This window comes from Sarcophilus harrisii, chromosome 3 (genome assembly GCF_902635505.1).
Source record: "Sarcophilus harrisii chromosome 3, mSarHar1.11, whole genome shotgun sequence".
In the NCBI taxonomy this organism is placed as follows: domain Eukaryota; kingdom Metazoa; phylum Chordata; class Mammalia; order Dasyuromorphia; family Dasyuridae; genus Sarcophilus; species Sarcophilus harrisii.
Window position 1 is genome coordinate 330,285,326 of NC_045428.1, and position 144,179 is coordinate 330,429,504.

The window sequence follows — 144,179 nt, forward strand, 5'->3', positions numbered from 1 at the left end:
TTAAGAGCTAGGATTGATTTAATGCTTTGAGATTTGCAAAATACTTTACAAACATAATGAAATGTTTATAAGTATTTTGCAAGGAATAACTCAAGTAAAAACTCTGTAAACCAGGTTCAAGAAAATATACCAGTAGAAGCTTGATTGAGTTTGGGACTATGCACCCTGAGCAAATGCTGTGGTTCTAAGGTTATAAATTGCATGGGAAGTATCAATCTGGACTGGTAGGAGTATCTTCAATAGGAGTCCAGTACTAGTGGAATCAGGTCTAGTGAAAAACAAAACAAGACTATGATTTGTTTAAGATGGAAGAAGCTGGATAGCTATCTTTTTTTAATATGTTCAGGTCATAATTATGTGACTCTTTAAAGTGGTAACTTGACTGTCTCATCTTCTTGCACAAAGAGGAGATGCTGAGGGAGGGATCTCCTTTTCCTTCACGGGGAAGGTTAGCAACTGGGTTTGAAACATTTTGTGACTTAGAAAGGAAGAAAAAATTCAGAAAAGGGAGTCTTCAGCTTAATTAGTATGGGGAAAGATGGGAAGCTGTCATAGATTTAGAGCCATAAGGGACCATAGGGGCTATTTAATCCCATAATCTCATTTTATAGGTGGAAAAAAATGAGGTTTGGGGAGCTTAAAATGATTTGCCCAAGAAATAATCATGAGGTGGAATTTGAAACCAAATCCTCAGATTCCAGAGGCAAAGCTTTTCCCCACTTTATCACATAGTCTCCCTGAAGGCATTCATAATTTTGCTTTTGCCAAGGTCCAGACCTGAATATCTGTCAAGATAGCAACTGACAATCAAACTAATGATCAAAAAAAAACTAACTTAACTAACTTAACTTAACTAAGGTTAAAAAAAAAAAATTTTTCTCTTGTTCATTTGCCTGGCATTCAGACTGAAGTCCCACTTGATGCTAATGTAATACTAGACTTTAGAGATCCCTCTAGTGGACCAAGTGAGGAATTATATCCAGACTTTGTGAGACCAGCTCCGAAAGTGCTTTTCCCTCTCCTAATGAACACCGCTTTAGGTAACTAACTATACACATTATCTTCATTATATCATTGGTGTTTGTTGAGAATGAAGGACGAATAATAACAATATAGGATTTGTGAACTTGTTATAATTACTAACTCATCCAAGATTATTAGCAGGATACTTTCGGTAGCCAATTATACAATAGTATTGCAGATGATTACCCTGTACTGCTCTATTAATTCATATATGGTAGCTAATTAGGAAAAGAAAATTTTTTTCTCCTAAAATTATGAAGTCCATAATATTTGGGGTTAGATGGGCACATTTGGCCTTTGGGCCCCATGTTGGACACTTATTTTAGGATTCTTATACCAGTGTTCATCAGCTTTTATTAATTTATTCTAAATAATTTGTATGACTCTGAATATTCTTTTTCTCTCTCTCCTATCTTTCCCCATCTTCTTTCTAGGCTGTAATTCTAATTATCCCAGTCTCTTTCATTCTCAATCTGCTCCTCTTATGGTGCTTCTATTACCTGAAACCTGCCTTAATGCAAGAGGACATTTCATCCCACACAGAAGAAATGTATGACCCAATACCCTTCGGGAGATTATGGTTTATTTACAGAGATTAGATGTCAACATAAAAGATACAAGATAATACTTTAAGGATCTGGCCATTTCCGCTGTGGGTAACACCTCCAAAATCATAGATTTCTTCTATCTTGGTAGGTAGTTTAATGAGTTCCTGTGGCCCCAGAATATCTAATGTCTGCCCTCTGGGGAGCCTCTGAACTTTGCTGAGATGGTCATGCTATAACTAACTATATCTGACCCAAACTTGAAGTTTTTCTTTGTTTTTTTAAATTCAAATTTATTTTATTTTCAGTGATGAATTTCCTTCCTTCCACCTCTTCCTCTCTCACCCATAAGAAGACAGGTAAGAAAAACAAAACCTCTAATAGTCAAGCCAAACAAGGGGAAAATAAAAGAGATATGCTAAATGTGTACTTTGACTCCATCTGGAGTTCTATCTGGAGTTTGATAGAATGTTGTATCACGAGTCCTTTGGAGTTGTGGTTGGTCATTGTATTGATCAGTTCTTATCTTTCAAAGTTCTTATCTTTCAAAATTCTAATCCTGAAGCCTTTCTAGTTAGGTAGAGCTTTTGATAAACAGGAATATACTTTAAAATCATAATGTAGCAGAAGAGAAGACTGGTAAATGTTAAGGGGCAACTGGCTGAAATGACTGTAATGGGGTTGTGAATATAGACCCGTCTGGCTAGAACAATGATTACACAGAGAAGCAGTGGCAGATAATATTGGATAGGCATTGGAATAGATAGATTTTCCCCACATCCTATTTAACAAGCAGGGCTTACATATTATATATTAACAAAAAGGGGAGAAAATAGGATAGCCCTCTCAGAAAGACAAAAGAATGGAGTACTAAGTTTTGAGTGGTTTTATAGTGATCATACATGGCATTTGCATTGAGAGAGTAATCTACCACTGACATTTAACCCTCAAATTTCCCTAGTTTTATCTTCCTTCTCTTCTGCTTTTCAGGACAGTGTCACTTCTTTTTTTTCCTAAGACTTAACTTCTCTACAGTGCCTGAAGTCAGATAAGGGGCCAAACCTATTGGTTTTTATATCTGTACCCTATAATTACCTATTGAGAATCTGTTTTTTTTTTTTTTTAACCTTTCCTGTTAGCTCCTTCCACTTCTCTAATGTGAATTTCCCTTCTCTACCACAGATAGCCAGTACCCTCATGATGGCCTCTACCTATACCTACTCAGGATCTACCTCTCTCCCACTTCCAGACAAATTTATATTCTCTTTAGAAATCTTCCTGGATAATTAATAAATTACTCATGCTGAGGGGTTAATGACTAATAGCTGAATACATTTTGGAAGATTTACCTGGCACTCATACAGTGGAGATACCCATTTTATTCATTTATATATAAAATTCTAGTCTTTTAGTGCAGATGACTGCACACACAAAAACTTTCACGATTTAGAAATGCAGGTTATTGGTAAGCACCAATATATACAATTCAAGAATCAAACTAATATTTGTTAGTCATCCATGTTCAGAGCACTGTGCTAGGAGAATATATAAAATTTGGATAAGATATGATCCCAACTCAGATGAAATTTATGGTTTGGTCTACTTGGGGATTGAAGAATATGTATATTGTGCTGGCCTTGGAATGAGGATAATGAGTTCTAATGCTGCCTGTTTCTTACATTTACTAACTGTGTGATCATGGGCAGATTACTTAAACACTGAGTATGTTTCCTGATGCTTTACATTGGAATGATAATAGTTACAGATAATGTATTATAGGTTTATTGTGAAGGTCAAATGGGATGTGCATAAAGCACTTTGAAAACTTTAAAGCACTGTATCAATGGAAGTTATCATCATCACAAATAACTTAAATTCAGAATAGTATATGAAGCCGCTTTTCCTGATTAGCCATTTCCTCTCTGAACAACCCAGGCCAGACATATTCACTCTTTCTTTTTTCTTGCTGAGGCAATTGGGATTAAGTGATTTGCCCAGGAAGTGTTAAGTGTCTGAGGCCAAATTTTAACTCAGGTCCTTCTGACTCCAGGGCTGGTGCTAGATCCACTGTCCATTGTACCACCTAGCTGCCCCCATAGTCACTCTTTCCTCTCTGACCCTCTTTCTGACTCTTCTTAGTTCTTTCTCTATAATGCCCCTGCATTAGTGTCTTATTTCCAACCTTGATGCACCCCTTTCAACTCTTTTATGTACCTTCTCCACTATTTTACTTTAAGTCCCTCAAGGACAGCTGTCTTATTTTTTGCTTTGAGTTGTATCTATTCTGGGAACATAGTAAGCCTTTAATAAATGCCTGTTGACTTGAATAGATGACATGATAAATGCACAAAAGTAAAGAAATGGATAGCATTGAGGGATGGAGTGACTTTGTGAGGTAAGAAGAAGATGGCAAGTGCACTGGACTTTAAAGAGTTTCTATTGAAATCCTGTCCTAGGAGGGCAATGGAAAAACATTTTAGTGTGTGGATTCATTGGGACAATTGCTTATTAGCATCTCACAAAATTTCTTCATGTGCAAATTCAGGCCTCAGGGAACTGAACTTTAAGTCAGAAGGTAAAGTATAGTGATCCTGAGATTGTCTATGATGGTTAACTTTAAGGCATTTCCTTATAACTTCCTTCTAAGGCTTCTAGAGGCTCTCCATCACCTTTTATTGAGCAATACTAATTTTACTGAGGGGGTAGCTAGGTGGCTTAGTGTATTGAGGATGACTTCTTAAACTTTTTCCTCTTGTGACTTCATTTTTTTGCCTGAAGAATTTTTATGTGACCCTGGGAATACAGATACATGTAAAATAGGTATACAAATCAAACGTTTGTTAATAACAAATCATAACGTTACGACCTCCACATTCAGTTGCACAATTCCTCATGCTTTAATATAGAGCACTGGGCCTGCAGTCAGAAAGACCTGAATTCAAATATGACCTCAGGCCCTTTTTAGCTGTGTGATTCTGGCCCAGTCATTTAACTCTGTTTATCTTAAGTTTCCTCATCTGTAAAATAAGTTGAAGAAAGAAATGGCAAACCAAGTAGCTTTGCCAAGAAATTCCCAAATGGGGCCACAGAAAGTCGGATACAACTGAAGAATATCAACAATTTTATCATGTCAAGGCTATATGATATTAGGAAGAACTGGTATTCCAATCCTTCTCTTCATTCCATTTATTGATCGATCATTCTTCTCCCTTAATCATTTTCTAGGCTGGAGTTCTGATTGTTCAAGCCTCCTTCATACTCATTGCTTTTACACTCTTTATCCAAATCTCCTCTTTTACCCCCATACACAAAAATCCAACCCTTTTCATTGTTGGCTGTTTCTTCTTTGATAACATCAAATCACAGAATCTTTTGACCTTGAACAAATCACTGATTTAGGGGGCCCCTGAGGTCTTTCCTGTCATAATCTTCCAGGTTACTTTAGCACCTGATTTATAGACTAATTCAAATTTTGCCATCACATCTTTGCGTTTTCTTATAATCTTTTTAATACCGTGGCTAAAACAAATCTTAACTGATCAGTTCCCATAATCTTCACAAACCTCTCCTGGGCCTCTTTCCACCTCCAATCATCTTTATGACTCCTTCTCATATTCTTCCTCTCATACCTGTTAGTCTCATCTTTATCTCTTTTTACCCTCCTCCCTTTTCCTTTCCTCCTTTTCTTAGAGGGTCTTGCTTAAGGTCATGGTGAATAGAGATAGAAGGATACAGAAAGGAGAGCAATATTCTTAAAAATATAGCTAAAGAAATTGTTCAAGAGATTTGGGTTGGATCTTGTAATTAAAGGAAAAACTTCATCAGAGAAGATAATTTTTTCTTTATCTGGACTATGAAAGGGGTAGATTTGAACTTGAAGATCCCTTCCAAATTTGGTTTATAATCTTATGATCTTGAAATCTATGACTTTTTTAAAAAGTGACTTGTTCAATGTTATACATCTAGCACAGCCTGGACTTCTAGTTTTTCAATTAAAAAGGCATTTTCCACTCTTTTCAAGGATTTGATCATCTTATACTTAAGGCCTTTCCTGATGTTCTATTGAAGTCTTGAATTTCTCAATTCAAGACTTCAATAGCCCTGCTATGGCCTCATGTTATGGGAAAAAAAATTTAATTCATTTAAGAATTCCCTCTTCTCTCCACCAGGAATCTTTTCTTTCTGACCTCAATCTTTTTACTAAGTAATCCCACACTTATATACTTTTCTGATGAAAAGGGGGAATCCTGCTCAACAAGGTTCTTTTATTCCTCTTATCTAGTCCAACAGACTCCCTTCTCCAGTCATCTCCCCTTTCCATAAACTTTGATAACTCCCTACTGCATACAAATACCAACTCTCTCCTATCCTTAAAATAACATTTCCTAGATCCCACCACCTGAATTAGTTTCATATTCCTCCCTTTCTCAAAATCCTTAAAAAGTCAATTCAAATATTTTCACTTTTTTAAACTTTCCAAAATCTGGAAAACAAAAATCTAATGGCTTCCCCGCTTCTCAAGTTACTTGCTCCATTCCCTTCCTTTTGTGCAATTGCTCCTTAGTTTCCTTTGATTACTATCTGTCCCTCTCAGGGGGTGTATTGCAAGCTTCCTAGGGGTCTCTTTTTACACTCACTTGGATAACCTCATCAGCTCTAAGAGGATCAAATTGCCAGTTATATATGACTTCTGGGTCACATTTCTCCCAGGTTCTAGTACATTACAAATTGCTTACTGCATATATCCATCCGGACAGTTTAGAAGGACATTTTTCTATCATTGCTTAAAGAACCTTGTAATTCAATCTTACAGCCTTATCTTCATTTTTTCTCCACATGTGCAATCACCTAACAAACCTGCCCTCCTCCCATAATAACCACCTATTTTGTTTTGCAACAGCATCTCAAGCTTCTTCCACCTTTTGACTTTTTCTAAAGCACAGATTGTCATCCTTTTGCTCAACTCCAGTGGTTCTTATGGTCTTTCAGACCACACACAAACTTCTCCATTTGGCATTCCTTCCTTTAGTTTTACATTCCCTTTCCATTTTACCAGTTTTCTCACAAATAATTCTTCCTGGAGTATTCTTAGATAAACCTAAACTGGCTTCACCCAGAACATTTTATTCCAAGCCTTTGCATTAGCAAGCCTGGAATGTACTCTCACCTCAACATTTTTAAAAATCTGGCTTTTTAAAAGAGTTGCTCAGATGCCAATTTCTGCATGTATCAATGATTCCGTGTTGCCACTAGTGTTACTATTTCCCTCAAGTACCTTGTATTCAACCTAGTTTGATATTAAGATATTTCACATGAGCTTTTAATTCATACTAAATAGTAATAAAACTTTAAAGGCAGACACTGTCAAAGACTCTGGCATGTATTAAGTGCTCAAATGTTTGCTGAACAAAAGAGCTTGATCTTAGTTCCTAATAAAGGCATAAATTAAAGCATGTAGGATATAGTGAAATTTTCTTAATTTATGAGCGACTCACAGGGCTTAAAGTAACAAATGCACTTTATTGATTTACCAGTTAAAGCTACTGAGCCAAGATTAGTAACCGTTTCACTTTTCAATTCAACAGCTAGGCAGCTGTTTAACCTGATGGACCTAGAATAGCCATGCCAACCGTCATTGCTGCACATTATTTACATTGGTTTGATTTTGACCACAGAATTAGGAAGTCAAAGCATTATTTTAATTTAACTTCCAAGTGCATGGCTGATTGTTTGAATCCAGTTTCTTTTATATTCCGTATTTCTTTTTCAGTTCTTCCACTTTTGCAATGTAAGCTTTCATGGCTTCTTCTTTGGATTTTCCTGCAAATTACCAACAGAATTTGTCAGATATTGAAAAAAGAAAAACAAACTGATTAAGCATGTCTTCCAAATAGCTGGAAGATAAAAGCAGCTTCACTCGGTTAATAAAATTCAAAAGTGACTAACTCCCAAACCCCACCCCCAAAGTTCCCACAGCTTAGTCTAGTGAGCTGAGCTCCTTTCAGTACCAGTTTGGGAGTAGACAGTGAAAGCTAATGGTTTACTCCTCCAAGGAAGCTGGCTCTAGTCCAACCTCTCAGGCAAAAGCAACCAGTTCTTAGATCCAGATTGGGCAGATCTTTTATATTTCTGCTCCAGCAGTTAAGAAAACTATGTGGTCAAGGATTATACTTGTAAATGGAAGATGCTTTCTTCAAAAAGTTTGGGTGGGGTAGCTGAGCCCACTGGTAGTGGAAGAGAAGCAGGACAATAATGGAGAAGGCCATTATTTATTTTTCACTTTCTTGAAAATTCTAGGGATTTGTTACAGTTCTTGAGCTCAAGGGCTTCTTTCTCAATTGTATGAAGATAGAGACAACATTCTGGAAGGAGCCAACAGGAACATAAAGCCTAACCAGGCTCGTCAGTGCCAAATTAGCACTCTGCCAGCTTTCTAGTTGTCATATAATTAAGCAGAAGTCAGAACACTTCCTTGTCTGTGCTGTTATGCAAGTCTTGTCACTGATAGTGACAGTAGTGGTGGTGGGGTGGTTCTAAGAGAATAATGAGTGTATCCACATTGGATCCAATTGGAAGCTCACCTTATTTTGAATGCTACTTCCTGAGAAAGAAATATGGAAAGCACCAGCTCTGCTATTATCAACATTCCAGTGTCTCGGCTACCTTCCCCTTTTATCACACCAGGGAAGTTAGTGACTGATTATTATTTGAACAGCTATGGATCAAGTCATATCTTAAGTGTTGATCTATCTTGCCTAATGAAATTTTCCTTTTAATACTGAATTAAGCAAGATTTAAAGAATATAAATGATTACCTTTCAAAGAGTTCCAGGAATCCCACTTAGCTTTGCCTCTGAAGTCCATCATACCTGGGCGCTCTTTTAAACAAAAGGGGAAAATCAAGTTAAATACCTGAAGGATTATGATCCAAAAGGTGCACAACATAATAAGTGCTTACTGAATTGAACTAAATCAGCAACTTTTCTTGATAAATAGTAAACTCATACTTTGAGTCTATGCCAATCTTTAAGACTCTTAAGTGTCTTAAAGACTCTTAAGAGTCTTTAAGACTCTTAAGTGAATTTCAACCACTCCTTTATAAATCAGAGAAAATAGGGGAAACTGTTTCCAAATGTCAATTCCAAGCTTTCTTTGAAGTGAATCCAAACTTTATGCTAATAGACCGTTTGTAGTGGGCTGAAACTCTGGAAACAAGGATACTTACAATAGGGTATTTACAAAAGGAAACAGACTTGTGCAGAGATTAGTATCCAATCCATACTAGGGCTTCTAGAATATCCAGTGTGTGGAAACTGGATGGATGCCCATCAGTTGAAGGATGGTTGAATAAGTTATGGTATATGAATGTTACAGAATGTTATGAATGTTACAGAATGTTATTGTACTATAAGAAACAATCAGCAAGATTTGGCAACTAAGGAAGTTTTAATCTCCCTCACCCAGGGCTACAAAGTTTGTTTTTACTATACAGTCGGGCCCTCCAACAGTCTGAGGGACAGTGAACTGGCCCCCTATTTAAAGTTTGAGGATACATGGCTCTGGAGACTTGCAGCAACCAGTGGTAAGTAAAGCAAGTATAAGAGAATACTGTACATAGCAACAAGAATAATCAATTCTGATGGATGCATCATCTGATGACAAAGTTTTGCAATGGGGAAGGTTTGCATACATTTTGAAAATAAAAAGCTATTATTAAAAAAAATCCAATGATTTCTATTTTACCATGCTATTTAAGGTTAGGAGGGACCTTTACATTATCTTACATTACATTTTAAAGAATTAAGAAACTGAGACAAGAAAAATTGATTGAGGTTACAATTAGGAAGCAGCTGTGCAGAATATGAATCCAGGTTTTCTATTCTTATTTTTTGTCTATGTCTCCAACTGAGTTGTAAGGTTTTTTTTAAAAGTAATGACTACACTTTCTCCTTGTATTTTCTCCCTTGTACCTTAAATATAATAGATATCCGAATAAGATCTACTAGATGTAGTTTCTCTAATAAGAGGAAATTACCCAGACTCAAGTGCTACTGTTCTAGAAAAGTCCTCTCCTAAATTGTCTTGACTGCCAGAAGTGTATTACTAAACAGCACTCACTAATCAAGGGCGGGCTCAGAAGGATTTAGGAGTAAATCAAGATTGCTCAAGGCAAAGGTCTTATAAAATAAAAACAAACTTGGCTAGTCCATGCTGTAAAGTAATTCCAAGACTTTACCAGCCAAAATATAACAGTTTAAAGACCATTCTGATATTTTGCAAACATTCCCAGGAATAGGATTTTTAATGCCTAGTTCTTGCTTATAATCTTGTCACACATCTGCTAAAAAACATGAAGGGACAAGTCAGGGCATTGCTGGAGGTTAAGGGAAGACGATAATCAAAATAGTGAGATGTATCAGAAATAGTTGTTCTGTAGCACTTCCTTTTCTTTTCTACTTTGGGAATTTTAAATCATTAAACTGAGAAATCAAACCAAGTACATAATTTGGCCTGTTTCTCTTGCTCCAGCTTAACTCTCAGGGGGCAGTAATGTAGAAAATATTGGATTGAGTCAAATGTGGGTCCAAATCCTGCTTCTATTGTTTGCTCAGTTTTCTCATAACCTTCCAAATGTAAATCTCTAATTATATCTCCAAGATAAAAAACAGAAGACCTCTTGTTGGTTCTCTTATTGAATGGGATTGATTGGATGAAGTGAAGGTCATTTACTCTCTGGAGGGATGAGATATAGGAAGTTGTAGGAAGTGACCATGACCTGTGGGAGGCAGCCAGCATTAGTGATCATTGGTCAAGGATGGTCAAGTCCTTTTTAGTCTAACCAATGAGAAGGTTCAAGTCCTTTGCCTTAGACAAGTCGGAAGGTCAGGTTCCAGGACCACCCCCGGGGCACAGGATGGCTCCCAGGTTATGTCTGGGTATCTCCCTGCAGTGATTAAATGTTTTCTCTTTAGTCTCCAATTAATTGGATTGAGATGAGGGTCTTGTACCCAGACCAGTCCCACACACAAGAGTAGATTTTCTTATCAATGGTCAAAAGCTCCACTAGTGATCTCACTTGCTTTGCATCTAAAAGCCTTGACCAGTTCCCTTAATTCTAATCTTTCTTTTCAATCCTCAATTATTTTCTATTTGTTGTATATAGCCTGTTTTGTATACATTTATTTACATATTATATCCTGTTAGACTAAGCCCTTGAAGTCAAGGACCACCTTTTGCCCTTTATTTCTTATCAGCTTAGCACAGTGCCCCACATACTGGTTTTTAATAAATGTTTCCTGTTTGATTGTTCCAATTGGGATCATGTTCAATTCTGGAATTAGGGCTAGTCAGTTTGGCTGCATTCCTTCAGTAACTAGTTGTGTGATCTTGGGCCAAGGTAGTTTACTTTCCTGGAACCTCTGCTTTCTTAGGAATTGAGGTATGAGATGTACAGATGAGGTTAATGACAAATAAGGCTGGATCCAAGTTTTTTTCTACCTCTCATTTTTATACTACTTTTGCCATGGAGGCACTGATTTAGCTTTTGAGAATAGCATAGTCTAAGTATAAGTGGCATGGAAATGTGATCATTATTTCAATCCACAATGAGTTCTTAATGTACTATATTGGATAAAAGGGCTAGCAATTCCTTTGAAAGGAACAAGATCTGGACAGTTTTAAGTTTTCCCATTTTTCATTCAAAAATTATCACATTTGTTAATAACCAATTTTCCTTAATGCAAAAGTGCCAATTATGTTCACAATACCTGTGTTTATATCTCCCACTGTGGCTTGTTTGTAGTGACTGTAGATGAACAACATCTCCTCATCATTTGGTTTGGCCTTCAAGTTTTTGACTTCTTCTGCAGCTCGTTCAAATTCAGCCTAATTGGCAGAAAGAAATAATGGAGAGAATCAATTCTCTGAAAAGGTTCGAGGCGAATGCCCCAAGCACTAGGTGAATTTAGAACCCAGAAAAAGCTAGAGTTCAAATACAAAGTGAAAATAATAGCCTTTACTTACCAGAAGTCATTTGTAAAATGTTTCCAAAAAACCATACATTATATAAAAACTATATATGAATCTAGCTCTAAAACACCTTAGAGAGGGAGAGTGCGTAGTAGAAAGAGTGCTGGATTCCAAGTAAGAGAACCTGAATTTTGACCTTAAGTTTTGCTGACGATCTTGGCTAAATTCTTTAGACAAAATTAAAGAGAGCTGTTATAAGGCGATTTTTTAAAAGAACCTGAATTTTGACCTTAGTTTTGCTGGCGATCTTGGATAAATTCTTTGGACAAAATTGCCCAATCTGTAAAAGAGCTGTTACAAGGCGATTTTTTAAAAGAACCTGAATTTTGACCTTAGTTTTGCTGGCGATCTTGGATAAATTCTTTGGACAAAATTGCCCAATCTGTAAAAGAGCTGTTACAAGGCGATTTTTTAAAAGAACCTGAATTTTGACCTTAGTTTTGCTGGCGATCTTGGATAAATTCTTTGGACAAAATTGCCCAATCTGTAAAAGAGCTGTTACAAGGCGATTTTAAAAAATCCTTTCTACCTCTTGAGCCTGAACTAGGGAACACTGCACATTTCAATACACTAGTGAACGAGCATTTACGGGAGGAGCCCCTGAAATTTCGGCTTAAAGAGCCGAGGACCCGGGGTGTCCGGGGAAGACACACATGACCACCCACCCTCCCTCTGGCGCAGAGGCCAGATCGGGCAAAGCATAGACAAACTTTGTCCTACTGCCCCAGAGGGCCCGCCAGGGGAAAGGAGGAGTCTGAAATCTAAGTGGTTCTCCGCCTCCCAGTGCGTCCCCTCTTCCAGGACCGCTGCCTGCCACGGCTCTTCCTCATCCCTGGGCTCCAAAAGCAGCACGGCTCCCTTTCCCTTAGCAAAAGCAAACCAGCACAAGCAGCCCCTTGAGTCACTGCCCAGAATTTCTGGGACACTTAATTTTCCTCCGAATCCTCGTCTTCCACCTCAGCAGCCCTTCCAGTTCCCAGCTCTCCTCTCCAAAGCTCTCAAGGGTCCTCGGGGCGATGGAGGAAGCATGAGCCCCTAGTTCTGACACTTGCTGCGTGACTGCGCACGGATTGCCCTTCCCCGGTTCTCGGGACCCACGAGAGTAAAATCTGAGAGCTGGATCTCTGCCAGCTTTTAAAGCTCCATGCTTTTCTCCCCCCTCTCCCCCCAGAACTTTCACTGCCCAGAGGGAATAAAACTTGGGCTCAAGAGCCGACAAGCGGTGGACATAACTAAGCCAGGAAGAGAAGAGGAGGATGCCTAGGGAAGGGGAGAGAGGCGGCGGGGGGTGGGGAGTGGACAGCCAGCACTGCATCCATTTGCATTCAGCCCTTCTACCCCGTCCCTCCTTCCCTCCCACAACTCCCCCTCGCGGATCCCCGGCTCTCCAGCCTCCTGGCTGGATGCCTATTACCTGAGACATGCTGCCGGATTAGCGGGCGGGGGAGATTAAGTGGGAGCTAGCTGCTACCGAAGGCGGCAGTCAGGATCAGAGCAGGCAGGGCTTAGCCAGCTCCCCGCCTCCGGCTCTACTATAACCTTGGCTTTGCTCAGGTGACTTCCTGACAGCCAATCAGAGGCAGGCCCGCCTTTCCATGGAGGGGCGGGGTCTAGCTGGCTCCAGGACGGATACTCCTCCCCCTTCCCTCGGCGCCCCTCCCTTCTCCGGCCTCGCCAGCTCCGGCGCTTTGGGCTGGCTTGGGGAAGCCGGAGCGTGCCTGCGGTTAGAGGCGGGGAGGGGAGGAGGGAGAGGGCGGAGCCCGGGAACCGAACTGGACGCTGGGAGGTAGTGGCGGAAGTGGAAGTGGCGCGCGCTCCTCACAGTAAGGAAAAGGAGTGGAGGAGGGGTGTCCAATATAGAGCCGTTGGCAGAGCCGCGTGCGGTCACTGAACTTAGGGAATAGGAGAGTTTAGTTTTTGGCTTCCTCCCTTGCTCTTCCCTCTGAGCGGTGGGATGGCAGAAAGGAGCCGGAAGCTCATTTTTGTCGTCTGCTCGTCCGCACATGGTCCGTGGGCGGGAGTTAGTTGGAGGCTTGGGCTACTTCCTGGGGCTCGAGAGAGGCCCGGGCCCACCCCAGACAAGACATACTTGAATGAGGTCCCTCTTAGTGTAATGCCGGAGAAACTGAGGCTGGATAGAGATTAGAGAGTATTTTATAATTTATTTAAAGGGAAAGATTTACTGGGACCAAATGGATCCATGATTTGGTTCCGGGTCTGAATGAGATTATCCTTTCCGAGAATCCCGCAGTGAGAGCTCTCAATGACCTCTATACACGTGGCTCGGATACAGGGGGTAAAGTGATGCGGGGGCGGAGTCAGGGGGCGGGACTCTGACCAGCCGGTTCTGACAGGGTGGGGGGAGGAACCCCGGAGATGGCATCCTGATAAGGCGGGATCTGATATTCCGATAGCTTGGGGTGGGGGGAGGCGTTCTGATGCTCTAAAACATAACGCCTTTTATCCTTATCAGGTATGCTGATAAAGAGGGAGAGGAGGTTTTGCGGGACTGAGCTTTGAGATGCAGAGAAACTGAGTCAGGGGACCACAAAAGAACGTGGCATAACCTTCCCATGCTCCAGGGCTAGAAAATAGTGTGACAGAGATAATCTGAAATTACACTTCCTAGTAAAAATCATTTTCTTTGCTCTCTGAGGACTAGAAAAAGTCTGGGCGGGTGGTCTGGGCTAGAGGGAGGCTTTATTTGATTTCCTAAGTTTGTTTGCTTTTCTTGCGGGCACACCTGTGTCAGTAAATGATCTCTTCAACTTCTTGGAGTAGATGTTGGTTTACCTTGGCACCTCCCGTCATCTGTTTCTTTTCTTTAATTTGATTCGTAACCTTAGCAAAATTTTAAATACATGAAGAGTATTGAGCACTCTTCCAACTCGCTTGCTGTATCTCTGTTCTTGGTAAATTTTTCTTGGACTCCATTGTCTTAATGCATCTAAATGTCTCCAGAGGAGCTATGATGAATCACTGTGTACCTTGAGGAATTCAAAGTGCAAGTGGAGCTTTTTGGATATGGCTTTGTGAATATTTTTTTTTCATTCTTTTTAGTTGAGAGAGGGGTGTTTTGGAAAATAGTTTGGTTTGTTATAGTGACACCAAAGAAAAGGAAGAAAATTTTTAGAAGAGCCATTTAGACATCTTTTTAAAGTTTAGGGAAAAGGAAGTGTGGAATAAATATGATAATTTTGAAAGTATTGTTATACTTTCAAATATACAATATTTAATATATAAAATATATAAAAATATATTACAGGCTTTAAAGAATATACATTGTATATCAAATATACAATATTTAATATATACAATATATAAAATATATTACAGGCTTTAAAGAATATACATTGTATATCCAATATATAATATTTAATATATACAATATATATAAATATGTTTCAGGGTTTAAGGAATATACATTGTATATCAAATATACAATATTTAATATATACAATCTATATAAATATATTAAAGGCTTTAAAGAAAGTGGGATGGAGTAAAAATTCATGGTTTTTGAAAATCTCCTTCATGTTCTTTGTATATATACAAATTTTTAAGGTTCAGAATTGAAAAACTTTATATTGGTTGTAAAGTACAATACCTTAAAATAATTGTAGTTAGAAAATGATCCAGGATATCTAAAAAACGGCTCGAATCAGCATATGTATATGAAATGGTTGATCTGGAAACAGTTGAATGTAAATTTTTTCTTTTGTACCAGCTAAACTATTGATTAGGCATACAATTCAAGAATTTTACATCAGAAAGATGTAAAGTAAAGGCTTTTAAGGAAAATTGGATTTTAGAGTTACTGTTTAGCTCTGGTATTTTAATCAGAATGCTTAAAGTCTTTGCATTGAAAGTACCATATTATTCCATTGAATTTTTAAATAAATGCACATTAACATTTGTAATTTTAAAAAGTGCAGTTTGGCTAATTATAATAGATTATATAGATTATAGCAGTGATATGGATTGAGATTAAACTCCCCTCCCCCCATCAGAATAGAGAATAGTTTGGATTCCTTGCAGAAAATTGCCATGCTCCATTAATGACCCCAGATTTAACACAGAAATAAAAAGTTCATCTTTTTAACACCAGTATTTTATTACTATTACTTAGGGGACAAGGAATACAATAGCCTCTTGAGGAATTTGTGAAGTATTCTCTATCTCTGTCTCTCTTTTAGCCCTTGTGAGTTGTACAGTCCCTCACTAATATATAGTCAAAACAATTTTCCCCATTGGTTAGGTAAAAAAAAAAATTGTCATATTCTTTATTTTGAGCCCACTTGTTTTATCATTAATCCACTAGAATTTTGGCTCATTCTGCTAAGAGTCAGGCACAGAAAAATTCCATTATATTTACATGCCACCACTTGTTCATCCATTTCAGAATTTGAGTATCCCCTCAGACTTCCATCCTTTGTCAATTCAAAAAAAGTTGTAAATATTTTTATATATTCTTTGTTTTGCTTAGAACTCATCCCTCCTTTAATCTCTTCTTCCTGTAATTTTGCCTCCTCTCTTCCCAACCCTGTTCAAATGAGAATGATGTTCAAATACTAGCTATTCATAGACTCATCCCTTGCTCTTTATTTATAGAGATATCTAATTATGTACCCTATTTAACTAAAATTTCCCTTTTTCCTTCCTTCCCCTCTCCTCTCCAGTGTATTCTCCTTGCCCTCTCTATTCTTTTGATTGAGACGTAACATAATTTTTCCCAGGCCTGGTTTAATTGGATTTCTTCTTTGAAACCTGGTGATAGGATTGAGAGGAAACATATGTATCATTTCCCTGTATTTCATTGTAAGAAGTTTTTCTTTTGTGTAGTTCTTTATTCAGTTCAATAAAGTGCCTTCTATGTGCCAGACATCGTGCCAAGTATTTAGGAAACAAATAAGAAAAAGAAAAATAGTCGCTTCCCTTAAGAAGTTTACAATCTAATGGGGGAAATAATACATAAAAGAAAGTTAGAAAGTGGAAAAGGGGAAACTCATGCTGGGGTATTTTATTCCATGAAATTGAGTCCAAATGGAGCTGTAGATGGACATTGAAGTGAATTAGAAAGTCCAAATGCTACCCTCTATAAAGGAAGGCTTTAAGAGCAGTTGAGTGCTTCAAAGAGGAGAAAAGGCCAGGGGAGGTGGAAAGGTTTGGTATCTTGTTTATGTTACTTTTTTATACATCTTTTCTGTGCTCAAGCTTCAGGTTTCTCCAAGCTCTGGTCTTTTCCTCAAGAATGCTTATAATTCCTCCATTAAGGATTTTTTTTTTTTCCACTGTGGTAGTATACTGAGTTTTTTCTTGGTTGGTTCTTGGTTTTAAATTCATATTCTTTGTTTTCTGGAATATAATATTCCAAACTTTTTGCTCTTTGAGAGTGTGGCTGCTAAATTGTGTGTGATTTTGACTATTACCTGAATTCTTTATTTTGGCTACTTAAAATAAAGCATGTATTTTTGTTTTGATCTGGAAACTAGATTTTGGCTATGATATTCTTGGGAATTTTAATTTTGGTGTTTCTTTTAGGTTTTTAGTGGATTCTTCCTTAATTCCACTTTGCTCTCTGGATGTAAGATATCTGGGCAGTTTTGTTTTTTAAATTTTTTGAAATATGTCTAGGCTTTTTTTAAAGTCATGGCATTCATGTAGTTCAATAATTTTTTTTTCTTTTTACTTTTTTTATTTGGTTTTATCATATTTTGATGTCTCATAGAATGCTTAGGTTTCCACTAATTTCAATTTTTTAAGAATTTTTCTCTTCAATGAGCTTTTGTATTTGTTTGTCCATTTGTTCAATTTTATTTTTTTATGAGATAACATATACTGTATTCAGTATTATATATGTGAATAATATTATTTGTAGATTTAATTTTTTTCACTTTTTTTTTTTAATAGCCTTTTATTTACAGGTTATATGCATGGGTAACTTTACAGCATTAACAATTGCCAAACCTCTTGTTCCAATTTTTCACCTCTTACCTCCTCCCCACCCCCTCCCCTAGATGGCAGGATGACCAGTAGATGTTAAATACAAGTTCAATAATTCTTTAAAAATTTTTAAAATAGTTTTTTATTTTCAAAATACATATAAAGACAATTTTCAACATTCATCCTTGCAAAACCTTGTGTTCCAAGTTTTTCTCCCTCTCTTCCCCCTACCCCTCTTTCCTAGACACAGCAAGTAATCCAATATATGTTTAAAAATATGTAATTTTGTACATATTTCTACATTTATCATGCTGCTTAAGAAAAATTAGATCAAAAATGAAAAAAAAAAAAAAAGCAAACAAACAAGAACAAAAGTTGAAAATACTATATTGTGATTCACATTCTGTCCTCACTGGGGACTTGGATGCAAATGGCTCTTTCCATCACAAGTCTATTGGAACTGGCCTAACTCACCTCATTGTTGAAAACAGCGAAGTCCATCGTGGTTGATCATCATATAATCTTGTTGCTGTGTACTGTGTTCTCTTGGTTCTACTCCATTTAGCATCAGTTTATGTAAGTCTCTCCAGGCCTTTCTGAAATCATCTTGTTGATAGCTTCTTATAGAACAATAATATTCCATTATATTCATATACCATAACTCATTCAGCCATTCTCCAACTGATGAGCATCTGCTCAGTTTCCAGTTCCTTGTTCCTACAAAAAAGGGCTGCTATAAACATTTTTTGCACATGTGGGTCCTTTTCTCTTTTTTAAAATCTCTTTGGGATACAGATCCAATAGAGACACTACTGCACTAAAGGGTATGCACAGTTTGATAGCACTTTGGGCATAGTTCCAAATTGCTCTCCAGAATGGTTGGATCAGTTCACAACTCTACTAACAATGTATTAGCGTCTCAGTTTTCCCACATCCCCATCAACATTTATCATTATCTTTTCCTGTCATCTTAGCCGATCTGAGAGGTATGTAGTAATCTGATTCTTCATTTTTTTCCCTTCTGATCTATTTTTAAGAGCAGTTGTTTTTGCTATGAGATAGCCAGCATTTTCTTGAAATTTTTCATCTTTTTATTTATTTTTGCCTCATGAAATCATTAGTTTCTATGTGGTCCTTTCTAATTTGGAGGGAATTTATTGCTTAGACAAACTTTTCCTGTGCCAAGCTAATTCCTTTCTGTTTCTGGTATTCTTATTCTACTTAGAGTGAAACTCACAACCAAACAAACCCCTTTTGACTCATCTTTTCCAAGTACACTAGTTGCATTTGAGCCCAAGCCATGTTTTCCTCTGAGGTACTGGTTTAGCTGTTTTAGTCATTCTCTTCAGTCTAAAGCATTTCTGCCCCTATAATAATTCATTATGATGTAGTTCCCTTTTTGTTTGCCCTTCCAGCCTACTTTCTGATTTTTTTGTTTTGACTTTTTTTTTGTTTGGGTTGGTCCTGCTTTCTTTTGGTATTGAATGTTGTTATTTTGAGAACTCAAAAACAGGCTAGAGACATGCAAACTTTCAATGTTAATAAAATTGTTTGATCCTAGTAGACAAAGTCTGATTGACGTCTCCATGGGCTGAGCTCTGTAATTTCCTGACCTGGATTTGGGTCTGTTCAAAAATATACCACTGAACTCGGCATGGATCAGCCATCTAGAGAATATTTTGGACTCAGAGTAATAGAACTGTAGGTCTAGGATTCCTATTTTGGTTATTCCTCTACATGCTGGGCTAAATGTTCTAAGTGAAAGCCTTCTCTGTACCTGGGATCTGAGCCATACCACTGCTACTTCCATACTTGGACTGCCACTCTAGCCTGGATCTTTGACCAGGAACTAAGTTTTGGGTGACAGAGCTGCAAGTGACACCTGGCCCCAGTGCAGTGACTAGGAATGAGTCTGTGAATGCCCCAATTTTGCACAGTCCTTGGTATGCTCTTGGCCCTATTCTAAGTTCATTCCCAGTTGTCTGCAAGACCTCCATAACTCTGTGTGCTAACTGGACTGGACAGATGACTCACTGTGATTTTTTTTTTTTGGATTTTCTCACCAAGTTTTGATTTGGTATATCTATTTGGAGAAGTTTGTGGAGCAGAACTTACTCTGTTCATCATTCAAGTAAAACTTCTTCCTCCAAAGTTACAATACTTTAACTGTCAAATCAATTGTTTCTCTGAGCACTGCTCATTCTTCTACTTGTTGATACTTAATTGTCAAATGTTTTATCATTCATGCTGTGTCTAAAAGCTTTCTGGCCTTCTCTTTTCTTTTTACATTCACTTATTTAGTGACCTCATTACCCCTAAAGACTTAATTATGTTTTCTGTGCAGATGATGTCAAAATCTATGTATCTAGCTATAGTTTTCTGAGCTTCTGCCTTATCTTACACATTTCCTACTATGTTCCCTAGGCATCTCAAATTCAAAATCAGAAATCATCTCAATAACCAAAATATACTGCTCATCTACACTTCTCTATTTCTTTTTAGAACATCACCATCATTTTGTTCATATAAATTCATAAGCTTGATGATATTCTTGACTCCTCATTCATTCATATATTTAATCAGTTGTCAAATCTTTTTTCTACCTTTTCAACATTTAACTGCATATCTCCTCACATATCTATAATCCTGGTTCAATCTGTTACCCTGTTGTCTATAACCTAATTGATCTCCCTATATTATTCTCTTCCCATTCCAATCTATAACCTACACAGCTGCTAAAGTGATTTTTTGAAGGGCAGATCTGACTTCATTCCCCTATTTAATAAACTTCAATGACTCCCTCAGCATTTTCATTGTATTTTTTTTTTTTTTTTGCAAATACTTAACATCAGCACCTCCTAGCTCAGTTATGCTGCTAAATGTTTGCAAAAACACTTCTATGAAAATATTTATAGCTCTTGCACCAATTTCAAAGGAATTCTATGAAGGAGTCCATAAACTTTTGTTTTAAATCAACATACACTTTGATACTTAGTGACTCAGTGTAAAGGTGGGATAAGAATAAGAAATGAAAGAATCAAAGATTCAGAACCTTCATGTATCTAATAATTCCTATTTTCTTTAAGAAAAGAATAGAGAAGTTTTAGACATGTTTATTACTGAATAACATCACAAAAATTCAATTTGTTATATTTGGCAAAGATTTTCATAGATGTGGAATTCACCCGAGTCATCTATGTCCAGTGAGACCTCTTAATGCTGAAATTATCAGTCTAAAGCTAGAAGAATACATCTGACATGCAATTGAAATAATTCAAGCAATCTTGACCTAAAATTATTGATCCTAAAAATGGGTAATGGATGTTAAATAGCAACATTGATTATAATGATTTCATACAAAAGTTTACCGGTTTCTAACAATAAGACTAAAATGTGCCTTATTTATCAAACATTTTCAGAGGCCCTTTACATAACTTCAGGATGACCCAATACAATCAATTTAAACTTATAGAGAATGTCCAAATACCACATAAGAGAATCTGAAAGATTCTTTAAAGTAGCAGTTAAATTTTTAGGAATAATCAGACCAAAGAATGGATCACATTTATGACCATATTCCTCAAACAAGAAAACCATCATGTATCAAGAAAGAAATAGTCAATTAATCTAAAAGTAAGCCTGTCCTAAAATTCAGTTTTCTGCCCTGGCAGTAATTAGATAAGAAAAAAAATGGCAGGAACACACTGGGGGAGGAAGGGTTTGAGGGGAGGGAAGGGGAGGGAAGGGGAGGATTCCACGTGGCCACCCTTCCTCCACTCCTGCACTCCTGGGCAAAAGATTCCCTCAGGCTCCCCACTCGTTTCCCTACATGGGGATCCTTCTCAAGATTTAGCCCATCAGTTTATTTACTTTCTCCCAATATCAAATTTCTTCCCAAATCCACCAGTTTCCCAACTTTTTCCTTCTCTCTTGCTATATACAATCTCCAACTTTCCTATAGCAGAAAGCAGTGGAGGGTGGGTGAGTTGAATCTTTACCTTGGAAGACAAAGAATCCACTTCCCGTTTCCTTCTCCCCCAACTCTTCTTTCTGCTGCCAAAAAACCTTTCTCTTCCTAAAACCATGCTAACTTTTAATTGCTCCTACAAGTCAATCCTTCCTAAGTCACCTGTATTCCTCTTTCCTTTTTCCTTCAAGACTTGTAAGATAGAGCCAAGTTGTAACAACACCCACTAGCCCCCTTCAGTTTGTGGCCAAAGTTTCTATTATAAAAGAGCCACTTTAAAATTATCTCTTTGCAGAGGTTCTAAACATGCAAGGATATGCCAAGGAAGCCTCTTCCCACTGGAATAATATTCTTTTCCAATGCTACTCTCTCTTTATCCTCACCTATTTCCCTAATGAGACTTTATGCCTCTCTTGTCAGGATTTCTAACCTTACTTACCAATCCCTATAATAAACCTCTTTTATCAATCTAGGTTTTCAGTTTTGTAAATTCCTTTACAGAGAATCTACGCCACCAGAAGAGGGTTCTCCAAAACTCCCTACCCTTGTGCCGAATCCCAAGGGAGTGCAGGGGAGCCAAACCTCTCCATTGGTTTCCTGAACCCTGAACCTGCCACTGTTGTGCCACAGTTCCCTTTTGATGTCCTGACCTAGTTTCCCTAATTTTCCTAAGTAGTTATTCTGCATCAGGTTATAACCTTTCCCTCTTAATGTTTGATGAGATAAAGGTCTACCTCAGTTGCTCTGCCCCCAAACCCCAGGCTATAATCATTCCCTCTTAAATGGTTGATGAGATAAAGATTTTATATCTTTACATTATAGACTTAACTTCTTAATGTTTGACAGGATAAAGGTTTATCTATTTTAGATGTCATTAGAATATCAGTAACCTCTCCAGTACCTCCCTCCATTGTGTCATCCCAGGTACCTTCCCCATTATGTCATTGTTCTTGTTATCCTATAAAAAGAGCTTGCTCTCTGATACTTGATGCTGGACTCTTTTTTTTTTTTTTTTTTAAATTTAATAGCTTTTTATTTACAGGTTATATGTATGGGTAACTTTACAGCATTAACAATTGACAAACCTCTTGTTCCAATTTTTCACCTCTTATCCCCTACTCCCTCCCCCAGATGGCAGGATGACCAGTAGATGTTAAATATATTAAAATATAAATTAGATACACAATAAGTATACATGACCAAACTGTTATTTTGCTGTACAAAAAGAATCAGACTGAAATATTGTACAATTAGCTTGTGAAGGAAATCAAAAATGCAGGTGGGCATGAATATAGGAATTGGGAATTCAATGTAATGGTTTTTAGTCATCTCCCAGAGTTTTTTCTTTGGGCGTAGTTGGTTCAGTTCATTACTGCTCCATTGGAAATGATTTGGTTGATCTTGTTGCTGAGGATGGCCAGGTCCATCAGAACTGGTCATCATATAGTATTGTTGTTGAAGTATATAATGATCTCCTGGTCCTGCTCTTTTCACTCGGCATCAGTTTGTGTAAGTCTCTCCAGGCCTTTCTGAAATCATCCTGTTGGTCATTTTTTATAGAACAATAATATTCCATAATATTCATATACCACAATTTATTCAAGTCATTCTCCAACTGATGGGTATCCACTCAGTTTCCAGTTTCTAGCCACTACAAAGAGGCCTGCCACAAACATTCATGCATATACAGGTCCCTTTCCCTTCTTTATGATCTCTTTGGGATATAAGCCCAGTAGTAACAGTGCTGGATCAAAGGGTATGCACAGTTTGATAACTTTTTGAGCATAGTTCCAAACTACTCTCCAGAATGGTTGGATTCGTTCACAACTCTGATGCTGGACTCTTTGAGATGGTAGTCTTGTCTAGCTCTGGTATGAAACATGGATCCATTGGTCCCAGTATATCTCTCCATTTAATAAACTATTGAATTGGTCTCTAATCTCTGTCTTGCTCAATTTCTCCAGCATTACACCATTAGACTTTATCATTTAACTCCCTGACCACCAGAAACCCTAATCTCATTTTGGTTCCCTAAATCTAGACCTCATCATTTGGTTCTCTATGAAAGGGAACCCCAAAACCTAAACCTTGTCATAGTTTTTGTTCCCTGACCAGGAACCCCAAAAACTAGACTCCATCTCATTAGTAGGTAGATATTGTGACCTTCTGAAGGCTGTACTGGTAAATGGTAGAGTTGGGATTCAAAACCCAGCCCTTCTATTCCCAAGTCCAGTTTTCTTTCCCAGACACAGAAATTTTCTATTTCTTAAAAAACAATAATTTGTTGTATGTTTTTTTTTTTTTTTTTTTTTTAATACTTTAAGCAGATTCTGGCAATTATAGAAATGCTTCTATTGCTATGGGTACATGAGAATTAGTATCTGGGAGGTATAAGGTTTGAGAAAATAGTAAAGATGGATATGAGGCTAGGTTATGAAAGATTTTGAAAGCCTAAGAAAAAATTACATATTTTTTCCTAGAGGTAAATGGAAAACCACTCTTTATCTTGATTCTTATTCTCTCCATTTTATAGTCATGCAAAAGTACTAGCTAATGGATTATCAATAGAGTATCAAATAGAACTCAACTGGCCCACATAATCAAGAATTTGTTTTCCTTTTACAGATTTTCCTCCTATTCAGTATTGTATTTAATAGGATAAGTCAGAATTTTTGTTCTCTTCATTTAGTAATCCGCATTGAATAGTTTTCAAAATGAAACAATTTAGGTTTTAAAATAAATCAGATCAGCACACATTGTTTAATTCTGCAATCCTATATCTGCATTACTAACTTTCCTAATCTTTTCTTTTTATTACTCCAAGCACAGCTTGTTTACATACCCTCCCTAAGGCATGATAGATCTTATTTTATAACCAACTGTTATTATGAAATGTGTTTTTTTTTTTTTTTTTCCTTTTGTAAAAATGTTTTGGTTCAGGGAAGTGTAAGTGCTTGTTTTGATCAAGATTAGGCAGACATTAAAATATATGTAGATTTTCAAATTGAAAATGAAATAATTATAAATAGAAATTTTGGAGTACTTGCAGAAGGTGAAAACAGTTTTAAATAGCTTCAGATATCTTTAAGTTTAAAATTAGAGTCATTTATCAAAAGGCATTTTTTACAACATATTATGCTATACTTTAAGGATTTTAAGACCAAAAAGAAAAATGCTTGCATAGCCCCAGCCCTCAGGATGCGTGTAATTCTGCTGAAGAAATATAGCATAAGGGGTAGAATATACAAATAAATAGAAGTATGAGAGAACACTAAGTTGCAATAGGATGGGAGTAAGATCAGAAAAGACTACATATACTTATTGTGTATCTAATTTATATTTTAATATATTTAACATCTACTAGTCATCCTGCCATCTGGGGGAGGGGGGGGGGTAAGAGGTGAAAAATTGGAACAAGATGTTTGGCAATTGTTAATGCTGTAAAGTTACCCATACATATAACCTGTAAATAAAAGGCTATTAAATAAAAAGAAAAGAAAAGAAAAGACTACATAAGGGATGGAGATTTGATGAAGTACGGTTGTAAAAGCAGTACTGTGAGGCTAATTTTTTTCCAGAAGTTTTGTAGTGAAAAGGAATCTAGAGAAAAGCTAAAATTTTGATTGGTTTAGTAGGATCAAGTGAAAGATTTTTTTAGGAATGAAGGAGACTTGACTACAAGGGTAGCTCTAAAGAGCTAATGGATAGGGAAATATTGACGATAAGAGAATAATCCATAGCACTATATCCTGGAGGAAGAGGGGGACAGGTTTTGAACCAAGAAACATAGGTAGTCGAATCAGTTGAGGTCATAGCAGGTCATAAATGAACAAAACTGAGATTTCAATCCAGGTTCTCTTACTCCAAAGCTAATACTTTTTGTGTTGTATTATATTGTTTCATCGTCCTTCTTAAAAAGAGTATATCATACAAATTGTATTTTGAGATACTGGTAATAAATGGATTCATTTGCTTTATTTAATTTTATTTATTTATTTTGCTGAGGCAATTGGGGTAAATGACTTGCCCAGAGTCACATAGCTAGGAAGTATTAAGTGTCTGAGGCTGAATTTGAACTCAGGTCCTCCTGACTTCAGGGCTGGTACTCTATCCACTTCACTGCCTCACTGCCTTTTGTTTGTTTTATTTTAAAATATTTATCTCTATATCAATATTTTTGAAGAAAAATAGTTATGCATTTGTCCCCTGTGAGTAGTTATGAAGGGAAAGAGGTTTTGCATATAGTACTATTTAAAATTTATTAGTATTTTTTGTAAATATTAAGTCACTTTAATGAAATAACTTAGTGTATGAAAATTGAATTTGTAGTTAACTTTTTGGCATTGGAAGGAAACATTAGCATAAATAATTTAAAATAAATAAATTGAAAATTTATATCCATGGGTTACATGTCACTCACTCTTGGTTCTCATTTTCCTTTTCACTTGCATTTCTTATTTGCACTTAGATTGTTTCTGCTAGAATTTTCTGAGGTAGCAGAACCAGGAGCATCCTGAAATTGAGTCAGAGAGCCTTTGACATTATTGGAAAGATTGGGAATTTGGCCCTGGTTTCATACCCCAGAGAAGATGGCCTTGAAACTCAATGAGATAATTGGCAAGATGTAGCTAATTTTGTCTGAAGTAATCATGATTTATTTTTAAGTATGTTTTTTCTACATTTAGCTGGCCCTGGAAATTTTCTCACATGTCTTCTGAGAAAGCAACGATTACAGTTCGTCTCATTCGTTCCTTTGAGCATCGCAATTTCAAGCCTCTTGTTTACCATGAAGTTAATTTGGACCAGACTGTAAAAGAATTTATTGTGTTCCTAAAAAAAGGTATGATTTTTAAAGTCTTTTTATTGGCACTTTAACAATTAGCTCAATTATTGTTTTACTAAAACAGTTATTACTAATAATCATGTTTCTTAATATGGATCTTAATATAGATTCCTATCTAAGCTAGTTTGTGTTATTGGTTTGTTCACAGAAGGTTCATGTTCTTTAGATTCTCTTTGTGGCAAAGGTATAGCATGTATAAAAAGCATTCTAGTCACTGGCATTAATAGATGCTATGTACCAAGGGATAGTTGCATTTTTATAACATGATGACATTCTGTGTAGTTTCTGACTCTTCCCCCACCCCCACCCCCAAGTTGGTGATTTATATGCATTATCATTTAGAGAGCCCAAATAATCCTTTGTTTTCTTCATCCTCAACTTCCTGTCTCAATACTGTTCCCTCAGTTTGTCACTTTTGAGTTAAATATAGTTAAGAGAAGAAGATGATGAGGTCCTGGATCACTGGGTAGGCTTGGCAGAGGCAGCCTGAAGTACTGATAAGATTATCCCCTGGGGCAGGCACAGGAGAGCCCTGAGGTGATCACTCAGCTTTACAGGGTCATCCCATGTGGGGAGGAGCGTGATTTTGGACAGCTTGGCCTTGCTGTGTCCAGTCAGAAATCCAAGGCATTTGAAATCCCCGAGGACATAAATCTGTCCGTGGCCCAGGCCATCTTTGCTGATGGGTTAAGCCAATTGTGGAGTTCTGCCTCCTGGTCTCTTTCTCTTCAACACTTCCCTGTGAATTGTGTTGTCTTCTCATCCCCTCCACCAAGCTTCAAGATATCTGTTTACCCCATCCCCTCTCCATGCCTCTAACTATATGTTTTCCCAACTCTATTTCATATTTACCTCTCCTGTGTCTATTATACCCCCTTCATTTTGTTGGTAATTTTTCTCCTAAATAAAGCTACATTTTGTCAAAAAGAATGACATGACACTCTTCTTGACGTGACATGGAATTTTTTCCCATGATAGAACTCAACATTTTGGTGTAAAAAGAATGCTTTGTTGTGATTAGGACTTAGAAGGGCAGGAATTTTTAATATATGTGATTGATATAAATTCAGTCTTTTAAAATTTTTTAGGGAACAGATTTTGTTCATCAAGACATGCCTTTCATCTCTAGTTTTATGTTCAGTTCCCTCATCTATACATTTAGATGGATGATCTCAGAGCCCTTCTAGTTTTAATTTCTGACTCTTTGGGGAATAGAATGGTTTTGACAAAAAAACTAAAAGTTGGCCACTTATCATCAAACCTTTTAATAAAATTGCTACAGGGGTACAGTTGTCTTGTTCAACTAAATTTTAATATTTTGTGGATTTAAATTTATCTTTCTGAAAATGTTCCTTTTTACCTTGGCTACTTGAGGATTAGTGGTGATAGACTGTAGTGTCTATTAGAAAGAGAACTGTTTTTTAAGTTGTCAAATGTCAGAGGTTCAGAATGAAAGATTCCTGAACCATCTTGTTCTCTCCTCTATGTATGTCAGATCCCCATTGGCCATTAACTTTGGAGTTGGGAAAAGTGTGTTGGAGGTATTGTTACGCTCCCTTCTTGCCCTGTACTGTAGAATGGGCCTTCTTAAACTATTTCCATTTGTGAACTTTTTCACTTGAGAAATTTTCATATGACCCTGTCTCATGCATGAGCTGAGATGTTTCTAGCTACGTCCATGCATGTGCAGTGCAAAGTGTACATGTGTATTCAGAACCAAGACCGCAGTGAAGTCGCACAATACAACATGTGCTAACACTTCCAGAAACACCTTGGATTCACTACATGCTTGATTTTGAATTAATTTTTGGTCATTGTATTCAGAAATCTTTTAGTGTTACCAATTAGTTTGCCATCCCCACATTCACTTATGTATCCTCACATGGGGTTGTGACCACAGTTTTAAGTTTTGCTGTAGAACATATTTCACTTTAGAAAATTTTACCAATGATGTTCTCTGGCCAGCCTGAAAAGGAATATTTAACTCATGATGTAGCCTAGTTCTAATATTCCAAATGCTATTCATAATAGCTGAAGTTCCAAATAATTTCCATATAATGAGCTTTTGGAATACTACCTTTTGGTAAGTTGGGAACTATCAAAAAATTTAGAATTTAGGGATTTAGGTACTATCACTTTGAGTCATCCTCCACTTCTAATTTTTCTTGATAAATTCTTGAAGTATAGCTTAGACCTTATCATAGTTCAAGAAGTTTCAGTGACTCCTCACCTCTTTAAATCACCACCCTCTATTCCTCTGTCTTATATTTGAGTCTTTTGCAGTCCACCACCAAACTTAAAACTTCTCTGAACTTCCCTGATGTTGTCCAGAGCACCATCATCTTCTGGTGATTCAGTGAAATCATCACTGATTTCTTCCTCTCATTCCACATGTAGTCAGTCATTCAGCATTCCACGTCCTGTGGTTTTGTCTCCACATGTTCCCATTTATCACCTTTTCACTCATGCAGTCACTCCCCAAGTTCAGGCCCCCTCATAACTAAGTGACTGTGTTGTTATAGCCTTTTGACTCACATCTCCACTTCCATCTCTCTTCCATGTAGCTTTTGAAGTAATTTTTTTAAAGCACAAAATACTTTGTATTTAATTTGTATATCTCATATATATGTACTTGAAATTTATAACACAAACACATACAAATAAATACACATGTGACTTCTTTTTTTAGAATGTAAGCTTCTTTAAGATAGGAACTGTTTTATTTTTTGTGTTTTTCTCTCTAGCACACAGCATAGTGCCTGGCACTTAGTAGGCACATTAATAGTGTGGAAATATGAGAATAGTATCATAATTTTATATAATCTGGTTTGCATTCAGAAAGAAAATTAGTTGCATTGTGAAGGAAAATAGGAGGGATAGTATCCTTTTTTGAAAACTGTTATCTTTGAACGTATTTGTTAATATTTTCATTTTAAAAAAAAGCTTCATCCTGCTTTTTATTCTAACTTTTATATTCATTTTGATAGTTCTCTTATCCTAATTACTAACCCAATCCTCACTTTATATTTCTCTGAGGTTTTAAACTAGAGTATGTGAAATTAATACCTGAAATGGGATGGAAAGCTTTTATGTTCTGCTTTGAAAGAAGAGAGCAACTCTTATTTGAAAGCAGTGGAGGTAGTAATGGCAAGAGAAACAGGAAGGCCAATACTTTAGGCCAAAGTAAGAAATGAAGAACAGTACCTAGGGAGCCAGAACTGGGAGAAATATCTTCAGTTCTTATTCGTATATCATCTTGCACCATTAAGTTCCTATCTCCCTCTTAATTGTTTCCTCTCCTTACTTACTTCTCTTTTCCTTCCTGCTTTTTAATGAGTCTCTATTTTTGAAATGATTGCTTGAACTTCATGTTTTCCTATACAGCTTCCATGGGTCATCTGTCCAATGGCATGCTGGGCCTTCTTCTGGATTTCATGGTATTGGTTGGAACATAGAAACAATATTCATCACCAGTCATAGATTTCTTTGAGAGTATTTTTATGTTTTCCACTGAAATTCCCTGTTTTTAATATCCTGCAGCCTACTCCTGCTTATCATAGGGGTTTTTATTGTCAATTGAGTGATTTGAAACTTTTTCTCCAAACTGGTATTCCATGTATCAAGATTATAAAGCATCTCTGGAAGAATGTTGATATTTAAAAATGGGGTTTTATTTCTAGAAGAAGCTTGGAGGCATTGAAAATATTGCAGAATTTCAATTACATGGTTCTTAGACTGTCTATAAATTTTAAGCTAACTCTTGGTATTCTAAGTGTGAATCCTTATTAGTGATCAATGAGTGCATGTACCATAAGAAGTACTAGGGTTATGAAGAGAAACGTGAAAGAGTGTCTACCGTCAAGTGATTTATATTATACTTGGGAAAACTCAGGAGGGGATTGCTAGGCATAACTGAAAATATATTTTAACTTTCATAATGTAAAAAATAAAGAACAATAATATCCATAGTGAAATTATAATAAAGATAGATACTTGATTCTCCTCTTCTCCTCCCTACTTCCCCCCCCCAAAAAAAAATTAGATAGCACTTCCTTTCTTCTTTTCTGATGGGTAGTGAACCACTATATGTGGTATGGATGTAATGTCAGATTTCATATGTGTTGGTTTAATGTGCTGAACTGTTTTTTTTCTCTCCTTTTTCTTTGACATAAAGGATGCTTCTTCGGGAGGAGGAAAGGAACATATATCTATATGTTGAGAAACAGAATTGATATTTAAAAAGATATCAATAACAATTTGTTTTTCAAAGGAGGTTATCTTAGATGTTAAGAAGGTAGGCTTGAAAAAGAATAGAAGAAATTAGTTCTAATACAGCTAATAGATTCCCAAAAATGAAATTAGAATAACTTCATAAATGATTATTATGAGAAAGGAAAGGCATATAAAGAGACCTATGTGCTTTCGCTAAACATACTTTGTTGGTTGGATTTTTTCCCTATATCTTTTAAAAATTATTTTTTATTTTGAACTTTAAATATCTCCAAAATGCACATTTTCATATGGAGTGGAACACGAAAAGAGGATTTCTATATGAAATTCTTAATTTCTATTTCATACTGCTGGATTTTTTTTTTTAAAGTAGTATAATTCTAAAAACAAAAACAATTTTTCTGTTTGTTTTCTTCTAAATTTCCTTCACAGCAGAGAATTACTGTGCATTTGAAAAAAATGTTACAATGATCCTTTTTTTCTTTTTTTTCTGCATTTTTGTTGTTTTCCCCATTTAAAAACTAAGAGAGAGAAGAAGAAGATAAGAAAAAAGAAAAAGCTGAAGTTAGATTTTTCAGAGACATGTATTAAAAATGGAAGCATATAACTTAAGAATATGAGAATAATATTTAGAAAGCTAAAGGAAAAATTGAGGCCTCAGGACATAATTTTTTGAACTATATTTGATAGGACAATCTCAAAATAGAAAGGATATTATTGCACCATGAACACTGGAAAATTTATAGATATCCTATAATAGCTCCTGGTAAAGAGAAGTCTCGTTAATTGTCTTCATAACTGGAATTGGGAGCATTAGGTTGATCAGAACTTTGTTCTCTGTTGTTTGTCTTTTTTGCTCCCTGATGGGATTCATGTAAAGAAGAGACACAGTGTTATAGAAGGGAGACCTCATGTCCTTCCTATCAGAGGCCAACATGTAGCCCAGGTATGTAGGCCTCTGCTCTTTGCCTCTTTGCGTTTCTTTTTCCCATTTCTGAATGAAGGGTTTGGAGTTTACAACTTTGTCAGTTTCAAAAGAACAGGAGAGTGAGCCTCCAGCAAGTCTGGGAGTAGAGTTTGTGCTGAAATGTGTAGCTAGACTTTCCTGCATTGATGTGCCTCTGAGGAGGGATGAATGATCCTTGGGACTTAACCCATCAATAGGGGAGATGGAGACTCATCCAGCAGTAATGCTCATGTTTGGACATGAACTTAGTGTGATCAGTGCTATGTCCAAATGCTTTAAATATGAGCCTATTATTTATAGGTACCAAAGTGTTTCAGGGGGAGTGCCCCCAAATTGTGTATGTGGAAAAGTCTGTACTTGTGATGTTATTGTATTTTTGAAATAGAAATCCGTTTGTAAAAATGAATTATTGTTAATTGTTCTGATGAAATCAGATACTAGTCCTTGGTTGCTAACCATATGGGTGGGTGGACTACACCTGGAATGGAAGCTAGAACTGATGACATCTCATCAGTTCTAGAGAAGAAGACATCTCATCCTCTTGGGGATACCTGTAGTTCTTTAAGGGAGATGTAACTTGTCTTGATCTGAGAGAGTGAAGCCATAGAGCATGCTCACTACACTTGTTTTGTTTTCTACAAAAGGGGAATTAACTTCTGACCGACTAGAAGGGTTCAATACACATTAAATGGAAATTAAAGCCCAAGGATTATTCTAAATGAGTTGAAGTCTCTTGGTCTAGATAATGTCTCAGAATTTAGAAATATTTTACAAATATGTATGAAAAAGAGAGATGTTGAAAGACAAGATGTTGGCTCTTTTGTCCCATTTTTTTCAGAAGAAAAAAAAGTAAGGCAAAGTAGTCGATTCCACAAGCTTATAGGGTAATGGGCTTTTATGCTGTTCACAAGCAAAAATTTAAAATTAATCATGATATGAGAAGTATACTCGGTATGGATTCAAGTATGGATTCACTCAGCATGTCGTGCCCAAGTAACTTCATTCCCCTCTTCCCACTTTTTGACAGGTTGAACAAGGGGATTGTTGTAGCTCTGATATATTTTGACTTCAGCAAAGCATTTTATAGTTTTTTGTGCTAATCTCAAAAAGATGCAAATAATGATATGAAAAGTATTAAAGTTTGATCAATTCATAATTGGCTGAATGACTATTCTTAGAGGGTTGATGGCAATTTGGAGGAACGTCTTTTAAATGGAATATGGGATGATTATTGCCCAAGTTATGTTCTGTTAAACTTTTTTTTTGTAATGAAGTTAATACATATGCAAAGGGAAAATGCATCAGATTTTCAAATGATGGAAAGCTGGGGGGCACACCTAGTTCATCAGGTGGCAAAATTAGAACTCAGATACATCTTGGCAAGCAGAAGTAATGGGTCAGAGACAACAAATTAACCTACCAAATAGATTATTTAATTTGTTTAACAGATATAAATATAAGTACTTTAGTTTAAAAAATCAACACTGCAAATTACAGGATATAGAAAAATGTGGCTAGAAAGAAATTTCTTTTATTATAAATTAAATTTTTTTTTGTTTAGATTTTAAGTTTTGAACTGTCTTCCTGTTTCCCTCCCTACCTGTACTAGAAGCCACCATTTGACACAGATATATACATATACACACGCACATACACACATGGAAAACCATACTATGTATACTTCTTTTGATTAGTTTTCTAGAGGTGGATAGTATCTTCACAGGTCCTTTATAGTTGATTTGAATATTTATAATACTCAGAATAACTTAGTTGTTCACAATTATTCTTCAAATAGTATTGTGTTACTGTATACAACAGTATCTTGGTTCTGCTCATTTCACTTTAAATTATTTCATGGAAACATTTCTGTGTTTTTCTAAAATCATCCAGCTAATCATTCTTACAGCATAGAACTAGTACTCCATCGTAATCATATGCCCTAAGTAGTTTAGCCATTCCTTATTTAATGAGCATCTCCTCAGTTTCCAGATTTTTGCCATCTACCACGAAGAGAAGCTGCTATAAATATTTTAGATCTAGATTCTTTTTCTTTTTTTCCTCATCACTTTGAGAAAGAGACTGATAGTAGCAGTGCTGGGTCAGTTGGTATATACAATTTTATAATGTTGGGCATAATTCCAGATTACTCTCCAAAATGGTTGGATCAGTTCACAATTTCACCAGTACTGATTAATATCACAATTTTCCCACATCCCCTCCAATATATGCCATCTTTTCCTTCTATCATTTTAGCCAATCTTATAGATATGAGATATCTCAAAGTTGTTTTAATGTTCATTTTTCTAATCACTAATAATGATTTAGAGCATTTTTTCATGTGACTACATATGTAGCTTTGATTTTTTTTTTTTAATCAAAAAGCTAGTTTTTGATATCCTTTGACCATTTATCAGATGGAGAATGACTCATGTTCTTAGGAATTTGACAAGATTTTCTAAATATTTGAGAATGAAGTTTTTATTTCAGAAATTATAAAATTTCCTTTCATTTTCTGTTTTCCTTTTACTTGGCTACATTAGTTTTATTGCTATTAAACATAAGTTTAAATTTAACATAATCAAAATTATCAATTTTGTATCCCACAAGTCTATCTTTTTGTTTATTCATAAATTCTTCTCCTTTCCATAAATCTGATAGGTAATGTTCTATGTTCTTCTAATTTACTTATAATTTTCCCCTTTATATCTAGATCATATGTTCATATTGACATTTTTTTGGTAAATGGTGTAAGCTATTAACTTTTACCCAATTTCTGCCAGACTGCTTTCTTGTTTTTGCAATAATTTTTGCCAAATAGTTAATTCTTATCTCAAAAGCTTAAATATTTCATTAAACAGGTTACTATAATCATTACAGTAGTAAATATTGCATATTATATGTCTGCTCTCTTTTACTAAATATCTTTCAATTTCTTAACTACTACCAGATGGTTTTGATAATTAGTCTTATAATCTAGTTCAAGATTTGGCACTGCTAAAGTGCTTTCTTTTTTTTTTTTTTTTTTTAATTCTTTTGATAGTTTAAACTTCCTGTTTTTTCATATAAATTTTGCTATTAATTTTTTTATTTTGGTAAGAATAGCTTTTTAATTTTTAAATACATGCAGAATAGTTTTCAATATTCGCCCTTGCAAAACCTTTTCTTCCTCCCTTCCCTAAAACAGCAAGTAATTCAACATAGGTTAAACAGGTGCAATTCTTCTAAACATATTTCCACATTTATCATGCTGCATTAAAAAAAAAATCAGTTCAAAAGGGAAAAAAAATAAGAAAAAAAAACAAGCAAGCAAACAACAACAAAAAAGGTGAAAATACTATTTTGTGATTTACATTGTTCTCTCTTTGGATGCAGATGGCTCTCTGAGTCCAGAGTCTGACTCTGGGAAGACTGGGGCATCCTCAGTTGATTAGGAACTAACTCATGCCCAATTGTGCTGTAGAGACATGGCGCTGGGCAAGAACAAGCCAGCATACCCCAGTGAGTGCAGAGACAGTGAAGCAGGGATGCTGCTGGCTTTGGGCACTTGCAGGAGGAGGGAGTTTTTGCTTTGAGGATTCAGGTCAGAGAAGAGAGCTGAAGTGAAGCTAGAGGCACCATCCCCCTGCCCTATGATTGAATGATGAACAGTATGATTTTTAAAAGGTCTGAAAAAATTTCCATGAACTAAAACTGAGCAGGCTATGATTACATTCTGTGCTAAGACATAATTTTATACAAAAAAGAGCAAAAAGATTATTGATATAAGTTGTTGCCCCCCCCTTTTTTTACTTAAAAGTATTTTATTTTTCCAACTACATTTGAAAATAGTTTCCAGCATTCATTTTAGTAAGATTTTGAGTTCTAAATTTTTTTCCTTCCTCTGTTATCTCCCCTCTCCCCAAAACAACAAGCAATCTTATATAAGTATACATGTACAATCATTTAAAACATATTTCCATATTAGCCATGTTGTAAAATAGAACAAAACAGGAAAACCATGAGAACAAACAAACAAACAAAAAAGATGAAAAATATGATTTGGTTTAATCTCCATAGTTCTCTCTCTGGATGCCGGTGGCATTTTCTTAATTGGAATTGTCTTGGATCACTGAATTGCTGAAAAGACCTAACATCATCATAGTTGATCATCACATAGTCTCAGTGTTGCTATTTACAATGTTATCCTGGTTCTGCTCACTTCACTTAGCATCCATTCATTTGAGTCTTCTTAGGCTTTTCTGAAATCACTCTGCTCATCATTTCTTATAGAACAGTAATATCCCATTACATTCATATACCATAACTTATTCAGCCATTCCCCAATTGATGGCATCTACTCAGTTTCCATTTCCCTGCTATCACAGAAAGGGCTGCTACAACCATTTTTGTATATTAATTATTTTCTCTTATTTATGGTCTCTTTGGGACCAGTAGAGACACTGTTGGATCAAGGGCATGCAGAGTTTTATAGCCCTTTGGGCTTAGGAACTGTTGTTTTTCATAAGTTTTATGTATGTAATATACACATATATGTATATATACATACATACATAATATACACATATATTTTAAAACTACTTACTTTTAAAAGCAAGTTAGGATGTAGTGAAAGGATTAAAAAGAAAGAATATACCTATTATGAATTCCATAATTTTTTTTATTTTTTATAACATATTCCTTTTCAGATATGTGCCTATTGCAAGTCTATCCTTTATAACAAAGAACAGAAAAAAAGTTATTAAAACTATGCAAACTATCAGGCAGCTAGGTAGCATGATAGAGAGCACTGGGTCTGAAGTCAAGATATTCCCAAGTTCAAATTTCACCTCAGATTCTTATGTGTTATGTGACCTTGGGCAAGTCATTTAACTTGGTTTGCTTCAGTTTCCTCATCTGTAAAATGAGCTGGAAAAATTTTAATTCCTTTGTGTTTTGGCCTAACTATGATCATTTTGTTTAGACAGTGTTCAATTTAGTTTTATATTTTTTCCATTTATATTACCTATACTACATTGTTATGCTTTGAGTTATTTCATTCTGCATCTGTATAGTGAGTTGTCACAGGTTTCTCCGAATTCTTCATATTTTTTCATTGTTTACTGGCATAATAATATTCTATTATCTTCATATACCATAATTACTTTATTTTCCAAAAGATGGGTACTTATTGTGTTTCCATAACCCCTTCACCCACAGTGGCTGCTTTAAATATTTTGGTATATATAGGATTTTTCTGATTTTGATTTCCTTGTGGGATACGTGTGTAGCAACGGGAGCCCTAAATCCAAGGTAAGGGGCATTTTAGCAATTTTGTTGGCATAATTCCAAATAGTTTTCCAGAATAGTTGATGTTTTGGACTGGCTACCTAACTGATCAGCCCCCTGATAGGTTATATTTGATATGTAAATGAAATGCAATGTTCGTGAGTCCATTTGGCAATTAATAAAAGAGATTTTAGCCATAGCAGAAGGATAAATGATGAGAATATGCATTGAGAACATCCCATGTTGATTCAGTTGACTGACCCTTCCTTGCTTCTGAATAGCCCATTATGGTCCATCTGCCAAGTATTAGAGAGCCCCCAGAGTTCCTATGGCTATTTTGTTACCAGTGAATGATGTCAGTGGCCTGACTTTCAGGCCCCTAGACTGGTTAGATATTGAGGATGATTTTGTTGCCTTTTAAGGAAAAACAAGCCTATTCTGCATGGGGTTTGGGGGGTGGGAGGTGGGATAGGAAGTTGCTTCCACTACAATTGAACTCTACTAAATATTTTTTAATAACTCCTCTAATACTGACAATTTCTGTCTTCTGTCACGTTTGCCAGATTGCTAGATGTGAGGTGAAACTTAAGAGTTAGTTTTGACTTGTATTTTTCTTACTATTAGTGATTTGGAACAGTTTTTAATGTAATTCTTAATATTTTGCAGTTCTTTGAAAATGATTTATTTATAAATTTAGCCATTCATTCATTAAGAAATAGATTTTACTCTTAATACATTTGTATTAATTACGTATCTCTCTATATGTATTTCTTAGATATCAGAACCTCATTAGAGATATTTAATGCAAAAATGTTTTCCTCATTGTTTGCCTTTTTTATTTTAGCTGTATTGATTTTGCTTGTTTAAAAGTTTTTCAATCACTGATAATGGATTTGTAAAATAAATTTTTCCTTTAACCTTTTTCTTTTGTAGATGTTCCTTTAAGGACAGGCCTCCCACCCCCATTCAAGCATTATAAATATGGTATGTAAATTTTCTTAATTCTTAAAAATGCAAATTAAAATCAATAAAATAATAAAATAAAAATGTCAAATTGTATTTTAAGTTAAATTGAATTCAGGTGTATAGTGTACAGATATCAAGTTAATATTTATAAAACAGAACCATATCTATATATCTGTATATATCTATACTTCTTATATCAGCATATGTATATCTTAGTTGAAATGTTAAAAGATTATAATTTAGAGTACTAAATTTTCAGGTATTTCTGAATAGAATTCTTTAAAAATATTACTTCTGAGGGAAAGCTTCTTTATAAAGTTATTAGAAAAGGAAAATGTTTAAGAAGAATTTTGAAATTTTTAATAAAATTGAAGATATTTATCTGTTGGTCTCGATATAATAAATTGATGATTAAAAGTAGGGAAAGGAATTAGATTTCAGCTCCAGGTGTAAACTAATATCAATAGGAAAGATTTATCAAGTTATGGAGTGCTACAGTTCATAAAATGTGAGTATTCACTTCAAGGTTATGATGCATATAACAAATATTTCTCTTATTTGGTTGAGCCATTTGAGAATATTAATTTTTTATTACTTTAAATCATTTTTGAGTGGCTTTTAACTTTGTTCCCGTTTAGTGTAGAGCAACTTATGACCCCAAATACTTTGAAATCACAGTTCTCTCTGTGCTTATGCATTTTAATATCTAGAGACTAATTGTGAGGTCACAAGGGGTAGTCAAGCAAGAGGTGAAGGCAGTGAGTGGAAAATCCTTAGATTTGTGTTCTTAAAGAATTTACATAATAAATATTAAATCAGAGAATAAAGTGAAAAGCATGGTTAAGGTAAATATGAGATTTCTTAAATGTGGCTTTCAAAATAAAATAGTCTGAGATACAATATTAAACCTGAATCAATTGGAAAGACATTTTTCAAATTATTATTGTCACATACAGATTCCCTTTCTTATATTTTTTAAAGTTCAGAAATATCATATACATAATTTTGATAAATTTTGGATAAAGAGATGCATTGAAATGGCCATTGTGCTAAATATCACCGTGGGAGCTAATATATACTTACTATTATTTTACTTTACTCACATTCTTTTCTCCATTGTTTTACACTTTAAAAAAATTTGGCAGATTGGCACCTCTATACTTACTTGCTGGTGATGAATTGTAGCATTGTTATAGAATGTTGAAAAGGCTATTAAATAAAAAAAAAAAAAAAAAAAAAAAAAAGAATGTTGAAAACACTCAAACCAGATGAATAAAATCTGTTGGGGATTTCTTCCTGAGCAAAAAGCAACTCTCAACTTTCTGATATATTATCATCAAATCTGTTGTGAAGAAGAGTATTATATTAGACAGCAAGATATTTAATAAATTTAGGTTTTTGCTAAGAAGTTAGCTTTCCAAGGAAGCAAAAACACACATAAAGACTGTATTTTGTTATTCATCATAAAAATGCCCTTAAAAGTAATAACAAGAGAAGAGAAGGAAAAACAAATTATGTTGCAATGACCTGGGAACAGTGTTGCAATGATCTTTTAGTTATTTTTTTTTTTTTATAATTAACTATTTCTTCTTACTCCCTTTCTCTTCTCATACAAGATTCTATTGGTTAAAAATATCTGGTGAGTTTTTGTGATCAGAGGTTTTTAATGTAGGTACAAAATATACTAGGGCATGCCAAAAAAAATTATTACTGCTATTTAAAGAAACACTAGCAAAATCTGGAGAACATATAGGTGTTTTCAAGTCAAAAATTTGAGATTAATAAATTGAGGGGATTACATTCCAAACATCTTTTGAATTCCCCTTATTAGAGAATCATTACCAGTTTCTCTAAAATATCACAAATTGGGGAAACAATAAACTCATTAGTTTTTAATCTGTTCTCTTGAAGCAGAATGGATAATTAAAAGTAGCAAATGATCATAAATATTTACCCCTTTTTTGACAAACTGACATTTCATTTTATATTTCAGTGCTCCAGGCACCTTCACAATTATAAGTCATAAAAGAGTTGCTGATCTCCATTGATTGGGGTAGTTTCCTATACTGAGAAAGAAAGTTGTAGGCAAAAACAAGCCCCAGTTATTTACTTTAAATTTCATTTTATCATGGTTTTCATGAACAACTCTTTCCAAGGTCACTAGTGACCATTCTGTTGATAAATTCAGTGGCTTTCCCTTCATCTTTATCCTTTGTGACATCTTGGTGGTATTGGGTACTGTTGACTCCCCTCCTTCCTTCTTGATATCTTCTCTTGCAATTGTTACATTGTGCTTTCTGGTTTTCTTTTTGCCTCTTTATTTCTGGTTCTGGTTTTACATCTTTTATTTTAAAATTTTCTTTTTCTTTTCTTTCTTTTTCTTTTTCTTTTTTTTTTACTATTGAATTAATCATTAGTAAGCAAGCATTTCAGTATTTTAAAAAAGAAAAAGAGACTTGTATAAAAAAATTGAATTGCCATTCTGTAACTTGTAGAAATACATATATTAAATTTAATTATTTAATAAGAGAGTAATAAAACTGCCTTATTTGTTTGTGTCTACCCCCTTTTGCATTTTTTTTCTTGTTTTCTGTGTATTGAAATATATGTTATTGAGGATCCTTTTTTGTGTGTGTTTATCTGTCACTACTTACTAATATGCTATCTCAACCTTTTTCCCTGAATAGAGAAACTTTCTCATAACAAACATATATGGTTCAGAAAAATAAAAAATGTATAGTGGTCATTTCTAAGAAGTCTGTTTATACACATACATGTATATGTAAATATACATATGTAACAAATGTACATACATACAATCCTTTTTACTGCATTATTGTCCTTCACATATATATTGCCCCTAGAGATATTCTTCTTTCATTTTTAAACTTTATCTGCAGTTCCTTCTCTACTGTAACAGATATGCTCAGGTTTCCCTCATTCTTAAAACCTTCACTTGACCTACAATCACTACACACTATCATTTTATGTTTTCTGCTCTTCACAGTCAAACTTCTAGGAAAAACTATTAACATTTAAGGTCATAGGGCTATAGATGTAGAACTAGAAGGGACATCAGTGGTCATTTAGTTTAGTCTCCTTACAGATGAGGAAATAGCTGTCCAGGGAGCTTTAATAACTTGTTGCCCTCATTTCTTCTCTCATTCACTTTTCAACTAGCAGCTTACAATCTGACTCCAAGCTTCTTCACTTAAGAGAGCAAAAACTTCTTTCACAAGGCACCAATAATTTATTAATTACTAAAATAATTAGCACTATTTCCATTTACATTCTTCTCAATTTATCTGAAGCATTGGAGGTCAGGGGAAGGGAATAAGTATAAGGCCTATTCTATGCTGGCATTGTGGGAAGTGCTTTACAAATATTATCGACTTGGATCCTCCCAACAATCATTTGAGTTAGGTGCTGTTATAATTCCCATTTTACAGTTGAAGAAACTGAGGCAGAGAGAGGTTAAGTAACCTGACTAAGGGTATATGGGTAATTAGTGTCTGAGGCTGGATTTGAACATGTATTTGTGACTTCAGGCTCAGAGATGCCTGTACAATTCTTTCTGCCTCTCCAGCTCTGCTGATTATCCTGTCTTCTTGTATATTCTAGCTCTCTGGATTTAACTTCTCTCACTGCATATATTCATTCAATTGACAATCTTCTTGGTCCTGCTTTTACGAAAAAACTTTTCTCTTATTCCACTCACATGACTAGTCCATTTGTTTAGGCCTTCATCACCTCTCATCAGGACTATAACGATGGCTTTCTATTTGGCTTCACTATATCCAATCTCTGTCTTCTCCAGTTCATTCTCCAACAGTTTGTGCAGTGATTTTCTTGTTCTTTTTTTAAATATAAGTTTTTTATTTTCAAAACATATGCAGGGATGTTTTTCAACATTGACCCTTGAAAAACCTTGTGTTCCAATTTTTCCTCTCCTCTCCAGCCCTTCTAGATGGCAAGTAAACCAATATATGTTAAACATGGTAAAAATACATATTAACTCCAATATTTATACAATTATCTTGCTGCACAAGAAAAATCAGATTAAAAAGGAAAAAAAAGTGATTTTACAATCTTTACTATTTCATCTTTTCTGTAGTATACTATATATCAATCAATTGTTTATCTTTCATTCTCAAAGAAGACCATGACATCATCATTTATCAAGTACTTATCATGTACTGGGCACTGTGTGAAGTGCTGGAAATACAAAAAAAGGCAAAAGACAGTCCTTCCCTTTAAGGAGTTCACAGTCTAATGGAGGCGACAGCATGCAAACAAATAAGCAGTGGACTCAAGAGGGTTTAGGAAAGACTTCCTTTGGAAGATGGGATTTTAGATTAAAGGAAGCCAGGAGGCAGAGCTAAGGGAGATCATTATAGGCATGGGAAAGAGTTAGAGAAAATGTCTGCAACCAAAAGCTGGTGGCTGATGTCACTACACTGAAGAGGATATGGCAGAGGGTAAACATATAAGAAGACTGGAAACATGGGTAGAGTAGGTAGGTTATGAAGGACTTTGAATGCCAAGCAAGAATTTTGTCTTTAATTCCAGAGGTAATTGGGAACAACTAGTCTATTGAGTAGGGGCTGACATAGTTGTACTTGTGCTTTAGGAAAATCACTTTGGTGGCTAAATGAGGCTGAATGAAGGATGGATTGGAACAGAGAAAGGTTTGAGGCAGGCAGACCCACCAATACACTATGGCAGTAGTCCAGGTGTGAGGTGATGAGGGTCTGCATTAGAGTGGGAGCAGCATCAGAGGGAAGAAGGAAGTATATTCAAGAAATGTTGCAAACAGACCTTGGCAATAGATTGAATTTGGGGTGTGAGAAATAGTAAGAAATCAAGAATAGCACCTGGGTTGTGAGGCCAAGTATTGGGAGGATGGTTTTGCAAACCATCCTTTTGCAAAAGGAACAAAGGAAAATAATGTTTTGTTTTAGAAATAATTCAAGATATCTGAGAGTCAAATGGAGATGCAAGATTGGAGGTCAGCAGAGAGGATAGGGTTAAATAGGCAGATTTGAGAATCACCTAGTGATAGTAACTAAATCCCTGGGAGATAATGAGATCACCAAGTGAAATGGGACACCAATGGTTAGAAGTTATATCTGGATAAGAAAAGGAACAACCAGATAGGTAGCGGGAAAAACAAGAGAGAGTGGTATCCTGAAAACCTAGAGAGGAGAGTACCAAGGAAGAGAAAGTGGTCAGTGTTAAAAGCTGTGGAAGCATTGAGAACAATGAAGATTAAGAAAAGGGCATTGAATTTTGAATTTAAGAAACCACTGGTAACTTTGGAGAGAGCAATTTTAGTGGAATTCTGAGGTCAGAAACTAAATTGTAAGAGGTTAAAAAGAGAGGGAGAGGAGAGAAAGTGAAAGTATCTATTATATGTGGTCTTTTTAAGAGTTTAGCCAGAAAAGGCAGAGATAAAGGAAGATAATTAGCTGGGATGGAAAGGTCAAGTGAAGGCTTTTTGAAATTGAGGAGACAGAAAATGAGCAAATAGATAAGAAGACATTGAAAATAGTGATAAGGTGGCAAGCAGCAATCTTTTGGAAGAGATGGGATAGAATGAGATCACTTGAGCAGATAAAGGAGTTAGCTTGAGTTAGGACACTTATGTGAAACGGGTGGAGGAGGAGATAGTGGCAAAGAGCATATATAGGATATATATATATATAATAAAAGGAAACTTAGAATGGCTTCAATTTTTTCTCTGAAAAATGTGAGGTAAAGTTGGCAGCTGAAAGAGTGAAGGGAGAGGGACTCATAGGAGGTTTGAGGAAGAATATAAAAGTTTGGAAGAGTTGCCATGGAGGATACAATAGTAGTTGATGGGGAAGGTATGGTAGAATTGCTTAGCATCAGTAAGGTTCTAGAACATAAATTTGTTGTTGGTCTAGTCAGATTGCATGATTGTTTTTCATTGTCGTTCCGTAGCATGTATTTTTCCTTCATTTTTCTTTTCATCCCCTAGCACTATGTGTCATATATTTGGTTCTTCAGCAATATTGAATTGAAATTAATGTCTATTGGATATGGAGCCAAGATTATGGAGTATCAGGAACCAGTAACAGTGAGCAAACAACCCTCCCTCTCCTCAGAACCCCTCAACTATAGAAAACATGCCAGCCTGAATCATAATGTGGAAATCCAAAAAAAAAAAAAAAAAAAAAAAAAAGTCACAGTGAATAATTTTTCTATTCTAGGTTTATATAGGGAGACAGACTGAGATGTCTGTGAGTATTAGAAATAGTATTAATACCTTGGATAAACTCTTTAGCAAAGGTGCCACACGGAAGCTGTGGTATACACTTCCCAGTTCCTACTCAAAGATTCAGGGTAGACTGAGGAGTGTATCCTGTGCACTGAATTTATATTCTCTGATAAGGAACACTAGGTTTAAAGTCCTAACCTGGGTACTAAGAGAGGAGCAAGCAAATTCAGAAGCAAGCAGCAGCCAGGTGGCTCAGGTGGGATTCCTGGAACCAAGTAAGGTCTCAGGTTCAGATTCCATTATAGAGCCTAACCAAGGCAAGAATTACAGATCAAAGAGGAGATTATAGTTCTGTCTTTCTCAGTACGGCTTCCTGACTGACTAAAGGGATTGTATCCAACTGCAATATGCTACTTGCTCAAATCCAAAACCAAGTCAGGAATTTGTAGAGCTCAGACCAGGGGAGCAGTGATCAGACTTTGCTCTGAATTAGATCACTTTGGAATATTAAAAGCTTCTAGCCTGATCTCTGAGTATTTGGAATAACAGCACTCAGTATCTCAAGAAAGCAGCAACAGGACCAATCTAAACCTTCCCTCCAGAATTGTGCAGATCTGTTAAGATTCAGAATTTAACAAACCTGAAGTCAGAAAGTAAGGAAGTAGAAAGAATAAGCAAATAATAACAAAATTCATGATATGTATACTTATTGTGTATCTAAGTTATATTTTAATATATTTAACATCTACTGGTCATCCTGCCATCTAGGGGAGGGGGTGGGGGGGGGTAAGAGGTGAAAAATTGGAACAAGAGGTTTGGCAATTGTTAATCCTGTAAAGTTACCCATGTATATATCCTGTAAATAAAAGGCTATTAAAAAAAATTCATGATAAAGAGATATATCATTACAAAGATGCTCAAGATAAACCCCCAAAAAGAGAAAGATGGCAGAGTAGGTCAGAAAATTCCAAATTCTCCACAAGCAAGACAAAATTGCACCTCAGGACAAACGTAGAGCAATAAAAACAAATAAGAGTTGGGGCAGAACAGTACTCCAGATACCAGAGTGGAGGTTTGGCCCACATGAAGTATATTTGTTCCTTTTCTAGCATTTTTAGTTGCAAGCCCAATTCGTTGAACTTCTCTTTCTCTATTTTATGCAAGTAGGCCTCTAGAGATATGAAATTTCCCCTTATTACCGCTTTGGCTGCATCCCACACATTTTGGTATGATGTCTCATTATTGTCGTTTTCTTGGGTGAAGTTATTAATTATGTCAGCCCATATGAAGTATAAACACTTCTAGGCTAGCTTTGCTAAAACAGTAAACAGTGAGCCTTGGGGCAAGCTAGGTTTAGAAGTAGCCTCAGCCACAGTCACAAGAATTTTTACTCCTGGGATCATGTGGAGAGTTGTGTGTCTGAGTTGGGAAAAGATTGAGGAAACTGCTGATAATGAATACCAAGCCCAGTTGTGCTACTGAGATGCAGCCCTGAGTGAGAAAGAGCCAGCATACACTTAGGGCAGAGGCAGTGGGGCAGGGACATGGGTGGCTTTGGATACTTACAGGATGGCAGAGTTCAATTTCAGGTCTCTAGGTCAGAAGGGAGAACTGAAAAAGGGTCTAAGGCTAGAGGTACCATACCACAGGAGTAGAGGTGATTACATCAACAGTTTACTACAGGGGGGAAAAAAGCCTCTCCTACTCCAAGGAGTAATGTCAAAATGATTTCCTGTCTTAAAAGAATTCATAGGAGCAGCTAGGTGGTCCAGTGGATAGAGCACTAGTTCTGAAGTCACGAGGACCCGTGTTCAAAATCTGGTCTCAGATACTTAATACTGCCTAGCTCTGTAACCCTGGGCAAGTCATTTAACTCCAATTGCCTCAGCCAAAAAAAAAAAAAAGAAGAAAAAGAAGAAGAAGAAGAAGAATTCATAGAAGAATGAACACTTTGAAAATGTTCAAATTTTTATTAAATTAAAATTAAACAAAAATGTTTAAAAAGTTTCAAAAAACTTTAAAAATCAAATGAGAATGATTGAGGAAACAGTTTATATGTGTATGTGTATGTGTGTGTGTGTGTGAGTGAGTGTGTAAAGAACAAACCAAGAAAAACAAGTAGAAAAGAAAATTCAGAATCTTAAGGAAGAAAATGACTCCTTGAAAACTAGAATTGGGAAAGTGGAATTTCCAAAAGTTATGAGACCAAGAAATGATAATATACATATAAAGAATGAAAAAAGAAGAGAATATGAGTCAATTATAAGAAAAACAACTGATCTGGTGAACAAATCAAAAAGAGAAAACATAAGAATAATTGAACTGCCAGAAAAACTACAGTAAAAAAAAAAATCTTGTTGCAATAATACAAGAAAATGATAAAGAAATTGTTGGGGTGGCTAGATGGCACAATGCTATCAATAAAGCACCAGCCCTAACCAAATCATTTCTAATGGAGCAGTAATGAACTGAACTAGCTATACCCAGAAAAAGAACTCTGGGAGATGACTAAAAACCATTACATTGAATTCCCAGTCCCTATATTTATGCACACCTGCATCTTTGATTTCCTTCACAAGCTAATTGTACAATAATTCAGAGTCTGATTCTTTTTGTACAGCAAAATAATGTTTTGGTCATGTATACTTATTGTGTATCTAAGTTATATTTTAATATATTTAACATCTACTGGTCATCCTGCCATTTAGGGGAGGGGGGGGGGTAAGAGGTGAAAAATTGGAACAAGAGGTTTGGCAGTTGTTAATGCTGTAAAGTTACCCATGTATATATCCTGTAAATTAAAGGCTATTAAATAAAAAAAATAAAAAATAAAAAAAAAAAATAAAGCACCAGCCCTGAAGTCAAAGCCAATTTTCTTTTTTAGAGAGCTGTTTTCTTTTTCCAATTCACTAATTCTGTTTTTCAGGGAGTTGATTTCTTTATCCACTCTATCTTTTAATTTCAGATCTGATCTCAGACACTTCATACTTCCTAGCTATATGACCCTGGGCAAGTCACTTAACCCCAATTGCCTCAGCAAATAAATAAATAAATAAATAAAAAGAAAGTTGTCCTGAAGTGTTAGAACAAGAAAGGAAAGTAGAAATTAAAAAAAAAAAAAAACAACAAAAAACAAACAACACTCTGATCACCACCTGAAAGAGATCCTATGAGGAAAACCTATAGGAACATCATAACTAAATTCCAAAATCCCCAAATAAAGGAGAAAATAAAGATCAGCTAGGAAAAACAATTCAAGTATAGTGGAGTTGCAATTAAAGTCATATAAGTATGCTTAGTAGCAACTGCATTAAAATACCACAAGTCTTGGAACACTATCAAAGAGTAAAAGAACTAGCAAAGTTAAGCATAGTCTTGAATGGGAGAAAAAAAAAAAAAAGGATATTCCATGAATTGCCAGACTTTCAGAATTTTGTTGCAAAAAGACCTGAACTTAATAGAAAATTTGATATAAAAGACCCAAAAGAAATAAAAGATAAACATCAAAGATTAATTTCAAAGGACTCAAAAAGGACAATGTGTTTTATATGTGGAAATTTAAACATTATGTATCTTTGTACATATGTCTACTTTTTTGATAGATTTTTAGTAATAATTGGTTAGGTCTAAGGAAAGATTGAGGTAGAACCGAGAATGATATGATTCTAAAAAGCAAAAACATAGGGAAAGGTAAAAACACTACTTATGTTATATTAATGAAGTTATGAGAGGAAGAACTGACATGGGGGGGAAGGAAGTCTGGAAGTTCTAGAATACTTACTCACAATTAGGAATGGGTTAAAGAGGGAACAGTACGTATGTATGTGTGTGCATATAAAAGTCTAGATTTTATAAAGAAATAAGGGGAGGGAATAGTGTAAGGGGGATATAGAAAGATGTGTAAATTAGTGGGAATAGGATAAGGTGTATAGATTAATAAAGATGGAGGGGTAAAATGGGGTGGAGGATAAAGGAGGGATCCTTTAGGGGGATCCTTTAGGATAGGTTAAATAATAAGGCAAGTAGTGGGTAGAAGTAAAGCAGAGGAGTCAGCAGGATTAGGAAAAAAACATAATAATCAGAAGTAGAATTTATTAGGGAAAAAAAGGTAGTAATTGTTGATCTCAGACAAAATTAAAGCTAAAATGGATTTAGTCAAAAGGGAAAAATAGGGAAACTATATGTCAGCCATATTAATATTATTTTAGAGCACTTAAATTAATTAGATAGTATAATGTATTAGGTTGGAATATTACTAATGTTATAGGAGATGATTAGTTGGTAGATTTAGAAAAATGTGGAAAAATTTGGACTTATGAAGGATGATGTTCTTGATGTTCTCTACCTTCAGAGAGACAGAGGACAAACAAGTGAAGTACGGCCTTATGTAAATATTTTTGAATATGTGTGTGTATGATCACAGATATCTACATATATGTATGTAGACATATATACATATCTATGTATGTATACATCCATGCTTAATTGTAGCCTTGGGTAAAGTAAGGGAAGAAAGGGGAGAAAAAGAATAGGGTAAAAAATGCACAGCAGAGAATAACAGAAAACCTACAAGGAAGCAAAGAAAAGATGGATAGTTCTGAACTCAATGTGTAGTATTTCTTATATAGGTTTTCTTGAAATGGAAATTTATTGTTAAATATTTTGAATCCTCTCATGTTCTGCTATGCATATGTCAATGGTTATTTTCCTGTTCTTTAAAAAAAATTTTTTTTTTCTATTCAAGTTTTAAATTATGAGAGAAAGAAAGAAAGGGAGGGAGGGAGAGAGAAAGAGATAAGGAGACAGAGAGAGAAAGAAAGGAGGGGGAAGATACGGGAGGAGAAGAGAGAGAGATTCTACTTGTGAGTACCACTTGCCTCAAGCAGCCCTCCCTCTTTAGGATCCCTCTTCCCCCTTAGATTCCCTTCCGTTTTCTTAAACTTTTCCCTATAATTTCTGTATTTCCTTCTATTTAGCTTACTCCTTTCCTTTTTACTTTTCCCCTCCTACTTTTCAATGAGGTGGGAGAAGTTTTTCTGTAAATTGAATATGTCTTATATTTTTCTCTTTGAGTCAATTCTGATGAGAGTAAGATTCACATATGTTCATCCCCCTCCTTTCTTTCCTTCAGATATAATAGGTTTCCTTTGCCTCTTTATGAGATGTAGTACCTCCACTTTTCTCTTTTTCTGGTACAATTTCCTTTCCACCTCTAGTTTCTTTTTTATATTATAACAGTAAGACCAAATTATACATGTATTCTTTATGTATATTCATAACAAAAATATTGTTCCCAAGATTTCTTTTTACCTTATGCTTCTCTTGAGTTCTATATTTGGAGGTCAAACTTTTTGTTTACTTCCGGTTTTTTCATCAGAAATAGATGGGATTCACCTATTTCACTGAATCTTCTTCCCTGGAAAAAAATGCTAATTTTGGCTGGGTAAGTTATTCTTGGTTGCATACCAAGTTCCTTAGTCTTTCAGAATATCAAATTCCAGGCCCTTTGATCTTTTAATGTGGACACTACTAGATGCTGAGTAATCCTTATTGTGGCTCCTTTGTATTTGAATTGTTTTTTTCTAACTGCTTGTAATATTTTTTCTTTGGTCTGGTAGTTTTGGAATTTAGCCAAATATTTCTTGGAGTTTTGATTTTGGGATCTTTTTCAGTAAGTGATTGATGAATTCTTTCAGTGTCTATTTTATCTTTTGTTTCTATAACATCTGGGCAGTTCTCTTTGATGATTTCCTGAAAAATAGTGTCTAAGCTCTTTTTTTCATCATGATTTTCAGGAAGTCCAATAATTCTCAGATTATCTCTCCTAGATCTGTTTTCTAGGACTGTTGTTTTCCCAAGTAGGTGTTTAACATTTTTTATATTTTTTCATTTTTTTGGTTTTGCTTGACAGATTCTTGGTGTCTCCTAGAGTCATTCATTTCCATTTGTTCAATTCTGATTTTTAATTAATTGTTTTCTTCATTTACTTTTTAAATTTCTTTTTCTAATTGTCCAATTGAGTTTTTAAATGAGTTGTTTTGTTCTATGGAATTTTCTTCCATTTCACCAATTTTATTTTTTAGAGAGCTGTTTTCTTTTTCCAATTCACTAATTTTGTTTTTCAGGGAGTTGATTTCTTTATCCACTTTATCTTTTAATGAGTAGGATGCAAAGCTTCCCTTTCCTTTCCCCATTTTTCTTCTGCCTCTCTTTTAAGAGCCTTTTTAATTTTATGAGAGTCTTGTCTGATGGGTTCCAGATTATATCACCATTTGGGGCTTCATCTGGAGACAGTCTGTTTTTAGTCTCCTCAGGGTTTGAAGTCTGTTCTCTTTCAGTATAGAAGCTAGCTATAATTAGAGCCTGCTTTGCTTTTTTACTCATTTTGACCAAAAAAAAAAAAAAAAAAAAAAAACCATCAACAACAACAAAACCAACTGCAGTCTGCTTTTGGGGCAGTGTGGTGTTACCAAGCTTCCTCAACAGAAAACAGAGTAGCAGTGAAGCAGCAGTGGGACAGCACTGACGGCACTGGGATCAGTGGTTGCCGCTGAGATCGTGCTGAGTCTCTCCTGGTGCTGGGTGGGTGTGGCAGGTCCAAAGAGACTCTAGCATTTTGGGATTAGTCTTTAACACTTCCCCCCCTTCCTTGCCCCCTTCTCCTCCCCAGTGTTTATACCTTGTCTGCTGATCTACTTACTGGCTTGCTGCCAGAGCAGTAGCTCACAGGATGGTAAAATTCTCCCCACAAATTTTCCACCAGTGGAGACCGTGGCCCATCCCCTTCCTGTCTGCTCAGCATGAGCTATTACTCATGCTCTCACTGTCTACTTACCTGAATTCTGTGCTTGGCCTAGCCGTCCCTGCCCGCAAGCAAAAACAGACCTTTTCTGGCAAATTTTGAGATTATTTTCTGTTGGTGATGTGTTGTACTCCCAATATTTGTGAGTTTTGGCAGTCAAGCAGTAATTCTGAGACTGTTTCATAAAAAAATAGCCTGAAGGTAAGGGAGAGCTTAGATAGATGTGTGTGTTCTCTCCACCATCTTGGCACTGCCCTCCAGCTTGGGAAGTGGGGGGAGGTGGGAAGAGACATTCTAAAATATCCATAAGCAAAGCTTCAAGGAAAAACACAGCTTTGGCCCAAGTTTAAGTTGTAGTCTTAGAAAAGACGAAGGAAGAATTTAAAAAAAAAAAAATTTTTTTTTTTGTTTTAAAAATTTTTATTTTTAAAAAATCTGCCCTGATCTCTTGAATCATTGGGTGAAGTGGAAATAGAAAGAATCCACCAGTCACCTCTTGAAACACACTCCCAAATAAAAACCGCCAGGATATTATAGCCAAAATCTAGAGCTTCCAGGGAGATGATATAATGTCTCTTTTGAACTTTAACATCATCAAAGGTTATATCAGTGTCTTAATTAGACAAGGTCTTTAGACCTTGATTTTGATATTAAGAGAAGAATAGAGAGGGGAAGAAGAATACACTAGAGTTGAAAAGTACAGGAAATTATTAATCAGAGAAATGCAAATTAAGACAACTCTGAGATACCACTACACACCTGTCAGACTGGCTAGAATGACAGGGAAAGATAGTGAGGAATGTTGGAAGGGATGTGGGAAAACAGGGACACTGATACATTGTTGGTGGAACTGTGAATACATCCAACCATTCTGGAGAGCAATTTGGAACTATGCTCAAAAAGTTATCAAACTGTGCATACCCTTTGATCCAGCAGTGTTACTACTGGGCTTATATCCCAAAGAGATTATAAAGAAGGGAAAGGGACCTGTATGTGCACGAATGTTTGTGGCAGCCTTCTTTATAGTGGCTACAAACTGGAAACTGAGTGGATGCCCATCAATTGGAGAATGGCTGAATAAATTGTGGTATATGAATATTATGGAATATTATTGTTCTGTAAGAAATGACCAGCAGGATGATTTCAGAAAGGCCTGGAGAGACTTACATGAACTGATGCTGAGTGAAACGAGCAGGGCCAAGAGATCATTATATACTTCAACAACAATACTATATGATGACCAACTCTGATGGACCTGGCCATCCTCAGCAATGAGATCAACCAAATCATTTCCAATGGAGCAGTAATGAACTGAACCAGCTACCCCCAGCGAAAGAACTCTGGGAGATGACTAAGAACCATTACATTGAATTCCCAATCCCTATATTTTTGCCCACCTGCATTTTGGATTTCTTTCACAGGCTAATTGTACAATATTTCTGAGTCCAACTCTTTTTGTACAGCAAAATAACGGTTTGGTCATGTATACTTATTGTGTATCTAATTTATATGTTAATATATTTAACATCTACTGGTAGAAGGAGGGGGAAAATTAGAACAAGAGGTTTGGCAATTGTCAATGCTGTAAAGTTACCCATATATATAATCTGTAAATAAAAGGCTATCAAATAAAAGAAAAAAAGAAAAGAAAAGTACAGGAGAGTTAGGGAAAATTATCTCACATAATCAGGGCACACAAGTAGACATCTGTGCAAAGAGAAGCAAGTGAGGATCAATTGATATTTAAATCTCATTCTTAAGTGAAAAGGAAAAAGAGATTTGGTGGAAGGGTGAATAAAGTGAGGAAATAATCCTAAGTAAAGCAAACTCTGAAGATGTACAAAAAATATTTATAGTTCTTTTTTGAGATGGCAAAGGTTGAGATTCTTAAGGAGGTGTATCCATAAATTGGGGCATAGCTAAACAATTTATGCTTTACAAATATGATGGAATATACTATACTGAAGAGAATGATTTCAGAGAAACCTAGTGAGACCCATATTATTGATTCAGAGTAAAGTGAACAATCCAAGAGAACATTTTGTACAGTGGCAACAAAATAATAAGTAAAAAAAAAAAAACTTTGAAAAAAGGAATTTTAAGTAGAGTAATGGCTAATCCCAATTTCAGAGGGCTAATTTTGAAATATACTACTCATCCCCTAATAGAGAGGTGAAAGACGGATTTTACATTTTTGGAAGTGGCCAGCATGGAAATTTTTTTTGAATGACTATAACAGGAATTTTGTTTTTCCTCTTGTTTTCTCATTTCTTCCCAATGGAGGATGAGAAGAGGAACTAATTTTAAAAATAAAATTAAAAAGAAATTAATATTTATTTCCTTAATTTTAATTTTACTTAGGTAGTATTTTTTTATGTTTCTGAGGAAAAGGACTGTTCCTTTGGTTTAAGTGTAATTGTATTACATAGGAGAGGTATAAATGTAGGCAGGTTGGTGAGCATGAAACTGTCTTGATGTTTCACAAGATTGAAGTTAGTACTTTTTGTATTTCTGAAGCTATATGGAAATTAGAAGTGATTCTAATATCTGAATTTGGCATTTAAAAATAATATGGTAGTAATATACTTTTATTTTTAAAATTAATTTTTTTCCAATTCTCTCATTGCTTGCATTCTTCCACCTACTGAGAAAGCAAGAAATATAATATATATTATACATATAAAATCATGCCAAACAGATTTCCTGTCATTTTCCATGATTATTGATAGCTTTGATTTCTTCTAAAAACTTTGTTCATTTCCTTTGAATATTTACTGATTGAAGGATGGCTCTTTTTAATGAAATTAATTTAGTTTCTTATGTATTTCAGAAGTGAGACCTTTATCAGAGAAACTTGCTATAAAATTTCCCTCTAGTTTCTCCTACTGTCCTTCTAATCTTGCCCATATTGATTTTGTTCATGCAAATGTTTTTAACTTATAAAATCAGAATTATCCCTTTAATTTAATTTAATATTTATGATCTTCTCTATCCTTTTTTTCCTATGTTCCCCTGATTTGCTTATATCAACTTATATAGCTAAATAACATACCCATTTTGACGTTATCTTTTTTTTTTTTTTTTTTTTTTTTTTTATCCTGAGGCAATTGGGGTTAAGTGAGTTGCCCAGGGTCATACAGTTAAGAAATGTTAAGTGTCTGAGACCAGATTTGAACTTGGGTCCTCCTGACTTTAGGGTTGGTGCTCTATTTGCCACACCACCTAGCTGCTCTTGACTTTATCTTGATATGCGATGTAAGATTTTGGCCTTTGCCGAGTTTCTACTGGACTATTTTCTGTTTTCCTAGCAGTTTTTGTCAAATAGTGAATTCTTGTCCCAAAAGTTTGGATATTTGGGTTCATCAAACATGAGATAGCTGTGGTCATTTACTTCTTTAGATTGTGTACCTAATGTAGTCTATTGATCAACCATTCTATTTCTTATTCAATAGTAGATCATTTTGATGATTACCACTTTTAGTATAATTAATATCATTTGGTAGCTGCTACTTTCCTTCCTTTTTTTTTTTCCCATTGATTCCCTTGATATTCTTGACCTATTCCTCCAGATGAATTTTTTTTACCTCTACAAAATAATTCTTTGGTAGTTTGATTGGTATGGTACTGAATAAGTATATTAATTAGGTAGTATTTTAATTTTTATTAGCCTATCCATAAAATGAAGGAATATTTTTCTTTAAAAAGACTTTAAGATCTTTTTTTATTGTTAAGATCTTTATTTATGTGAAGAATATTTTGTGATTTTGCTCATATAATTCCTTTGTGTGTCTTGCTAGTTAAGTTCTGAAGTTTTTTATCCTGTCTTCAGTATTTTAAAATGAAATTTCTCTTTGTAGCTCTTCCTGCTGGGTTTTGTTTATATATAGAAAAGTTGATGATTTTTGTAGACTTATTTTGTGTCCTTCAACTTTGCTAAAGTTGTTTATTGTTTTGACTAGGTTTTTCTTCTTTCTGTAGTGAACCAGATACTTTGAATCACTTGTGTTTATATCTTACTTTTAAAATTGAAGAATAAGAGAATAATAATATATAGTGTTGTTTATTTACCTCTTATGCTAAAGAAAAAATATACATAGAATTGAAAGTTGTGGGTATAGTTTATAATAAAAATATGTGATCCAGCAGAGCTTTATAAAATAATTCTCTAGATATGGAATTCTAACAATTGAAAAAAGTTATTTTGTCTTATACAGAGTATTAAATTTTATAACCCATCAGTCATTTTTTATTGCTCTTTCCCAGTTTTGTTTGCTTTCTGTAGAAAAGACATACAGATATCTCAGTTTTCTGATCTTGTTAGAAATAAAATGAAAAATAAAGTGAAAAAATCTATTGCAATAATTTATAAGACTTTATTCTTCTTTCAGATAAAATGAAGATTATTCATCAGGCACACAAATCAAAGGTATGTTTGTTATACACATACATGTACGCTTGAGATTTATTATTTGTGATACTAAATATTAGGTAACAGTATGAGAATGATTTTTTTTTTAATTATTTTTTAAACTTTCTTAGAGTTATTCTTTTGAAAAACATTAAGTTGGAGAGCAATTTGGATCTATGTGTACAGGGCAATGAAACTGTGTATATCTTTTGATCCAGTAATACTACTATTAAGTCTGAAATCATAAAAGAGGGAAATAGGGCTTCCTTCACAAAATATTTATAGCCATATTTTTGTGTTGGTAAAAAAATTGGAAATTGTGGGAATGCCCATCAATGGTTGAACAAACTGTGGTATATGAATGTAATAGAATATTATTGTATAGTGAAATGATATGCAGGCAGATTTTTAAAAACCTGGAAAGATATGTTAACTAATTCAAAGTGAAAGGAGCAGAACCAGGAAACCATTGTACACAGTAATAGCAATATTGTGTGATGATGAACTATGAATGACTTAGCTTTTCTTGGCCATACAATAATCTAAGACATTTACAACGGACTCATGATAGAAAATGCAATCCATATCTAGAGAAAGAACCCATAGACTGATTTGTTTTTGTTTTTGCAAGGCAATTGGGGTTAAGTGACTTGCCCTGGGTCACACAGCTAGGATGTTAAGTATCTGAGACCAGATTTGAACTCAGGTCCTTCTGACTCCAGAGCTGGTGGTCTATCCATTGCCATCTAGTTGCCTGAATGTAAATTGGACCATACTGTTTTCATGTTTTTATTATATATTTTTTCTTTTTAGTTTGTTCCTTTTTTCATAACATAGAAATTTTAACAATAGTTCTGATATATACACATTTATGTATATGAGTACCTATTTATATATACGTGTGTGTGTGTGTGTGTGTGTGTATTATAGAACAAATCCATATGACAAGAGTTCCGAAGTTTAGGTCATCCAGATTATTTACAAAAAAAACCCCAAAACCTTTTATTATCTCTCTGGCCCCTCATTAATTGCAGTTGTGATTCCTTATCAGAGAAACTGGAGCAGAGTTAGGTAAAAGGAATATGCTTATAGTAATGTAAATATCATGCAGAACATGTTAATGGTGAGCATAGTGACTTTGCTTGTTGGGAAGAGACTCTCTTGAATCACACAGGGAGCTCTTCTAGACAACATCTATCTCCTTACTTGCCTATAAAGTCTTACACATACACACACACACACACACACACACGCACGGAGGCTGTTTACAAGCCTACTACATTATACTTGTTGGCTTACTTGGTATTTAAATAGTCTAATGTGTTAATAAGGCAAAGGTTTAAGAGTGTGATCCTCATGTAAGCTAAGCACTTTTCATTTTATTTTCTGGTCACAGACCATATTCTTAAATCTAACTAGCCCTCTACCAATGTGTACCAGTTATTGTAAGGATGATACAGTGAGAATTTACATAAATCAAAACATCCTTTAGCACTACTAGAAAAACAGCAACATGTCTTAGGGTTACCTTTGTATAATGGGATATCATATACATAGACAATATGAAACCTTGCCTCTCTGGCTCCCAGAATTCTTAAGGAATTGGCGATATAGTAGCTTAGAAAAAATTGATCAGCAGAAGATAATTTAATCTATTTATGCTTTTAATTGCAAAAATACAACCTAAGTTTTTTTTTTTTTTTTTTTTTTTTAAATCTAGCAGTAATATCCTTAAAGTCCACAGGATGGAGCACTTTTACCTGTGAAACAAGAGAATGGATTGACATGTTTATACTGAAACAGAAATAAGAGAATTCTTTAACCTTTTTATTTTCAAAACATATACATAGATAGTTCTCAACATCCACCTCTGCAAAACCCTGTCCTCCAAATTTTTTTTCTCCCTCCATTCTCCCATCCCCTCCCCGAGATGGCAAGCAATGCAATATATATCAAATGTGCAGTTCTTCTATACATATTTCCACAATTATCATGCCACACTAGAAAAATTAGATCAAAAAGCATAAAGAAAATTAGAAAGAAAACAAAATGCAAGCAAATAACAACAACAAAAAAAGTAAAAATACTATATTGTGATCCACACTTAGTCCCTACCGTTTTCTCTCTGGCTGTAGATGGCTCTCTCCATCACAAAACCATCGGACCTGGTCTGAATCACCTCACTGTTGAAAAGAGCCACGTGAATCCGAATTGATCATTGTATAATCTTATTATGTACAGTGTCTTCCTGGTTCTACTCACTTCACTTAGCATCAGTTCATGTAAGTCTCTCCAGGCCTTTCTGAAATCATTCTGCCAATTGTTTTTTATAGAACAATAATACTCCATAACATTCTTAGACCATAATTTATTCAGAGAGACAGTAATTAAATTCAGATATTCCTGATTCCAAGGATGCTTCTCTACTTATTATACTGCTTTTATTCTAAGGTTAACCTTCAAAAATCTAGAAATTCAATTATCTAGAGCCCTTTATCTTCAGTTTTGCTTAGAGTATTCCATAGAAAGTATGGTCACAAATAGATAAATGTTTGCTAATCTTCTCTCCTAAATAATAAATGTTCAGCTGGTAATGTGGAAAGAATATGTGGACAGACTTGGGTTCAAGTTTTGCCCTTCAAGTTCCTTTCTATCTTCTTGGCAATTCATCTAACCACTTTTGTCTGTATTTACTTTATCTATAAATTGAAGGTGTTGAACTACTTGATCTCATATTCTGTAATTCTGATCTGTAAATTCTTGGTTTGCTAATCATTCTGGATACCTAAACCTTATTGATAATTAAGCAAAACTTTTAATGTCAGCTATTTTATTAGAAATATTTGAAAAATATATTATATGTGTCCCTGTGTTTTTGAAGTATGCATACCATGATTTAAACTGCTTGAGATCATGATTATGAACATCAATAATCATTTCTGCACATTAATACAAGGAATTCTCCTATAGTTTCTTGATGAGGACTATTTCCTTCCTATACTATTTTTAAAGATTCATCTGTTTTATAACTCTTCTATCCCTTCTCTATCACTAATTTCTCTTTTCAGAGTACCTAAGTGTAGTAATTTCTCTTCCTTTATAATTGCTTAGAAACCAGGTAGCCAACCAGTTTTTAAAATTATATATATAATAACAACAATAACTTATGAGGAAGATCTGAGAGGTTCTTCAGTGAATAAAGTAGTAAGTGTGAATGTACTATGTAAAATCTATTTTGGCAGATTCTTTTAGCTTACTCCCTGGATCTCAGCCTTATTCTGGTTGACTATTATGAGATAGTTAAGTTTTGGATAGGTAAAGTTTTAACTGTATGTGCCAAATTAGGTAATATTTTTAATACTCATTATAAGCATTTTCCAATTTACAAATGAACTATATTTTCAAATTTCCAATCCATATTATAGAAAACTTTTAAATTCATAATTAAAATCATACTTTGAATTGTAGCACCAATGATATGTTAGTTTCCTATGTTTTATGTGGAAAATGAGTATTGAGTTTCAAAAGAGTTGGGTCATCAGGGTTCTCAGCAGCAGTGGTAACAGGGAGGGAAGGTACAGGTTATTCTTTCAAAAGAGTGAGTCCGTGGTTATTTTCACATATGAGAGGTGTTTGTAAATTGGGCATTTTTAAGTAGTGAACTCTCTTTGTAGCTGACACTTGTAGAATAAAACCTTGATTAATTAGAACTCACTCAACTCAATTCAGAAATTTTTTTCTGCATAAAAGAAATTCATATTGGACTAACTGATTAAGCAACTAAGCTTTTAGTTTATGCCCTAGCCTTATGGAAACTATTCTAATATATATGAATTGTTGTTTGTCCTTCGTTCTTGAAGGGGACATAGACATCAGAGAGATGATGTCATAACATGCAAGTAAGTTGGATTTAAGTGAGGGAAGGTTGTGCAAGATCACCATCCTCACTATCTCCTCCAGAACCATTTGGATCCATTGGAAAGATAAAGATCAAGACTGGAGACAACCCTGGATCCAGTGGAAAACCTTAGCTTACATGTACTAAGTACTTATGGACAAGGTCTTCATGTTTGTAGGTATTAGTCCAGAGCTTTGTTTTTATTGGTATTGGAAATTCCCAGCAAGGAACATCTTCCAATGCTTAGAGAACTTCCTGGGGGAACCGAAGAGTTACATGATCAGTCCGGGGTCACAGGTCTTCTTGCCCTTTCAACATTGACAAATACTATCAAGTGCAAACCTCACTAGGGAGGAAGAGATGTTTCGATCAGTAGTAGAATAAATCTTTTAAAATATTTTAATTTTAAAATATTTAAAATTTTAAAGTATTAATAAATTGAGAGATATTGTATTGTGTTGGATATGGGGGTTAAGGAGACCTGATTTGTCCTGTTTCTGATTAGCAGCTGTTTGTCTCTGAACAAGAACCTTTAGTCATTCAGTGCAACCAAATAACTCTCCTAAGATTTCAATGAGTTGATGATCAGCATTGGTGGAAAAAGTTTCCATGCCAGTCAGGCAAAAAAAAAAAAGTATTAAACTGCTTCTTATGTATTCAGCTTTGTATTAGGTATGATAGCAGATATTAAAAACAAAACAAAACAAAACATGGTCTCTGTTCTTCAAAGAACCAAAATCTAGTGGGGGTGAAGCAATTAGATAACAGTTAAATAATAAACTATGGAACTGACTGGAGGTTCAGAGAGAAGTCAGAGAAGGGAAATCATGCTGGAAAAGAATTATATAAAGAAGGACGTGAGTTGGGCTTTGAAAACTGGAAAGTTTTTAGATAAGTGAGTATTCTGAGCCAGGGGAAGCTGCATATTGGTATGCAACCAGACTCAATTGGTTAAAAGTTTAGGTTATAAAATAACTGAAAGAAATTTAATTTTATTCCTTTCAAATAAATAAAAATGCAATTAGGTTGTTAGGTTAAAAGGTGTTGTCTTAGTGAGGAGGCAGTAGAAAATAGGCTGGATTTGATATCAGAAGTCTTAGGTTCACATTTTTACTTTTGATAATACCTATGTATCCTTGGGAAAAATCACTTTATTTCCTTGGGCCTCAACTTCTTTCTTGGACTAGGTTTAGGCTAGATGGATTCTAAATCCCTTTCCACATCTGTCATCTTATGATCCTATTAAGAAACTTGCTTTAATGAAGAGAATGGATTTGTCTTGAGCCTATCCAGAGACAGGAAATTTATTTCTTATTAACTAGTGTGAATGAAGGAATTATTTAATTCTTCTATGATACTTAACGTCCCCATTTATTCTTTTTGATAATTAAAATTTTTCATATACTTAGGATAAATCTTTCCTTTGTAGATTATAGAAGTTGAATTATCATAAGGTACTAATTAATGAAGTCTGTGTTAATGAAGTTTACCATGTTGGTAAATATTATTTCACAAAAAGTACATGAAAAGTTAAAACTAAACTTTTCATGGAAATATCCCCCAATACTTATTAGCTTAGTAGATCGAGTATGAGAGTCCTAGAATTCATTATGGAATACAGAGTCCTGGAAATGCTGCTAAAATTAATGTGCTTTCGAATGTTTGTGGCAGCCCTTTTTGTAGTGGCTAGAAACTGGAAACTGAATGGATGTCCATCAGTTGGAGAATGGCTGAATAAATTGTGGTATATGAAAATTATGGAATATTACTGTTCTGTAAGAAATGACCAACAGGATGATTTCAGAAAGGCCTGGAGAGACTTACACGAACTGATGCTAAGTGAAATGAGCAGGACCAGGAGATCATTATATACTTCAACAACAATACTAGATGATGACCAGTCCTGATGGATCAGGCCATCCTCAGCAACGAGATCAACCAAATCATTTCTAATGGAGCAGTAATGAACTGAACTAGCTATACCCAGAAAAAGAACTCTGGGAGATGACTAAAAACATTGAATTCCCAATCCCTATATTTATGCACACCTGCATCTTTGATTTCCTTCACAAGCTAATTGTACAATAATTCAGAGTCTGATTCTTTTTGTACAGCAAAATAATGTTTTGGTCATGTATACTTATTGTGTATCTAAGTTATATTTTAATATATTTAACATCTACTGGTCATCCTGCCATCTAGGGGAGGGGGTGGGGGGGTAAGAGGTGAAAAATTGGAACAAGAAGTTTGGCAATTGTTAATGCTGTAAAGTTACCCATGTATATATCCTGTAAATAAAAGGCTATTAAATAAAAAAAAATAAAATAAAATAAAATAAAATAAAATTAATGTGCTTTTTTCATTTTTTTCCCTTTTTAGACTAATGAACTTGTGTTGAGTTTAGAAGATGATGATAGACTCTTGTTAAGAGAAGACTGTACTATGAAAGCAGCTGGAGTTGGTAAGAGTGCATGTAAGATGGTACTCACTTCGCTTGCCTTTATGCTGATGACTGGCTTATTATGTTTGGATAGCTTCCTGAAAAGTAAATGCTATCCCTGATGCTCTTTACACTCGCTGATAATTATTCAGGGAAGCAAGAGAGAAAAGATGATGTACATTCAGATCACAGGACTGAGGGCAACAGGTATCTGCTTTCCAAATGTTCAGAATGCAAATTGTGTTTCTCAGAAGGTATACTCAGAATTTTGTGGAGGGTAATTTTAAATGATTGACAGGTTATTAGTACCATGTTTATTTAGTCTTATCAGTAACATTTAAACTGATGTTTTGGATAGAAATTTAAGTAGTCAGGCAAGTATGGAGCAATAAAATGAGATTGTTTAATGTGGATCGTGTTTCTGATAGTCATTCAAGCCATTTTGAAAAAAAAAAAAAGCCATTTTGGACTGCTTAAATAACAGAATTTAAAATTCAATATAGTGTATCACTTAAAAATGTTCTGATTTTTTTCATTTCTCATTGGAGTATTCATGTTCAATAGAAATTCTACTGGGACATTTGTACATGTGACATGCTTTGTGACCATTAGATGTCACTGCAATTCTATTTATACTTGGACCTGAAAAATCATCTGATAATAGAATGATCCAAGACTTCAAGAGACAACTGATTATTAGTTGTTTTCCATGTGATATCTTTTTTGGTAATGAAAGTAACTGTTTTTGACATAGAATATTTTCTTTATAATCTTTTAGATGTTGTGATTGAACAACAGATTACTTAGGCTTTCTCTGTAGCAGGAAGTCTGAATTCAGTAGAAGGTACACTGATGCTAGTCAGAAGACCTGGGATCAGAATTGTTTCTGATGCTTGATTGTTGAGTGACTTGACTTTGGGGGTGTCACTTACCTTCCTGGGTTCTTGGCTTTTTCATCAGTAAAATGAGGGGCTTATAATAGGTTACTTCTGAAATCTTTTTAGGGAGACTTATTAACAGTTTATATAATTTTAAAACATTTTATTGATATATTTTGTCTTTATACAACAATTATCTCTGGAGAGAAAAGCCTTTCACTCCATCCAGATTGAATTCCTTCCATCCTGCCTTATGAGAAAGAACAATTTTGGCAAAAGCATCCAGTATCATCTCTGAATTCTGCTGAGAAAGATGGGAAAATGTATCATTTAGTCAATCAACAAGCATATACATTAGGTGCTTCCTATGTGCCTCGTACTGGGAAAAAGCTAAACCAGAATTGTTGTTAAGGAATTTGCATTCTAGTCAGAGATAAGATCCATACAATATCAGTTGAAGGTTTTATGATCAGTAACCTGGATCTTCATTTGTTGGAATCTTTACAAAGTGTTAAGCCATTGGAGTTGATAGAGACAATAATTATCCAATTTGGCATGGTTCAACATGATTGATTTGATCTTAGAAGGAGATATTTTGGGCCAGAACTTGAAACAAGGTACTAAAGTACAACTGATGGAAACAATGCTTGTGTTCACTCCTTTAGAGAGCTCATAAGTCTCTAAGTACTCAATGGAGTTCACATGTTTGGGAGAGTTCAGGGTTTAGAAAGAGATATCCCAATTCATATCTCCCTTAGGGCCAGAGAGCACTCTGGGAGATAACCCAGAATCCCTCTCCCTCCAGAAGGCGGAGTTAACCTTTGAGAGATCATATATATACAGGAAGCTTGGGTTAGTTTCTTGAGAGAGTTTTTTTTGGGAGTATTCCCAGGGGTCGGAGAGGAGCACTCTGGGAGGAAGCCTACAAGCCCTATCTTCGAGGAAAGAGAGATTCATCATATCTTCTACCTTGGTGCTGGCTGGAGTCGGAAGGACAAACCTTTGGATTTGGAGACATTTGGGCGGAGGCTTTTAGAACCAAGCAGAGAGATAGACCTCTGAGCTAACTGGGCTATATTGAAGGACACAATAAAAGATCTGAACCCTTTTATCACCTGGCTGTGTTTTTGGAAAAAGAAACACCAACATTCATTGATATTTTAAATTGGAGCTTAGCTTCCTCTTAAAGGTGTTCTTTTCATTTGCATTATAGTCCTTACTGACTGTCTTCTAGTTTTATTTGACTCTGAAGAAGTTCCCACAGATCTTCCAGGTTCTTCTGAATTCCTCATATTCCATTTTTTATTGCTTAGTGATAATCGGCTAAAGTCATGTATCATATTTAAAACTTTTTTCCATTTTGGGGAAATTTTTAAAATGTCAATACATTGAATATTCCAATAAGCATAGAAGAACATGTGTGAAATAGAGAGATAAGGTGAAGAACTTACAGGAATGTGTGAATTCTTTTTCTGTATTTTATTTTCATTATTTCTGTGTTTCCCCTTTGACCTGCATAAGTACAATATGTGCAGGCCCATATTTACTTGAGCCTTGGCCAGCTATAAACATATTTACTTAACCTGAGCTGATGACATTTATCAGTATTTAACATTTATTGATATTTAGTCTATTAGCTTGACCACTGTCTGCTTGATTATCTAAAGCCTGAAGGCCTGATTTTCTGTTTCCTAGAAATCAGGTGATCTTGGGGAAACAGAAACCTTCCATTCCAATCTCTCCAGATAGCAACAACCAATTAGATGCCTCCCCCCACCTTCTCACTGCTCTCGTACTTGTGAGGTAATCTCTTGTATAAAAGCTGTGTATCTTTACTGCTTCTTTAACCCTCACATCACAATCTTTTCTTTAAGTTGTATGGTAATAACAAAACTGTCCTGATTCTCTACCTCCCCTTCTGATCTTCCTGTTTCCTTCTGTGCATTCTTAAAATGTTTCATTGTTCTTTTCTTTCATTTCTTTTTGTTTGTTTTTTGCATTACTGTCATTACTCACCAGTCTTCCCTGTCCCAAAATAGAATCACTTTGGTGGTGTGTGGGCAAATGTTCAACAACTGACTTGCTGGGGGACAAAAAGTATACATGACATAGTTTTAAATTTATCTGCATTATTAATATTTTCACTTTGTGAAGTCTAGAATCAGGGGTCCTCAAACTTTTTAAATAAAGGGCCAATTCACTGTCTCTCAGACTGTTGGAGGGCTGGACTATAGTAAAAACAAAAACTTTGTTTTGTAGGCCTTTAAATAAAGAAACTTCATAGCTCTGGATGAGGGGGATAATTGTCCCAGCTGCTGCATCTGGCCCACTGGCTTTAGTTTGAGGACCCCTGATAGATAATCAACAATACAGTAAACTAAGCTCTAATTTGTTGCATTTGCCTATTTCCAAAACATAAAATGTTCACTGAAAACCGAACCACAATTTTCATAGGAACTGGCTCCAACATAACCTCTGCCTATAATCAATAAAGGGAATTGGGCAAAGCCAGTTCTGTCTATAAATGTTGGTCTCTTTCTGTACCTGTGTACTTCACCTCTGTGCTAAGATATAATTTTTATCATCAGTTTTTTTCAGCCATAATTGGTCTATTGCTCTTCAGAGATCTGAAGAATCTTTCAAAAAATTCCAGTACAATGAGTGCTATTAGCTGCTTCTATTTAGTTTCCTCATCTGTAAAATGTAAAATATTAGAACTTGCTTCACAGAATTGTCGTAAGGATAAAATTAAGTAACATATGTAAAGTAAAAATTTCTCTGCAGACCTTCAAGTGCTATGTAAATGCTAGATTTTATCACAAATGAGCTTTTTCTCTGTTGTTCTTTTAATTAAGGATAGGTTCGAATTCACTCCTATAAATGACACTTTTTAACTCAAAGGGAAAATAAAATTTAATTATACAATACATGGAATAGATTGCCTACATTAACAACCAATACAGTAAATAATACATAAAAAACAAAGAATAAGGAAAACTACAATTAAAATAGAAGAGAGAGAGCAGGATACATCACCGATCTACTGGAAAGTGGCTGGGGTCCCCGGTTGCAGCCTTCAAACTTGATCAGGAAAAGTGTTATCCCAGGCAGAATAGTATCTCCGTGGGTGAAGCCCAATGAGGATTAAAACGGGACTGAATTTATAGGGCTTGAAAACAAAGAAGGCACAGAGCTAACTTGCTTACATATAGAAAGTTAGGTATAGGAGAAGGAAATGCCAGATGGGTTTCCAAGATATGACTTGATAAATGTAGATGTCAAGGAGGGGGCCAACCCTCACTGGCATCCATTGTGTACCAAGGAGTGGCTAGTTCCTGGGATTGTAGAGGTGAAGCCAAACACATGTGGCATATTCCCGGTCTCATAGGGTTAAAGAAAGGCTAAGTTCTCATGGAGACAGTCACATTCTTGAAATGGTTTGAAATGAACTTACGAATTAAGAAGGCATTTCTTATTCATCTGTCTTTGACAAATTCTATTTTGTTAAGGAATCTGCTCAGTTTGCTCACTTTTTGAGTATAGCTCATGTTATTTTCCCAAACAGTTGTTTTAACAGCTCTACCACCATCAGGCCAAAAATATTTATGGCAGTGCTCCATACTGTAGCTAAGAACTGAAAACAAATTAGGAAGCATCAACTGGTGAACAATTGAACAAATCATGTCATATGAATGTAAAGGAATATATTGTACCCATTTTTCAGTCCTTCTCCAACTAATGGTTACCCACTTTACTTTGTTAGCACAAAGAGTATTGTGAAGACTGCATATTTTAAAATTAGCCGGAGTCAGGAATTCAGATTAGGGGAAAATCGTCAGTCTTTATTCTCAGTGAAGAAAGATTGGAGGTGGAAGAGAATGGGCAATAGCTATGTGTGTACCCGAGTCAAGAAGCTAGCTAGACCAGCAGCCACAGGACCAGCAGCTAGGAGTATGGACCCAAGGTCAATCTCTCTCAGCTTCTCTTCCTGTCTCTCTCTCTCTGCTTCCACCCACCAAAATCGTCATTTCCTATACAACACATCAGGACCTACACAGAGAGTGGGCGGGGGTCATTCTTTATCCAATCATGTATATTAATTGGACATAGTGCAATTACTATTTAGCCTCTCGTACTTGGGACCTCAGTGCATCAACTCAAACCTCAGCCCATTACAGAGTATTGTATTATTAATACTTTGTTGTATTTAGTATCTTTGTGTTTTTCTTGGACTTTTTTGTTTGCATATGTCCAATAGTGGAATTTCTGGGTTTAAATAAAGATTATGAAAGATTTAATTACTTTTGTTACATCATTCAAAAGTGATAGCCAAGGGCTGGACCAATCCAACTCCGCCAGCATATTAGTATGTCTTCTTAAAACCTCTCCAACACTCAATTTTTTTTTTTGTCATCTTTTCCAGCATGTAGAGTATAAAAGGTAGAACTTCAAGATAGTTTTAATGTGTGTTTTTCTTCTTATTCTTCTTCTAAAGGTCATTTATAGAATGTAATTTTTCTTTCAAAAACAATTCATACCTTTTGACCATTTATTGGTCAGTGGCATTTAGTGTTACATGTTTGTTCCACTCCCTCTTTGGACTTCATTTGTGTAAAATTTTTTTTTTTTAATTTTGTAATGAAATTGTCTTGTCTTTTATGATCTCTTTTATCTTTTGTTTGGTTAAGAATTCTCCTTCTTGCCTTAACAATGCAAGGTACCTAATTTTATACTTGATCAGTTCTCACTTGCTTCATCCATCCCTACTAATTGTTGTTTTGTATTTCTCTTAGGTAGCTAAACTCCTTGAGAATGCTGTCTACAAAGGTGCCTCCTTTCCTTTCCTCTCATTATCTTAAGTACCTGGGGTCTGGCTTCTGACCTCCTCATTCAACTGAAACTACTCTCTCCAATGATCTCATAATTGTGAAATCTAATGGCTTTTTCCAAACCTTTATCCTTCTTGATCTCAGTAGCCTATTGACAGTTATCCTCTTCTTGATATTCTCTTACATTATTATGTTTTGGTTCTCCTTTCTGACCACAGCCCTTTGCAAGATTTCCAGTACTGTGTCCTAGGCTCTCTTCTTTTTTTCCCTCTTTACTGTTTTGCTTGGTAATGATTTTATTGTCTCTCTGCAGATTATTCTCAGATCTACTTATCTAGCCTTTAACCTCTCTTCTGACTTCCAAATTCCCTTATCTTTAAGTGCCTATTGGGCATCTCAAAATGGATGTCTAGTAGATATCTTCAAATAAGAACTCACTATCTCTCTATGTCCCTAAATTCTTTCCTTTCTCAACTCTGTTACTTTCCAGCATCTCTCATATATTCCCCCTTCTTTTTTCTGACACTGCTACTACCCTATTGTGAACCCAAGTTACTTCAAGCCTGATGTATGACAAGAGCCTTCTGCTTGACCTCCCTCAAGTCTTTCCCCATTCCAGTTCATTCTTTTATTCAGTTATCAAAGTGATCTTATTAAAGTATTGATCTAACTCATGTCATCTCCCTACTCAGTAAAGTGCAGTGGCTTCCTGTTTGTTATTTCTAGAATCAAATATAAAATCCTGTATTGAGCTTTTTTTTTTCTTTTACAATTTTCAGAGTAATTTTCAATATGTCAGTCACTGTAAAATTTAATTTTTTTCCCAGGAAAGTGTGATTCCTTTTTTTTTTTTTTTTAAATTAAAGCCTTTTATTTACAAAGCATATGCATGGGTAATTTTTCTAACATTGACCCTTGCAAAACCTTTTGTTCCAATTTTTCCCTTCCTTTCCTCCATCCCCTCCCCTAGCTGGCAGGTAGTCCATTGGACAGGTTTTGCAAGGGTCAATGTTAGAAAAATTACCCATGCATATGCTTTGTAAATAAAAAGCTATAATAAAAAAAGAAATACATCTTAAATCCAATATATGTATACATATTTATACAGTTATCTTGCTGTACAAGAAAAATCAGATGAAGGAAGGAAAAAGAAAAACTGAGGGAAAAAAATGTAAGCGAATAACAACAGAGAGAGTGGGAATGCTATGTTGTGTTTTATACTCTGTTCCCACGGTTCTCTCTCTCTGGGTGTAGATGGCTCTCTTTGTCACTGAATGATTGGAACTGGTCTGAATCATCTTATTGTTGAAGAGAACCATATCCACCAGAATTGATTGGCGTATAGTCTGGGTATAGTCTTGTTGTTGCCATATATAATGATCTTCTGGTTCTGCTCACTTCACTTAGCATCAGTTCATGTCTTTCCAGGCCTCTCTGAAATCATCCTGCTGGTCAGTTTCTTATAGAACAATAATATTCTACAATATTCGTATACCTCAATTTATTCATCCATTCTCCAATTGATGTGCATCCTCTCAGTTTCCAGGTTCTTGCCAGTACAAAGAGGCTTGCCACAAACGTTTTTGCACATGTGGGTCCCTTTCCCTCCTTTAAAATCTCTTTGGGATATAATTCTAGTAGAAACACTGCTGGATCAAAGAATGTGCACAGTTTGATAATTTTTTGAGCATAATTCTAAACTGCTCTCCAGAATGGTTGGATCTGTTCACAGTTCCACCAACAATGTATCAGTGTCCCAGTTTTCCCACATCTCCTGAAACATTTGTCTTTTATCTTTTCCTATCATCTTAGCCGATCTGAGGGGTGTGTACTGGTATCTCAGAGTTGTCTTAATTTGCATTTCTCTGATCAATAGTAATTTGGGGCACCTTTTCATGTGACTACAAATAGTTTCAATTTCTTCATCTGAAAATTGTCTGTTCATATCCTTTGACCATTTATCAACTGGAGAATGGCTTGAACTATTATAAATTTGAGTCAATTCTCTATATATTTTAGAAATGAAGCTTTTATCAGATCCTTTGGATATAAAAATGTTTTCCTAGTTTATTGTTTCCCTTCTAATCTTGTCAGCATTAGTTTTGTTTATAGAAAAACTTTTTAACTTAATATAATCAAAATTATTTATTTTGTGATCAGTAATGATCTCTAGTTTTTCTTTGGTTACAAATTCCTTCTCCACAGATCTGAGAGGTAAACTATTCTATGCTCTTCTAATTTGTTTATAAATATCATTTTTTATGTCTAGATCATGAACCCATTTCAACCTTATCTTGGTATATGGTATTAGATGTGCGTTTATGCCTACTTTCTGCCACTGTATTGAGCTTTTAAAGCCCTTTATAACATATCCCCTTTTTACCTTTCTGATCTTAAACTTTACTTCTTTCTATGGACTACAGTTTATTGATGTTCTAGTCCCCTTGCTCTTCCGAGCAGTGACTGTTTTTCATACCTGGACTCTCCCCTTACCTCAGCCTCCTATGTTAAGCTATAATCCCACTTCATGTAAAAAACTTTCCTAATGCTCCTTAATTCTATTCTAAATTTACTTCCAATTTACCTTGAGTATTTCTTGTTTGTAAATGTTTTTTTGTATGCTTCTTTTCATGAGAACACGAGCTCCTTGAAAACAGAGACTATTTTTTGCTTTTCTTTGTATCCTTTATGCTTAGTACAGTGGCTGGCATTTAGTAAGTACCTAAATGCTTTTGGATTTATTATCAATAAATTATATATAATACTAATATATAATATAATAAATGACTTCTTAGATACACATGATTACTTATATGTAAATTGTACATAATATCGATTTTATCAATATCTTTGATATTCATGCTATATATTTTCATTTTGAGTTTTTCATGTATGGATTAAGATGTTAGCTTAGGATCTGTTATCTGCCTGAATGTCTCAGTTTTTCTAATACTTCTTCTCTAAAAGGTAGTCCCAATAACTTTTTTTTTTTTTTTTTGAGTTTATCATATACTAGACTATTTTTCAGTGCTTTGGTTCCTTTTATACCGATTATTAGTGCTGTGCCTTCTTTACATGTATTTTTCCCTCACTTTTTCCTTGAATTCTAGACTTTTTGTTGTTCCAAATGAATTATTTTATTGAGTATACACACACACACACACACACACACACACACACACACGTATATATTGATATATAAGAAGTCAGGGAGGAAGGTTAAGAGAGGAAAAAAGGAGGGAGAGAGATAGAAAAGAGAGAAGGAGGGAAAGAGAGAGGGAGAGTACAAATCTGTTAATTTAGACAATTTAAAATATGTACTCTATTGCCATGGCACAATCATGTATCAGAAATATTTCTTTAGTGATTCTTTTTCTCTTTATTTTTTAAGAGAATGCTTTGTAGTTGTATTTATATAACACTTGTGTGGTTTTTTTGGTAATTTCAAATTCAGATATTTCACATATTTTGCAGTTTAATTTCAATAATAGTTCTCATTACTTCTTTGGAGTTTTTATTAATCCTATATAGAATTGCTGATAATTTCTCTTGTATTTATTTTGCATTCTACTGCTTTATTGTGAAGCTAATGATTGTCTCACTCAGTGTCTTTGCTGATTCTCTGGCATTTTCTTAGTAGACCATTATATATCATTGCAAATAGGATTAATTTTGTCTTTTCTTGCTCATATATTTTTAATTTTGTTCTCTTGTGTTATTGGTATAGCTATAACTTCTAGACTACATTAAATTCTAGTAGAGGACATCTTTATTCCTGTTTGCACTGGAAATGCTTCTAATGTTTCTCCATTGAAAACAATGCTAGCTCTTGGTTTTAAATATATACTTCTGATAATGTTAAGGAAAGGACTTTCTGTGTCTTTGTTTCTTAGGATTTTGAACACTGTTAAATGCTGTATTTTTTCAAAGCTTTTTTTTTTTTCATCTTTTAGAATGATCATATGGTTTTTGTTATTTTTGTTCTTTATATTTGGGCATTTTTGCATCCTATAGTGCTACACTTTAATCATATATATGAGTTATTAGTTTTGGGGGTACTAATTTGCCAATGTTTAAAAAAATCTCATGTAAGTAATTAACATCACACATACAGCATAGCACTTTTCTGTAACAGAGATTATATATGTTGGATTTTTATTTTAAATTGAAAATGAATAAATATAGTCTTTTCATTTTTCTATAACTAGAAAAGAAAAGGGTCCTGGGTAGAAAGAAATGAAGTATAGGTGATGAAGAGGAGAAGAGAACTATACATTATAGATATTTCTCAATTTCTGGTATCTTTTTCACATAAAACAAGAAACACAACAACTGTGTTTGATTGGAAGCAACATCTCTTCTTTCTAAGAAAATGGTGCATTTCATTATTTGTCTTCATGAACTAGGAGTAGACAGTGCTGAATTCAGCTGCCTTTTTTATTTTCATTTATATTACTGTGGTTCGTGTATATATAAGTGTGTTAATTCATTATGCAAGCACAGATACTCACACACACACACACATAGTTCTGTTTCCTTTACTGTAGGTCATATAAGCTGCTTCATGTTTCTCAGAATGCCTCACATTCATCATTTTTCATGATACAATTTGTATATTCAAAGAACCTTCCTTAATTGAAGAACCCTTATTTTTTTTTTTTCCCCAGTGTTTTCCTACCACACACATAAAGTGCTTCTTATGAATATTTTTACTGAATGGGACTTTTCAGTCTGTCTTTTACTTTAGGTAATATTCCCTGTAGTGAGATCATTGGATCAGTAAGCATTATGAACAGTTTGATAGTTTTCTTATATATTTCTAAATTGTTTTCCAGGATGGTTGGACCAGCTTATTTTCATTAACAATACATTATTATACTTGTGTTACTGTAATCTCTTTAGTACTGACCATTTCCAAATCTTATCGCCTTTATCAATTTTATGGATATAAAATGGAGTCTCTGAGTTGTTTTAATGTGCATTTCTCATGTTATTGACGCTTTATGTTGTTTGTGGTTGTGGTTGTTTGTGAATATTGAAAATTATTCATTTTATTTGTCCATTTATGTATTAGAGAGTTGCTGTTGATCAAATATAAGTAATTGGTTCAAATCTCTTGAGTATTAGACTAGAGCCTTCTGTTGTTGAATGTTTAGAATGTATATGCATTATTTTTTATGTAATAATATTTTTCAAAAGCACAGTAGTCACAGAAAAGAATGAAGTCTTTGGGCTGGCAAACCAAATTTTGTCCAGTTAGGATTTGGAAGTTTGGGGTTAGTGGTAGGTTCATTCCCTTACTTGTGGCTATTTCTTCCCCTACATGGTCTTTCCTTCTCTGTTGCCTTGAGCATTGTTGTACTCTGGAGGTAAGGATGCTATATTATACATGAGAAATAGAGATGGTCCCTTGAGAATAGTAGAGAATACTGAATGGAAACTGCCGTTTAAAAAATCCTTGAAGCTCATTATTTTAAAAAAGTATTTGGGAGGCTTACTCAGCCCCTTTTTTCTTAAGTTTAGGTGTGTAAAAAAGGTTGAAAGAAAATTCTAAGTCATCAGCGCCCATCCCTTTTCTTGCTTGATCTTGGAGTAGAGCTGTCACTCTGTGTTTGACATCACAGCTAGTTGCCATGGAAATGATAGCAATGTTACAAATTTATCATTATGACTTTTCTGCAGGGTCTATGAAAGGCAAAGAAGAGCTGTGAGAGAGGGAAAAAATACTTATTGAAGATTGACTTTCAGGGTAAAATTTTCTAATTTATACTCTGGCCTTTTATCTGCACTGCAGAACCCCATTGCATATTCTATACTTGACATCAATAGTGTTTGAATGTGGATTGAGTATTTAAAATACACACACACACACACACACACACACACACGCACACACACACGACTTTGTGGTTGCAAGAAAATAGACCAGGAATTGTTATTTATGATTTAATGTTTGTGTGGTGTCTCAGTTTTTTAACACTGAAATGTAAAACCACTTAAAGTTTATTCAGTTACATTTTACTTCCATTATTCTGTGTTCTCGCAAGTGATTAGCTCTCTTGATTTCCTCTGTAATTTGATAAAGAAATTATAGCACTTTCACTTCAGTTAGGACCTGATATTGCATTAGAAATATTTTAAAACAAGATATTATAGGCTAAACTGAAAGATTGTTTAGATTTTTTTGGGGGGAAGGGAGTTCACTTTGAGCTATATTTCTATAATATGATGATTCCAAAACTCCCTTGTGGTATGCTTTCATTTTGAATGCTATTTCAATCTTCTATTCATTACCAGAACCTTTTTTCATCCTAAAAATCTTATCACTTATGTATCTAATAAGATAGTTATGTCCTATATTCATCCTATATTCATGATGAAAATCATACTTAATTTGTGTTTCATAAAGGATTATTCTGTCTTCTCCCTCTAACATGTTTAGATGTAGTTATTTCTCACTTTAATACTAATATAACCACATACTCAGTTAAGTAAGATGTTAGGATTGGGGAATTTGCAAATATTCATAAATTCACAAGAACATGTAAGAGAACTATCATAGATTGTGCTTCCTCTATCTATTCAGTATGTGTCTAGTATAGTAAATGTTAAAATTGAGGTTTTGATTATGCTTTTTCTTCATATTTCATATTTTGGATCAGGGACTGAACTCTGTAGTTGGTGTCTATTTAATTTAGGTTAATGATCTACCCAGGATAAGGCTTTTTTGTTCACAGACTTTGAGGGACTTGTACATTTGAATTTTGTGAGATCAGATATGTATTTGCTTTGGGTTGAGACTCCTATCTTTTTTTCCTGAAAATACTGTACAAAAATCTTAGCCCACATTGTTGCCTTTACTCAATAGTTCCTTTTCCATTTCCTATGTCCCATAATGAACACCTTATTATTGTTTTGTTCTTTGATTATCTGAACCAAATTAGCATTTCTTATTTTTTTGTTCTTATCATATCTTCTTGTTTACCAAGTAGTTCACTTCTCTGTATCTTATCTTCTCCCTAGACATCAATGGTATTTGAATCTAGTATCCCATAAAACTTTCACATAGATCTAGCTACAGAGTATGTCTGAAATGAATTCTTATTGTTGAGTTGATTACTTGACAGAAAAGTTGACTTAAGTAGCCTGTTTACATTTAATCTAAAAATTGTTCTCAGAAGTATTTTTAAGTATTAAGAAAAATATGTGTATCATTGGGAAATAGTATTGTTAATAATTTACTTTAGGTCCATTAGTTTGGATATCCTGATTTCAGTTCAGCTAATTAAATTTGAAAATCATTGTTATAATATTCTGTAAGTGGATTTGGGGGTTCTTCCTTTCTTGGTTTTATTTGATAGTAAGACGAGGGGAAGAGCTGGCAATGTATTTATTGGATTTTAGATTGCACATTCATTTCAGATTCACGTGCCGTGGGCTTGTGCACCTGAGTGCACTGCAGCCTACAGCACATTTAATTTAAAATCGGATGCCCTCGGGGACCATCACACTAGTAGGCTATTTGCAGTTCTTTTAGGAGCCACTTTTAAAGGTAGTAAGAAACAAGAATTCAAGGAATTATGGCAGAAAGGATAAGGATAGTTTGGGAGTAGATTTTAAAAGGGAATATATATATATATATATATATATATATATATAGTGAATACATTTCTCGAACATGTATAGGAATTCACGTTAATTTGTTATTATGGTTACATAGATTTTATAAGTTTAATTCTCTTGTCATTTGAGGACCATATTATTCTAAATTTTAAATAATTGCTCTTTTGGCTTTTGAAATTTTTTTTGTTGGTTTACTGAGGGGGGCGGACATCTCCACCTCTCACACTAAATACTAAAAATTCGTGTCCAAAATTTTTCAAGCTAAAAAAATTGTCATAGAGAAAAAATTATCTTCAAGCTTGGAAGCTTGTGAAAAGCTTCTCTGTTAGGCTAATATGGTAAATGGAAGCACCAAAGAACAGAAACATCTACCTTTTTTCCCAAGATAACTCTGATTTAATGTCTTAGAAAGGACTTAAATGCTTAAGTAAACAGTGGATTTATGTATCAATTATTTAGATCTGAGAGAGAGAAGCTATATGTTAGAACATCATCCTATTTCCATATATTAATTCAATCTACACCTGTAATTGATGGTGAAAAATTAGGTCTTTGACCCTGGAAAGATCTGCAGGGTAACATTAACCACCATAAAAGAAATGTGTAGTGATAGTCAACAAATTTATTAAGTGGATTGCTATAATCAAAGTTATATTTATAAAATGTTACATGTGATAATAGACTATTGTATTAGTAAAAAAAAAAAAAAAAACTTGCTTTATGGTAATTAAGAGGGCAAAATCTCTAGTCTTTTTTCCATTATAAGTTTAATTAGAATCACTTGCAAATTATATATAAACTAACCCTTTGGGCATGTCTGGGGAAGGGAAAAGTCCTAAATGCTTTTTATGCTTTTGAGATTAGTTTTGAAACATTTTATTTTCTTCTAATATTAAATTTCTTTAAATAAGTAAAGGTCATCTTTTTCAACATTTTTCTCATGCTAAGTATGAACTCTTTTTTGAAATTATTTCATTATAAGCCATAATCCACTTTAAATTAGGAATATTTTCCATGAGTTCAGCCTGTCTCCAATACTCTTTCATTGATTTCTGAGTTCTATCTGTAGTCCACCCACAGACCCAGTGTGACTTGATCTTTGCAATCTGATTTTTAGCTACTCAGATTAAATTTCATCCCTGGGATGTTATTTTTAAAAAATCAAATGAAATTGCTTATCAATATTTTTGGTGATAAATTCTAAGGCACTAAAATCACATATTTTGAGACCAAAGTGCTAACTCTTCTTAAGGATTCTATTTAATAATTACTGTTACTATTTTAGTGTATATTGGTAGAGTTTTGTATGTCTGTTTTAGAGTAGGAGATATATGTTAATAAAGTACTCAATATTCATTACAAATAATCTTGTCTTTTTTCTAGTCAAGATTCTGAAAACCTTCTTGCCCTTTCTGTATAGCCAAGCAGACTGTATTAACTTCTGCCTCAATTTAAAAAGCGATTGTGAAACTTGTTGGCTCCACACCTTAAAGAATTGCATGTTTAATAATTGTGAAGGCTTTCCATCAGATTTGTCTCAGTTCTGAATTAATAATGTTGCTGACTTATTGTTTTAGAAGAAGTCCTTGACCTGTTAGGTTGAAAGAATTGTGACTGCTCTGAACCTTTGTGGGTCCTGTAGCTGTGCCATATCCCCTGTGAATAATTAGAGGTATTTGAAGGTATTGCTGTAGAAGCCAATTTGTGTCTTTCACTTTGCATATTGTTGAAGCCTCATGAATTAATCATAAGCAGGGCAAAAAATTAACTTCTTCAGACACATATTTTGATGGGTCATGAGGGAGAATGTAAAGTGATCTGTAAAATATTCTACTGATCCTCTAAGTATTAAATTATTATACCTACAGGCTAATTTTTTGGGGGGAGGGGAAGGCTTTTTTCCCCCTTCTCACTCAGTAGTGAACTTGAAAAATCAAGGTCCATTATATTCTAGAACTATAAGGAGAATGATGAACTGGTGATTTTCTAAAAAACATCCATATTGCCCTGTCTCTTGTTTGAACTAGTTTGGGTGATTTTTTTTTTCTTTTTATTCATAATTGTTTAGGATTTTTTAAATGTTTATAAACTAAAAATTATTTTAAGCAAATAACTTATTCCCTGTTGTGCTTTGAGATTTATAAGATTTGTGACAACAATTTTGCGAAGCAATTTTTATTATCCTCACTTTATAAAAAAAGGAAACTGAGCTTCTGAGAGGTTAAGTGGTTTGCCCATGCTTATATAGCTAGTAAATAACTGTCGCAGGATTTGAATCTAGCTCCACTGCTCTACCATCATTTGCCTCTTCAACCAAAATATTTTTTTTTTTTTTGCATTATGTTCAACAAAATATATACTTGTCTTTCTTACTTAAGGGCCCTAGAAACTAAAATTCTGGGTTAGTATATCTATGTTTCCAGTTTTAAGTTTAAACTTAAATTTTTTTCAAAATTGTTTTTTCTTTTGTTTCAGCCAATGAAACTGAAATTGCATTCTTCTGTGAAGAAGATTATAAGAACTACAAAGCTAATCCTGTTTCATCCTGGTGAAGATGTCTGGGAACTTGTTTTTTGCATACCTATTATAACCTCTTTATTTTGCTTAGTGAAGTGTTGTGGGTGGGTTTTTTTTTTGTTTGTTTGTTTGTTTTTTTTTAACTGATAAATAAATCCTAAAAGATTAATCCATGCTGAATTACAATTTCTTTTCATAGTTTGCCATTTGTATCCAAACTCTGTAGTGATATCTGCCTTTACATGTCCCTTCCTTCTTCCCTCTTGTGTTTTGTCATCTAGGCACTGCAAATTAATGTCACATTTCTTTTTATGATAAAAAAAATTGAGAGTTTAAAAAATAATAGAAACCAAAAGGCAAGTGTAATATACTAATATTAGCATATATTGTTCCACTGTTCGATTTCCCTATAGTTTTTACTTTTAACATTTTCTTAAAACCTTAGAATTTCTGGTGATTAGCTAATATTATATTGTTTTTGATAGAATTTATAAGAATTCTTTCATTTTGTGTTTCATCTGTAGTTTCTAATTGGAGTTATCTATTATTTTATTTTTCCACCTAAAGAGTTGAAGGCCTAGTGTGATCATTTCATCCATTTTTTAGTTTCTTGAGTGTATCACACACAAACACAAAGGAAAATAAGCATTACATATTCTGGAGAGATTTTTGTGATGTCTAAGGGTCATGCATTTTCCTTTTTAAAAATACATTAGTCAGCATAAGCAGCATGACTGGATTTCTGATGGCTTGAGAAGTAAAACACAATGAAACCAAATTCATATCTTTGGGGAGAAATGGTGTCTCTATTGCGTAGAGAAAATTGTTTTTTGAAATCAAGTTCATCCTTGAAGATAAAATCTTTCAGACTATAGCAGCTTTTTCATTCAAGATCATCAAATCAATAAGCTCTTCCTGTGTGCCTGGGAACTGTTCTGGTTGCTGGAGCAACAAAGACAAAAAAGAAATGTCCCTACCCCCTAGGTGCTTCTTTTCTTTTGGGGCAAACAACATGTATTGATGAAAGTTCACACAAAGCAAATACAAGGTAAATATATCAGGCTGTCTCTTCTGAAAGAAACTGGGAAGCTAGGTTATCAAGAAAGCTCTTATGGGGGAGATAGTGCTTTAGTTGAACTTTGAAGGAAGCTCAGGATTCTCAGAGGTGAAAAGGATGAAAAGGGGAATGTGTACCAGGCTTAGGAACAGTGTATGCAAAAGCATGGAGATTAGAGATGGAATGTTGTATGTGAAGAACAAGATCACAAATTAAGCTGGAATATAGAGTATAAAGAAGGGAATATATTTTGTACCTGGAAGAATAAGTTGAAACCTACAGGGGCATTTGTATTTGATCTGAAAGGCAAGGTGGGGCTTGAATTTACTGGGGGGGGGGGGGGGGGAGAAGGGAAATCATGATCAGACTCTCATGCTTGTGGCTCTTTTTAACAGTGAAGTGATTCAGGCTAGTTCAATGGACTTGTGATGGAGAGAGCCATCTGCACCCAAAGAGAGGATTGTGGGATCTGAGTGTGGATCACAACATAATAATTTCACCTTTTTTCTTGTTGTTTGTTTTTTCTTTTCTTTCTCATTTTTTCCTTTTTGACCTGATTTTCCTTATTTTTCTTGTGCAACATGATAATTGTGGAAATATGTATAAAAGAATTCCACATGTTTAACATATATTTGATTACTTGCTACCAAAGGGAGAGGATGGGAGGAAGAGAGAAAAAAATTTGGAACATAAGATATTGCAAAGGTGAATGTTGAAAAACTATGCATATTTTGAAAATAAAAAACTTAAAAAAAATTAAAGAAGCCCAAAACATCAAAATAATAATAATAAAAAGGATTATCATGTTACCAGATGTATGAAGGATGGGTAGAAAGAGGAGAAAGTAAATGTAGGAAGATCAGTTAGGAAAGTCATAATAGTTTAGGTGACAATTGATGAAGGAATGGGTTTTGGGGGAAAAGTTATTGAGTTCCCTATTAGATATATCATGTTTGAGATGGATGCAAGAAATCCAGTTGAAAGTGTCCAAAAGGGTTTTTTTGTTTTTTGTTTTTAATGGGAAGTAAAGCGCAAACATAAATAGATTTGGAAGTCATCCTGAATAGAGATGATTAAGTAATGCATGAGAATTGATGAGGTCACCCAGAGAGAACATATAGAAAGAAGAGGGCTCTAGATAAAATGTTAGTGTGTACTACTATGATGACCGCGTATTTTAAAATCAGCCAGAGTCAGGAATTCAGATTAGGGGAAAATCATCAGTCTTTATTCTCAGTGAAGATTAGAGGTAGAAGGGAATCGGCAATAGCAATGTGTGCATCTGAGTCAAGAAGCTAGCTAAACCAGAAGCCACAGGACCAGCAGCTACCAGCATGGAACCCAGGCCCACTCTTCCCCAGCCTCTCTTCCTGTCTCTCTGCCTCCACCCACCAAAATCTTCATTTCCTATACAACACATCAGGACTTACACAGAGAGTGGGTGGGGGCCATTCTTTATCCAAGCATGTATATTAATATAGTCCAATTACTATTTAGCCTCACGTGCTTGGGACCTCAGTGCATCAACTGAAGCCTCGGCCCATTACATACTACAGTGAAGGACATGACATAAATGAGACTGAAATAAAGGAGGCCTGAAAAGTGCTGTCAGACAAGTGCAGCGAGAACTAAGAATAAACAGGGTCAAGAAAAGCCAGAGAAGAAAGTGTATCCAAGAGGAGAGAATGGTCAACACAGAATTGATTGCTGAAGGTCAAAAAGAATAAAGATTGGAAAAAGTCATTAGGTTTCAAAATTGAGATCACTGATAACTTTGGAGGAAAAAAACCAAAAAACATTTTTCCAATAGGAAACCAACAGAATAGTAGTTAAAAAGCGACAGTTCAAAAATTAAAGGTCCCTGTGTGAAGTCAAGCTCCTAATTGCTCTTTGAAGCCACAGAGGCAAATACATTTATTCTGTTTTGACTTCAGTATCTGACTCCCAAATTCTGCCCCTAACCAAGGGCAAGTCATTTAAACTCTCATTAAGCAGCCCACAAAAACTACAAATAACAAAAGTTGCCAGTTTGTATCAGTGAGAGTATTTTCACAACTAAAATTCTCTATACTAATGAAATCATGGGTCTAGAAGCCAAACTTTGCATCACAACATGATGTTTTGATATTGTTGCTTTGCTGAATCATCATGGGACACCTTAAAATACTGAACTCTCTGTATTTCAAATATATTCTTCTAATTATGAAAATTTGACTTAGACTTCAGGAACAATTTTAAATGAGTTGTCTCATATTATAGCCACTAACTGAAGTAACTTATAAAAAAGGTGTATGTGTATATATATGTATAGTACATATTTTTTAAAAATTGTTTTCTCCTTAAATATGTCTCCTTTTCTTCCTTCCTTCCCTCTAAATTGGGGCGGGGGAGGGGGGGGACGTAAATCTTTGAAAGAATGATTCTTTTCAGATACAAGTTTGATGAGATAATCTTTGGGAGCTTTTACAACTTTTAGATTCTCTGCTTTTGTGAAATGATCATGAAGGCAAAGTTCTAGAATTATCATTTTGCCTCCTTATGATAGAATAGTTCAGTATATGACCAGATAGTTGATTGAGTCTTCTCTCATCACTACAATATGTGTAATGCCAAAGAAACTGAGCAAGACAGAGATCAGAGACCAATTCAATAGTTTATTAAATGGAGAGAGATACTGGGACCAATGGATCCATGTTAGGTCCCAGGGCTAGAGGAAACTATCATCTCAAAGAGTCTAGTCCTCAAATATCAGAGGGCAAGCTTTTTATAGATTAACAAGAACAATGACATAATGGGGGAGGTATCTGGGTGGGGATAATCTAATAGGGGGGAGGCCCCTAGGATGACACAATGGAGGGAGGTTACTGATATTCTAATGACATCTAAAATGGATAAACCTTTATCCTGTCAAATATTAAGAAGGAATGTCTATAACCTAAAGATATAAAACCTTTATCGCATCAACCATTTAAGAGGGAATGATTATAGCCTGCTGTTTTGGGGCAGAGCAATTGAGGTAGATCTTTATCTCATCAAACATTAAGAGGGAAAGGTTATAACCTGAGGCAGAATAACTAAATAGGACAATTGGAGAAACTGGGTCACAACATTAAAAGGGAACTTTGGCACAACAATATGCTGTTGGAACTCAGGAACCAAAAAAAGTTAGGGTTCCAGAGCAACATTGTGAGGTGTCTCAAAAGAATTTGCAGGCTCAGACCCATCTCTAAGTCAGGGGGCAAAGTTTACTATAATTGTAATACCAATTAAGGCAGGTTAAGTTCCAAAAGAAGTTAGCAAAGAACCAGGAACAAAAAGATATATTTATAGGAAAAAGTAGTGAAGTATGCTAGTTTTATGGCTTATAGGTGGGGTTGAGGAGTGAGCTGATTCTGACCTTGTGCAAAAGTACAGTACACATAATTCTCTGGGCAGGGGTGGGGGCGGCTTCCAGTGGTGTTTTTTGGCCTGAAACATCACTAGGTCTAGTGGTGGGCATCTAATTTTGTTCTGCACTTGGGTTAACTTTAAGCACCTCATTATTGTTGCTTATTAGTCTCAGAAACTCTGTTATCACTGACCAACAGGCTGTCATCTGACAGCTAGGAATATTTGTGGCCTTAGCATTATGGTCATATAGAATAAATTGGGGCAGGATAGTATAAGAGGAGAAATACATCATTTCCAACTATATCACTCCCAAGACCAGGTGGCTTTAGAGTTATTGCTACATCTTCCCTGGGAGCTACATTACATCAATGCCTCCTTACCATCCTGTACCTTGTGTTTTGTAATCCTTCCCAGGTAGTCTTTAGCATGCTACCCTTAAAGTATCGCTTTTCCACCCAAATGTTCTTCACCATTCTTCTGGATATCATCCAATGGATATTTCTTGGTACCTGTGCTGCTCCATTTCTCCTTTTGTCAATTCTATTTCTTTTGAATTTATTTATCTGTACATTTTATATCCTTCAGAGAAAATCTTAAGTCCTGAGGACAAAAATCCTTTTTCATTTTTAATCATTGTATCTCCTGCACCTAGGTTTATTCTTTGCAAAGCACCTACATTGCGTATAATAGGCACTCAGTTAGTTGAATGGAGTCAAATAATATAAGGTAGTATCAAACACAAAAAGAAGTGATTATTTCTTTTTTAAATTACCAATTTTTTTTTTCCTTTAAGTCAACCTTCCACCAAAATCTTTATTTATTCATTGCCTGAATATGCCTGAAATTGTCTGGTGCTGGGATCATTACAAAGACAAAAAGCCCCAAAACAATCCTTATCCTAGAGAGTTTACAATGCATTCTTGGCAATCCTAACTAAAACAAACAAAAAACCAGTAATTTAAAAACTGTGAGATATTTGTGTGACGATGGACAAATAAATGCACACTATACTTTTTTCAGTCTTTCCTTACCTGTGAATGAAAAGAATACCTGAAATGCATTTCACAGGGCAATAACAAGACTAAAATAAGGAAATGTACCTTCTGCAAATGCACTATGCAAGCTTTGAAGATACTATAAATTATTATTATCATATTGATGGGTAAAGAAAAAAAGGAAGAAGGCATGAAACTGATGACTCAGAATATTTCAGTAGCCATAGTGCTTGGGAATGGTAATTTCAGAGAAGAGGATTATAGAGAAGAAATTATCTCTCTCCCACCTCACCCCAAATAGATTGTTAATTTATTTTAGAAATAATGGAATATTTCGATAGTGAGCACTGGTGGATATTGTTTTAGTCATCCAGATGACAGTAATTTTAGAAGAGAGATCTATACTCACAATTTAAACTAGTATATTATTATTAGAAAATGTACCTCTGTTTCATTGCATGGTTAGGAAAGCACAACTCTACCCAGATTCATATCCAACTTTCATAATCATCAACTATGTTAAATCTAGTACACTGTACTCTTCAGCTTAAATTCCCTGCAGTGCACAGAAGATTGCATAACTTTCCTTCACTTTCTGTCAAGGAAGTTTTTTATATATGCTAAGTGGTAATTCAGTGGCATCTGCAGGATGCTTCTAATTTTCTCTTTTATTTTTTGTCTCTGAATTTTCAAGAGTTAATATAGTAACTGATGCAATGAATGCTCAATAAATACTAGAACACTCACTAGTTGAAATATGCTATGCCAAGGAACCTCTATCCACTGGAGTATTCTTTTCAGTGCCATCCTCTCTTTACCCTCACCTATTTCCCTAACCAGACTTTATGCCTCTCTTTCAGAATTTCTAACCTTACTTCCAACCCCCACAATAAACCTCTTTTTATCAATCTAGGTTTTTGGGTCTGTAAATTCTTTTACAGAGAACTTTTGCATCTCCAGAAGGGGGTTCCCCAAAACTCCCTACCCTTGGGCCTAATCCCAAAGGGTTGCAGGGGAGCCAAACCTCTCCATTTGGTACCCTGAACCCTCAACCTGCCACTAGACCTTATCATTTAATTCCCTGACCATCAGAAACCTTAATCTCATTTTGGTTCCCTAAATCTAAACCTTATCAACTCTACATAAGGTCTCATAATAATATGGTGGTCATGAAATTATGATTTATTATCAAAAATGTTTGATTTGTCTCTTTTACATACCTACATATCCACAGGGCCATGTAAAAATTTCTGTGGCAAAAAGGGGTGCAAGTGGAAAAAGTTTAAGAAAACTTGGCATATGGCATTTGATGAGAGTTTTGTAAAAAGAACCACTCACAAGTGTTAAGAAGATCAATATGAAAAAGATTCATTTCCTGTTCTAGCTAATGCAGAGCAGCTCTACATTGAAGTAAATAGAGACAATGAATATCTCTGAGTTGTAGAAGTGAGTTTTTGTTCTTAGAATAGTATCTAGCAGATAGCTGTCCACATCACAAGTTAAGTGTGCAATTGTGTCTAAAGAACCTCAATACCTTAATAAATGATCTTTGCAATGACCAGTGTTCAGTTAAGAATGAGATAGTAGTACCAAAGGTCCTCTGTCTTAATCAGGCTAAGACAAAGTCACATTTCTGATGATTAATTAGATTGTTCCACCTCCATTTTTCATTGAGACCTACTATTATGAAACCTTTCATTGTTGCTATATTTTATTTAAGAAAGAATAAATTGCCTTCCAATTTTAACAAAAACTTTTTTAAGATTTAATTTTTATGACAAAATGGGTCCCTACAAAATGAGTTCAGTGTAAGTGAGTAGGTTGAAAAATTTTCTGAGTAAGAAACAAGTCGTTACAGGTAGAGGGTCTAGCAAGGAGTATAGGAAAAAATTGATGATAATACAAGAAACCAGATAAGGTGGGCAACAAATGAGTGGAAGTAGTCAAAAGAAAAGGCTGTTACCAGTGGAAAGACAGAATCCAGAAGTTTGATAGACTAGATAATTGGTTCACAGATTGAATTATATTGAGTACAGAGATACTGGATCTGCAGTCCTGAATTCTGGTGTGTTTGCAATAGAATCGAGTGAATGAGATTTTTTTTTTTTTTGGATTCTTGTTAAAAGTTGGTTTGTGTCTATTGGTTTTGAGTTTAGTTTCTACAGGCACCTGCATTTTCATGCAGCTGACACATTTTTGTTCTGCCATTCAGTTCCTTTGTATGCCTAGAGGCAATTCTGGTGCCTCCTCAGTGAGTACTTTTTTTTCCCCCATAGCTGGAAGAAAATGCTGTGGTAGTTATTAGCAATAGGCACAATAAGTGTCCTAGATTGTCTTTTGTTTCTGTTTGAAATGTCCCTGGAAAGCTAAAAGAGAGAGGGGAAAATTCGACTGTTGTACAAATGATGATGTTCCTACCCTCATCCTTCCCTACTGTTAAAACAAAGTTACTTGTTTTAAAAGTGACCTAGAAGTGAACTTCTTCTGGCATTAACATTAAATCACCTAAAAGAGATAAGGGGCACACCATTCAGTATGTTAAAGCTGTTTACCCTTTTATGTTGCTTATAGATAATAATATATAATGTACTGCTACTTAACATCATATTTTCAATATTTTCATAATTGATGCTACTGTTATTAATGAGTTTTCTTGATATCCATAATGCTGGTTTCCTAAAAGCAAAAAAAAAAAAAAATTTTGCAAAAATAATTGACTCATTATAATATTTGCATGACATACATGGCAAAAGATGGGAATTTCATTTTTTAAAATTGTTATGGGAAAACTTAGACTTCATATCAGAACATACTGCCCCAGAGCACACGTGGAGCAGTAGGATGCAGGGCTCTTGCTATCATTTGGATACTATTCATATCCTTGTTTCTTAAAACTAGCATCCACCACTGGAATGCTTGTGAGACTCTTAAATACAGTAGTATCCCTTTTCTCTAGTATATTTTATCACCTAATGTAATCTCTGCCTCACTTTTGTCAAAATGTGTCCTTTAGTACTAACTAAGTTAGACTTTATATTCCTTGTTTGCCCTTCTTTGGCTTTCTGCAAATTATCACTAATTAATATTTGATTGGAAGCAATTAGGTAGTTCAGTGAATAGAGAACCTTGGGCCTCAGTTCAAATCCTGCCTTAGACACTTACTAGCTGTGTGAATCTGGGCAAATCACTTATCTCTTCCCCCATCCATTGGAGAAGGAAATGTCAAATCACTCCAATATTTTTGCCCAGAAAACCTCATGGACTGTATTAGCATGCTATGGTCCATGGCATTATGAAGAATCAGATCAGCTGAACAAGAAGGAATGATGTAGGTTTCTGAAGACTTCGTCAGAAAATTCTGGACACAAACTGCTTCTAAAAGAGGAAAATTTAAAATGTCTTCTGGTTAGTTTTTAGGCAGCCAGATAGAAATATTTCCAAAATGTAAATTTTGAGGACTATGTTTTCCAGAGACATGCTCAGTCTTACTGTTTTGTATTATGTTATGGTTGGCATTACAGAGTGAACATCTATAAAGAAAATACGTTTCTTCCTAAAATCACTATCAAATGATTTCATTAAAAGGTAAAAAAACAAAAACAAACAAAAAAACCCCTACGTAAAATAAAAAATGTAGTTGATATGGAAAGATACTAGAAAGTTTTACTTTTCTTTTGTGTTGATTACCACCAGGTGTCAGCATAGTCTGTTTCATAGGCATTTTGAGATTGGGCAAGAAAATACTGAATTGCTTAATAATGGTAATAATTAATAGACAAGGTTGGTAAGTTTAGTTTATAAGGTTAACATTGGATTTTGTAAGGGGGTGATGCCAAATTTCAAAGCTTCTAGTTTGTTAATTTGGTTGTTGCATTGAAATGGAAAAATGTTCTTATTAATACTATGATATATTTCATCTTGATCTAATATCATGTGATGTCCAATATACTATTGCATTTGATGTCTGACTTAATTTTGTCTACTTATATCTTCCAATTGATGCTTAAATATTATTGCTATTACTACTGCTGCTACACATATTGTTACATACAGTTGGAATTCTTTATTTTAAAATTCTAATAATTGAATAAGATAAACAAATTTAAGTATATCACTTTCTGATGATTTGAAGTTCACTTTTGATTGTGTGCTACTTACTTCCTTTATTTAGAAAATTCAAGATGCTTAAACATACTCCTAGAATCAAATTCACTTTTTAACTTATTTTGATTGGTGTAGGTGCTTGGAAGTATCTTTTTGGAAATGAAAAGCTAGATTTTAAAGCAGTGCTCAAGAGGTTTGGGTGTAAAAAAATAATTTCTATCTTATAAAAACTGGAATTATGTCATAAAACCACTATAGGCAACATAATACTGTCCTCCTCTATCTTTCTCAATAGATGAAGTTTTCTAAGTTCCCTTCCAGCTCTAAAAATTTGTGATTTTAATGCAGTGGCATCCTAGATAATTTCAAATACCGTTGTGTTTTTGTTTCTAGGGTTTTTTTTTTTTTTTTTAATGCTCTAGAAGCAAAAATACAATGGTATTTGAAATTACAAAACTTTTGTATGACAGATTTTTTTAAAAAAAAGTCTGCCACCAAGATTAGAAGGGAAGCAATAAACTGGGAAAATATTTTTACAGTCAAAGGTTCTGATAAAGGCCTCATTTCCAAAATATATAGAGAATTAACTCTAATTTATAAAAAAAATCAAGCCATTCTCCAATTGAAAAAATGGTCAAAGGATATGAACAGACAATTCTCAGATGAAGAAATTGAAACTATTTCTAGTCATATGAAAAGATGCTCCAAGTCATTATTAATCAGAGAAATGCAAATTAAGACAACTCTAAGATACCACTATACACCTGTCAGATTGGCTAAGATGACAGGAAAAAATAATGATGATTGTTGGAGGGGATGTGGGAAAACTGGGACATTGATTCATTGTTGGTGGAGTTGTGAACGAATCCAACCATTTTGGAGAGTAGTTTGGAACTATGCTCAAAAAGTTATCAAACTGTGCATACCCTTTGATCCAGCAGTGTTACTACTGGGATTATATCCCAAAGAGATTATAAAGAAGGGAAAGGGACCTGTATGTGCACGAATGTTTGTGGCAGCCCTTTTTGTAGTGGCTAGAAACTGGAAACTGAATGGATGTCCATCAGTTGGAGAATGGCTGAATAAATTGTGGTATATGAAAATTATGGAATATTACTGTTCTGTAAGAAATGACCAACAGGATGATTTCAGAAAGGCCTGGAGAGACTTACACGAACTGATGCTGAGTGAAATGAGCAGGACCAGGAGATCATTATATACTTCAACAACAATACTAGATGATGACCAGTTCTGATGGATCAGGCCATCCTCAGCAACGAGATCAACCAAATCATTTCTAATGGAGCAGTAATGAACTGAACTAGCTATACCCAGAAAAAGAACTCTGGGAGATGACTAAAAACCATTACATTGAATTCCCAATCCCTATATTTATGCACACCTGCATTTTTGATTTCCTTCACAAGCTAATTGTACAATATTTCAGAGTCTGATTCTTTTTGTACAGCAAAATAACGTTTTGGTCAGGTATACTTATTGTGTATCTAATTTATATTTTAATATATTTAACATCTACTGGTCATCCTGCCATCTAGGGGAGGGGGTGGGGGGGTAAGAGTTGAAAAATTGGAACAAGAGGTTTGGCAATTGTTAATGCTGTAAAGTTACCCATGCATATATCCTGTAAATAAAAGGCTATTAAATTAAAAAAAAAAAAAAAAGTCTGCCACATGATTATATGATGACCATGGTGACTTTCTCCTGGTTTCCTGGTCCTATCCCTGGGATATAAAAGAATTCATTTTTTAATGACATATAAGTGTCTACAGTGAAATTTTAAAACAAAAATGAAATAAGTCTCCAACCTCAGGGAGCTTATGTTATACTGAGAAGAGAACTATATATAGATCTGCACACGTTAGGAAATAAAGAAAACAATGAAAAGATCAGAAAAGTTATTCAAGGAATATTTTAGGAAAGGGAAGGCACCGATACTTATATTTGCAAAGGCTGGTTTCGTGGAAAAAATGGTTAGTCTTTGAAGGAATATAGGCAATTTGAAAGACAGAAATGAGGAAAGCAGATACATTCTAGGCATCAGGAATATCATTTGTGGATGCATTGCAATGGGAGATGGACCATCCCTTTTGGGGAACATCTTGATTCAGCAGTATTTGTGAAAGACAATAATATGAAATAAGATCAGAAAGGCAGGTTAAAGCCAGATAATAGAGCCCAAAGGCTAGGCTAATTTAACAATTCAGTTCAGTTGAACATTTATTTTTTATTATTATAACTTTTTATTTACAAGTTATATGCACGGGTAGTTTTACAGCATTGACAATTGCCAAACCTTTTGTTCCAATTTTTCCCCTCCTTCCCCCGACCCCTTCCTCCAGATGGCAGGTTGACCAATACATGTTAAATATGTTAAGGTATAAGTTAAATACTATATATATATATATATATATATATATATATGTGTCCAAACAGTTATTTTGCTGTACAAAAAGAATTGGACTCTGAAATAGTATACAATTAGCCTGTGAAGGAAATCAAAAATGCAGGCAGACTAAAATATAGGGATTGGGAATTCTATATAATGGTTCTTTGTCATCTCCCAGAGTTCTTTTGCTGGGTGTAGCTGGTTCAATTCATTATTGCTCCATTGGAACTGATTTGGTTCATCTCATTGCTGAAGATTGAATCATCATACAATATTGTTGTTGAAGTAAGTAATAGTCTTCTGGTCCTGTCTCATTTCACTTTTAAACATCAGTTCATGTAAGTCACTCCAAGCCTTTCTGAAATCATCCTGCTGGCCATTTCTTAGAGAACAATAATATTCCATAATATTCATATACCACAATTTATTCAGCCATTCTCCAATTGATGGGCATCCACTCAGTTTCCAGTTTCTGGCCACTAACAAAGAGGGCTGCCACAAACATTCTTGCACATACAGGTCTTTTTCCCTTCTTTAAAATCTCTTTGGGATATAAGCCCAGTAGTCAGTTGAACATTTATTAAACAGCTTCTTTGGGCAAGGCACCATATTAGGTCTGATAAAGAATTGAAAGATTTTCCTTCAAGGATTGTATATTTTATTGGCTAAACAAGAAAAAATTAAAATATATGGAAATAAATTATTGATAGGGATAGAGCTTACAGGGCAGGCTTCCTGAAAAAGGTGGGTAATGAACTGAACTTTGAAAGAAGCTAGAGATTGATTCCATGAGGCAGAGACAGAGAAGAGCATAGACCATTTTTTCCCCCATTGATTCTCTTAATATTCTTGAACTTTTGTTCCTTAGATGAATTTTATCATTATTTTTCTAGCTCTATAAAGCAGTTTTTTGGTGATTTGATTGATATGCCACTGAATACATAAATTAACTTATATAATAGCATTGCAATTTTTATTATATTGGCTCAGCCTATCAATGAGCAATTAATGTTTCTCCAATATTAAATGTCTTTATTTGTGGGGAGATTGTTCTGATTGTTTTTGTGTAATTCTTGTGTGTCTTGGCAGGAACTGTCACCCGTTTTATATTGTCTGTAATTACTTTAAATGGAATTTCTCTATCATAGAGAAAATTTGAGAGGCAGAGATGAAGAAAAGAAGTATAACCTACGGATAAAGGATAGCCTTTGTAGAAACAAAGAGGATGGTAGTGAGAATGCCATAGCTAGAACATAATGTAAAGAAGGCAGAGCAATTTGGAAAAGTGGGCTGAAGTCAAATTATTAAGGATTTTAGGAGAAAAGCAGACTAGATTATATTTTATTTTTGAGGTGATCACTGAAGGGGAGTGATGTGATTAGACTTATGTTTAGAAAGATCAACTTGGAAGATGTATAGAGGAGATATTGCAGAAGAGAGAAATTGTTGCAGGGAACCCAATTAGGATGTTATTTCAGTAATCCTTGTGGGAGAATGTGAAGGTTAGATTATGGTGAAAGTGTAGAGAAAGGGAACAGATATGAGATGTGAAGATAAGATTAAAAAAGTCTTGGCAACTAATGTGAAATGGAGGTTGATATTGTTGATAAATTGATATTGCCTGTATGGTTGCAAATCTGGATGACTGGAAGGATGATGATGTCCTTATCAAATAAAAAAGAAGGGCAAGTCACTTAACCCCAATTGCCTTAGCAAAAATTTAAAAAAAAAAGAAAAAAAAAGAAAGACATGAGAGTTTGGGTATCATTTGTGTTTGGTACATTTTGCATTTAAGATGTTAAAATAATGTATAGTTGGAAATGTTCAATATGCTGCTGGTGACAAGGGCCTAGATTTCAGAAGAGAAATGCAGGTTGGAAGGAATTAATATTTTATCTTAGAGGCAGTAGGGAGCCATGGAAGATTTTGGAGCAGAGTGTTTGATATGTCAGACCTGTGGGTTAGGAAGATTATTTTGGCAGTTTTGTAGAGAATAGCTTGGAGACAACCGTTACAGTAGGTTAGGCAAGTGCTATGAGACCAATGGAAATGTTAGTTATGACAAAAAGAGTTACCTCTTCCTTCAGGATGAGAGCCAAAGCTCAAATAATGGGAAGTATAGTCAATTATCTTGAGGAATAGACTAGAGTTTGAAGAGATCACATATATGGCCCTGAATTTCTCAGTAAAGATTTAGAAATTTAGAAAATTTAGAAATTTTTTAGTAATTTAGAAATTTAATTTAGGTAATTTATAAATTTGGGGGGAAATGGGCTTGAGGAGAGAGAAATTGTTTAGAACAGCTTCAAAAATAGAACAGAAAAGTCTCAAAATTGAAGACTGGTCAAGATGTGAATGTGGTCATAGGCCATAGGAGACAAGGGGTTCAAGAGTGGAGGACAGTATCTAGAGGGCCAAGTGAGGACAGCATAGGACTTATGGATGTGAGAAACTGAGAGTTGTGCTGAAGATAAAAAATTAGATTTAGGAAGAATGAGGGTGGATAAGAACAGGAGATTATGATCAGTAAGGGCAGCTTCATAGAAAGGATCAGGAAGTAGCCCCTACAGATCTGAGTCCCTTAGAGCTCAGAGATGCCCTGAACCATGGGGAGGTGAGGCTAGTGGGCTTTCTGGTGCTTGCAAGACTCAGTGAATCAGAATTAGGGACCAGAGGAGCTATAACAAAAGGTAATAGCAAATTCAAATTCAAATGGCTGGCCCAAGGCCTTGAGAAATATGTGGCCTGTATTTCTCAGGAGCCCAAGAATTGCTTTTAAGGATTCCACTGAGATACATTTCATATTTGGGGATGATCAACCTAAGGCTATGTACATCTGCATCTTGCCAATACACTAATCTTTCGGGCTAGTTTCTAATGATGGAGAGATTTCTACATTTTGGAATCAGAAGATTCAGGTTTAAGACCCAACTATATTGTTCACTTGGTGGGTAATCTTAAACAAAATACATGACCCCTCTGAACCTATTTTTCTCCTTTGTAAGATGGGTACAAGTGTTATCACTTGTACTATCCATCTAAAAGAAGAGTTGTAAGTTTCAAATAACATAATGTTTGTCAAATGGTCTGCAAATGATCAATTGTCACATAAAGGGAAGCCCCCTGACTTTTATAGTCCTACCATTCTGTTCACTCATAAACAACAAAATTCCAATGATAATCACTAAAATTGAGTAAGAAGCAAAAACACAATGGAGAAAGATATTAGAATTCTCCTTAAAATATTTTCCAGTACCAGTTTAATAAGCTTTTAAGTAAATGGGAGTGGGTGGCAGTTTTAGATTTTAGTACCATACTTCTCTGTTTTATTATATCCTTCCATGTTGTGAAATTTGGATTATTTTTTAATCTTACCTTCTTTTTTTGTTGTTCTGGGTATTGAACTGACTATGCAGCACTTTATTGTTGATTTCTCTCTCCTGACTTTCCTCTACTAGGGATCAAGATGTGCTTTCCAAACATCCCTTTTAATCCTCTTTTCCAGGGAAAGGTAACAGAGTTGGTTACCCCTATCCATCAGGACCTAGCAGAGATTGACATTTTACAATCTTTTGTAACTGGACTACACAGAACAGGAGGCTTGGAGGTGAAAGCATCCATTATCCATCACCCATCCCTCTAGTCAGCTATCTCAGATGACATGGGTGTTTTTAAGAGGCGGAAGGTAGAGATGGGGGAGGAAAATACACACACACACACACACACACACACACACACACACACACACTTGAAAGTCTAGACACTACCTATAAAAGAGAATAGAACGTAAGTTGGCTGTTGGCCATCACCTGGAATCACATAACTGTGAAGTGCTGAATCACACCCAGAGCTCAAGGACACAGAGGGCTTTTCTGAATGACAGGTCCACCCCAGCAGCACTCAGTATAGCTAAGAGTTCAGTTTAAAGCATTAACAAACTCTCTTCATTGCCATTCCTGCTTTGAAATAAGTTACTCCAAATACAAGGAACTTCAAACTAAATATAGTTTATAAGGGTGAACACTATTTTAAATTTGTATATAATTATTATTGCTTCTTACTTCCCTAACTCTGCAGTCTTCAGTATATCATGCAGCAATGACTAGATTAGACATTTGACATTAGGCTCAGATACACACCAGACAGTATTCTTAAAACTTCAGATAAAATTCTTTGTTGTAAGGACCATTGCTTAGAAAATGATGGCACAGGATATTTATTTTTTTAAACTTTGAAACTAGGCATCGACCAGCATCTATACACTATACCATGATAAGGTTGAAATGAGTTCATAATTTAGACATAAAGGGTGATACTATAAGCAAATTAAGATAACAAGAATAATTCATCTCTCAGATCTGTGGAGAAGGAAGGAATTTATGGCCACAGAAAAACTAAAGAACATTATAAAATACAAAATTGATGATTTTGATTACATTAAATTAAAAAAATTTTGTACAAACAAAATCAATGCAACCAAAATTAGAAGGTAAGCAGAAATCTGAGGGGAAAAATTTACATCTAGTATTTCTGATAAAGGCCTCATTTCTAAAATATATTGAGAATTGACTCAAATTTATAAGAATATAGGCCATTCACTAATTCATAAATGGTCAAAGGATATGAACAGACAATTTTCAGATGATAAAAGTAATTTCTAGTTAAATGAAAAAAATGCTTTAAAAATCATTATTGATTAGAGAAATGCAAATCAAGACATCTTTGAGGTACCATTTCACATCTCTCAGATTGGCTAAAATGACAAGAAAAGATCATGATAAATGTTGGAGGGGATGTGAGAAAACTGGAACACTAATGCATTGAAGTACTAATGGGTAGAGTTGTGAATTCAACTATTCTGGAAAGCAATTTGGAACTATGCTCTAAGCAAGGGTCCTCAAACTTTTTAAATAGAGGGCCACTTCACTGTCCCTAGGACTGTTGGAGGGCTGGACTATAGTAAAAACAAAACCTTTGTTTTGTAGGCCTTTAAATAAAGAAACTTCATAGGTCTGGGTGAGGGGGATAAACGTCCTCAGCTACCGCATCTGGCCCGCGGGCAGTAGTTTGAGGACCCCTGCAAGGGTTATCAAACTGCATACCTTTTGATCCAACAGTGTCTACTGGGTCTGTATCTTAAAGAGATCATAAAAAAGGGAAAAGGATCCACCTGTGTAAAAATGTTTGTAGCAGCTCTTTTTGTAATAGCAAGGAACTGGAAATTAAGTGGATATTCATCAGTTAGGGAATGGCTGAATAAGTTATGGTATAAATGATGTTATAGAATATTATTGTTCTATAAGACATGATAACTAGGCTGATTTCAGAACAGCGTGAAAAGACTTGCATGAACTGTTGCTAAATGAAGTGAGTAGAACCAAGAGAACATTGTTCACAGCAACAAGATTATGTGATGATCAACTGTTACGAACTTGACTCTTTTTAACAATGAAGTGATTCAAAGTAGTTCCAATAGACTTGGGATGAAAAGTGCCAACTGCATCCAGAGAGAGGGTGATATGGAGATTGAATGTAAATCAAAGCATAGTACTTTCACTTTGCTGCTACTGCTGCTGTTGTTTGTTAGTGTTTTTTTCACCTTTTGAGCTGAATTTTCTTATGTACCATGACAAATATGGATATGTTTAGAAGAACTGCACATGTTTAACCTATATTATATTGTAAGTTATCTATTGGAAGGGATAAAGGGGAGGAAGAGAGAAAAATCTGGACACAAAATTTGCATAGCTGAATGTTGAAAACTATCTCTGCATGAACTTAGAAAAATAAAAGACTATTTTAAAAAGTAATACCATTTCCCCTATAATTCCAGTCCAAAAAGAAATTGATAGCCATAGTGCACCCTTCTGCTCCTGCCTCTTATTGGCCTAGTAAACTAGTGTTTACATTCTAGAATTGTTTTGGATGTGTGTGTTTGTTTGAAATAATTATTCAAAAATGAATTTTCTGGTCAGTGATTGTTATTGAATATAGTTTTATAACTGGAAGGAATCTTAGAGGACAACTCCAACCGTCTCTTTTGCCACATGAGGAAGCTTAGAGACATCACATCAGGAAATAAAGAGCAGAGTCAGGATTCAGATAGGCCTCTTTTGATTCCAAAATCCAGCATTCTTATTTTTCAGTCACTTCCCTCAGTGATTTTGCCACTTATTATTGCCTTTCCCAGAGGAGAAATGAGTGAAAGTGAGAGTTGAAATGCAACCTGTTATATTCAACTACCTGTGAGAAGATCTGATTAAAGATGCAGTGAGGAAGAAGTATTAAAATTTCCCTTATGTTTAGATTTTTTTTCTCCAAATAGTTGTGATAGGGATTTTCTGGGAAGACTGGTCAGTGAGGGCCCAGGGTTGCTGAAGTGGAAAGTCAGGTCTCTCAATTTTCACATCACAAACTTCCAGAAAGGAACATGTTCCTAAGGCACATGTCCCCAGAACTGGGGCCTCATTGACTAATCTACCTGCCACTCTTTACATATGGAAACAGGAACTGTACATATAATCCAGACTTCAGGCTCTACTTTAGAAAAAAATCAATATATAGAACAGATAACTTAGGGGAATATTATTCACTTTAAAGAGAGATTCAGTGTTAGGTTTCCTTTAATACTTCCCTCTATGACTTATTAACTATTGGGCAGAGAGTCAGAAGACTTGAAGTTAAAATATTAGAAATCATTACAGATCCACCTAAAGGAGATAAAATTGCATTTTATAGTTTTTTCAGAAAATACATTTATTGGTATATCTCATTTTACACATGACTCTAACTACAAATGTTTAAATCAGTTTTTTTCAATGTTGAATCAAAGTGAATGCAAAACTATTAATTTGCATCATTGAATTAAAGGAAAAGTAGGCTCTTCCCCAAAGTGTTAATGCTTATGTTTCCTCTTGGCTTGTAGGAGATATTAGTTCCTAACAAGTTAGAAAGGCTTCAATATATGGGTTTATTGATAGAATGATTCTATATTTGTTGTCTGATCAGTTTAAACAGACCCATCACAAGGGGCACTAGGATGAAAATTTTTTCAGCCACAGTAACCTACAAACCATGTTGTACACCTTACTCATTTTCCATGTCCAATCAGTTGTCAGTACCTTTTGATTTCACTGTTGCAACGTTTCTTCTATAACTCCCTGTTCTCTCCTGTGACACTGCCACTACTCTGCTAGACTCTGGTGTAAGCCCTCATCACTTCATGCCTCAATTGTTGCAATAGACTGCTAGTGAGTTACCAGCTTCAAATCTCTCCCTATTCCAATCCATCTTCCATTCAGTCACTAAAATTATTTTCCTAATGTGCAGGTCTGACTATGTCATCTCTTTCTATTTAGTAAATTCCAGTGGTGTTCTATTGCTTCCAGGATTAAATAAAAAATTTTCTCTTTGGCATCCAAAGTATCCCCACCCCCCTTTTTTCAGTTTTCTTATACCTTCCTGACATATACTCTTTCATCTATTGATAGCAGAGTTCTCCATCTCTCTCTTTGCGAATTTTCTGTGGTTGTCCCTCATGTCTAGAACATTTTCCCTCCTCAATTCTGCCTACTGACTTTCTTGGCTTCCTTTCAGTCCCAATTAAAATCCTGTCTTTTAATGGAAGCCTTCCCCAAACCCTCAATTCTAGTGCCCTTCTCTCTGTTAATTATTTTCCTTTATCCTATATGTAGCTTTCTTTGTCTATATTTGTTTGCACATCATCTTCCCCCTTACATTGTATGTTTCTGAGGACATGGTCTGTCCTTTGCTCAGGGTTTTGCTGGGGTTTTGTATCCCCAGAAATTAGCATAGTGCTTGGCACATAGCAGATGCTTAATAATTGTTGATTGAAAAGTTTGCTAAAGAACATAAATTAAAAAGTGGTTGAATAGCTGAATCTATAGAATAGTCATTAATAGTTTGATAACACCTTGGAAAGTCTTTAGTGAAATCTGTTCTTAACATTTAACATTTTCTCCCAATAAAGAAGTAAATGTCATACTTAATCAGTTTTGCAGATGATACAAATTAGAGGAAATGTAGGTGAATAGCTTATGTATGGGATAACAGAGTCAGAATTGAAACCATCAGGCTAGAACATTGGGCCAAATTTAATGCAATGAAATTTAAAACATGAAAAAATATCTTTACCAAATTTGGTGCCCCCAAAAATCAGTTTCATAAGTACAAAATTAGTGAGATGTAGATAGAATAGCAGTTTCAGCTGGAAAAAAGGGGAGGGAGGAGGGAATATTTCAGCAGAGCCTAATCTCTATCTATAGAGGAAGAATAGAATTGTGGATAAGGGAAGACGTACTTAGAATCAAGATTTGGCTTCAAATTCTGATTTATTCATCTAATAACTTCTCTGTGCTTTAGTCTCTTCATTTATAAAATGAGGAAGTTGTATTCCACACCCTCTTGAGTTCACAAGAACTTGATGATTTGGCATCTGTGATCACCCTTTTTAATGCCTTTGTAATATTTAGATTTATTGATAGTGGGTGTAGGGAACACAGAATACTGCTTGTTTCATATTACTCCTTTTAAACTCTGCTACCATCATTCAGTAACCTTGCCTTTTTTGAGGTTTATTCAATTCATAGTTATTACTCATCAAGATTATGGTAGTTATTATCTTAGGAGACTCCTCAATGAGATGTATGCCTGGTTCAGTCTTTCTTTTCCTCCTCAACGCTTGCCTTTGTATTAGGAGTCTTGGATACACATGATAATACTCTGTTAAGCAACTTAACTCGTTTTCCATCACTTGTTCTCCATTTCAACTAACTATACACTGAAGATCACACCCTTGATCTCATCACCAACAAGTATTCTATCTCCACATTCACAATTTCCTTTATCTGACCTTATTTTTTGATTCCATCTTTCTCTTTGTCTTTTGATCTCTAATCCTGTTTTACATCCTCACTATAGCTTCCAATCTTTCTTTCCATCTCTCAGTTTTTTCCTCCGCTATCATCTTTGCACTGGCTATATACTCTCTTCCCTTTCCTATTTTGACTTCTTGGTAAGCCAGTTACAATCCATAGGTTCCCCTGTCTTATCAACCATTCCTTGTCAAGCAGCTGCCTTGGATTACTTCCAAGCAAACTTATGCCTTTGTTTCCCTTATTATGCCTCCCTAATTAATTCACTCTCCCACCTTCTGGGCTATCCCTCTTTTTACTCTTTCAGTTGAGAATCTTGCCATGTATTTCAATGAAAAAATTTACACTTTTCATTCAGAGTGGTCATTCCCCCCTCCTCATCTCATCTCATTCAAATGTTTTCCTCCACTAACTTACCCTTCACTTGTTTTATGTTAGAAGGTGTCCCCCCCTCCCCTAGGGCAAACCTCTTCAGATTTATGCTTTATACCATTCCATCTTGTCTTCTCCTGCGGATTACCCACTCTATCATCCTCACTCTCAGTAATCTTTAATCTCTGTCTACTTCCCTGCAGATTAACAAATATTTCTATGTCCACCTATCCTTTAAAAAAACACACAAAAAACAACCACATCCTTCATTTGATCCATCGGTCCCCACTAGCTGTTGTCCTATATCTTTTCCCCTCTTTTCTTGATGAAACCACTTGAGTAGAAAGTTATCTACAATAGATGACTTCTTGTCTTCTAAACTCTCTGAAGTTTGGCTTCAGACTTCATCATTCAGCTGAACTGCTTTCTCCCAAGTTACTAATAATCTCTTGACTGCAAAATCTAATGATCTTTTCTTAATTCTCATTGACCTCTTTGACACTGTTGATCACTCTTTTCTAAAAAAGAATTTTTTTATGAAATTTTCTCTCCTGTCAAAGACCAGATGACCACTTGTTGGATATGATATCTTTTTCTGGTACGGGTTGAATTAGATCAGCATTCTTTAAGCTTTTTAGATTTGACACCTTTATTGGTAAAAATTTTTGAGCATATGCTCTTAATATGTGTATATTTATATGTTTATAAATTATATGCATAATTATAATTATATACATATAAAACTTTACATAAACAGAAAATTGTAAAGAAACAGATAAAGATTTGTTATTATTGTTCTTTATTTTCAAAAGAAAATATCCCATATCCCAATATCACATAAAATATTCCAGAATCAATAAGGGATCACTGAATTTTATTTAAAAAGTGCATTAGCTATGGCCTCATTTTGGCATTGTGGCCCCTGTTTTGGGTAGATCAAAGGTATTACATATTGGACAACACTCCCAAGTGGCTGAATAAGATTAAAATGCAGTTGGGAAATGTTTAACAATATAAAATCACAATGGAGCACTGATAATGTTAATTATATGATTTTCTAAGTCAAGATGGGCAGCTAAGTGGTACAGTGGAGTCAGGAAGTTCACGTATGGGTCTCAGACACTTGCTAGATGTGTGACCCTGGGCAAGTCACTTAACCCTGTTTGCCTCGGTTTCCTCATCTGTAAAATAAGCTGGAGAAGAAAATGGCAAACCGTTTCTTTATCTTTGCCAAGTATACCCCAAGTGGGGTCATGAGGAGTAAGACTGAAAACAAAAATCAAGATGCCCCTACAGTTTGAAGGCCCCATTTCTATTGGAGCTTGACACCACTGGTATAGAAGATAGACTAAAAAAGGGAAAGAACTGCATTTGGAAGATCAATTAGAAGACTGTGGTAGTATAGTATACATGGACAGGTGATGGTTACCTGAACTAGGCTTGTGTGAATAGACCAAGCAAAATAGGTATGAGATAGAGATAAACAACTGACAATAGCTGGAAATGAGCCAGATAAAGATCTGGTGAAGAGAAATGAGGATCCCAAGGTTGTGAGAACTGTACAGTAACTGGGAAATTTGAAAGATGGATGGACTTAAGAGGAGAAAAATAATGTAATGATATCTAAGATCCAGATAAGCATACATTTTCTTCTAATTATCTCATTTCATCATCACAGTAACCCCATGAGGTAGGTGCTATCATTACCTCCATTTTATAGTTGAGGAAACTGAGGCAAATGACTTGCCCACAGTCACATGGTTAGTGTCTGAGGCCAGGTTTGAACTCGTTTTTCTGAGGCAGCACTCTACTCTTGGGTCCCTGACCCCAAGAAGAGCCTGCCCTTGCCCGATCCCCTCCTGAAACCCAAAGGTGATTTAAAGGCTGGGCACAGACTGGAAAGATCCCAGAGACACCCATGCAATTGGTATGGATTATGGTTAGTTTAACCTCTTAATTGTTGAGAGTAGTATAGCTTATAAATGCCTTGCCTGAGATGGCAAAAATTGGGAGTTTGCATAGGGGTAGAGTTAAGGAGTCTTGGGGGATGAGGGTAGGTGTGGTTGTTTTAGAGATAAGTCCCTTTATTGTGAAAAGTCCCATGGAAGTTGTTTGTCCACCTTACTCATAGAATGACCAAATACACATTGGAGTCAGTCCACAGTAGCATAGGGCAGTAATTTAAAAGTTTTTTTTTTTTAAACTTTCCACTTGTGACCCCTTTTTGCTTGAGAAATTTTTACCTGACCCTGGACAAATAGGTATATAAAATAGGCATATTACTGATGATAATTATAACTTCATGACTCCCACATGCAATTATGTGACCCATTAGAGATTAAGGCCCACAGTTTGAGAAGCTTTGCCATAGGGTATGCCATGGCTCTGGTAACAGTGACATTCTCTCTTTCATTAATTTGTTTTGGTTTATTAGTTTTGCCTAGTGCCTGATCTGCAAGAAACCGTTTTCAGGACAAAACATTTTTATACATTGTATCACACTGGGAAACAACCCTCTGCTAATTATATTTGAGAAAATGTAATCTCTTTGAATCCTTTCACAAAGAGGAGAAATAAGGAGCCCACATTCATCAGAATCTTTTGTTTATTGTCACTGCTTCTTAAATGTTTTCTATAAAGTAAAAACAAAGTATAGATTTTAAATAGCATAGATTGGAAAAGTAAACCTTATATTGTGACATTTAGGATTTCAGGAGCTTGTTCAGGCACATTTTTACCTATAGGCACATAAAAAAGATGAGGCTGTTAACTGAGGTGACTTGCTGTCTTGACAATGAAATAATCAGTGTCCTGGTGAGGTAGGGAAAAGGAGCAGTAGACAAAGGCCAAGAATAAACAAACAGCCAAGTCTATCGTTCAAAAGCTGATTATCTAAATTGTGGATTTTCCTGGTTCTTTGCTTGCTTCCCCACCACTGCTTACCTTTCAGGCATTTCATTGCACATTAGCACCTATTGCAATAAGTGTTAGGGGGAGGAAGAAGTAGAAATCATTCTGCTACTTGTCAGCAATTATTTTAAAGGTGAAAAACATAAAAACAGTATCTAATGAGGTTTTCAGATTATTGGTAGATTTCATGTTTCTATGTTCTCCCTGTACCTTATTAACATGGAGTTGATGGTTCCTAACTATACCAACCAAATGATAAAACTTGTCATTTAGTCATCTTCATTCACTGATACATCTATCAGAGTGGAAGTCATCTTGAGGCAGATTTCTACCACTTAGCCCAGTGCTAGCAGATGTTCAATTATTTGCCAAGAAGTGACTTTGCAAAGACTTCCTTTTTCATCATGGTAACTGGCCTAATCAGGTCACCAGTTATTTTTTTTCCTAAGGATTATAATGCACTACATAGATGTAAATCATGGAACATCTCTAGGAGTGAGAGAAGGCAACGTCTTACTTGCTTCACAGGCTAGTTTGGAAATGATGCCCATCCTCATGATGGGGGTGTTCCAATAAATTGGACAGATTTTTCTCCATTTTTGGCCACTAATAAGTCTGTGGTTTCTTTCTCATAAAGGTCATAAACTTGAGCCTGCTTCCACAGACTCAGGCAACATACCAGAACCAAATATCTTGCATCAGTATGGTAGAATACTGATTCCTTTGCTTCTGATACTACAGGTTTTTTTCCCCTTGCTGTTCAAAAATCATGTTTTCCTGATGGGAAATTTGTTGACTGTCAAAAGACAGAGAGCTTGGCTTCTAAAAGAACACTTTTCTCCTTATCACTACCCTCCTCCCCCACCTCTTATTCCGTTTCCTTTGCTGGGAATATGAAAAAGCTTTTTAATACTAATCCATAAGAGATGGCATATGGTTTGATGGTAAATATCCTACAGCCCTGGGCAAGGTTCCAAACCTTGTACTTTTACTTTGTACTTTTAGGCACAACACCTCACATTTGGAACCCTGGCAGAAAAAAAAAAAAAAAAAACAAAAACACCCTTCTAGCAATTTGAAAAAAAAAAAAAATAGTTCTCTCATTAAAAGAAAATCAGCAAGTGTGGTTTGCCAGCAGTTTTTAGCAACAGTTATTCTGTTGTACAGCAGCTACTCTGTACAGCTTTAACACCTATCACTGTAAAACTCACCCAATATGTGTGTGCATATGGATGCTGCACACATGACCAATATAGTGGAGAAAAACTCCAAAGTTGGGACCACTCCCACCCCCCGACCTGAGTTTCCAGATGGGTGTTTTTATATCTTCTTGAGAGAGAATCAAAATAATGTTCTCAAAAGTGAGAAGGCACAATGGTCACCAGAAACTTAAAGGAAGGAAAGGAAATTATGCTTCTACTCAGAATTGTGTTCATTAGCTGCTGTGCTAAGGGAGAGACTTCACACTTCTGCATGATAATCAATTTGCAGCTGCCAATGGTGATTTCTGACTTTCAGAAAGAAATCTTCACCAACCAGGAGATGGATTAGATCTCCAGTTCCAAATCCCCCATGCTCACTCTTCTCCCCCCTCCTCCCCCCCAGAGCAAAGGATGATATTTCTCTTCTCTCCAGTTTACCCACAGTCATCTCCTGTCAGCATCCCTTTATTAGCTGAAGACGATCTTCTGGGGAGAGGACCGTGAAGTCAATAGCACTTTTCTTGATGTCTGATACTGCATGAGCCTGGAAAAGTTGCATTCTGAGATGTTCATTACTTGGTTTATAATTTTGATCCTACATCTTTGAAGCCATACCAGGGAGAACTGCAGCTAACAATACCGTTTTAACTGTGTTTTAGGTATGTTATTTTTACAACTTAAGGTAAAAGGTAAAACCTTTGGAAGCAGCGGAGGGAATAAACCAAATTGATCAGAGCAATAATTGTGCATACACATTTTACCTCCCTGCCTTTGCTATAAATATATATATGATTATGCCTACATTTGTACTTTTCTGCATATACAGTCATAAGAGTATTGTGATCTGTTGTCCTGCTAGCATCTGGAATTTTTAAAGCTAGATATTAAAATCTCAGTGGCTTTACTTTTTTGTTTTTGCTAACCATAATTCTAATAAGTTCCATATATACATATATATATGCACATCTTGAATATTACTGCATAAAAATTACTGGGAATTTAAAACAAAATTCATATTTATCCACAATTCTATCAAATTGCACAATTAAGGAAAAAAAAAAGCCCTAAGGTATTCATAGTGCATGAAGTATCACAGGTTTGTCCCATAGAGAACACGAAATTTACACGTGGCTTGTTTTTTCAGTGTGGGGGTAGTCAGTAGGCAACACAAACTTGACTGTCGTTTTCTTCTCCCAACCTCTTCTGATCCTTGCCAGTCGATGGCGTAGACAGGGCAAAAGAAATATCCCCTTGGCCAGGATAACCACACATGGCACCAGCAGTGTAAGTGTGAAGGTGGGAGGTAAGTAGCGGCTGTCAGCAAAGGCTCTTGTCCAGCCATAGGTGAGTGTGTGAAAGGTACTAACAACAAGGGCCAGGAACCCAAGGGTGGACTGGTGGGAAATAAAAAAAATATGTCAGATGGTTGGAAACATTTCCAATGCTTCTTTTCTTTGCTATGATGAATGACAACTCTGGTTTAATAGCCTTTTAGGATCTGGCCTACTTATAGGTCCATGTTTCTGTGCCATTCTCTCCTCTCCCCAGAATCGGTTCATAGTCAGGGAATGTGGACTCATTCATTCTAACAACTGAAGAGATCAAGACGTGTTAGATGCTACTATTATAAAACCCAGGATAATTATCTATCCTGCTAGTCTCTGTAACAAATCTACATGGACAATGCAAAGATCAATGGCTTAAGAGACCTAAGTTTTAGTTTCATTATTGAAAATAATTATGACTTTAAACAAGTTGCTTTATCTCACTAGCAATATCTTCATCTGTAAAAATGATGACACTTGTCCTAGATATCTCATGGGGGTATAGACTAGAATCAAGTGAGAATTTTTGTGAATGAGTTTTTCAAAATATAAGCCCCCCCCCCCCCATATCTAAGTATAAGGTATATTGCAGCAAATGAAATGAGAAGGAACATCAACTTGCCATAGTAGCGTGCAACTTAAAATGTTCTCCCAAATACCCCCCACTATATAATTTAAAACATTATGTTTTAACAGCTGTATCATGTGAGACAGAATTTGTAATATCAGAAACCTAAGATTTGGAAATATCTTTGATTTTCAGAAATTAGTCTTTTTTTTTTTTTTTTTTGCCTTGTAAATTTCTGTTTAAATCTTGTTTAATTCATTTTTGACTTTGGTTTGTTTCACAACTTCCAGGTTTTCTGAATTTCTATGTATCTGATTCTCACCTAGTCCATTCAGACTAGAAGGACCTCCTAGTCACACCAGTGTAACTACTAGTGTGGATGTACCTCCCCCATGAGACATCAACATAATTATAATTGTGAGATATTATCAAGGAAAACATTTTGGCCCCAAGTGAAATATGATGCTTTTTACAAAATAAATTCTCATTCCCTGAGAAGTAGATTAAATCTTAGCTTATTTAGCATTAGGAGAGAAACAAATCTAAAATTATTCTATACAAAGGAATGGATTTTGGAAAGCCCCTGTCCATACTTAATGAAATAGATTAAAATTATCCACTTTCCCATTTCAGAGATCCAATAATCAAGGCAACTATTATGTAGAAAGAAAATTCAACTCTTTCCTCAGACACTGTGACTATGGGCAAATTACTTCTTGCCATTTGTAAAATGGTGATAAAAGCATGTATTTCACGGAGTGGTTGTTTGACTCAAACAAGATACCAGGTACAGTGCTTTTGCAAACCTTAAGGTGCTATGTAAATGTTAAATATAGTCATTAATACTAAATATATTTTAAATACGTATGCTAGATTTTTATGAGCTTAATCACATACTATAAGCTAAGTCTAATTAAGTGCACTTGCTTTAATCACTTTTTTAGTTCTCTGCCCTTTGATTTAAATTCCTGAATTCAATACATTTTCAGCCTAAAGTTAAGTAGCCATTCTGAGTTCCTCATTTGGAGAAAAACTGCCTACTAGCAGCAAACTGCCTACTTACTAGTTTACTAGCCTCTCTTGGTTCATATATGAGGTATCTATGAGCTTTCAGATGGAGGTCCCACAGAGAAAGATGGCTGGAAATGTCAGTTCATTACTAATTGTTCACAGAAACGGTATGACTAGGAAAAATATTCCTGGCTTTTAATATAATAATATCCCATATTAGTCAAAGTAGCCTCTTTACTTTTAAACTGCACCATAAAGCCGGGGTAATTTGTTTCTGCAGGTCTCATTTTTCTGGAATTCGTTTCCTTCCTTGTAACAATGTAAAAATACTAAAATAGCCAAAGGAGACTGAGTAAAGAGATGTGCTTTGAGAAAATTAATAACACTTTAACACATTCAGGCTATTTTTATTAAGTTTGTTACCACAAAAAGAAACACTAGGGCAAATGAGCTGACACTCCAGTGCTTGGGACAATTTGTTTAAAACAACAACTGGGGTTTGTGATCATTCTCTGTCATTATTGAAGGCTGGTGGCTGCAAAGGGTGAAGTAAGAACTTGAACTTTGGAGAGATGGTTACAATAAAACCCTGAAAATTTTTCTGTGTCACAAGCGCTGGGACAACATGTATGTTGCCATTCCTGTTCAAATTACTCTTGTTTCATGATTGGCTTAAATGATCTAATTAAAAGGTCAAATAGCTCAGGGAACAAAAGGATAATAAGCATAGATTATTTTAATATAACCCAATGTTCTGACATCTTAACAGTTCCTAAAGATACAAAGTTGTCAGGTAAAAAATGAATGTTTTATTTATCTTTATTTTATTTTATTACCTTTATTATTTATCTTTATTTATTATCAATGTGGAATGCCACCCCAGGAAAATGGGGACTTTCTGCTATAGATAGGTATCAGCCATATTCATGTGCAAGATTTTGCTTCCTTCAAAGCATACCTTTGGTCCTACCTCCTGTAAGAGACCTTAACTGTTCTGTCTACTTTTTAAGTGTTCTGTTACCCCCAAGCCTCTGCCAAAGTCACTTTGTATTTACTCTGTATCTACACACTTAAAATATCCATGTACATGTTTTCCCCTTTAGAATGGAAGTTCCTTGAGGAAAGAGACTGCTTTGTGTTTGTGTTGATACTTCCAATGTTTAGCATAATACCTGGCATGTATCAGGTTTCAAACAACATTTATTGAACAGAAAACAAGATATTTAAATAAGAATTGGGGCTGGCTAGGGGGTGCAGTGGATCAAGCACTGAGTCTAGAGTGAAAAAAACTCATCTTGAATTCAAATCCTATTTCCGACACTTACTAGTTTGACTCTGGGCAAGTCACTTTACCCTGTTTGCCTCCATTTCCACATCTGTAAAATGAGACAGAAAAAGGAAAAGGCAAACTGCTCCAATATTTTTGCAAAGAAAACCCCAAATAGGGTCAACAAAGTATCAAACACAACTGAACTAAAAAGAGTCACACAAGCTGATTAGTTGTCTAAGATGGAATTTGAAGTCAGGTCTGCTTGATCCCGATTATCAGGGATGCTTAATTTTGGGGAAGTTATAAGGAAACTCCTTTGTAATCTCAAAGATGCTTTAAATACAAACTATTTGCTTTCTCTCTCTCTCTCTCATTTTTTTTTTTTTTTGTCATTTTATTGTGTGGTATGGCACCACTAGATGGGCAGAAGAAATAAATACAACTGGACTCAAATCCATTTGTTTAGCTCTTGATTTACCACAATTTGTGATGTTGGAGTACCCAGGGGCTTTTGCAGAAATCCTGTGGCCCAGGTCAACACTCATCAGTGACAGGCACTCATTTTTTATTCCTAAAAAATAAAGATAAAACTTTTCCATGCTTTCCTTACAAATGTTTCTCCTTGCTAGTGCTGAAATTTTATTATTCACCCTTTTCAATATGCACAGTACAACCTGGCAGCTGGTTTTTGCTCAGAGAATCAAATCCTTCAGCTTTCTTCAGCAACACCAGTCCAGGATATGTAATCTATTTCTGCATAGTGAAACAACTTTCTGTATGGGGAGGAACCTGCAGTCTATTTTAATTGTGGGTAAATCTTGTACTACAGGATACTACAATCTGAGAGAGAAAAATTCTGGAGTCAGGTGGCAAAGAGAAAGATTAGTGACAGATAAATAAAAGTCTTTCTGCCCCCTCAGTTCTTAAACAAGCAAATGTCACAGCTCTGAGAGCCTGTCCAGAGATTCGAACTGGAGGAATCAAGTTATTTACTTGCTGGATAGAAGTTGAACAGTTCTAGAAATCATTTTAAATCATTGAATTTACTTTGTTCTAAAAATTAAAATTAAGAGTCATAACTAGACACTGATTATTTTGATTCTATTAGAATCCTATAACTTATTTCTCTTGGTTGCCCATAGTGCCCAGTTGGTACCCAACCATCATTTGTTGACTATTATGATGATTCTATTTGTGGTGCCACTGCAGGCCTGTTATAATATAATTTAACAGATTTTATTCCTGGAAAAGTACATTTTGGGTGCTATCCAAAGAAAGAAAGGTCCCTGCCAAAGGAATCTCACTGTCTAGCCAGGGAGACAATGTATTCTGAAACAAATGAAACAATTAGAGAACAATGTTATATTTTAAACATTGGCATTTCATGTTGATATAATAAGGTGGTATATGAAGTAATAAGAAGAGCACTGGACAAGTAAAGGTATCTGGATTCAAATATTCTTTTCACGGCTTGCTTGCTATGTGTTCTTGGCAAGTTATTTCATTTCTATGAGCCAACTCACTCATCTATGAAATGGAGATAATAATAATTGTAGTACTTATTTTATGGGATTGTAGAAGAAAGCTTTTTTTATAAATTGTAATAATAATACTCATGTTATAGACAACTAGAGAACAGAGTAACACGCTTTTGATATAGAACACCAGCCCTTAAATCAGGAGGACCTGAGTTCAAATCTGATCTTAGACACTTAATACTTCCTAGCTGTATGATCCTGGGCAAGTCACTTAACCCCAGTTGCTTCAGCAAAAAAATAAAAAATAAAAATAATCCTTGCTTTTGTTTTCCTTTCTGATCTGATTTTTCTTGTGTAGCATCAATGTAAAATATGTATACAATATGTGAAAATATGTATAGAAGAATTGCACATGTTTAACAGAATGGATTGCTTGCTGTTTAGGGGAGAGGCTAGAAGGAAGGGAGGGAGAAAAATGTGAAACACAAGATTTTGCAAAGGTGAATGTTGAAAACTATCTTTGCATGTATTTTGAAAATAAAGTATAAGCTTTTTTCAGGGAACAGTTTAAAATCACTGAAAGTAGTATTTTTATCAAATTATCTAAGACATTGTTTTCTCCCAGTTAAATCTGGGTTTAGTTCATTGTTCATTTGTAGTGTGTCTATCTAAAATGTATGTAATGACAGGCCAAATCAATGGGCCATTTGCTAAAATGATTAATAATCTGGACAATGTGCATTCTTCATCTACTTAGTTTTTCCTGTGTAGATTGTGAGTATGATATCTTTGGAATGTCCTAGATAAGTGCAGAGAGACTTAAGACCAAATATTTACCCTGAAGCTCTAATACTTGAGCAGAACAAATTAACAAATGATTTTTCATGCATTCAATTCTTTTATTCATTCATTTTCATTATATAGATATATCCTCAAAATGTGTATAAATCATTCTCATGAAGATTACCAAACTATTTCTCCTGTAATCTGGTCATCTTCCTTAGCTCTCTAATGCCCTTGAACCCGAACTCCGTCTCTGGTACATGAACAAATGTTCTCAGGCAGAGGAGAACAATGGAAAACAACTAGAAAATATGATTCCACATTAATAAATAAAAGAGACCAAATTGGCCTTAAGGATTTCACACTAGAAATTATGAGTGATAAACAACATTTAAAAATTTAAACTAGGGCTTTTTAACAGCCAGAATCATGTCATTAACATGAGTGTCATTTCTAAATGAGTTCTCTGTTATAAGCTGACCAGTAACTTGTTAGAGCAAAGGTCAAAATCAATGTGAAATGATATGATCTAAAATTTAGAGACCAATAGGAAGAGACCTCAGAGGTAATTTTGCCCAATCCCTCATTTTACATACAAATGTAGAACCTGAGGTCCAGAGAAGTTAATGACTTGGCCAAGATTACAATAACAGTAAATGGTAGAGCTAAAATTTGAATTTAAATCCTCTGGCTCCAAATCCAGTGCTCTACCTAATTTCCCACAGTACAATGAGAACTCTGTGCAATGACAACTGCTCCAATTTGTAAACAAACTCTTGACACTGAAAAGTGAGAAATGGATAAAAGTAATGATATGACTGTCACTATTTCTTCTATTTCTTCCACTATTTTCTTCCATCACTTAGTTGCCACAGCATGACCAAAAGAGCTTCAGCCAACATGAAAGGGAAGTACATGCAAGATTTTAACTGTGCAGTATAGTTTTCAATATAGAATTAATGTTCTAATGATGGAGCATAATGTTTCAAAGGAGTTTGGGAAGAGAAGAATCAATATAAACTGAATAGCATAAGCATCTTCCTGGGATTAGGGGTCCTGAATTGCACATTGAAAGGTAGATAAGGTTATAGATAATGCATAAACATGATAATTGGGATAGGTAGTCAAAGGAACTTATTATAAAGTGATTTTTCCTATAAAGTATAGCTTAATTTCACAAACATTGTTAGGACACTAATAGTGACATTTCATGATGCTTCTGGACCTTATTGATAGTGTGTGGTTATAAATCCAAAGAATTTTGGGTGAAACACCATTCTTTCTACAATGGCTACAATGTGTCAAACATTATATTTTAATCAATACATAATACTATCACTCATAATGCTGTCTTTTTTGACAAATTATTTCATGTGTACATTTCTCTAATCTTCCTTTTTTAGTCTGTATCTGTGATCTGATTGCTATGTTCTGTGGCCTTGTTATTCCTTCCTTTGGAGCAACTTATAACACTTTATAGAACTGTAATCAACCCCATTTCTTACAGCAGAAACAATTCTACTCCAAATCTTGCCTTTTTATTCCTATATAATACAGGAAGTTCCCGTTTATCAAATTTTGAAGGATAATAGGATGTTCTTATTAATTATATATTCTGATTAGTATACTAAGCACAGGAAATTTTAGCCTAGAATCTCTGAATTTGAATTAAACATTTTTTTTGATAATTGTTATCTTAATATAATTGCTTTTCTCTCTAATCCTATGTTTTTTATTTTATGTATTTAAAAATGTTTCTCAGAAGGGGTTCATAGTTTTTCCCAGGTTGCTAAAGAGTTCTGTGACACAGAGATGGTAAATAAGTTACATTATCTCATTAGATCCTCACAGTAGATGATATTATGATTATTCTATTTTACATTTAAAGAAACAGACTGTGAGAAGTGTCTTTTGAGATTGGATTTGAACTCATCTTTTCCTGACTTCAGGCCTAAGGCTCTATCCACTGTGCCCCTTAGCTGCCATTTGCTAGCCCATGCTTATAAATGAGGAAAACTGAGTCATATCACAGAACAGGAACAGATGTGTTTGTGATGATCTGAGGCATGAGCTTAAAAAATCTAGGTCTATACTTTCTAGGATATGATTGGTTTCTTTTACCTGAACAAAAGTGAACTCCCTCCAGTTGAGAGAATTTGAGATAGAAGGCAATGAGGTGATGGCCAGCAGTGACAGAATGCCTAGGGCCAGGATTCCCAGTGAGATATAAATCTCCATTCTCCAGACTTCCTCCTCATTCCATATATTGCTCTTGTTTGCCAAGACCTGTCACAGACAAAAACAAAAACAAAATCAAGAAATACACTATCAACAGCTGAGGGTAGATAGTATGATTAGATTTCTCCACTGAGAACCTAAAAGTTTGTAAGTGGGCTTTAAAAGCTATCAAGGTGAGGGTGGGGTAGGGGGGAGGTACAAATGTAGAATTTAGAGCTGACATAAAGAAGAACACATTAAGTTGTTAGCCACTCAGAGAGGAAGTGAATTATTCTTCCTTGGAGAGCGTTCTAAATAGGATTCATTGGAGTGGAAGATACTTCTCCCAACTATAATTCTGGGATGGCCATGAATGACAGATATCACCTAGGGTTGCAAGACAAAAGATATCCTGCACATGCCAGGGGAGTATATTAGTTCTATCGCATCTGTATACATAGATGAATATTCCCATCAGCCACAATTCCCTTTAAACATGTAAAAGTTTACAGAGTTTGGAGGTCTAAATTCTCCAATTCTGCTACTAACAAGCTGTGTGACCTTGGCTAAGATATTTATCATTCTCTGGGTCTCAGTTTCTTTATTTGCTAGGATTAGGTGAATGATCCTAATATCCTATCCAACCCTCAATTCTTACTATATAAGTGTAACATTGTTTAAAAAAAAAAATCAACATTAGCCAGAAAGAGGTAGCTTTAGCTACACTCACAAAGAATAGTGCAAATTTTCTCCTTAATTACACATAAGAAGGTGTCATCCACACTAACACCTATTGAACTTTAATGATGCTAATTAAATTGATGTTGTTCCTTTTTTTTTTTTTTTTTGGTTCTTTCTAGGTCTAAGAGGCAATCATAACTGGGTAATATTAAAACTACCCAACTTATGATGAAAACTAGAGCTTTGACTAAGGTATACATACATTCTCATGCAATTTCCCTTTTTTCTCTTTTGTTATTTTTACTTTAAAAGGAAAGATTGGGGTTGACAGACAGAGAAAATGCATGTGAGAGTCTGGGTCTTAGTCAACCAGTCACCTTCATCAATCTTTGAGTTTTTAACTCTCCCTTTCTCCAATTTTAGTAAAGAATATTTGTTACATCCAGAAGTAAACAGTAATTAAACAGCAAATTTCGTTTGTCGTAGAGGGGGTGGAAGATGAGTGTTCTGTTAGCCAATGTTTGGGCTAATAGCCAGTTTTCACAAGACCTAATCTTTCCAGCCAGAAGATATGGGGTTGAATACTGCACAGAATATTAAAGAAATAATATCTCATATTTATATATGTATATATATATATATATACATATATATATATATATATATGGATCAACAGAAGGAATTGGAGATGTTTATCTTGGAAAAGAGACTCATGGGAGGCATGATAGCTTTCTCTAGATATTTCTGGAGCTGCTATTGTATGATAGAGGGTTCAGACTCATTCTGTTTAGGGTCATCCATTATTCTATGCTGCCTCCCAACAAAGCGTCTGAATGTCCCAGATCCTACAGATGATACCCCCTAAAGGCTTGGTGAGCTTTGCTCAGTTATCGTATAAGGTAATCCAAGTCCTTGTAGGGGAGTCGTGGGGAATGAAAGGAGAAAGAGCATTAAATGCACGAGCTTACCTGTACCTATGGCTGTACAAAGCAGTACAGGGCCACTTAAAAATCTGGCAGCACTGTTATGCTGGTGAATATGTACAAGTAGGTAAAACCTCAATGAAAAATGGTAATGTTGATGTCAGTATTTAATGCCTGGAATGTTGGGGCTGGGAAGATGCTTAGAGAAAATCTGATCCAATAAAACAAGGAAACTGAAGATCAAATGAGGGAAATGATTGACTTAAGATCAAATAGCCAGGTAGGGACAGAACTGGGGCTAGAATATAGTTCCTGGTTCCACATTAAATGTTTTTTGGTTTGTTTTCCCTTTGTGTCCTCTCTCCCCCTCTCTCCCCAATACCACACTTCAGGAGGTCTGGCCCAGAAACAAACATATCAGGATTTAAGAAACCAAGGAAGAACTTATCTGTCTCCCTCCCCAGGAATATCATATGACGTGCTGAGTGTCCTGGGTCTCAAGGCGAGAATACCTGCTTGACGGCTTCATTGATAATCAGGTAACGACTGGAGCGTCGCAAAGGCAGGCAGAAGCTGTAGACAGCATGCAGAGAGGCACAGAAGAAACTGAGGAGGCCGATCTGTTTGCGGTGCTGGAGCCAGTGGTCGAGCCAGTCAGGAAATCGGCTGTATTTGGTGCCCCAGTAGAGCTGCAGGGCGGCGGCCAGGACCCCGGGGAGGTACACCAGGGACAGCATGACGTACGCCACGCAGGGCAAGGTGGTATTGACCACCGAGAGGGGGAGTTTATAAAACTTGTTCTTGCGCTCTTGGATATATGGTTGTAACACATCCCGGATGAAGTTATAGGTATAGAAGCAGATAAAGAGCCCGAGGGCCAAGATGGCTGGAATCTTCCACTTGGGGAGGAGTCGGAGGGGGATAGCCTCAATCTCCTTGGCATATGCCAGTGACCCCATGTCTACCGGGATGAAGCCCATGGCTCGGGCTATCTCTGAGACTTTATATTTCGCTTTCTGCTGATCTCCGGAAATTAGCACCTAGAGGGAAATTAATACCAGGAAACAAGCTTGTCAAAGGGCAATCAGATCCCAGGAAATCAGAGCTGGGAGGGATCTTGTCAATCTCTTAGTTCAATCAGACACCAGCCCCATTCCATGTCCTCCCCTGCTACATTCTTGTTGTGATACATGCTTTTCACCCCCTTGGTGATGGCAATTGTTAGACGGAAGAATCCTGGTGAAAATCAATCTGAGAAAGTTTTATAATTTTCAAAGGGTCCCAATATCCATTAATCATCTCAGATATTACTAATTCCATGTCATGGATTGAAGTTAAAATCACAGAGTGAATTAGTGGAAGGGTTAGGATTACTATTCTGTGTCCCTGAGTCTAAAACTAGCATTCTTTCCTGTACAACATGCTGCTTCCTGGCCTCTGGCTATACAATTAGAAATCTTCTTCACTTGCCAAAATGCTTCAGCTGTCTTCTCCCTCCATCTCTGTGGCTCACTTCTGCCTTGGTGAATTCCTTCCTTTTCAGGTCCCTTTTATGTATTTAAGTTTCTCAAGGCCAAGGACTGCCCTTCTTTGCTCTTATCACCAATGCTTAGTATAGTCCCTGGCCTTGGATAAGTACTTAATAAATGCTTGGAGACTTGGACTGATTTTAGAGGATTTTATCTCTAATAACTAGGAATTCAACTGAGAAACTAGAAGTTCAGAATTCTTGCTATGTTGTTGTTGTTTTTCAGCTGTGTTGGACTCTCTGATCTCATTTGGGGTATTCCCGGCAAAGATACTGGAAAGAGTTGTCATTTCTTTCTCCAGCCCATTTTACAGATGAGGAAACTGAGGCAAGCAGGGTGAGATGACTTGTCCAGGATCACACAGCTAATAAGTATCTGAGGCTAAATTTGAAGCCAGGAGAATGAATCTTCCTAACTCCAAGTCTATTGTACAGACATTAGCCATTAGGGTTAGCTTTGAATGTTCCCTCACTTCATCAGTCATACACATAACACATTCCCAAGTGGTTTGTCTATGGTTGAGACATCCCTAAAAGAATATTGTGTCTCCTACCCCACCTTCTTTCATTGCCCCAGGTGCTTGGCAGCAGTGCTTTTGCAGTCTACCATCTATAGAAAGTATCTTTATAAATTTTGCTTGAGACTTGGACTCTACACTTTCAATTTCTTTTCTAAATCATATACAGTGCCAAGAAGATCTCTTTCTGTGGCTTCCTGCTGCCCATCAAATAAAGTACAACTCTGCTTTACTTTTAAGAAAAAAGGCATAAAATAATGTCAACGATTCCACTGGACATCTCTTTACTTTCCTACGTGAACACTTCCTTTGAGCTATTTTGGGTTTACTTCCCACCAAACATGCCATGGATATTCTACCTGATAGCCTGAGTTCCAATCAGCCTTAGTCCTCTACTTCATCACTAGTCTCTACTTAACTCTTCCACCACATCCTATCACAGCACCTCCCCCACTCTCCTGTTCTGATTTTAGCTTCCTTTTGTGTGTGTTGTCTTCTCTGTTAAAACTATAAATTTCTCAAGGACAGGGACTATTTTTCTATTTGTATCCATGGCACATAGTAAATGCTTAATAAATGTTTCTTAATTTTTATTCCTAATGTCCTCCCTATTTGAAATACTATTCCTTTATTCCTTTCCTCTTCTATTCATCCAAATTTTACTCCACCCAAAGCAACTTTACTTCTCTAACTACCTCAAATCCTACTGTACTTTTTTTCTGTGTTCCTAGCCTTTCTCAATTTAGGAAGTTATTATATATTGTTCCATTAGCCACTCATTGTTAATCTTCTCATCAACTACACAGTAATCCTCTCTGAAGGCAAAGCCCATGCCCCTATTTCTATACCCCTTATACCAGAATATAGGACTGTGTACATATTAAGCACTATACAAATACTTGTATTAATGACCAATATGAATTCTTTGTATATGGGCCTATATCTTCTATCTCAGACTATTGTTTTGCATGAAACTACTCTCTTTTCTAGTCTGAATTCCAAATACCATTAAATACTGCTCTTAGTATTTTTCTTTCTCTTAGTTTAGCAACCATTCTGAATTAGAATTCTGTGTTCAGGTCTAAGAGACATTTCTCTGTCTCTTGCTCTCCTCTTCCAGAAGCACTTCATTCCATTCTGTTTCTCCCACAAACCTACCTGTTTGTTCCCATCTTTTGGACCAGACTGCAGGGACCAGGCAGAGATGACATTGAAGGCCTTGACAACCGTGCAGCTAGGGAAGAGGGAAGCAAGGTATTCGGCATTAGACTCCCGCTGCTGGAGGTGCTCCTTCTCCGTGCTGTTGCTCACATCCACAAGGATCTTGCCCACCAGCAGGTCACTCAAGCTACTGAGCGTAGAGTAGTGCTCTCGGTACATGGCCACAAAGATGATTTCAGGTGTGCTCACAGCCTCTGCTTGCAAGATTACCTGGGCTGCAGCAGGAAACAACCCTGCTGTTCTTTTTGGGTTGCGGCTCCCAACAATGACTCTGAAGCCTGAGCCCACTAGGCGTGTGGCCAAAGAACGGGCAAAGTCACCACTGCCCAGGATGCCCACTGTCTGGGACTGGCTGGGAATCTCTATGAGGTTGGGGTTGCTCTCCACAAGCTGACAAGAAATTAGGGGCTCGTCCATGTCTCCAGACATTTTTTCAGCTGAAATGAAAAAACAAGCAGCTGTAGTCAATTCTCCCTTCATCAATACTCCATCATCTGTTTCAATTCTTCACCATAAACTCAAGAAAGGTGATAAAGAAATGAGTTAAGAATTTCATTTGGAAATTTCAAATTTTAGTATCTTCAACTTGAAAAATCTGTTATTGTATATGTGTGTGCAATACACACATCTGTGTATATGTGCATGCGCATGAATATATGTGAAAGAGTGGTGCTGCTGAATGACATGATTCTGTTTATTTATTTTTAATCTTTGCCACAAAACCCCAAATGGAGTAACAAAGAGTTAAATTATATTTTTATTTTGCTAAACATTTCTCAATTACTTTAAAAAAATAGCTTTTTATATTCAAAATATATGCAAAAAAATTTTCCCCCTGAGGCAAGTGGGGTTAAGTCACACAGCTAGGAAGTATTAAGTGTTTGAACTCAGGTCCTCCTGACTTCAGGGTTGGTTCTCTATCCACTGTACCACCTAGCTGCCCCCAAAAAGTTTTTAACATTTAGCCTTGCAAAATCTTGTGTTCCAAAATTTTCTCCCTTCCTTCTCCCTCCCCCCTCCCCATGTGAGTAAGTAATTCAATATATTAAACGTGTAATTCTTCTATACATATTTCCACAATTATGCTGCACAAGAAAAATCAGATCAAAAGGGGGGGGGGAAGTGAGAAAGAAAACACAATGCAAGCAAACAATAACAAAAAGGGTGAAAATATTATATTGTGATCCCCATTCAGTCCCCATAGTCTCTCTGGCTGCAGATGGCTCTCTCCATCATAAGTCTATTGGAATTAGCCCGAATCACCTCATTGCTATGATTCTATGTTTAGAGATTAAACTTAAGGATCATATTAGTAGTAAAACCCAAATCTGAGGATTCCTAAATTAGTCTTCTTTCACTCAGTCTTATTTATTGCCCATCTTTTTTTCACATATACACATACCTATATATGCTATATCTGCTTTCCCTTTTTCCCAGATCAATGCCACATACATTCACAAAATGTAAAAAAAAGCTGAAATGGGTCTTTAGAGATATCCAGGCTGACTGCTTCATTTTATGAGACAGAAACTGAAAACTAAATAAGGAAATTTTTCCAAGATCCTATCCAGTAATAAAGCCAGAACTAGAACCCAAGTTTAGTGTCCCATTCCCATTCTCTCATGGCTCTCTACCTTCCTGGATAATATCTTTCACAGAGAAGTTTGGGGTGACAGGACCACATAAGAATACCATTATACTAGCCCATGGCCATGGCTCCAGGGCCTAAAATAAATGTAATGGATACAGTTCAACCTCTACCCTTTGTGTATCCACGTGTGTTGATGGGACCATCATCTAACAGCAGACAAAGCTGGTCATTTTATGGAGGAGCAGAATAGATAGCTTATTCTCTATGTGACCTAAGCCTTGATCACTTTACCCCAGTGGACCTCAGTTTCCTTACATGAAAAACAAAATCTCTGCATTCTAAAGTTCCTTCCAGCTTTAAATTTATGACTCTCTTGGTTCCTTCTTTATATCTCACTTATATGACTTTGTCTTTGACTCTCAAGGAAAAGATCTTGAGGGTGGGTTTTTATTAGAGGAATGAGAAGAAATTGTATCTGATTAGAAGTGGAAAGGAGACAACACTGAATAGATGAAAAGATAGAGAAAGGGGAAAGGGACAGTACAGGCAAACTTTGTTTCATGGAAAGAACACTGAACTTGCAGGCAGAGCCAAGATGGCAGAGTAAAGACAGGGACTTGCCCAAGTTCTCCCTCAAACTGCTCTGAATTTCTTTAAATAGTGATTCTAAACAAATTTTAGAGCATCAGGATATACAGAAAAAAATGGAATGAAACAATTTTCCAGCTAAAGTCAACTTAGAAGGTCAAAAGGAAAGAACACTGGACTTGTAGGCTGGAGATGGGTTCAAATCCTGGCTAGGCTGCTTGCTAATAACTGTATTTTTTTAAATGTTAATGACTTATTTTATTAAAAAAATTTTTTTAGCTTTTTATTTACAAATATATGCATAGGTAATTTTTCAGCATTGACAGTTGCAAATCCTTTTGTGCTAACTTTTCCCCTCCTTCTCCCCAACCCTTTCCCCAGATGGCAGGTTGACCAATACATGTTAAATATGTTAAAGTATAAGTTAAATACTATATATATACACACACATGTCCAACCAGTTATTTTGCTGTATAAAAAGAGTCAGACTTTGAAATAGTGTACAATTAGCCTGTGAAGGAAATAAAAAATGCAGGCAGATAAAAATAGAGGGGTTGGGAATTCTATGTAGTGGTTCATAGTCATCTCCCAGAGTTCTTTCGCTGGGCGTAGCTGGTTCAGTTCATTATTGCTCCATTGGAAATGATTTGGTTGATCTCATTGCTGAGGATAGCCACGTCCATCAGAATTGATCATCATATAGTATTGTTGTTGAAGTATATAATGATCTCCTGATCCTGTTCATTTCACTCAGCATCAGTTCACATAAGTCTCTCCAGACCTTTCTGAAATCATCCTGTTGGTCATTTCTTACAGAATAATATTCCATAATATTCATACACCACAATTTATTCAGACATTCTCCAACTGATGGGCATCCACTCAGTTTCCAGTTTCTGGCCACTACAAAGAGGGCTGCCACAAACATTCGTGCACATACAGGTCCCTTTCTCTTTTTTAGGATCTCTTTGGGATATAAACCCAATAGTAACACTGCTGGATCAAAGGGTATACACAGTTTGAAAACTTTTTGAGCATAGTTTCAAATTGCTCTTCAGAATGGCTGGATGTATTCACAATTCCACCAACAATCTATCAGTGTCCCAGTTTTTCCACATCTCCTCCAACATTCAGCATTATCTTTCCCTGTCATTCTAACCAATCTGACAGGTGTGTAGTGGTATCTCAGTTATCTTAATTTGCATTTCTTTGATTAATAATGACTTGGAGAATGATTTATTTTAGCTCTGGATTCCTCATCTGTAGAAAATGGAAAAATAATACCTATCTACTTCATAGACTGTTAATGGGGAGAAAGTGCTTTGTTAGAAATATAACAACCATGTGAAACAGATAATGCATGTTTTATCCCCATTTTATTGCTGAGACAATTTGAGCATAGAAGGGCAGCTAAGTAGTGCAGAATGAATGCTGGATCTAGAATGAGGAAGATTCAAATTCCTCAGACACTTACTAGCTGTGTGACTAGGCAAGTCACTTCCCATTTGCCTCAGTCTCCTCATCTGTAAAATGAGCTGGAGAAGGAAATGGCAAACCACTCCAGTATCTTTGGCAAGCAAACTCCACATAGGGTCATAAAAAGTCAAACATGACTGAATATAACTAAATACCAGAATGGTTATGCCTTAGACAGCCCTATCTGGCTTTGTTCCTAGGAAAGGATTCTTTCATAGCTTCCTTAAATTTTTCATTTCAAATTATGAGCAAAATCAACCACAAACATAAACATTTCAATATGTAATTTTTTTAAAAAAAGGATTGTATATATAAGTGATTCCAACTGATAAATGGGGATCACATCAAAGGATATGAAGAGACAATTTTCAAATAAAGAAATCAAAATCATTTCTAGTCATATGAAAAAATGCTCTAAATCACTATTGATTAGAGAAGCGCAAATTAAGACAACTTTGAGGTACCACTTCCCACCTCTCAGTTTAGCTAAAATAATGGAAAAGATAATGATAAATGTTGGAGGGGATGTGGGAAAACTAGAACACTAATGCATTGTTGGTGGAGTTTTAAAATGATTCAACCATTCTGAAGAGCAATTTGGAACTATGCCCAAAGGACTATCAAACTGTGCATACCTTTTGATCCAGCAGGGGCTCTACTGGATCTGTATTTCAAAGAAATCTTAAAAGAGAGAAAAGGACTCACATGTGCAAAAATATTTATAGCAGCTCTTTTTGTAATGTCAAGGAATTGAGTAGATGCTCATCAGTTAGGGAATGGCTGAATAAATTATGATTATAAGTTATGTGAAATGTAATGGAATATTATTGTTGTATAAGCAATGATGAGCAGGATGATGTCAGGAAAGCCTGGCAAGATTTACATGAACTGATGCTGAGTGAATTAAGCAGAATCAAGAGAATACTGTACACAGTAACAGCAAGATTATATAATGATCAACTATGATGGACAGGGCTCTTCTCAACAATGGAGCTGATTCAAGGCAACTCCAATAGTTTTTTTTTTTTTTTTTTTTTTTTAGTGACTAGAATCATCTTTTTATTTTCAAATATTTACCCAGGAGTTAAATGACTGCTGGGTAACATACAAATAATTCTGAGTGTACAAAGTAAAAATTCTTCTCAATAGCTTAATTTCTCTTATATTCTAGGCTTTTGTTCCATACTCCATACTCTTCTGTAGAAATCACAATGCCTAATATATGTCTCCGGAAAATATATCCAATAGAGTTTTAATGGAAACAGCCATCCACATTTTTAGAGAGATATCTACAGAGACTAAATGTGGAGCACAGCATAGTATTTTCACCTTTTTGTTGTTGTTGTTGTTTGTTTTCTTTTTTCTTTCTTGTGGGTTGTTTTTTTTTTTTAACTTTTGATGTGGTTTTTCTTGTGCAGCATGACAAATATGGAAATATGTTTAGAAGAATTCCACATTTAACCTGTATCAGCTTGTTATCTTGGAGAGTGGGGCGGGAGGGGGGGGGGGAGAAAGAGGAAGAAAAATCTGGAACACAAGATTTTGCAAATGTGAATGTTGAAAACTATCTTTGTATATATTTGGAAAAAAAAATACTATTAAAAAAAAAAAAGAAAAGGAAGAGGTCCAGTTGACTTCTGAGGCCTCTCTACTTCTAAATCTATGAAAAAAAAAAAAGGATTATATATAAAATCATGAACTTCTGTTGTATTCATAGTTTGTTTTTTTATATTAAAGCTTTTAATTTTCAAAACATATACATAAATATTTTTCAACAATTACTCTTGCAAAACCTTGTGTTCTAATTTTTTTCTTCACTTCCCCCTTCTTCACTTCCCTAAATGGCAAGTAATGCAATATATGTTAAACATGTGTAGTTCTTCTGTACATATTTCCATAATTATCATGCTGCACAATCAGCAAAATCAGATATATATATATATATATATATATATATATATATATATAAAAGAAAACAAAAAGCAAGCAAACCACAAAAGAAGAGGTAAAAATACTATGTTGTGATTCACACTCAGTTTCCACAATCCTCCCTCTCTGGGTTCAAATGATTCTCTCCATCACAAGACCATTGGAACTGTCCTAAATCACCTCACTGTTGAAAAGAGTCACATCCATCAGAATTTATCACTGTATAATCTTGCTGCTGCTATGTACAGTGATTCTGGTTCTACTCACTTCATTTAACATCAGTTCATGTAAGTCTCTCCAGGCCTTTCTGAAATAATCCTATTGATCATTTCTTGTAAAAACATAGTTTGTTTTCAATAAATGTATATTATATGACATTAGTAACACATTTGCTTTGTGTCTCCTTTTGAACGTTTCCTTGTGTATTTTTAATATTGATGAACTTTTCTTTCCTTTTATAATTCATCTCAGTCATTACTAATTCTCCCTATTCCTGCTGTCAAATAGAAATCCTTCCTTATAACATGTAAATATAGATGACAAATCAAAGATTCTATGATTCTGTGAAATACTGGCCTTGTCTGAAAAAAAAAATGTCTGTCTCCTCCTGCGCTGCTGGCCCAGCAAGTCAAATAAAGTTTAGAATCATATAAATAGGAGCAAAAAAAAGACAGGCTCTGCCCTTTCAGAAGCTTGTATTCTGATGGGGAATAACAACACATAAAAGAAAGCTGGGGAAGGGGAGTATGCTGGAGAAGAAAGTCTAAAGAATCAGAAAGTACAGAATGAACATGGCTGGCATAGGGACCCTTCCTGAAACTGGAGGTTCCAGGAGAAAAGAACCAATCAGAGGAAAGGACTTCAAGGGTGGAAGGATTTTCCAGGGTGAGGAGGCTGCTGGAGATGGATGTAAAAGGAGATTTGGAAAGTCAGGAGTAAGCCCCACCAAGAGAGGAGTGAAAAACACCTCCCAGTCAAAAGTTATGAGGTCAGTCTGTGCCTCAAATAGGATGAGAAGGATGGGACTGTCAGTAAGAAGTATCCTACCTTTGAGTCCTTTCTCTCCAAAAAGCTAATCTTCTACCCTAAATGATTCATTTGAAGATTCACAACTCCCAAGATACTAACGAGCCACTGGCAAAACTTGGAGGTTATCCAAGAATGTCTTCTTCCCTCCCTTTTCTTCACTTTCCCCTTTTACAAGTGGTCTTTACTTCACCTCCAAAACCTTACAGTGCCCTCACCTCTCTATCAAGGATGCTGTTGCTATTCAGTCATTTTTATTCATGTCCAACTTTTCATGACCCCATTTGGAGGTTTCTTGGCAAAGATATTGGAGTGATTTGCCATTTCCTTCTCATTTTACAAATGAGGAAACTCAAGGTTAGTCATTTAATTTATTTATTCAAATTTGAGTGTGAATGACTAGGTAAGTTTCACCTGGCCATTTGGATTTTATGTGAGAAGTTTGAAGACAACATTTTGCCTTAGAGACTTTAGTTATTAGTGGTAGACTTTACGTTACCTGGTCCTATGGGAAACCAGCGGGGGAAATATTTTTGTTATATATTGGGAGTTTTCTTGATTCTCTTAAAATCCACAATTTTTATCTATATGTTATCTATAGGGTTAGCCTTGCCTATTATCAGAGACACAAATATACAGTCCAGGGAGCAGCTCAGAAAACAGATTTTGATTTAAAAATTTTAAAAAAGGTTCAAGACCAGCTATGCCCAGCAAAAGAACTCTGGGAAATGACTAAGAACCATTACATTGAATTCCCAATCCCTATATTTTTGCCAGCCTGCATTTTGGATTTCCTTCACAGGCTAATTGTACAATATTTCAGAGTCCAATTCTTTTTGTACAGCAAAATAACGTTTTGGTCATGTATACTTATTGTGTATCTAATTTACACTTTAATATATTTAACATCTACTGGTCATCCTGCCATCTAGGGGAGGGGATGGGGGGAAGGAGGGGAAAAATTGGAACAAAAGGTTTAGCAATTGTCAATGCTGTAAAATTACCCATACATATAACTTGTAAATAAAAAGCTATTAAAAAAAAAAGGTTCAAGAAAGTTTAGGTAAATATCTAGGGCAGCTCTGATTTATGAGATAAAATGTATGGACCTTTACTCCTATGCCTTCCCACAAATCTTCCCTTAGCTCATTTATCACAGAATACCAGGTTGAAGGTCTTGGTTCAGTGACTCAACCAGGTGGACATCATTGATGCCCTTGAAAACCTGACTTGAAGTGTTCTTAAAACTCTTTTTTTTTTTTAATTTATTTTTATTTTTTTTTATTTAATAGCCCTTTATTTACAGGATATATACATGGGTAACTTTACAGCATTAACAATTGCCAAACCTCTTGTTCCAATTTTTCACCTCTTACCCCCCCACCCCCTCCCCTAGATGGCAGGATGACCAGTAGATGTTAAATATATTAAAATATAAATTAGATACACAATAAGTATACCTGACCAAAATGTTATTTTGCTGTAGAATCTTAAAACTCTTGACAGTAGTTTCCCTTTTCTACAGTTTTCACCAAGAATAGAAGGTAGTAAGGTAACCACAGGCAGAATGACACAATTGGAAGGGCTCTTGAGAGTGACTCCAGTCCTTTTATTTTACAGATGAAGAAACTGAGGCTGAGATAGATCTTGACCAAGAAATGGCATTTGAACCCAGGACTTCTGATTCTAATCCAAATCTAGGTTCTCTCCTATTCAATCGCAAATGTTTATTAAGAAGATATGTACAAGACACTGTGTGTCAATTTATTTTGTATGTAGGACACTGTTAGGAAGACAGAATAACACATAAACCTTTCTCTTAAGGGGAATTTAAAGACCAGCTAAAGAATAAAACTGGTAGAGTGTGATATAGTGCCATATGAAAGAAGAAACATAATTTTATGCAGGTTTTGAGAAGGTATACTTTAAATTGGAAGAATTAGGAGAAAACTTCAAGAAGGAGGCAATTATTTCAGTGGGATCTTGGAAAAAAAAGTCCTATAAAGTTGATTCTTTTGACCTCCCCAAGTGCAAAACTTTATAGTTATCTATGTTATATATCATCATATTAGATTTAGTACAATGTTTTAACCAGTCAGGATCTTCTGGGATTTTGTCATTTCAAATATCAGTTACCTCTCTTAGTTTTGTTTCCATCTGCAAATCCGATAAGCATGCCATCTATGACTTTATTCCCCAGTCACTGATAAAAAAAAAAGTTAAATTAATAGGGCCAAGGGCAGATCCCTGAGGCTTTCCACTAGCAACTACCTTCCAAGCTGACATTAATGACAAGTTCATACTGTCTAATCCCTTATATAGAAAAGATTTGTTCTATTTAGTCCCAGAGGGCAGAACAAGAGCAATAGCTACGTAGAAGTTTCAGATTTAGTTTTGATGGAAGGAAACACTTATGGGATCATAAATTGAGTATTGAAAGGAAGCTTTGATTTTTTTTTTTTGTCCATTTTTACAAATGAGGAAAACAGCTTCAAAAAAGTTAGATGACTTGCACACGATCACCAGGCTAGTAAATATCTGAAGCAATACTTGATCCCAGGCCTTCCGACTCAGTAGCTTATGGACTTTAGGTTCTCTCCACCCTGAAACTCTTCTGACAAAAGCTGGAGAGGCGTTTGTTAGGGATATTATAGAGAATATTCATATTCTGCTATGTTGGACTAGATGGCCTCTGAGGTCTTTTCCAACTCAGGAGATTCTGTGATCATATAACCAAAAATAGTATAGATATCCTTCAAATCAAATCCCTAAAGCTGGCAAGAATAAAAAAAATAAGATTTTTCATCTGACACAAATATAACCTCAAGAATAAAATCACAAGACCTAATTAATCCTGGGAGGTGTTATTCTGGACTGGTTTTGAACACTTCTTATATGATGAATGACTGTGAAAAAAGACAGAGTGACCTGGTAGGTATAAAGTCTGGAAGCCTGAATAATTGCCTCTGCCTCTAATTAGCTGGGTAAGTGACTTCAGCTCTTTGAACCACAGCTTCTTCATCTGCAAAATGGTGAGTTTAGGTGAAATGATCTCTCAAGTTACGTCAATATGTCACATTTTATGATTTTAAGAAAACTCAATGATCTTTAGTGGGGAAAAACATTAGCTTTATCAAGAGGAATGAATAAAGACAGCCAAAGTCAGTCACTGAGATGCAGAACACTCCTTTTGTCTTAGCTGAGGTGCCATTTCAAATTGGAGCCCTTCCCTGACTCTTATGGATCACATTTTCTTCTCTGAACTCTTTCACAAGTAGATAATTCAGCATTTGATTATTTTTTGTTTTACATGAGAGCGGAGTCCAAGTTTTAAACTTCTCTTGCTCTCCCTACCCTTTCCAACATATATGCCAACATAAAAGTAGGCTCCCAGTAGACACCATGGCATTGTGGATAGGATTTGAGAGACAAAAAGACTTGGAGTTTGAACCCCACTCATCTGCCCCCTTATCCTGTCCCACTTACTAGCTGTGTGATCATAGGTCAATTACTAAACCTTAGTTTACAAATCTCAGAGGTGTTGGAAGGCTTAAATGTGAATGTGAAATTCGTGAAAAAAATATGTAAGCACTTTGCAAACTTTAAAGACCTATGAATGAAATTACCTATTAAGGCAAGGAGTTTGACTGGATGACTTGCAAAGATCTCTAAGAATCCATTACATTAATGTGGATATTTACTTGTGGATTTTGAATTTCATAGGAGACGGGATGATATACAGATTTATGGAGATGAGGGCCAGGGGAGGTATCTTGTTGCATACTTAGCCAGAGAGTATATATTGTGAATAGAGACTTGAAGAACCCTCTTTATTAGTCTTAGCACATGATGGTTCAGGGACCTGATGACTAATTGACATTGTAACTGCAATTCTAAAACTCACCATGTTGCAAACATGTCTCTGCCCTTTACGAATTACACTTCCTGGCATAGATGACACAATGTCTATTTCTTGTAATGGCTTGAAATGCCACTTGGAACCCACCCCTTTAGTGTGTGTCCCAGTTTATCAATTCACTCATTATTATTAGCTAGACTAATGAGAACTGGGGAATGGATGAGTCAAAGCTGCAGATGATCCAAAATTTTTTTTCATAGAATCCCATTCTGAGTTGGAAGAGATTTCAGGGATCGTGTAGTCCAATTCATTTGACTTAAGCTAAAATTTAAGAGAATTTGTGATCTCTGAGAGCCTGCAAATTGCAAGCTAGCCAGGGATTAAGGTAGGAGCAAAGTAGATAGCTCAGCACTAAAATACTGATTACAGAAAATCTGCAATGTGGCTGCAGAAGAGGTGATTTCTTAAAGCATACACTAAATCAAGTACATTTTAAGCTACTCTCATTCTCCCTATTTTGTAGCCAATGATAGGCACTGAAAGTCCTATAAGAAGGTATTTCCACACATATTAATGCATTGTTAGTGGAGTTGTGAACTGATCTAACCATTCTGGAGAGCATTTTGGAACTATGCTTATAGTGCTATAAAACAGTGTATAACCTTTGATTTCAGCACTATCTCTCCTAGGTCTATATTCCAAAAAGATCATAAAAGAGGGAAAAGGACCCACATGTGCAAAAATGATTGTAGCAGCTATTTTTGTAGGGGTAAGGAACTGGAAAATGAGTAGATGCCCATTATTTGTGGAACAGCTGAATAAGTTATGTTACTGCTCTATAAGAAATGATAAACAATCTGATTTCAGAAAATCTTGTAAAGACTTATATGAACTAATGCTAAATGAAGTCAGCAGAACTGGGAGAACATTGTACACATTAACAACAAGATTATAGGATGATAGCTTATGATTGACTTAGTTCTCAGCAATTCAGTGATCCAAGACAATTCCAATAGACTTGGAATGGAAAATGCCATCCACATGCAGAGAGAGAACTATGGAGACTGAACGTGGATTGAAACATAATATTTTCTCCTTTTTTGAGGGGGAGTTTGTTTTGTTTGTTTGCCTTTTGTTTCTCATGATTTTTCCTGTATATCATGACAAATAATGGAAAGATGTTTAAAAGGACTATACATGTATAACCTATATCAAATTGTTAGCATTGGGAGGGGAGAGAGAAGGAAGGAAGCGAGAAAAATTTGGAACACGAAATCTTACAAAAATGAATGTTGGAAATTATCTTTATATTTGGAAAAATAAAATACTGTCAAGACAAAACAAAAATCAAATGAGAGATGGAGGAAAAGCTAAAAAATAAATATGAACCATCCAAGAAAAACAAGAAGACTATGAAAAGAAAGTCAACCAAATGCAAAAGGAGAGCCAAAGTTTAAAATCATTCTTCAAAAATTACTGGGCAAGGAGAAATTAGTGAAGCAATTACCAAGAAATAACACAACAAAATATAAATAATGAAAAAAAAAGAAAAAGAAAATGTGAAACATAAGATTTAACATGACCACTTTTTTATCTCAAGGAGGTCAAAGCCAGAGAAAGTCCTATGCCAAAATATTTATAGCCTCACTTATATAGCTCCAAACTAGAAACAAATCAAGCACTCATGAATTGGAGGAATGGATAATAACAACAATAATAGTTCTAGCCAAATGGATTACTCACTATTCTCCAAATATCCAGTTTGTTAGAACCTTACTCCAGAGTGTACCTTGTACCCCATTTGTCTTTCATGGCTCCATCTAGATGACACCCCCCCTCTTTCTGGAAACCCTCCTGATTCTCCCCAGCCAGATGTAATCTCTCATTTGATGCTTTATAGTATATTGTTTATATCTCAATATTACATCTATCACATTCTACCTTGTATTATCAGCGTCCACCTACATGCCTTCTCCCCTTCAGACTGGAGCTCCATGAATGCAGGAACCTGGCTTGATTCACTATTGCATCGCCTAATATGTAATGATAATATCTAAGCACATAGTGAACCTCTCAACAAATGTAAGTGAGTTGAAAATGATGAATTTTTTTAAAGGCTAAAGAAACAAATGCAACTTCTTGTATTTATCATTCACCCAACAGACACACTTATGAAGTATTTATTTATAAATCAAGAACTTGGTGGGGGATACAGTTTCATATTATATGGGAGACATAGGCTTGGAAGAAAAGGAAAGAAAGAGAAAAAGTAAAGAAAAAGGAAGAAAGAAAGGAAGACCTAAACCCATTGAATTAATAAAACCAATCGTTTTATCATTCACATTTTTAAAAATGTAGTGATAACTGAAGGATCTGATCTGAGCAGTAATTTCAAACATTTTGAAGAATATGGCATTACATAATAAAAGTTACAAAAATGTTTAGGCTCTTTGTTCAGCAATCCCAATTGTAAGTTTATTCCCTAAGGAGGCAAGTAAAAGGAAGACAAGGGTTAATCTGTACAAAAATACTCATGGTAGCACTATTTGCCAAAGCAGGAAACTAGAAACCAACTTGGCATATGCCCAATAATGAAAGAATGGCTAAATGTTCTATGATACATGAACATAATGGGTTATTATTGAATTGTATAGAGTGACAAATATGGAAAGACTTATAGGCAGTAATGCAAACTGAAAAAAGCAGAACTCAAAGGAGCTGTGACTATAACTGTGCAATGACACATCAAAAAGGCAACAAACCTTATGGTATATACGTATCGTGGCTAATTTTGGTGTTATCTTGTTAAAGGCACAGGGTACAATGATTTGTAACCATTTTGGTGATGGGGGGAAGGGAAATTGCCGGTTTATTTTTTATTGTTCTTGCCTAAGATTTCCCTTAAGTTCTTTATTTTTGGTTATTATATATTTGAAGGATTGTGTTTTCACAGAAGTTAAAATAAAATGTATCCATAAAATAAAGTTTAAAACAATACTTTTTTATTCATTGTTTTTCATTTCAGTATAGAAGGAAACCTATAAATCTTAAATTCAATAAATAAATATTAACACCTCAATAAAAGTGTTTTTGTAATTGACTGCATTCTTAAGTCTTGAGCTGAGATTTTTCTTTTCTCTAGGAAAGCTTGGTCTTTGTAAATTTGTAAATGGGGCAGTTTGGTCCATCAAATTTGTTCAATTCCTAAATCCATTCCCTAAAGCTGTATCCTTCTACCTTCATTTGTTGTCAACTACTCTTCCTTCCCTGCCATATTGTTGTTATTCATTCATCTCTTTTCATATAGAAGAAAGGATAGGGGGAAGACAGGGAGTGTATAAAGAGTTTAGACCTCTCCTCTAATCACAGAGGTCACTGAAGAAAGAATGGGCTGAAAGTACAGGAAAGACAAAGGTGTCTTAGTTAATAAGAGAACCCTACTGAAAAAAGATTGTACTTTAGGTTAACTTAATAAAAGCATATTAGTCAATAAACCTTTATCAAGTATCTTCTCTGAACCAACCACTGTGGTGGAAATACAAAGAAAGCCCCCCCCCCAAAAAAAAAAAAAAAAAAAAAGAACATGGACTACAAGATAAATGGGAAAGAACCAGGGGGGGAAAGACACTAGCATTAAGGTGGATCAGGAAAGATGGGAATCTGAAGAAACACATCAACTAGGAATAAGGAGACTTTATAAGTGATTTTATAGGACTTTTTAGTTGGAAAACAGCTTAGGGATTCTCTAGGGCAGTGATATTTTTACCTTGAAAACAGAGAGACTATTTTTGTTTTGTAGCCTTTCTTTGTATCCCAAATGCTTACATAGCACAGCAGATAGTAGGCTTCTATCAGTTCTATCTGCCTACCTGCCTTTTCTATCATAGATTTTCTGTGTACTCTCAAAATAATTTTAAATGCATAAAATACATAAGACTATAAAGGTAATCAATTATATTGAAATACAGTTATCAAAAATGTGTATATATTATATATAGATATATAGACATATATGTATATTGTGGAAACCCTTGAAATTTAATGTTTGTTTTCTACCTTCCCAGGCAGAAGCACTGGACACAGAATAACTCATAGAAAACACATATTAATCTCAGGGGTACAATATTATATATTCATAGACCCCCAAGTTAAAAATGCTTGATCTAATTCAATGCTCTTATTTTTACAAATTAAGAAAATGAAATTCAAAGAAAGGAAGCAATTTAAGGTCACATAGATAGATATTAAACCTGTGAACTCTAATCTTGGCTCTCCACTGACCTTGAGGAGTCACATGATCTTTAGGAGCCTCAGTATCCTTATCTGTAAAAGGAGAGGATTGGATTATATAAAATTGCTTCCAGCTATTGTTCAGTTTCTCTTCTCCCACATTTACCATTTTATCCCTAATCCTTTCATTATCCTGGGATTACTATCAATATAAACTGTCAGAAGCATGAGTATTCATGCTTGTCAAATCATGCCAAAGCAATTCCCCAAATAATTTACCTGTTGGTCTGTTTCTTGTCCCCTGGTTTTCTCTTTCCTGACAAACACACACACACACACACCCTCTTCCCTCCCTCTTTTCTTTCTCTCTCCTCTCCCTTTCTTGTTTCTTTCTTCCTTTTCTCTTTATCCCATTTCTGTTCTTCCCTTTCCCTTCTCTCTCTTTCTTTGTCTTTCTCTTCCCCTCCTCTCTGTCTCTGTCTCTTCCTGTGTATCTCCTTCCCCTTCTTCTCCTCTCCCCCAGCTATTTGCTGATTTCTCCAGGATGAATCCTTTGGAATCTTTAACCTGAGAACTAGAAAGAATCTCATTGGTTAAATTTGGAAAATATCTTGTTCAGGTACAATCATTTTTAGAAAACTCATTACTTTGCTTATGGCTCAAGCAAAAACTCTGAATAATTCAAGGCTTGGTTAAAATGTATTGTTTGAGTTTGTTTCATGTAAATGGGTTTGATGCTTCTGGTTTAGCAGCTTGTTTCAAGCTTTTTCTTCTTAGCACTGAAAAAGTCAAGCTCAGGGGATTTTCTCAGGATGGTTTTACCAAGGATGCAGGTCTTGAGGGGTTTGGGAAAAAGACTCTTCCAGAAAACTAAAAAGGCCTGGGGCTTAATGGGAGAAGAATTGATAAGTAAAATAAGAAAACAAAGGACCAAGCCCAGTATTAGAAAAAATCTAGTAAAACCTCGAAAAATGATTCAACTTCCTAATGACAACAACTCACATTTACACAACATTTAATGATTAACATAGTGTTTTTATGTCAAAGGTCAGGTTCTCTTATTTTGATTCTCTCATTTTTATAAAAATGAAAACTGAGACTCAGAGAAATTAAATGAACTGAGGCTCAGAAAGATAGCTATGTCATTAACCATGCTTACAAAGCTAGGAAGTAGCAGAATTAAGTCTCAAATAAAGGTCTCCTGACTTCAAAAGTAGTTCTCTTCCCATCGTTCCACATTGTCTCTTAAAAAAAATTGCAGCTGACTTTCAGGGCAAATAATGTGTTTTTGCTGTCTTTGCAAGAGGCTCAAAGAGATCTTTGCTAAGAGCATGAAAGACTGTACTTAAGTACCACGTGGGTGCTATTGCCTTCTCTTGGGGTCCCTCCCTGGTTCCATTGCTCTTATCCAGTTAATTACTAGTCAGCTGGGACTCACTTTTTTTCTTTCTTTTCTTTTTCTTTTTTACTTTTCTTCTGTGAAAAGCAGAAATAGATGCAACTAAATCAATATGCTGTGTTGTCTGCCGAATGGAAATACTGAAAATTCTAAAAATGGGCTGTAAGATAATGGCCCGGAGGTAGTGTGTACTTCCCTCCCAGACAATGAACAAAAAATGCTTTTCTGTTTGGAGGCTGGAGAGAGTGGGAAATATGTTGATAGTAGCCTTTAAGAGGCATTTTTTCAACCAGGTGTCAAACTCAGGCATAGTGGTGCTGAGATATTCTTTAGTTTTCTATGTAATGGAAAAAGCAAAAGGATATGAGTCCCAGATCTACTACTAACTAGCTGTGTGATCCTGACTAAATTAGTCTACCTCTCTGGACTTTAGGTTTCCTAAATTTATAAAAAATGAATAGGACTATAAGATCTCCAAAGGTCCTCTTCAACTCTAAAACCCCATCAATTTACTTTCCAACTGGGAAATCCTAAATGCTATAGACACCTGCCATTTACCTCCAACATCCTGACAGAAACAATGCCCTGGAGGATTTAGCCCTTTCACTTTCTGACATCTCCTTCCCTTCTCTCCTCCCCTCTCTCCATACCTCCCCAAGCTTTGGGCTACTGAGCTCCTGATTGGTAAATACCTCAAGAGCTTCCTACTATGTTGAACCAACTATTTTACCCATGTTTCACCTTAATCTTCCATTTACCTTCTTGTGTATACACCTACACCCCCCCCCCCCCAACACACGCACACACTCCCTCAACAGTTTCCCCAACCTCTTTTCCCCCAGGTACTTTGTATTTTTAGGGAAAGATCAGGAGTTTTAGGAATATCAAGTGGTGAAAGGCTACACTTTATTGCTGTCCCTAATCATCTTCTCCAACAATGTGGGATTTTCAGAGGAAAGTGAACTCCACCACCAGCTCAGTCCTTTTGCTGTTTAACTCAGGCAGAAGGTCAGAGTCTGAGAGGTGAGACATGAGAGACAAAGCACTCCCCGTTCAGAGGATTTTTGCAGAAGATCAAATGTGACATGGAGCCCCAGGGAGCTGGTTTTTCTCATGTGCTTGCTATTCCTGGATTTAGTATGATTAGCTCAGGGACACATGCTCCCAGTTTTGTTTTGTTTTTAGTGGGCCAACTCAAGCCTACTCAGTAAGCCTTTCCAAATCAATCTTCACCACAGTGACCTTTCCCTGCTTTGAACCTCTACATCCCCGGCAATTAGAATCAGTAGCACTCGTTTAAGTTTCATCTATTGTCTCATTGTTTCATGTGTGTGTGTCTCATCTGTTTGTCCCACTAGAGAGTAAACTCTCAAAGGGCAGGGAAAATATCTCATACTGAACCCATACAGTACCCAACATAGTATCATATACTTTAAAAGCCCTAAATATTTGCTCAATGTCACAAAACTTGGAAAGCTCACTTTAGAAAATGGAATGGTGAATTATGTAAGAATTATAAGTTTATGAACTAGAACTAGAAAGGGCCTTAGAGATCATCTAGTCTGAGCTTCTCATTTTTCAGATGAAGGAACTGAGGCTTAAAGAGTAAAGTGACAGTTTGAATTTTGGCTCTGCCAAGTTTAAAGACACTAAGACTAATAAAGAACTGGGCTATCCTAGATCCATAGACTTGGCTTCCATCCAATCTCAGTAACTCTATGATGCTAGAAGAAGAATTATCCCGATACACTACTCAAGACAACATAGTATAGTGAACAGAGTCCATTTTTGAAGTCAAGATTCAAGTTCTATCTCTGACATATACTACCTATGTGATCCTGCAAGAATATTCTAAGATGATAAGTTACAGTCCAAGTACTAATGCACCAATGTGCATTAAGGAAGAGTTTCTTCAATACAATTCCCAATCCTAAATAAATAAAAGATTCAGACCAAAAATTCTAATAAAAATGTCCCATCTAAATGATGACAGGTGTAATAGATTGAATCCCCTTCTGCTTGATCAAATGAATAGGATGACAATATAATAACAGCAGATTTCATAGATGAGGAAATTGGGGCTCAGTGAGATTAAATTCTCTAACAACAGACACATTGTCTTTGATCACTCCAAATTCAGGTATCTTGATTCCAAGTACAGCATTATTTCCACTAAACTATGATGCTATATGTCAGTAAATATATGGTAAAGAACAAAAACAAAAAACAATCAAAACCAAAAATCTGTTGTGGAAAAACCCAACAGGATTGTAATCCTAGTCAAATTACTGAAATCCCTCTCTGGATCTCAGTTTTCTCATCTCAAAAAATGGAAAGATTGGGTTGGATTAGGTGGACGGTGCCAAACTAAAAAGAGAAATAGATCTTTGCAGGTTGCATACCAATTTATAAAACTACAAATTAACATTCTGTGTTGCATTTTATTTTTATTCGTTTTGTTAAATCCCAATAATGTTCTGGATTAGATGATTTCTAAGGTTCCTTCCCACTTCCAGAATCTACTACTCTGGGGCTCAGTTAGCAAAAATCAAGGACTACTGACTTCAAAGTCTGAGAAGGCCACAAGATTCAGTGGAAAGATCACTGTATTTAGAAACAGAGATCCTGGGATGAAATCCTGAATCTGCCATATTGTTTGTGTGGCCTTGGACAAGATGGCAAATACCTCAGTCAGCAAAATGAAGGATTTGGACTGAATGACCTTGAAGGTCCTCAAGAAAGTTTTGAAGTTCTGATTCTAAATCTATTACCTTAAAAATCCTCTAAAGAAGATTTTGGATGGGTTTGGATGGGTACACTTATGGGTCATGTGATTATGCATAATTAACTATAAACCAAGGATAAAAGTTTAGGATTGTGGAGGGGAAAGTACTTTGCAAATTGCAAAATTCTGTCTGTACAAACATATTAGTGTCACATCAGGTATTTTGGTGTTTGAATTGATTTCATATATCTTAGTTATTCACCTAAGGGACCTGGGATTCTGTTTTGCTTTAGTATCTATTCAGAAGACAGCACTACTAAACAAGAGATTATATGCCTTTCAGAGGCATGAAAAGTCCTATTATTTACTTCTTCCTGCACTGGCAGGTAACATTTTTGAAGAGAGATAACTGAGAAGTCACAGTGACTTGAAGAGATCTTAATAGTGCCTACTGGTGCTATTTGTAATTGGGGACAACCCAGAGAGCCCAGGCACTCTGAATCTAGCAATCAAAAGGACAATTAAGAAAAAAAGGGAAGAAGGGGTTCAGTTAGCATTCTCCCTCTTTCCCTCCCTTATCTCAAGGTGCTCTCCATTACAACCATAGCCATGGTACTCAGGGACATCTTTACTAAGCAGGACATAAGTAGTCCCAGAACTATTAACCTGCCATTTGCCCATTGTAATTTTATTCTTTTTCAGTCATAAAGAATTTTTAATACTGAAGAGACTTCTTTAAAAATTAAAATGCCTCCAATAGGCTTGTGATGGAGAGAGCCATCTGCATCCAGAGAAAGGGCTGCAGGGACTAAGTGAGGATTACAACATAGTATTTTCACCTTTGTTGTTTGTTTGCATTTTGTTTTCTTTCTCATTTTTTCCTTTTTGATTTGATTTTTCTTGTGCAGCATGATAATTATGGAAATATGTATAGAAGAATTGCACATGTTTACCATATATTGGATTACTTGCTGTCTAGGGAAGGTGGTGGGGGGAAGGAGGGAAAAAATTTGGAACACAAAGTTTTGTAAGGGTGAATGTTGAAAATTATCTATGCATATATTTTGAAAATAAAAAGCTTTGGGGCAGTTAGTAGAAGATACAGCACCAGCCCTGAAGTCAGGAGGATCTGAGTTCAAATCTGGCCTCAAAGACACTTAACAATACTTGGCCGTGTGACCCTGGGCAAGTCACTTAACCCCAATTGCCTCAGTAAAAAAAAAAAAAGAAAGAAAAGAAAAAGCTTTAATGAAAAAGACAGTTCTTCAGATTCATGATATATAAAGTAGTCTATAGGTTTCTATCCTCATTATTTTCCTCATGATTTGATTCAGTATACAAATATCCCTTCTAAAATGTGGTACCTTCAGCCTTAACAATTAACACCTGGAATTTCTTGGCAGGAATTCATTTGTAGACAACTGAAGAGCAAGAATGAGATAGAGGATAAGGGCATTTTGTCTGGATGGGTAGTATCTAGGGCTTACTGAATATACTTGGTCAATGTTACTTTAAGTCAAGATCAAATTCACAGGAAACAATAATTGTGCCTTTTACAAATCATTTAATTTTTTTTCCTCCTACATACATGGCTGACCACCCTCTTGATATTTTCTTCTCTCTAGGTTTTAGAGACACTATTCTTTCCTATTCCTCCTATCTAACTATTCCTCATTCTTCTTTTCTTGATACTTAATTAAGCCATGTCCATTCACCATAGATATCCCACAGGGCTCTGTCCTGCTATCCTTTACTCTTCACTATTTCTCAGAAGAGAATCCACTCATTTTACACGCTTCTTACACCTTATACTCTCCCATGTTCTCTTTGATCTAGAGATACTGATCTCTATGCTATTCCACAAATAAAACACTGTATCTCTTAGCTCTTGGTATTTTTCTCTATCTGTCCCCCATACTTGCAATGCTCTCCCTCCTCATCTCAGCTTCCCACCTGTCTTTAAGCTTCAGCTAAAATTCTATCTTCTGCAGGAAGTCTTTCTTCATCCCTTTTAATTCCATTTCCATCCTCCTTTATCTTATATATAGTTTGTTTGTACATAGTTGTTTGCTTATTATCTCTCTTTTAAACTGTGAAGTTCAACAAGATTATAAGATGATCAATGGATGGATGTGAATCTTTTTCAACTATGAGGTGATTCAGGCCACTTCCAATGGTCTTGTGATAAAGAAAGCTATCTGCATCCAGAGAGAGCACTGTGGGAATTGAGTGTGGATCACAACATAAGTGTTTTCAATTCTTTTGTCATTGTTTGCTTGCATTTTGTTTTCTTTCTCACTTTTTCCCCTTTTGATCTGATTTTTCTTGTGCAGCATGATAATTGTGGAAATATGTATAAAAGAATTGCACATGTTTAACATATATTGGATTATTTGCTGTCTAGTGGAAGGGTGGGTAAAAGGGAGGGGAAAAATTTGGAACACAAGGGTGAATGTTGAAAACTATCTATGTATATGTTTTGAAAATAATAAACTTTTAAAAAATAAATTTTGAAATCCTCAGGGTGTAAGGATTGTCTTTCACTTTTCTTTGTACTCCCATTCCAGGCTTAGCACAATTCCTGACACAGAATAGTTCCTTAATATTTAGTGACTGACTAACGGATGATGGGTGGAAGTTATAGCGAAGTTAATGGCTCAATAGAACTGCACAAAAAGGAGTTGGAGTGTTTTAGTAGAAAGTCCATTCCCTTTTAATGGAGGTCTTCAAGTTAAGGCTGTATGACAATTTGTTGGGAATACTGAAGAGGGGGATTCATGCTTTAGAGGGGGGGGTTATGCTATAGTCCAGCTCCTTCAACTGGGATTTGTGACCCCACATGGGGTCTTGTAACTGAATGCGGGAATCACGAAATTATGATTATCAGTAAATGTTTGACTTATCTACTTATTTCATATATCTACATACCCAGGATCACATACAAATTTCTCAGGAAAAAAGGGACCTCAACTTTAAGTGTGGAAGGGATTATTATCCCTATTTATTATGAGCAAACCGAGGCCCATTGAAAATGGCTGCCTTGCTATTTAATGGCTGATCTGGATTTCCTTGCCTCCAGGTCTCCCTAGATTGTATATTTTAGCTGTATTCCAAGGCAGGGGGATGAAAGGGGAAGGGAAAAGGGGAAGGTCTGGGTGAATTATGAGTAATAGAATCTTGACTTTACTCACCCTCAGTCTTTTCCATTCCAAGCAGAAGGGTCTGAATTACTTAAAAATTCACCTACTCTCTATCATGGGTCAGGGTACTCTCTGACCCAGACCTGATTTCTTCTCACAGTCAGTCATGCAAGTATTATTTCTTTGCTAGGCCTATCAGGGAAGCCAACCCAAGAAAGGCTAATTCTTTGCTCTCTATTCCCATATCCCTCCGACTCTTCCTTTGCCCCTCTCCAGCAGAGGACAGTTCCAAGAAAGGAGGGGTCCAATTAATGCTATATTGTCCTTTCCTCCACTTATTCCCCAGCAGGCTGCTGCCTTCCCCCTTTCCCACAATTATGTTGTCGACTAGAGATGAAATAAGAGAGAAAGCAAGAAGCTGATCTCAAATCAGCTTTTAAAAGCTGTGTTCTTTCCACAAACACATTAGCTGATGCACTTCTATTTTCTCCAGGACCATTTCTATCTTTCAAAGAGGTTCTAATAAACATTTTCTGTGGCTAGGCAGTAGTAAAGCTGCCTGGAATTGTTATGTAGATACCATGAAAATAAAGTCATTATCTTCCCCCTTTCTCCAAAGTCTGAAAGGTTCCTATAAAAGAATAGAATGCAAATGACAGAGGTATCCATTTGTCAACATGCAAATCCTAAATTTGGTTAGACAGGGAAAAAGAAATGCTCATACCACTACTGCATGAGAAAAATACTATATAAATACACAACTCACAGGCTTGTGCAGTCAAGCATAGTAACTCAAAAAAAGTTTTAACATATAATTAGAAAAAAACCAAAATATTATTTTAAAAAATACTAGAAGGGGATAGGAAAAAAAAATCTGAATTCCCAACTATTTTATTTTTATTTTTTTTTTAATTTAATAGCCTTTTATTTACAGGTTATATGTACGGGTAACTTTACAGCATTGATAATTGCCAAACCTCTTGTTCCAATTTTTCCCCTCTTATCCCCCACCCCCTCTCCCAGATGGCAGGATGACCACTAGATGTTAAATATATTAAAATATAAATTAGATACACAATAAGTATACATGACCAAACCCCAATTATTTTGTAGAGCAATAACTTCAACGAAGGTACTAAGAATGGAAATAAAGAAAGTTAATAAAAAATTTAAAATTCAGAATTGGGCTACATGATATGACAGCATCAGAGATTTTTAAAATCCTCTAATAATCATATTAAATGCTGGACCTCCACCTTGTAGGTTCTTATATCCTTAAGTCCTGATATTAAAAATTCACTATCAGACTCCTCTCATACATGAAGAGGGCTTCTAAAATTCAAAAGTACAAATGATGGTTAACTTTTTATTTGGCAAAAAAAAAAAAAAGTAACCTTAATGTCTCCAAATGAGAAGAGTCCAAATTGACTTAGTTCTGCTGTATAACAACAATAAAAAGCAACATTTGAAGAGCACTTTAAAGTTTGCAAAAGGCCTTGTATATATTATCACATTTGAGCCTCCTGACAACCCTGTGAGGTAGATGCTGCAGTATCCCCATTTTATAAATAAGGAAAATGAGACTCAGGGAAGTTACATGTCATACTCACAGCAACACTTCTAATGAATGTTAGGGTAAGATTTAAATCCAGATCTTGCTGATTGCAAGTCTTCCATTCTAATAACCACTTCACAGTGCCTCTCCTACAAGAGAGATCTCATTTATCCTCAGAACACCCCCAGGGTTCACATACATACATATATGCATGGGAAAAAAATGTTGCCCAATCAGCAAGAGAAGGTAAAATAAGGCATAATGGATAAATGAGGGCCAGAAAATGAGTTGACAAGGGCCTATATCTAATGAGGTGATATCATTTTAGGGATCTTAGAATCAGAAATCAGATTTAAGGTGGAGAGATCTTTGGACGTAATTTAGTTCTATTTTGCAGATGAGAAAAATAGGGTCCAGAGAGACATAAAGAGATTTTGTCAAGATCATGTATGTAATAAGAAGCAGAGCAGCTATTTTAACCTTCTAATTTCAAATAGAAGTGTTCCATGTCCTTTGATGGCTCTGGCTCCTTTGTACATTTACCAACAATTGAGTGGTGCTTCAGCTGTTCTATCCAAAAGAACTCTAACTTCCATTTAATCTTATAGCTGGCTGGGAACCTTTCATTTCCCTCAGGCTTCGGGATCTGCCCACAGCCTGATTTCTTTTAGGCCCAATCTAAGTTGTTTTTTGTTTTTTTTAAGCCCAGTCTAAATGATTCCATTAGATGAGTCTGATGGTCTAGACTGGGACTGCTGGCAAGAACAGAGCCACTCACCAGAGGCAAGGGGCAGGGATGAAATCCAAGTATTTTATCAGCCTGGGCTCCGGATGCCAGACCACACAATGGAGAAGTATCAGCTGGTGAATGATGCACGGTTGGAGAGTGCACTGTTAGGCAGTGTGTTTCTGGGTATATATTTCCTGTTTGGTGAGGAAACCTTGTTCCTGCTAATTACAGTCTTAGATATAGAAGACTCTGGGCCAGGGAACCTTATATAAGTCACTCAGTGTATTATCCACCAACTTTTCAATCCAAGAAATGAGCTATATGTCTCAAGAGCCTGTGTTTGATCTTTGGGACAGAAAACCAAGTATAATGATCCAGCTGAAAGTGGCAATCTGTCAAATGCCAGGGGAGGAAGTCTACATCACTCACCCCAGCCTTCATTATCTGGTGATTATTTCTGAAGCTTTTTGTGAATTCATTGTCATCTCTATTTGCTGATCCCCACCAGTGGGGAGACAGCCAGGAGAGAGACAGACCCCAGCTTCCACCCAGACTTTCTTGCTCTTTTATTCAGGAAGTTAGTGCTAAGGCACTGGAGCAACAAAACAAAACAAAAACAAACAAAAAAACCTCAACGGCATTTTGCAAGCACCTGGCTTACAAGAATCCAGGCATTCTTAGAGTAAGCATCCATTTGTCCTCAGTCCAACCAACTAGTAAAGTTCAGTTACCCAGAATGGTTATGTGATGGTGACAGATTTTTACGGTGGGGGCTCAAGGCCCAAAGTACATTCCCAGTGATCAAAGAACTATCTTACTATATGGATTCCCATTTTAGTAATAAGGATTTTTTTTTGTTGAGTTTTCATAAGTGTTCCAACATGATTAATATGACACATGAATGACATGACTCCACATTATAATCTATATCAAATTGCTTATTTTCCCACTGGGGGAGGGAGGGGAAGTTGGAAGGGAGAGAGAAAATTTGGGACTCAAAAAACCCCCCAAATTTTAAAAATTGTTTTATATGTAATTGAGGAAAAATTAGATAGTAAAGAGAAAAAAATGAGGGCTCATTGTTTAAAATTCAAGAATCCATGTTTGATGGATGAGATTTAGGTAAATTGATCTGCTTAACATGACGATTATATTCCTTACCCATTCTGAACTAATAGGAGCTTGGTGCATAACTAGTGGAAGTCATAGCTTAGTTCTGATCTTGAAATTAAGAATCTCAACAAATTCTACTCTCTAATAATATTAATTTTGTGCCTTCAAGAATATCTCACAGTGAACTCAAGTGTATAATTTTCAAACACAACATGGGAGGAAGTGCTGCAGAAGATTTCCAAGGTTGAAAAAGGGCACACATATACCCTTTGATCCAGCAGTGTTACTACTGGGATTATATCCCAAAGAGATTATAAAGAAGGGAAAGGGACCTGTATGTGCACGAATGTTTGTGGCAGCCCTTTTTGTAGTGGCTAGAAACTGGAAACTGAATGGATGTCCATCAGTTGGAGAATGGCTGAATAAATTGTGGTATATGAAAATTATGGAATATTACTGTTCTGTAAGAAATGACCAACAGGATGATTTCAGAAAGGCCTGGAGAGACTTACACGAACTGATGCTAAGTGAAATGAGCAGGACCAGGAGATCATTATATACTTCAACAACAATACTAGATGATGACCAGTTCTGATGGATCAGGCCATCCTCAGCAACGAGATCAACCAAATCATTTCTAATGGAGCAGTAATGAACTGAACTAGCTATACCCAGAAAAAGAACTCTGGGAGATGACTAAAAACCATTACATTGAATTCCCAATCCCTATATTTATGCTCACCTGCATTTTTGATTTCCAATGCTTATAGAGCCAATGCATAGTACACTCTGATATTCCTGTATCAGATCTAACAAACCTAGTCCACTGAGATGCACTGAGATGCAAATGGTTAGGCCCGGATTTTGGCCACAACAGAATTGTAAATAGTTGTGATAACACATCAGAGCAAAATTATCATACCAATGTCTTCAAGTACATTTCTCCCAAATGACTGGTTTCCATTGTGGACTGCTTTTCCTATTTTAAGTTCAAAGATGTGTCTTTGATCTCTTATAGTTTGCATTTCAGTCACCTGGATCTTTATCAATGTATTAAACAGCTCTGTCTCTGCTATTGTTTATTGGAAGGGAAATTGGTGAGTCAAATTACTCTAAATTTCAAAACCTGAAATGGACTCTTACCTCCTGGCCCTTTACAATGTAAGACATAAAATACTAAGGAAATGCAAACATTTGATAGGGCTATTTGTTGTATCTGGAAGAACAACAACAATTACATATAATTCCTATGCTTATGCAATTTCCCCCATTTGAAATGTTTTCCTCTCTTCTATCTATCCAGATCATATCTCTTTTTCTTGCTTTCCAGGCCTAATCCAAGTTTAATTACAACCATGGATTATCTCCTGCCATCTCTAATCCTAGCAACCTTTCCCTACTCTGAGCTCATTATATGTTTCCCATTCTACTCACTTGGCATATTATATGCATGTAGCATGTATACTTTTTATATTAATTCTTCTTATCATTTAAGTATTTTATGCATTTATCAAGCAATTAATGCATTAAGAAAAATTTATTAAGCACCAACAGACATACCTCAGAGATACTGTGGATTCAGTTTCAGAACACCACAGTAAAGTGAACATTGCCATATAGTGAGTCACATAAATTTTCTGGTTCCCTGTTCCCCATAAAAGTTAAGCTTACAATTTTTTAGTTTTTTGTCCATATAAAAGTTATGCTTACACTATGCTATAATCTATTAAGTGTCTAATAATATTATGATTAAAAATGAATGTTTCTTAATTTAAAATACTTTACTGTTTAAAAATGTTAACCATCACCTGAACCTTCATAAAGTTATAATCTTTATGCTGGTGGAGGGTGTTGTCTTGATGTTGATGATTGCAGGGTGGTGGTTACCAAAGCCTTAGGGCAGATGTGGCAATTTTTTTTATTAAACAATATTATTGTTTTATTAAAGCTTTTTATTTTGAAAACATACGCATGGCCCAATTGCCTCAGCAAAACAAAACAAAAAACATATGTGTGGATAATTTTTCAACACTGACCCTTGCAAAACTTTGTGCCCCAAATTCCCCCTCCCCCTTTCTCCTTCCCCTAGATGGCAAGTAATCCAATATGTTAAACATGTTAAAAACATATGTTAAATCCAATGTATGTATACATATATATACAATTATCTTGCTGAAAAATCAGATCAAAAAGGAAAACACAATGTAAGCAAACAACAACAAAAATAGTGAAAATACTATGTTGTGATCTACACTCAGTTCCCACAGTCCTCTCTCTGGGTGTAGATGGCTCTCTTCATCACAAGATCATTGGAATCATCTCATTGTTAAAAAGAGCCACATCCATCAGAATTGATCATGTATAATCTTGTTGCCATGTACAATGATCTCCTGGTTATGCTCATTTCTCTTAGCATCAGTTCATTCATGTAAGTCTCTCCAGGCCTTTCTGAAATCATCCTGCTGGTTTCTTATACAACAATAATATTCCATAACATTCATATACCATTCAGCCATTCTCCAACTGATGGGCATCCATTCACAGTTTCTA

The 144,179-nt window shown here is 35.5% G+C and overlaps 3 protein-coding genes across 17 annotated transcripts in view; 1 reads left to right on the plus strand and 2 right to left on the minus strand.

The window, feature by feature from the left end:
- Positions 1 to 7,068: 7,068 nt before the first annotated feature.
- On the minus strand, positions 7,069 to 13,256 carry DBI (diazepam binding inhibitor, acyl-CoA binding protein). Its single transcript, XM_003763795.4, has 4 exons — positions 13,012 to 13,256; positions 11,336 to 11,453; positions 8,384 to 8,446; positions 7,069 to 7,388 (listed from the first exon to the last, which is right to left on the minus strand). The coding sequence occupies exons 1-4, from the start codon at positions 13,018 to 13,020 to the stop codon at positions 7,315 to 7,317; spliced, it is 264 nt and encodes an 87-aa protein (XP_003763843.1). The 5' UTR covers positions 13,021 to 13,256; the 3' UTR covers positions 7,069 to 7,314.
- An 81-nt stretch (positions 13,257 to 13,337) lies between these two features.
- On the plus strand, positions 13,338 to 77,789 carry C3H2orf76 (chromosome 3 C2orf76 homolog). 10 transcript variants are annotated; one of them, XM_031959964.1, is made up of 8 exons: positions 13,338 to 13,420; positions 26,193 to 26,347; positions 31,461 to 31,526; positions 37,746 to 37,796; positions 55,210 to 55,247; positions 61,507 to 61,588; positions 72,957 to 73,023; positions 77,373 to 77,459. In XM_031959964.1, exons 2-7 carry the CDS (start codon positions 26,215 to 26,217, stop codon positions 72,983 to 72,985), a joined length of 399 nt encoding a protein of 132 aa, XP_031815824.1. In that variant the 5' UTR covers positions 13,338 to 13,420; positions 26,193 to 26,214; the 3' UTR covers positions 72,986 to 73,023; positions 77,373 to 77,459. The 10 variants fall into 10 exon arrangements, with proteins under 10 accessions (XP_031815824.1, XP_031815818.1, XP_031815823.1 ...); XM_031959958.1 differs by lacking the exon at positions 72,957 to 73,023 and having other exon boundaries at positions 61,507 to 61,600; positions 77,373 to 77,787; XM_031959963.1 differs by lacking the exon at positions 72,957 to 73,023 and having other exon boundaries at positions 77,373 to 77,580.
- A 23,431-nt stretch (positions 77,790 to 101,220) lies between these two features.
- STEAP3 (STEAP3 metalloreductase) overlaps positions 101,221 to 144,179 on the minus strand; it is a 67,126-nt gene continuing 24,167 nt past the window's right edge. For 2 of the 6 annotated variants that reach the window (XM_023499169.2, XM_031959970.1), the window contains exons 2-5: positions 116,206 to 116,705; positions 113,514 to 114,041; positions 111,302 to 111,466; positions 101,221 to 104,139 (exon numbers count right to left, since the gene is read on the minus strand). In XM_023499169.2, coding sequence (XP_023354937.1) covers positions 103,867 to 104,139; positions 111,302 to 111,466; positions 113,514 to 114,041; positions 116,206 to 116,705 — 1,466 coding nt within the window. In that variant the 3' untranslated portion in view covers positions 101,221 to 103,866. Of the gene's footprint in view, positions 104,140 to 104,257; positions 104,338 to 107,065; positions 107,491 to 108,904; positions 109,483 to 111,301; positions 111,467 to 113,513; positions 114,042 to 116,205; positions 116,706 to 131,018; positions 131,061 to 144,179 lie in introns of those variants that run through there. The other 4 variants (XM_031959971.1, XM_023499170.2, XM_012544671.3 and 1 more) reach the window with 4 other exon arrangements.

Bases quoted from the DNA above. Each gene is read 5' to 3' on its own strand.
- C3H2orf76 (XM_031959958.1), top strand. From the start codon at position 26,215: ATGTCTTCTGAGAAAGCAACGATTACAGTTCGTCTCATTCGTTCCTTT. The intron at 31,527-37,745 runs GTATGTAGGCCT...TTTCTTTTGTAG, and splicing joins GAGGCCAACATGTAGCCCAG to ATGTTCCTTTAAGGACAGGC. The intron at 55,248-61,506 runs GTATGTTTGTTA...TTCCCTTTTTAG, and splicing joins ATCAGGCACACAAATCAAAG to ACTAATGAACTTGTGTTGAG.
- DBI (XM_003763795.4), bottom strand. The intron at 8,447-11,335 runs GTATTGTGAACA...TTTGTTTAAAAG, and splicing joins AGTGGGAGATATAAACACAG to AGCGCCCAGGTATGATGGAC. The intron at 7,389-8,383 runs GTAATCATTTAT...GGTAATTTGCAG, and splicing joins TTCCTGGAACTCTTTGAAAG to GAAAATCCAAAGAAGAAGCC.